The sequence below is a fragment of the Salarias fasciatus genome, chromosome 4 (genome assembly GCF_902148845.1).
Source record: "Salarias fasciatus chromosome 4, fSalaFa1.1, whole genome shotgun sequence".
Taxonomy (NCBI): domain Eukaryota; kingdom Metazoa; phylum Chordata; class Actinopteri; order Blenniiformes; family Blenniidae; genus Salarias; species Salarias fasciatus.
Genome location: NC_043748.1, coordinates 2,665,036 through 2,803,096, shown reverse-complemented (window position 1 = coordinate 2,803,096; position 138,061 = coordinate 2,665,036). Strand labels below are relative to the sequence as shown.

The 138,061-nt window shown below is 45.7% G+C and overlaps 11 protein-coding genes across 17 annotated transcripts in view; 5 read left to right on the top strand and 6 right to left on the bottom strand.

Annotated features, from left to right (window-relative positions):
- The window catches only part of kcnh6a (potassium voltage-gated channel, subfamily H (eag-related), member 6a), a 30,103-nt gene extending 7,357 nt beyond the window's left edge, over positions 1-22,746 (bottom strand). For both annotated transcript variants that reach the window (XM_030089979.1, XM_030089980.1), the window contains exons 1-7: positions 22,623-22,746; positions 18,421-18,651; positions 14,714-14,863; positions 14,529-14,632; positions 11,361-11,661; positions 10,062-10,264; positions 618-1,043 (exon numbers count right to left, since the gene is read on the bottom strand). In XM_030089979.1, the coding sequence (XP_029945839.1) occupies positions 618-1,043; positions 10,062-10,264; positions 11,361-11,661; positions 14,529-14,632; positions 14,714-14,863; positions 18,421-18,651; positions 22,623-22,698 (1,491 nt within the window). In that variant the 5' untranslated portion in view covers positions 22,699-22,746. The remainder of the gene's footprint in view (positions 1-617; positions 1,044-10,061; positions 10,265-11,360; positions 11,662-14,528; positions 14,633-14,713; positions 14,864-18,420; positions 18,652-22,622) is intronic.
- Positions 22,747-29,638: 6,892 nt separating this feature from the next.
- gfap (glial fibrillary acidic protein) lies at positions 29,639-34,543 on the bottom strand. The gene is made up of 9 exons (XM_030090117.1): positions 34,010-34,543; positions 32,276-32,336; positions 32,112-32,207; positions 31,861-32,022; positions 31,619-31,744; positions 31,292-31,512; positions 31,169-31,212; positions 30,461-30,543; positions 29,639-29,695 (listed from the first exon to the last, which is right to left on the bottom strand). Exons 1-9 carry the CDS (start codon positions 34,528-34,530, stop codon positions 29,654-29,656), a joined length of 1,356 nt encoding a protein of 451 aa, XP_029945977.1. The 5' UTR covers positions 34,531-34,543; the 3' UTR covers positions 29,639-29,653.
- A 5,411-nt stretch (positions 34,544-39,954) lies between these two features.
- Positions 39,955-56,675, bottom strand: map3k3 (mitogen-activated protein kinase kinase kinase 3). Of its 2 annotated transcripts, XM_030090278.1 has the most exons (17): positions 55,520-56,675; positions 50,936-51,007; positions 50,307-50,428; positions 48,966-49,006; positions 48,383-48,482; positions 47,340-47,453; positions 47,009-47,153; positions 46,431-46,564; positions 46,168-46,241; positions 45,915-45,982; positions 44,970-45,065; positions 44,731-44,892; positions 44,516-44,664; positions 43,266-43,397; positions 43,067-43,196; positions 42,797-42,974; positions 39,955-41,798 (listed from the first exon to the last, which is right to left on the bottom strand). In XM_030090278.1, exons 2-17 carry the CDS (start codon positions 50,937-50,939, stop codon positions 41,570-41,572), a joined length of 1,878 nt encoding a protein of 625 aa, XP_029946138.1. In that variant the 5' UTR covers positions 50,940-51,007; positions 55,520-56,675; the 3' UTR covers positions 39,955-41,569. The 2 variants fall into 2 exon arrangements, with proteins under 2 accessions (XP_029946138.1, XP_029946137.1); XM_030090277.1 differs by having other exon boundaries at positions 44,516-44,892.
- A 1,052-nt stretch (positions 56,676-57,727) lies between these two features.
- limd2 (LIM domain containing 2) lies at positions 57,728-73,344 on the bottom strand. The gene is made up of 4 exons (XM_030088630.1): positions 73,190-73,344; positions 61,860-61,904; positions 61,588-61,724; positions 57,728-61,503 (listed from the first exon to the last, which is right to left on the bottom strand). Exons 1-4 carry the CDS (start codon positions 73,190-73,192, stop codon positions 61,344-61,346), a joined length of 345 nt encoding a protein of 114 aa, XP_029944490.1. The 5' UTR covers positions 73,193-73,344; the 3' UTR covers positions 57,728-61,343.
- Positions 73,345-75,204: 1,860 nt separating this feature from the next.
- On the bottom strand, positions 75,205-83,673 carry ddx42 (DEAD (Asp-Glu-Ala-Asp) box helicase 42). 2 transcript variants are annotated; one of them, XM_030088624.1, is made up of 18 exons: positions 83,588-83,673; positions 81,170-81,391; positions 80,922-81,072; positions 80,369-80,430; positions 80,029-80,065; positions 79,545-79,697; positions 79,351-79,455; positions 79,071-79,190; positions 78,648-78,824; positions 78,434-78,562; positions 78,246-78,345; positions 78,115-78,162; positions 77,935-78,032; positions 77,570-77,846; positions 77,271-77,497; positions 77,086-77,196; positions 76,879-77,010; positions 75,205-76,435 (listed from the first exon to the last, which is right to left on the bottom strand). In XM_030088624.1, the coding sequence occupies exons 2-18, from the start codon at positions 81,382-81,384 to the stop codon at positions 75,821-75,823; spliced, it is 2,757 nt and encodes a 918-aa protein (XP_029944484.1). In that variant the 5' UTR covers positions 81,385-81,391; positions 83,588-83,673; the 3' UTR covers positions 75,205-75,820. The 2 variants fall into 2 exon arrangements, with proteins under 2 accessions (XP_029944484.1, XP_029944483.1); XM_030088623.1 differs by having other exon boundaries at positions 81,170-81,394; positions 83,588-83,661.
- Positions 83,672-90,998, top strand: strada (STE20 related adaptor alpha). 3 transcript variants are annotated; one of them, XM_030088625.1, is made up of 13 exons: positions 83,672-83,807; positions 85,429-85,493; positions 85,897-85,954; positions 87,257-87,285; positions 88,571-88,673; positions 88,768-88,889; positions 89,013-89,121; positions 89,194-89,317; positions 89,423-89,594; positions 89,677-89,781; positions 89,896-90,149; positions 90,237-90,279; positions 90,357-90,998. In XM_030088625.1, the coding sequence occupies exons 2-13, from the start codon at positions 85,482-85,484 to the stop codon at positions 90,510-90,512; spliced, it is 1,287 nt and encodes a 428-aa protein (XP_029944485.1). In that variant the 5' UTR covers positions 83,672-83,807; positions 85,429-85,481; the 3' UTR covers positions 90,513-90,998. The 3 variants fall into 3 exon arrangements, with proteins under 3 accessions (XP_029944485.1, XP_029944487.1, XP_029944488.1); XM_030088628.1 differs by lacking the exon at positions 87,257-87,285 and having other exon boundaries at positions 83,793-83,807; XM_030088627.1 differs by lacking the exons at positions 85,897-85,954; positions 87,257-87,285 and having other exon boundaries at positions 83,673-83,807.
- Positions 90,999-91,038: 40 nt separating this feature from the next.
- On the bottom strand, positions 91,039-93,500 carry rnf113a (ring finger protein 113A). The gene is made up of 10 exons (XM_030088629.1): positions 93,338-93,500; positions 92,841-92,920; positions 92,652-92,744; positions 92,433-92,540; positions 92,253-92,362; positions 92,071-92,177; positions 91,871-91,960; positions 91,695-91,788; positions 91,513-91,619; positions 91,039-91,425 (listed from the first exon to the last, which is right to left on the bottom strand). Exons 1-10 carry the CDS (start codon positions 93,438-93,440, stop codon positions 91,358-91,360), a joined length of 960 nt encoding a protein of 319 aa, XP_029944489.1. The 5' UTR covers positions 93,441-93,500; the 3' UTR covers positions 91,039-91,357.
- A 3,515-nt stretch (positions 93,501-97,015) lies between these two features.
- On the top strand, positions 97,016-108,648 carry rundc3aa (RUN domain containing 3Aa). 2 transcript variants are annotated; one of them, XM_030089386.1, is made up of 11 exons: positions 97,016-97,287; positions 104,485-104,600; positions 104,831-104,964; positions 105,064-105,149; positions 105,249-105,338; positions 106,034-106,114; positions 106,192-106,357; positions 106,435-106,592; positions 106,701-106,817; positions 106,927-107,033; positions 107,881-108,648. In XM_030089386.1, exons 1-11 carry the CDS (start codon positions 97,181-97,183, stop codon positions 108,021-108,023), a joined length of 1,305 nt encoding a protein of 434 aa, XP_029945246.1. In that variant the 5' UTR covers positions 97,016-97,180; the 3' UTR covers positions 108,024-108,648. The 2 variants fall into 2 exon arrangements, with proteins under 2 accessions (XP_029945246.1, XP_029945245.1); XM_030089385.1 differs by having other exon boundaries at positions 104,485-104,612.
- Positions 108,649-109,927: 1,279 nt separating this feature from the next.
- On the top strand, positions 109,928-118,345 carry fam117aa (family with sequence similarity 117 member Aa). The gene is made up of 8 exons (XM_030089960.1): positions 109,928-110,287; positions 111,736-111,881; positions 114,770-114,865; positions 115,042-115,146; positions 116,439-116,555; positions 117,233-117,458; positions 117,539-117,716; positions 117,996-118,345. Exons 1-8 carry the CDS (start codon positions 110,164-110,166, stop codon positions 118,207-118,209), a joined length of 1,206 nt encoding a protein of 401 aa, XP_029945820.1. The 5' UTR covers positions 109,928-110,163; the 3' UTR covers positions 118,210-118,345.
- A 1,615-nt stretch (positions 118,346-119,960) lies between these two features.
- Positions 119,961-128,128, top strand: slc35b1 (solute carrier family 35 member B1). Its single transcript, XM_030089962.1, has 9 exons — positions 119,961-120,304; positions 121,464-121,555; positions 121,642-121,772; positions 121,856-121,886; positions 122,022-122,182; positions 122,557-122,683; positions 124,820-124,926; positions 124,997-125,150; positions 127,647-128,128. The coding sequence occupies exons 1-9, from the start codon at positions 120,180-120,182 to the stop codon at positions 127,697-127,699; spliced, it is 981 nt and encodes a 326-aa protein (XP_029945822.1). The 5' UTR covers positions 119,961-120,179; the 3' UTR covers positions 127,700-128,128.
- Positions 128,129-129,422: 1,294 nt separating this feature from the next.
- On the top strand, positions 129,423-131,658 carry ndufa4a (NDUFA4 mitochondrial complex associated a). The gene is made up of 4 exons (XM_030089963.1): positions 129,423-129,596; positions 130,114-130,202; positions 131,010-131,070; positions 131,368-131,658. Exons 1-4 carry the CDS (start codon positions 129,555-129,557, stop codon positions 131,422-131,424), a joined length of 249 nt encoding a protein of 82 aa, XP_029945823.1. The 5' UTR covers positions 129,423-129,554; the 3' UTR covers positions 131,425-131,658.
- The last annotated feature ends 6,403 nt before the right edge of the window (positions 131,659-138,061 follow it).

Below are 138,061 nucleotides of genomic sequence, written 5' to 3'. Positions count from 1 at the left end.
ATGTTTTTATTGTTTTGTCACTTCCCCACAGTTCAAGTTTCTGTCGTTTTACACCCCATGTTGATTCGTCAGTGTCATTTATACCATTTACTCAGACTCAGACATACATACATCTGCATTATATTGCAAATTATAGCAAACAATTTCTTGCTCAAACCCTTTGTCCTCATAAGGTCTTTCTTTTATACAATTTTTCCTGCATTTAAATAAAAAGTGATATTTTTCTAAGGTTGTAATTATTATCATTACTTCTATATAACCAGATGATCAAGGTTTGATTTTTTCTTGATCATTTTTGTGTTTCAAATTGGAAAACATTTTCAAATGTTTTAAATTCCAAAAACCTGTTATGACTGTGAAAATGTGTGTTTGTGCTATCAGATAATTTCAGTCTCAACTAAAATGTTCAGAAAGACTAAACGAGGATCTGATTAACACATAACACTGCCTGGTGAAGTCCCAAAGTCATGTCAGGATTACATTTTACACTTTTACTGGTCAGTACACAAACTTTAAACAAAAATCAAATCAAAACAAATCCTCTTTTATCTGGAGATGTAAATTTAAGTTTCTGAGAGCAGGACCAGTAGTGCCAGAGATGCGGGGTTGCTGCTCACCTCTTCTGACCCTGAGCGGAATATGAGCAGGTCAAAGGGGATGGCGGCGACGATGTCGATGAGGAACCAGCCTTTGAAGTAGTGCTGCGCGATGCGTCCCGGGTGGCTGACCACCTCGTCGTTCTGGTTGACGTACGTGGTCCTGAAGTTGATGAGGATGTCCACGATGAACATGATGTCCACCACCAGGTCCACCACGTTGAGCGGGTTGCAGGTGTAGCCGCAGGCCCGCCTCCGCTCCTCCTCCACCTCATTGAGCAGGAAGGCGGCCGAGTACGGCGTGAAGATGGCCGTGTAGATGACCAGCAGCAGGATGACCCAGTCCCACACGGCTTTGAAGGGGCTGTAGTGAAGGATGGTCCATTTGTGGATGCGCGGGGCTTGGAGCTTGTACTCCGGCAGCACGTCGGCCCCGAGGGACAACACCTGCGAGAAGGAGAGGTTATCAATGATGGAAGACACAGACGTGATGGTCGATGTTAGCTAAAGCTCAGAGGAACAGATGGGATTTCAGAGACTTTCAAGATTCTACCATCATCGATACAAGACTCAGAAAATGGGGAGAAACCTCTGTGTGTGCGGGTCAAATATAAAGTTGGTATGGGAAACATTATACAGCACTAACTATATCCCAGTCATCTCAAGGTGTTTTTATCAAACAATTCCACTTGAACAAGACAATGAAAAGGATAAACTCCCTTTTAGCTAAAATAAATCCGCAGAACCAGACTCAGAGGAGGAGGCTTTCTGTAGAACCAGACTGCTTCAGAGAGAGAATCAAACATGACAGATTTGATTCCAGGCTCAGTGGGCTTAAATGCAAAGTCTACATGTTCTCCCTCAGCATGTGCAAGCATTCTCAAGGTACTTTAGTTTGTTTCCATGGTTAAAAAAGGATTACTGGTGACTATAAATAGCCTCTATGTATGAATGCGGTGTGGGAGGAGCTGTTTGTGTCTATGTCCACATTTGTCCTGTCTTCACTTGAACGGAGCGACTCTGAGCTGGATAAAAGAACATTGAAGATCAATGGAAGGATGGAAGACACTGGAAACCACAACAGCAGCAGCAAACACACAACGCCATCCGGAATGGACCGAACTCATCCTAAAATAAACCAAAGAAAAATGGAAAACTGTTCTCAGGTCACATGAAGAGAAACTTGATATGCTTTTAAAAACACAAGCACTGATTATTCTTTTAATCATGTCTGAATCCTGCATCAGACTGAATTATACGAGAACAGTTCAAACAGTCTGTCATTATCTGTTATCATCAGGTCCTGAACTTTAGCTCAGATTCAATGTTTGCCTCCCACAGCAGTTGACACGCCTCTTTCGTGTAAAATGTAAATAGCTGCGTAAAGATTGCTTCATGCTAGTTATGAATACAGGTCTCTGTGTAAAATTGCATATTGTTGCAGACCAATTTTTAAAAACAAGACAGAGTAATTAATCAACTTCATAAACAGTCACACACACTCTGTATTTCCTGAGGAAGGATATCTCAGAGGGGGGATGGTGTTGCTTTTCTTGAGCATGTCCAATTCCATGAAATTTTGGGACAAAAATAAAGATAGAAACAGAAATAAGTGGAAATCAACCCTTCAAGCGTAGTAACTAATTCCGATATTGGTTGTGGCTGATGAAATGTGTAAAATAAGCATCTTCAATAAATACAATGCTGATTTAAATGGGAAATAATATTACAGAAGTATATTTACAGTTCTTAATAAGCACGTTATGTACTGGAAATGAATTAAAATGACAAACATTTTAAAAATATTCTCAAAAATGAAGCCCGAATATTACAGACTAAATGCAATGTGATTGTTTAATGGCAAAGACATTTTTGAAAATGTGGTTTTAATGTGACCCAATGTGACATTTTTGTCCTCGAATGACTTGAGTATAACAAATATTCAGTCTGAAGCTCACAAAAGAAAAACATTTAACTCAACAGACATAAAAACATACGATAAATTCTTAATTTTCCAGCAGTCTGAGGACATTTTTTGCCCCTGATGAGTCAAACCGAGAGCGACACATGACAGTGAAGCAGCAGCTCGAACTGACCGGTACGACAATCAGCCCGTCGGCGTCCAGGCCGTCCTCCCGGTGTGGACCGCAGCAGCGGAGGAGGAGGCTCCTCCAGGCCCTGAGCGGCCCCGCCTGCCTGCCCTGCAGCGGCCAGCTCCTGTCCTGCATCACCTCCGTCCCGTCCGCCTGCCTCTGCCTGCTCTGCTCTCACCTGCCTCCCCTGCAGCCGCGCCACGCTCCAACCTCTCACTTTTTCAGCACCATGTGACGAGCCCCGGTCAATGGCGGGGCCGGAATAAGTGCTGGCATCGACCGGGCGCCGTGCAGAAGAGTGGTTTTTAGTGAATTCTTGTCAACAGCGGGGTCAGGCCTCCGCCTGACCGGACCGTCACCCCGTGCACACCGCGGTGCTTCCTCCTCCTCCTCCTCCTCCTCCTCCTCCTCCCCTCGAGCCCTTTAGCGGTCAGAACCTGCTTTACATGCTGGTTTGCATAATTATAGCCACAGTGATCATGAGAAAAGAAGCTGGACTCGTAGGGCGAGCGTACGGCTGCAGAGGCCCTGAACTTCTTTTTTCCCATCTTCAAAAGAGAACAGTGGCTGTAAATAGTTCCCAGGAAACGTTTTCTCAGAGAAAAAAAAAAAAAAAAAACTGTACAAGATACTAAAAGTGTTCTTTGCCATATTTGGATGTGAAATAAAGTTGGAAATAACCGCAACAGTTTTAGGACTTGTTAAACATGGTTACTGCTTTTAGTCTTTGTGATAGCTGTGAAACATGGAGATTATCTGGAGAACCTTTCGGTCTCCTCACACACCATCCTGTGACTCTGTGTGTGAGCGTGTGTGTGTGTGTGTGTGTGTGTGTGTGCAACGGGGAAACCCACAGGAGCTGAACAGATGCGAAAAGACAACACAGTAATGAGAATGTAAACACATGAGCACAGGGTCACTCATCCAAGAGATTTTAACTTATTGATGCTGTTTCATAACCAGGAGCCGGCGAGCGGCCGACGCCACCAGATTGCACGCGAACAAACAGACGGATCCCTGCTTCCTCTAACGGAGAGCGAAAGACAGATCGGAGCTGAAACAGCAGTCAGAAATACAGATAAAGGAGAGTTACAGAAGAAACTGCAGCTCTCTGCTGGGAACAGAAGGAAAGATACTTAAAGTTCTCCCACAATTCTTATTCCAAGTTTCCACCACAAAGTGACTCTAAAAGTTGAAATTAAAGCTAAAAACACAACCACAAGGCAAGAAAACTCTCCAGATCTCGTATGAAACAAGCATCTCATCTGTGGATCACATGACCAGAAAGATAAGTGGAAAAGGAGGAAGACGAGGAGACAGCGGCAGGGATGAAGAGTGCAGAGAGGTCAAAGTTCAGGCGTGGCGCCGAGGTACTCACAGGCTGGAGCTTCTGCTTGATGCTCATGCCGAGGAAGAGCGGCGAGGTGGCGAGAAGCGGGAGAAGACCGAGAGAAAGAAGCAGAGGAAGACGGCAGCCTCTGTCCATCAGTGTGTGAACGCTCCCTCCCTTCCCGCCGCTCGCTCGCTCCCCGCCGCTTCCTCTGCCGCCGGAGCCCTGCCCTGCCCTGCCCTGCCCTGCCCACCACAACAACAAAAAAAAGAAAAAACAGCCCCTGTGGCTGTGCGGCCACCCGCCTCCTCTGCTGGTGCTCACCAGCCAATCGAACTCTGTGACACCAGCAGTTCAAAGACAGCGTGTTTTCTCACAGAAAGCCTGGCTGCACCGCTTCTAAGGTCATGTGTTGTTCTGAGAACCCGCTCAATCACAATTCACCACAGTTCAGAAGAGAACATAACAATATACATGAATATCTGAATAAATAGAGGGAGATTTTATAATTTTTGAGCATATCTCTATATCCAGAGAGCTATTTGTGATCACAGGCCCAATCAGTAAAGGGCATGTGTTGTCTGAGGATCAGCGTGTTGACAGGCTTTTAATAGAAAATACAGGAAGTCCCATGACTGTGTTTTATTTGGTGCTATAAAAATATAATTGAACTGAACGAGAACGGCTTAATGTGAGTTCAGGGTTAACATGTGAGGAAGAGGACCAATGGAGTCTGTGAAACCTGCAACATGATATTTTAACTCTGATTCAGAGGAAAGATGAACAAGTGTCTTTCTGGAATGTTGATATTTAATGTAGCTTTTCATCAAACAACACAGTGAGCCACGTGAATCTACTGTGGACAAATCATAGCTATAACCACCATCATGGTAAGATTAGGCAGGTATTGTGCCATTTTACATGGTTTGGACCATTTAGTGGGACAGCTTTACATGTTTGACACCAGAGGTCCCAAAAGAAATCCCTCCAGGAAGTCGCGCTGTGTTTACGTCATATTGATACGTCATATTGATCCCTGATATTTGACAGTGTTAACACGTTAATGCTTTTCCTGATGGACTCCTACAACTGGCTCAATCATCAAAAATACACATTTTAAGACACTCACACACACACACACACACACACACACACACACTAGACTGATGCCCACTGTCTTGTTGTGCTCACATTAAAAGCCAGGGGGCGCCATGTAAACACTCTTCAACAGTGGAGACATACAGAAAGATTCATGAGAACATTTCAGAAGTTTTAAGCCATCAGGAGGATCACAGTTTGGTAAAATGAGGAGGTTTTCTCACTTTTTTCCTCTCTTTAAAGAGCTACTTTAGTTCAAAGACTAAAATTTTAGGAGGTAAAATCAGGTTTACATGAGGGGGAGTCGGGACACTTAGATGTAGGTGTTTATTTTGGGCTATTCATGAGTAAACGTGTGAAATCAGTGAAAGAGAATAGCCTCGCCAACAGCTGTGAATGAGCTCTCCGACAGTAATCTGTCTTTAACAAGCTGCAGTGGTCAATCACTGTGGGCTTCATGTTACGCAGACTAATCGATACCAGCAGAGATCAATGGCAAGCTCCATTTCCCTTTTTTGTAAGGCGCCAATCGAAATCCAATTATGAAGGCCTGTTTGCGAATTGTTTTTTATTGTATAATGTGAAATTTCAAAATGAAAACCTGACACACGGAGTGAGAGGAACCAGAGCACATATGAGGGCAGGAAATGGAGGGATTGTTCCCAAAGCAGCAGGAAAGATGAGAGTTGGACGCCTTGGTTCAATGTAAAAAAAAAAACCTACAGGCAGCAGCGGCGTGGAGACAGATGTGGAAGGACTGCGGCGGTCCGACGGCTGCGCCCGGCACACGTCTGCTGCCCTCCACTTCCATTAGCCCCCGGAGGTCAAGGTCAACGGCAGCGTCAAGCATCTGAGTGCCGCTCGATAGCCTCGCGGCGGCCGCCCCTTTCCCCTCCGCTTTCATAACCGCAGCCCACCAGGACCCCGCAGACGGCGAGCGAAGCCGCCCGCAAACGCCCACGCCGTCTCCACATGCGCCCTCACACACAGCGAGGCCTCCTGCCTGCGCAGCATGGCCACAACACACACACACACAACACACTGTCAAAAGCTTGTTTTTGTCTCAGTTTTACCAGATAACAAAAACTGAACAGTCGTCAGAAGCCTCTAAATATCAGTACTTGATTACTTATTGCACAGGAAGTGGCGTGGGTCAGTCTCAGGCCTGAGAGGCCTGATCTAATACTGTAACAGTGGGAAATAGTATAAAACCTGCCAATAATGGATTAATTCTGTCCTTTTTTATGCAATAAAGCCCATAATGTGATAAATTTCCAATAGTGCAGTGAGCTATTACATCCTTTCAAAATGTTTAAACTGCAGCAAATAATGTCATAATATATAAATATGGCTCAATTTATTGAAAATTAAAGAATTTAAAGCTCTGATGTATTTATTTGATTCAAACAGAGGAAAGGCTGGAATGATTTCAAGCAAATGCAAAGACAATCTGGCAAACAAAAGGTGAGTGAGTGTGGAGTTAGACCAATCAGAGATGAGGTGCAGGTGTGACGGTGGGAAAACAGGAAGTGAAGCCTGAGACCATGTGCTCGGTGAGCACAAAATAAAACAGGAAGTGTGATCACAGCAGGAAACTCTCGCACCTTCACTTGATGAAACACTTTGCCGCCTGAACAGTTATGAAAAACTCATTAAAGAAAATAAATAAATCAGCAGCTGAGATAGACAGACGACATGCAGACAGCAGTGGAGAGAGCTTCTGAAAGGAAACTGAAGAGAAAACACACTGTTTTCATTTCAGAACAGTTTTGTGTTTTAAATCATTGTACAACATGATTTCTAACCGACGTGATTCAAATTATAAGTAAAGCATATTAGGAAATATCTATCAGGAGAGTTTTATGATTAAAAAACACACAACTAAATGCATTAAAATGGAGGAAAAAAAGCTTCAATAGATATCACAGAAGAAGATTGGTCTAATAAGAGGGAAACACGCCACTCGATCACCAAGTCAGCCTCAGAAGTTGCTTATTTGTCTACTTTCGTAAAATCCTTGAAGAAAATGTTCCACGGAATAACAACTATCTTTTAACCATCAAAGGGTGAATGGCTTAAAAAATGAGAAAAACTTCTTAATGGAAAAACGAACTCATGAACTCAAGACTCCAAGAAGCACAAGTGGGAAAAAAAAGTGGAGGAAGTGGACTGTATACACGACTGGAAGGACAATATTTTACTGGAGGCTTACGTAATATAAATGCAGAATGAATCTCAAGGTTGAAAAAAAAGAACATGTAATGCCAGCAACCAGCTTTGTTTTCTACTTTTACAGTAACAATCAGCTACTAGTCAAAGATAGACTATTTGAAACTTTATTTCCAACACTGTCAGGCAGGTAGAGTGTGATTCTTGGTAAGTATTTCAGAGAAAAGCCTCACATTTCTTTCTGGACTGCTGAGAAAAAGTCCAGATAGATGAGCTGAAATGACCACCGTGACAGCTCAAATATACAACAGTGATTTTCACCTTCGTCTGGCATCAGGAACCTTCCTGTTTAATGTTCAGCAGCATTTTTCTGTGTGGGGGAAATTTTTCCCAAAGCTGTGTCTTTAAAAATCTGTCTTTTCTGCATGGAACAGACATTGCATACTTTATTTTATCTGAAAATTGCAGTCGGTGTTCAGTTACTTTTATTGATAATCGTTGTGATACTGAAACCTATCAATGAAAATTGAAGAAATTCATAGATTGCAACTAGTTGATGCATTTTTTTTGGCCTTTTTTCAGAGCAGAATTAAAAAGAACTTCAGTGTTCTGCAGAAATGATGCTGGAAATAAGTGTAACTTCCTTCATGTGCTGTGTCCATTTGCCTCATATTGATCAAGCTTGTCAGACATAAAGCCTACAGACCAACAACGACAAACCAGAGACTCCAATCTCCTTCACAGATTAACTTACGAAGAGAAAAATTACAAAGAAAACTAGAAGTAACAGCTATGTGTGTCTTATTTACTGCGGGGAACTGTTTTTAAGGGTGGCAGTCATGTTAAAAAAAAAAAAAAAAAAGCATCACCAAATCCTTAGGGTGAATTTGAACAGTTGAAGAGAGGATTTCACAAGTTTTTGCAGATCTGGACAACTGAAAAAGGACATTTTTCTAGGACAGAAACTCAAAAATGATTCTTCTCCAGTTGAAAAATTATCATGTAAATGGAGCCTTAGTTGCAAACAAATAATGAAGGGTATTGATGAAAATGAAAAATGATTTAAAAAGGACTTACAATGAAATTATACTAATTTCTCTCCTTCAGTGTAAAATGTCAATTCTTGGATAAGAGACAGTGCCTTAAATGTTGATATACTCATATTTCTTTGCACTTTAAGAAATGGGTGATATTCAGTTAATCAAAATTGTATTTCCATAGCTCTTCACAAAAGCCAAGGGTATTCAAAGTGCTTCACACCAAAGCCATTAAAACAAAACAAGAAAATGGTACATAAAACAGAAGACAGGTTTCTGAGGCCGACATAAAGAGGATTACAGTAGTCCAGTCTGGAAAAGACAAAAACATGGATTGTCTTCTCCAGATCCCGCCAGCTGAGAAATGGCTTCACTTTAGCCAGGAGACAGCTGAAAAAAGCTCGTCCTCACTGCTTTACATCATCAATACAGTCCAGCAACGTAATAAGTGCAGTGCTTTCATTGAGCCTCTTGTCCAAATATACCTGCAAATCGTCAGCATAAAAGCGAAAAGCTTTTTTCTTTTTTTTTTTTTTTCAAACTGAACCCAGGGGTAGGATATATAAAGAGAACAGAACAGGGCCGAGGACAGAACCCTGAGGTACCCCACAAGGGAGGGAAGCACATGAAGAGCATGAAGAAAAAGAACAATGTGTTCCTTCCAAGAAGCCCATACAGCCAGAGTTTCGTTCTCTTAGTCCACGGTGATAAAGAAAGAAGAATCCAGGAAGCCCAGTGTGGTCTGTGGGGAGGAACATACCAGGACTATAAGTGGACTCTGTGAGGGAACGCTGTCTCTGTCCAGACTGGTCTGTGATGTCAGGAGAGTGATAAGAGCGATAACAGCTGGAGTGGTCTGCCAGGCCTCCTGTCTGCGCCGGGAGTTTTCTCCTCAGTCACGCCGCTTCCCATCATGCACTCAGTCAGACGCCGCAGCCGACGCCACCATCGCTCACGGTGTGAGAGAAGTGAGATCTCGCCGCCGCACGGCAGCGGCTCTTAGTTACAAATCAATCACACCAGGTCATGACCCCGGCGTGCAAAACGGCATGTAAATATAGAGCCGTCCGCAGTGAGCCGACGTATATCAATACACAATGGAAGACCAGACTCAAACCAGAAAGACAACGTCCATATATCCTTCTCCATGTTAAATAACTAACAAAATACGGAAATTATCTTATAAATTCAAGCCAGTCGGGCTGCAGTAGTAGAGAAATAAGAGCCAGCTGTCCTACATGGAGCGCTCCCAGGTAAACTGGCTTAATGTGATGCACTCACGGAGCCCCACGGCGTCCGAGTGGCGGCTGCACACCGAAACCTGTTCCCGTGCATTTCAATCACAGTCTGAATCTTAATGCGAAGAACGAGCCGGAGTATTTCCTACTTCGCTCGTCTGGCGTTAATCGAGCAGCTACATTTAGAGCTTCCGGCGCGGCGAGGTTACAGCGTGCCGAAACACGCAGACGCACGGCGGTGTGATGACAGGTGGCGGACGGGTTTGTTTCTCCTCCGGGCGCCACAGAAGTCACACCTCAGGTGAGATCGCTCTGTCACACCTTCACCCTGCGACTTCCAGCAGCCTCAGGAACATTTGCATTTATAGATGCCTCAGTCTGAAGTTCTGCCAGACAGGCGGGCGGAAACCCGGAGAGAGAGAGAGAGGGAGAGAGAGAGAGAGAGAGAGAGAGAAAGCAGAGAAAAAAGAGTCAACAGTTTCTGAACTGTCTCTTCTCACCTGCGTGACGTGAGTGACCTTCTCGGTGACGTTCTGCGTTCGATCTTTGATCTTGCTGGGCGCGATGATCTCGATCTCGGTGGGTGACGGCGGTCTGGTCCGCTCCGAGCCGAAGGTGAGGGTCACCTGAGGGATTCGGCCGAGGGTCCGGTGTCTCATGAGGTCTGAGTCCGAGGTGGAGTTCAAAGCGCTGGGCTTCAGATCTGCAACGTCACAAATAAAGAATTCAGTGAACGTGCTGCTTCAACATGTATTCATAAAGTGTAGCATAAAGTGGTAAACATCGAGTCTCTAGCAGTGAAAATACTGCTACAGGGTCTGTAAGGGTTCATCAGATTAAAGTGTGATAGGTAATAAAACCATTTAAACATTTAAATATTAATAAAAACAACCTAAAGCCAATCCTGAACCATACCACTGAGCCAATGCAGAGATTTCAAAGGCAGATAAAACCACAAACACCTGCAGGTCATTTATCATCGTCCACATCTTCCATGCAGTCGTTCAATGTGGCCGGTTACCGTCTGCCTCGCAGACAACGAAAATGATATGAAATGTGACAGAGAGGCCACCGTGATACCTGCATCCTGCTTAAAAAACATAGTCTCATCAGGAAATATATTTCCTCTGAGATTAGAGGGGATCAGATGTGTGGTAATGTCCAATTTTAACATAAATAAACCACCAAATCCCATCTCACACATACATGCATGCATGCATACACACAGACACACACAAACACACACACACTGGTTCTTGTGTCTCTGCTGGAATAACCATCAGGCAGATGCAGATGCTCAGAAAAGAGTCCTCTTAGAGATCTGACATCTCACAGAATCCATCTCCCTTATCTGTGATAGGCAAGGTGGGATTTATAATCAAAGCACGGGGGGGGGGGGGGGGGGGGGGGGGGGGGGGGGGGGGGGGTTGAAAGTCTGAAAAAATCAGGGTAGATCTGATTAGATGGGGAAAAAACCCTCAGTGAGGATAAAACCATATTGATTTGCCTGAATACAGAGCAAAGCTTGACCTCTGACTTTCATTAAAGATCCAGATGAGCAGAGCAGCACCAACCTATAAAGCCACGTTTTACTTGACCTGAAAGTCCAGACATGTTTTAAAAAGTTGTCTGAAACTGTGAAAGCATGAGTCAACCATTAACAAGAATTGACTTTCATTGTGAAAATACAGGAATCGGAGGTGGCAGCTCTTCTTCTTCATTCTGAGGGAGACTGCAGAGGGGATTTCCAGATGTGAATCATGCGATAGCGAAGGTCAGAGGTCATGTTGGAGACTCACTGCTGTTGGTTCGGGGGTCTCCGGGCCGGCTGCTCCACTCCCCCCTCATGCCGTCGATGTCGTCCAGCGAGGAGGCGCGCCGGAGGCTGCGCACGCTGTCTCTGGAGCAGCTCCGCGGTAACGGGAAGGCCGCGCCCGGGTCCAGGCGCTCCGTCAGCAGGGAGCGCCGTTTGGCGGAGGACTGCGCCGCCGGGGAGGGGGGGTCCAGGTCCTGCTCGATCAGGGCCTCCGTCTCCGACTGCACGCAGCTCTCCTTGGACGGGATTCGAAACTCTTTCAGAGGGACGTCCTCGCTGTTTGGCTGGGAGCAAGAAGACATCGCTCTGAGTCTCATGAGAGAGGACGAACACATGCGGATGTCTGACATTTCTCTGAAATGAGATCAAGACGCGATAAAGTCGATAAAGGATGTGTGGTTTTCGCAGTTCTAGGTGCAACAGAATTCAACTGCGAGACAGGAAATGATCTAATCTTGCCTACAAACATGTTTTTTGCAGTTTCAGCATCACACCAAAAGAGTCTCTTTGCCTCAGAGTTTCTTTCCTTACATTTCACACTATTTGAGACCGTTCTTATACAGCTCTTAGAATAAATTGTATGAGGAGACATAAGCTAACTTTTCTTCAGTGACTGGCGCGTGTATTTTTAGTGAAAACGGTACACATTGGTTGTGACAATAACGTCAGAATTTGTCTCAATCCACTGCAACTCTGAAGCATCTGCAGGCCAAACAGTAAAATGTGTACAATTATGTGCATAAAGTTTCAGAGAAATGTAAGAAAGCCATCAAAGGTGTCTGTGTATGTGTACAGAAGAGATTCAAAACTGAATAAAGTAAATTAGCCAACTAGACCAAGGCCGTCCACTCTTTTAATACCACTTCCAGTCACATGATGGTTGAATGTTTTTGTAGATGCTATCCCCTTGACTAATCTGGCTCATCTCAGTAAACACTGAGTGACTCAGGTGTTCAGTTGATGGTATTGATCAGTAGAGCCCAGGGTGTGGCTCACTGATGCTCCGTCGTGTTGAATCAACCTTCACTGTGTTTGTTGGAGTAACAAGAGGCCACATGTGGCTTTAAAATAGTCACTTGTGATTTATTTGAATTATTTGAGCTGGATTGGATCATTTCTTTGGCAGAGAAGAGAGAACGCTGGTGTAAATGGTGTGTTTTAGTTCGAGGCACCGCACATTTTTCAGCAGGCTGCCTGAGGTATTGAACAATAAGGCCGGCGAAAGAACATCTTCCAAACTCTACAGGCTGCGAGGACCGTGAGAAAATGGCTGAAAAGCTCCAGCAGCACAAAGAGAAGATTGAATCATTGCATGAAATACATGAAAGTCTGGACTTTACTGACTCTGCAAGCAGCTCCTGCACATGGAGCAAATGTGAATGGACAGAAACAGATTGCTTTGCGTGGGATAACATCTGATACTGAGCGTCCCACCATGGACCTGGCTGCAACGCTTTCATGGATTTGTCCCAATGTGACTCAAATAGCCAACTCTGGGTAAAGGAATTGAATCATTCTTTTGCCTTTTAGCCCTGAATACGTGGCTTCTCTGATAAAGTTCAGTGACAACTGCAACTTCTTTTGGAACTGCGACGTTTCAAACCCGAAAGAGTTCATCAACAACATCACTGGATCCAGACGGCGCCATGCGTCATGCCCTTGGAATAAATGGTTCAACCGGGAGCGTGACGATAGGCACCAAGGACAGCGGTGGCAACAGGGAGACGGCTGACATTTCTGATCATCAATTTGTTTTCATTTGACGTCTTCGTCTCAGCTGGAGTAAAACGGGGTTGATTAGAGAACACCATATTGATGAAAACACACGTGCGTTCACTCAAACACCAGCTCTGCCTTCAGCTCCTGTCAGCGACCTTGTAGATAACTTCAGCTCTAACGTTATAAACATCAGAGCTAAAGTAGGAGGAAGGCCCCACGGAGGAATGTTGCTCTGGTAAAAGCTCACAGGTAGGGAAAAACTAAGCTCCGTGTTTATTACGACATCTATAAAGAAACACTTCAAATATACAACTGGCTAATCCCTCAGTATGAGTCTCTGATTCGGCTCTCTTCAAAGAGAGTTTTCTATTAGCTCTCAAGACAAAACCCTAAATGACATTTATGTGAGCAGTGACACATCTGGAGTTTCAGTTTTAGTTTGACTGGATCTCCGTGCTGCTTTACACAAAGCTCACCTCAACATACCGCTTGAAAAAGACTTGAAAAATCATTGGGAATTTCTGGTTTGACTTCTTGTCTTTAAAGCTTTGAATGATTTCTCTCTTAAATACATCTAACATTTACTAATAGAATAAGAAACCATCCAGGCTCCTGAGGTTAGGAGAAGGATTTTCCACCTTCACGTTCATGTCTTCTTTTGGCCCTTCTCTCAAATGATCGCTTTGAGAGTCCAAAATGTGGACGTCAGAGGACTGCAGCTGTTCCTTCTTCTTCTTTGAATCAGGCAGAATAGACGCATCTCTGGCGTAATCCTGTCAACCAAATGTTCTTGAGCTGTAAACAGACAGCTGAGTCCAGACCCGAGGAGTTCGCTCTACTTATGGACAAAGACTCTTTAGATAAGAAGCTAAACATCTTCCAGGACAGATAAACGAGTCCACTTTACCTGATTCGGTTACTTTGAGATGCCTCCTTAATGAATAACTGAATATATGCCTGATGAATGCTAATCCATAAATATCCGCTGGCCTCTCCTTCCAGGCCCTGCCTGCTGCCGTCTGCATGTTTTCTCAGTTGTTTTGTTTCTGGTTCTTCTCATTGTCATTACTTCTTGCATCTGGCTTTTGCACGGAGGCAGGAAAAAGAGCTATTAAAGCATCTTCCAAACTAAATGAGTCTATAAAGTGACTCACAAAGTGCTGAAGCTCTGCTAGTGTGCTACAGCAACACTAAAACACTAATAATACTACGTCTATATTATTTTTTCAGTAACAAAACAGTTATTCCTTACTGTCTGGTAGTTTAAGGATGTGATTAGTAACTATATCCAATTGAAAACTCCGAGGAAGTTTTCTGATTTTAAAAGCAGAGCTTTCATTTAACTCTGAGATGATCCTCTGAGAACAGAAGACCTGCACACGCTGCGATTCCTGACACGCCCCCCCATCTGGTGGTGTTGGTCTGCACTCACCTGCAGGTAGTCCACCACCACCCCTTCAAACTGGTCCTTGGAGAGTGAAGGTCGTCTCATGGACCGCAGCACCGGCAGCCTCATCTTCAACCTGCGATTCTGACCTGAGAAGAGACAACTCAGTAAATCATCCACACGTAAAGCAAATGAGTTTTTTTTTTCTTTTAAAATGTTTAAGGCTTTACAGTAAATCCATCCTTGAGCAACTCTCTGCCTGAGGCCAGACTTCTTGAGCGAAGGGTCGATGAGCTCCTTGAAGTCCAGGATGAACATGATCACGCTGCCTTCTTCATTTTTCACAGGGACAATGTCCACGAGGCACGGTCTGCAGGTCCCTGTGAACAGAAAGAAAGACGCATAAACAGAGAGGAGAGGGGCAAAAGGAATTGAACCAGAGACCGCTTGAACTGCAGACAAATACTGCACCTCTCAGCCACACCCTGACACTCAAGGGATTCAAAGTTAACCTAATTGACGACCCAAATAGAACTACAACTACTCAAAACGATGTGTGTGGTTCTATTTGGGTTTCAAATCTCAGGTTTGGATTACGAATTAATGACCTCAAATAAAGATCGTGGCTTTGGTAACCAAGTCAGCGTGGGCGCACAGCCACAGTGAGGACAGAAACTTAATTTAAGTTGTCGTCAAATCAGATCCGCTTATAAAGTGTTTTTACCCATGATGGAAGCACAAAAGCGTCCGAACAACGACAAATAGATGAATTTATTCCCATTATTAAAAGTGTGCAAAACGTGCGACTGGACATGAATCAATAGATTAATTTACGTGTCACATATCATGAATTGCGGTGAGACTAGGTTGTAATGTCACAGCCACGAGACCTCATAACCTTATAAAAGTAGGTTGCTTAAACACCTGTGCTGTGCTGCTTTCCCTGTCCTGCAGTTTATCACTCTGCTTCTGTCCCTGCTATGCATTGCAATTAATATTTATAAGCACTTCTTACAAAAAACAAAAAAAACCCCTGAAAAATCACTTCAACATGAATGCTTGTGCACGTGGGGTAAAAAATAAACTCATTATAGTTACAAATGCATGTTGTAAAAATAGAAATTAAAGGGACAAGATTTACTATTTCAGATACTTTTATTATCAGAAATCGTGGGACAAGCAGCATATGAACAATTTGAATATAAATTAAAATATGTGGAACAAGACAGTAAACTTCTAGGTAATAAAATAATCATGCATATGAATTAAGACATTTGCTTTCACCTGCCCTCTCCGTGTTAGTTTTAATTATTGCCAATAGGCATAAATTTCACACACATTTGAGATAAAACAAACAACAAAAGATAGAGGTATTTTGTTAAGTTGGACAAGCAGCATAAGAACAATATGAACACAACATTCTTTTCACAAGACCTGACAACTAGAGTCTCTCTAAAAACCCAGTTTGGTTGTGTTTTTTGATCGTTTAGCTTGTTAGATATTACAGACTGTTCCACCAGTCACATTCTTGGTGAAATAGACCCACGCCAGACAACTACCACCTTCTTTTGCCATCTGAGGAAAAAAAACATATGAGAAGATCAATAAGAGATCATTTGCATCGTACATTACCAAACTGTCTTGATATGTAGGCCATTTGGCATTTGTCTTCATTTTCACTCACCTTCTCTCGTCCAATGAGGACACTGCTTCCTCAGGAACCCTCAACTGGCAGTAAACACTTCCCAGTCCGTGATCGTCGGTCCACATGTGTCCGCTCACCCGTTCCTACCCTCCGAATAGGTCCGTTACAGGCACCCATACTTCTGAGTTTAAAGTCAAAATTCTGAGATAAAGTCAGAATTTAAGATTTCTTTCCCCTAATCCTCTTCTGTACTTGTGAGTCCTGTGCTTTCCTCTACAGAGCCTCCATGTTCTCCCTGTGCATGCGTGGCTTTCTCCGAGTACTCTCTCCCACATTCCAGAATCAATAACACACAACTGAGTCTCTGTGTTGGACTGAAGACCAGTTCACACTCTTCATCTGGATACAGAGATGTATGGATAAATGTAAACAATGGAAAAAAAGAAGAAGAGGAGCAGCTTCAATTGAAACACAAAAGGCGATGCCTTGTTTCTACACCTTCTTCACCCTTCTTTTCTTTTGATTCCTGTTACATGATCCTAGTTGTTGAATTGACGGGTCAGAGGTCACGTTGGAGAAAACTACAAAATACAGAGAGAGAAGGAGGAGGAGGAGGAGGAGGATGAGGAGGAAGTTAAAAGGAGGGATGCATTTCAAACACTTGAATCTAAAAAAAGGATGAATGAGGAACACTTCCATCAGGTCCAACTTCACTTTGCAATCAGTGTGGTCCAAAGTAGAAATCAGAGAGAGGGTCAATCACACTCACACACACACACACACACACACACACACACACACACACATTCACATACACAGTGCAGAGGACTACACACCCCACACACAGAGCCTGCATTCAACAGTATTTTCAAAAACTTGAAAAAAAAAAAACCTCAATCTGGATTCTAAAAATGGCAGCACGATGCTTTCGCTTGCTCTGGTCTCGTGCTTAAACCCCCCTTTCCTTTTAGCGGGGAGCGCACAGTGGGAAACAGGAGACAAAACAAATGGACGGGAGCTGGCACATTGATCACATTTCCATGACAACAGCAGCGCAGACTGCATGTGTCATGACCAAATGGCTGGAGGAACACGCATGTCCGCCGACGGCCGAGGACTCTCGCCGCGGCTGGATTCATACTGAGAGGCAGCGATGAGCCGGGTGTGTTTAAATCATGTTTTGTCGAGGAAAAATCTGAGCTCCAGGATTCCGTGGTGGCGTGTGTGTGTGTGCGTGTGTCAGCTGCCACATCCTGTTTCACACACCTTAGTCCTTCTTCCCTTCATTCATGTCACCGATGTCAAACTCGTTTATTTAATCACTTTTCACTGGGATCTAAGAGAGAGGACGGCGTGATGAGGAGCTCTGCCTCTGATTTAGAGTGAAAAAAGTGGGAGGAAAATCAGAAAATATTCACAATCAGTGAAACTTGTGCAAAAAATATCGTGAGCGACCTGAGACGAAATCCTCCGAAACACAAAAGTAACTAAACACTTTTGCATTTGCTGCATTCAGATGATCAAAAAAAGTAATCAGTTTCACACATTGCAGTTATTTTAATCAGACTTACAGACTGATTTTATGTGACTAGTTTCTCTGTGAGGACTCGTTAAAAATGATCATTCTAATCAACGCAGAGACTCGGTGCATGCACACTCAGTTCCTGTAACACATTAATGTCCCTGTCAGCACAGCTTTCTCAGCATTAACTTGAAAATGTGTAATAAAAACTGACGTCCAAGTTAAAGAGCATCTTCCTCCCACTAACTGATTCAACAGCAGTCCAGCTGGGCCGTCTGTCAAAACGAAACTTTTCTGAAAATAAAAGTGATTACACAAACATGAATTTCTGGCTGATTGACCCACAGCAATGGGATCGTTTTTTTAAATTCCAGATTGCTTTTCCTTCTTCTCCGGAGGTCTTGTGTCTGTCAATGAAATGTCTTTCTTTTACATCCGCAGGTACACGTCCTCCCTGTACAGGGGGTACCGTTCATTTCTCAGAGTATCAGACGGATCCAGCTCCATTATCCTTCAGGTCACCACAGCCCTCGCTTTGGGCGACACGGAAAAAAAAAATGAACGCGATACAGATGGAATGAGCAGTTTTCTCTCATTCTTTTGCTGTGACGTGATTTAAAACCTTCCTTATAACACTGAGACATGTTGTCCAGGTGACATTATGTTGTAGATTTGATTGAAGATGTTATTACATTTTTTTAATTAAGTGTTAAATGTGAAGAATCGTGATGGTAGTTTGATCCCATTCAGAGAGGCCTGGTGTTTCCTACCTTCCTTGGAGTAGTAGAGGATCTCCACCTTGCGCTCCTCACTGCCCAGCAGGGCCTGACCCAGCTGGGCCAGGGCGCTCTTCATGGTGCCCGGGCCCACCAGGAACTGGCAGGTGCAGGGCTGCTGCATGATCTCCGCCCGGGTGTAGCCGAACATCTGGCAGAAGCCCTCATTGCAGTAGATGATGCCGCAGTTCTTCATGCGGGCGTTGGCGATCAGAAACTTGCGATCTGGAGGGCGGGGAAAAAAAACCCAACCGTGTGGTTTTTCTGTGTTTCGGCATTGATTTACAAATGTTCAGTGTATTTACAACATATTTACAACAACGCGGCTCGTCTACATGTTAAAGACCTCATCATTCTGTACATCTGGAGAGGCCAGACACTTTGATCTATTCCCCTCCTCTTCACTCCACACAATCAGCCGAAGTGGAAGTAATGAAGTCCTTTTCCATGGCGCGGCGGCTATTTGTGTCCCCATTGTGTCCCGGCGGAGCGGGAAGGAGCAGGTGGACACTTTAGAGTAATCTGCAGCCTCACACCTCCACCCAGGTGGACATTTACAGGATGTGAATGTGTGATAAGGCTGTGTACCCAGCCCCGCTTTTAATTAGACCTGTTTACTTTATGATTTCGCGACGGTGACGTTCTGATGAGGGTTGCTATAGAGTCCGAGTCAAGGTTTCCACTTTATGACCAGAATCATTAGGATATTATAAATCACATAGTGGCAATGTTAAGGTGTCTGGTGATCTATTAAAACTTATATGTGACATTTAACTGACTGTCAGTTTAGTTTTTTAATTACATATTTGATTGATGTTCACATTTTTATTAATCTCTAGTAATTAAAATGTATCCCTGTGAAGGACAATCTTCACCGCGACAAGTCCAAATTGTGTCCGAGCGTGAGAATAAAGGTAATTAATTTAATGAAAATTATGAATTGTATCTCTCTATTACGTGTTTTAAAGCTCACAGCAAATTGGAAATTGTCAAAGTAAAACCAAGTCTTGTTTCTTTAATGGAGAACATTCAATAGAGAAACTATATAAACTCTTTTAATACATATTTAATGATTAAAGATGCTCCAGGCTGCAACCAGTGAAGCAAGGATAAAAAAAAATGTTTAGAAACACTGATTTTTTTGGATATTTATAGGGTATTGAGTCATTCCCAATGACTTCAGGATTTTACCTGATTGAATCCATTCAAATGATTTTATCTTGTGTCAAATTTATCGTTGTATCTTTGTAAAAGTTCAACAAAAACAATCCAAATCAGAAAAAAAAAAAGCCTCAGAAAACATAAAACATCACGTATTTAATGCAAAGCTGGAAACTTCTCATCGATTCGAACGCTGAAGGTTCATTGATGAGAGTCGAGCTGTGTCTTTCTGAGTATCAGCTGTGCATCAAAGGGGTCTCATCAGGAATGTGGAGCTCGTACGGCGCCCAGCTGCTGCTATCGATGACGCCGAGGCCGCCGTGTGGAAGTGAATTAGGACGCTTTTGTTCGAAGGTCGCTAATGGAGGAGTTCAATGAGCTGAACCAAGAGTACATAAATAACCTCTGCAGCCTCCCACTGGCCCTTTTATGATGCTGCGCTGGAAGTGGGTTAAACAGCTGGCCACTGCCAAAACACACACACATGCAAACACACATGGGGAGGAGGGGGGGTTCTTCTCATTTACCCCCCCCCCTCCTCTTTTCAAAGTAAATGAGTGAAGCTCCTGAGGTGGAAAAGTACATCCTGTTCAAAGTGCTTATCTGGGGCTCCAAACGGAAACGCAGGGCCCGCTGGTGCACGTGGCAGTGCGTGCACGTTCAGGGGGGCATTGCATGCATACATAACTTCACCAAGGAGCCGGGCAGGTCGGAGCATCGTTTACCTTAAATGCCCTGAAACAACGTTTGTGGACTCGCCACTGTTAACATTTATCGCATACTGTCTGTGTGTGTGGTTTAATTGCAAAAACAACCGACAGCACCCACTAGTGGCCAAATGTGAAAACTACATCCTGACGTTGTGTAAACGCGAAACTTTTCAGAAACGAAAACATAAAACGATATTTTTTCGCGTGAAACGTCATGTAAACAGAGTTGCAGATTAAACGAGTTTTGAAAAATGACTGAGAAGCTGTCAGTGTTTTTTTTTTTTTTTCGGCCAATCAGAGATCAAAGATCATTTTTTAAAGATGAACTGAGCTCTGAGAAGGAGAAGATGGAAACTACTGATGATGAAGGGACATTAAAAGCTTACAGACGGTGAAAAGTTGATGCCACACGTGTGTGTGTGTTGACAGGGTGGCAGCGGGGGGGTGTTAGTGGAGGAGGATCCCAGAGGGTGCAGCTGGTGGAACATGTGAGATAATGGAACATAATGCCGGGCACAAGGTGAGCACACAACCAAACAAACACGGAGCGCCCCCCCTCAATGAGCCTCAAACCGCAGCGCCGGTACAGACGGAGGGGGGAGGAGAGAGGTTAACCTCCACCCATCCAAACTCCGTGTGGTTCCACAACGTGGTCTGACATTAAAACGGCTGTTCTGACACCTGTTGCAAACAGAAACACCCAACCAGACCCCGGCGGGAAGCTAATTTCACCAAAAAAAAAAAAAAAAAAAAAAAGCTTTTATAATGGTAAACTGTTCAATTTTCATTGTTTTTAAGTGTCAGCGATGTGGAATTTCAATTTTTACCAGAAAAAAATTATATTTAAACAATATCTGCACATTAAATGTTTTTCATCGAAACAAAATAATGAACAACTGTTTTTTCAGACAATTGAAAGTAAAACTACAATTATAATACCGTTATATGTTATAAGAAGAAAACCTAGATTTGTAAAGTTATTCTTAATTTTACGAGACATTTTGAGGTTTTGATTCGACTTGTGGCGATGTGCAGAACTGCCCCCACACTGCTATAAAATTGATCCATTTGCAAGTTTCACTGTTATCTGATATAAAGTTTTTAAGGACACAATGATTATGTTGTATGTGATGCATAAATAGTGAGATGATATGCATTTATGATCTAAGGTTTGTAAAAACACTTCCATATAATTAAAACCATCTACTAAAAAGTTGGTTTCTCCATGCTTGATGTCTGAAAGTGAAGGATGAGAGTGTATTAAAGTATCAGCATGTGCCGTTCCCATTCCTGTTATCATATCATGATATTATCATGTGGTTACTAGTCATGTCTAAAATAAAATTAAACACACATTGTTATTAATGTGGTTCCTTTTATAATAATTGAAATTCCAAATTCTGGTGTGAAATACAATGAAATGTCAAAATAAAAGCTTCTCCTAGCTGTTACATCATGCATGTTGACAGCACAGCTTTGAGAAACAGGCTAATAGCTAATCTCTCTGGACAGCATCTCTGCTCCGGTCTCAGTGGTCTGGTGTGTCTGGAAGTCTTCTGACATGTGTTTTAAAAAACTCTTTTTCTTTTTTTTAATTTTACTATTTACTTGGTTTTTTGGTGGGCCGGAATGGAGCCCCTTGCGAGCCGGTTTTGGCCCACAGGCCTTATGTTTGACGCCTCTCATCTACACCAAATGAGCTTTCACCACTATAATTAAAAACAAACGGGGGTTCAGAAGCCTGGAAAGATGATTTAGCCATTACATTAAGTTTGAATTTTTGCCGAACCCGTGATTTTAAATATTATTTTACTTTTCAGGGGTCACGTGAATTTCAGCTTTGAAAACATTAAAAATTTCAGCTCGTAAAATATCAAGTTTAGAATTAAAGTAGAGCTTTCGTGTTAATAAGATAAATTCCCACCATGTGCTCTCTCTATCGGAGAGAAAAACGTTTCAGATTTGTTTATGAATGGTTGCATATTTACTACTTATCCGTCTGATTTGGAGACTTTTCGCGTGCTTGTATGAATTCCAGCCACGTGCAGCGCGCAGCAGGTTTCTGCAAACAGCGGCTCGTGCGTGACGTATTTTATAGAATCTTAACGTTTCCGTTACATTTTAAGTCTTAAATGCTCATAAATTCTAGGTTTCAGCTTTATAGACCCCCCTCTTATATAAAATGAAAATATTTCAGCACAACAAAACAAAGACAAAGTAGAGATGCGTGATGTCAGGGAAAAAAGTGTCAAATCCTGAATGTTCATGAGGATTCTGTTTTTCTTTCGCGTTTCATAAAATGTGAGAAATAACGAGCCAACTTACTTTGCTCGTCGAATTTCCTGATGATGGTGTCCAGGTAGGTGTTCTGGAGCGCGACATGACCGCGTCTCACCGGCATCGTGGAGCAAAGAGCGGCGCGCGCCCGCGACGCACCGACCTCACCGGCTCAGCGCGATCCGGAGGACGGAGGAAGAGGAGGAGGAGGAGGAGGAGGAAGAGGGGGAGGAGACCATCTGCCTCCGCGCGGTGTGATGCTCCCCGGTGATCCGCTGAGGCTGCGGCGGACGCGGCGCGAGGAGAGATGGAGAGAGAGATGGGGGGGTTGCCAGGGTGACGGCGGATGCAGGGTGAGGAGAGAGGATGTAAAGGGGGAGAGAAGGGGGGGAGCAAAACCTCCTGAATACTTGCTTGAAGTTGCTGGACCCCCTGCCAGACCTGCTGGGACCCCCCTCAAAGAATCCATGTGAACAAGTTACAAACAAGAAGGCATTATTTACAGCAGAGGTTCTGAAAGTGTGGGCAGCGGCCTACTGCTGGGTCCTGAAGCTCATGAAGATGGGTCGAGTGTTCAATTAGAAGAAGTTCAGATTGTGTATGTATCCATATGTGTGTCTGAGAATGTAGCTATTTATGTGCCTATAGAAATATCCATGGACATCCAAGATTTCAAGCGCATATTTTTGTATTTAGAGCAGATTCCACATTTAGTTTTATCACACCTTACTTCATCTTTTCTCTTTGAATCTTGTACTTCCTGTCTTCTTTTCTTGATCTGATCTTATTATCCCCTTGTCAGTCCTCTGTAAGACATTTTGAACTGTAATACCAAATCCATCCTGCTTTGCTTTTTAATCCTTATGAAACCTTGATCTGGTATCTAAATGAGCTCTGGTTCCCAGGGTTTCATTTCAGAGCCCTGCGCCTGTGGAAGTGTGTGTGGTGTGGCGGTGTGACCTGACGGCGGCGTGACGCTGACAGAGCGCAGACCCCCCATCAGTCTTCTCCTCCTCACTCCACATCACAAGTTCCCCCGAGCCCGAAATAGCAGCGTCCTCTCTCCCAGTGGCTGCCATCACACTCACGCACGTCTCCATTAATCTGCGGGCCGCGATAAGGCTCACGGGGCTCGGCGTGCACGTATTGGCGAGGATCTGAAGCAACGGGCCGGGTTCTGTGAGGCGAGTGGGGTCTGCCGAAACATAAAGAGGAAGAAAACGAGCTGGTAAACGTGAGAGGAGAAGAGAAGAATTTAAAATGAAGTTTTGGTAACTTGAAGGTTTTTGCAGTTTACAGATCCGCCATCTCCGTCCCGGACACCTGGCTGGCTCGGATCGTGTACACAGAGACAGAACAGACGCTGAAACCAGAGTTTCTCCTCTTTAAAGGTCGCCTGAGGAGGCTGCACGCCGCTCGCTCTGTTCAGCATCGCCTGACACAAAAGACTTTCATTCACCGGCCGCGCTCGCCAATATTTATAGCCCGGTGGTATTTTACAGGTCTTTGGAGGATCTCGCTGTATTTTCTTCATGAACAGCAGTCGCAACACCAAGACAGCTGCTCGGCCTCTTATTGTGGAGTCCTTTAGTATTCACCGACAAAATCATTTTATTTGACTCATTTATGCAGATGACAGTCAAATTTATGTCTCATTAAAGAGGAAAGAGGACTTCTCACTAATACTTCTATTATACGACGCCTTGAGGGCATTAAAGCCTGGATGGCCCTGAACTTTTGAAAGTTTTATGAAAAGAAATAAATGGAGGCGGACTTGGGCTCCTTGGCTCCATATGGGAAACAGACAGTTTTAAACTTGGGTTTTAAAATTTACAGTGATTTTAAACTGGATTCGCAGACAGCCACAGTGGCTCAGTCCAGCAGCAGTTGTTTAAAAGTGCTTTAGAAATGAAGTTGAGTTGAGTGTGAAATTTACAGGAAAAAAAGCTACAAATCAAATTAGCTGAGTCTCATGACTCCTCAACACTAGGTGGCGATAATGTCCTGTAGTGTATCTGTTTCACACAATAGAAGAAGACAGATAAAACCTGAAGTAAAGAATTTTAGAAAACTGAGCAAAATGTTTATTTGGTGCGTGTTGGCATCTTGTAATATTCAGTTTGTTCATTACAGGTTCAAAATAAATCCCAGGTTTATTCATTCATCAGACAAGTAGCCTATTATTTGTTTTGGTTTTTTTTTGTACGGGGAGCATTTTAATTGGATTGTCTTAAGTGGTGCTCATGGTGACAAGATAATTATGTGAGACTCTTCAAAGTGTCGTCAGTCTCTGAGGGGAAAAAAGGAAAGGACGCACGAGAAGACCAAAACTGAATCCCATCCATCTGGAGAGCCGCGACGGCTTCCAGCTGAAATCCCCGCGTCGCCCCGTCAATCACTGAAGAATCTGTTAGCAGGACAGAGTTTTCTCCCAGTGGAGGTGGAGCGCCTCGCGTGGCAGCTGCTCACCGGGGTGGGAATGGGTGAGTGTTACTAACAAGTGAAAAACATCTCCATCATTACTGGTTTTGGGGGTTTGTGTTAAAGCAGACAGTCTGTTTGGACTGGAATGGGTTCAGTCTTTCTCTGGTCACCGAGGACAAGAGGTGGGAAAAAAAAAAAAAAACAAAAATCACAGTCCATCCATGTATCAGTCCATCTTTTCATCATTCATCCGTCTGTCTGCGTTGATACGCCAGTCACCTTCCATCATCTATTCATTCATCCATTTATCTACAGCTTCACAATCACATCCATCCATACAGAAATCAGACACAATTCAAGGCTGATTGCACATTCTGATTAAAGACTGTTCATTCATCCATCCATCCATCCATCCATCCATCCATCCATCCATCCATCCATCCTCCCTTCTGTCTCGGTCAGACGTTTGTCAACACTGACAGGCTGTTGCTCACTGGCATGTGTTTTATTTCTTCCACTGGAGCCAGTAATCTGATTTATTCTGGATCTGTCTCAGATATGAGGAGCGTCGCGTTATCAGTGTTTCCCTGGCGTTTTATCAAATCAACAAAAAAACCAGGAGAGATTTTAGCTTTTACATATCTGCTCTGCGGCAGGGTGAGAGCGCCGTATCACATCCAGCTCTGGTTACTGACGATAACAGGCAGAAATCATAACAAGATAAGATGTCTATCTTCTAAACCCACTTTATGAGCTGATTCTTCACGATGCAAATGGAATTAAACTTCCAGTGGAATTCGACACTGTTACCGGTCAGTATTTCATTTAACTGTTACTACAGAGACTTTAGATGTCAAACATAAGGCTTGTGGGACAAAATCAGGCCACAAGAAGCTCCAATTCAGCCCACCAAACCATAAAAAAAGGTAAAATATTGAAGATGTTGTCATCAGAAGTCATCTATGTCCATATTGAAGCATCTGCGGTGAGAGCGGGGAAATGTTTAAACTCCAGAGGAAACTCTCAGTGAGCGAGCGCTCTGCGTTTCGTCGAGACGGTCCCGGTGAAACGACGGCTAAAATTAACCCAGCAGACACATGCCTGTCTTTGACCCTTTGGTGCGAGAGCCAAGTGAGGCAGGAATGTGCAGCAGGGAGGCGAGCGGCACTCGGCGAGTTCGGGAAACATCATTTACTGAAATCACAGCGGAAAAGCGAAGAGAGATTTGGATTCATTCACGTAAAAGTGGAGGCGTGTCTGAAAACAAAATGCAGCTATCCAGATTAAAATGAACATTGGCTGAAAATGCAAACTCCGCAATTTTATATTAAAACGACACAGTGATTTACGGTAATTGTAGGCAATCTGCAGGTAATCCACTGGTGTAGAATGATCCCTGCAGCTGTATCTGATCCAGAAATACTTCACATGATTATGCAGCTGACACCTGTGATCATCTTCCTCCCACAGACTAACCCAGCTTCATCTGACGAACCAGACCATGGAGCATCTTCCTCCCTCGGATTTAAGAGAATATTAAACAAATACAAGAATTTCCAAACTACCTTTTACTTATTTTTTTAGAAAAAGAAGAACTTTTTTGTGATATTTTCTAATATCTTCTGTTGTCATGTAATGTTGAAACAACTCAACACCTTTTCAAAGATACAACTAACATCTGGAATCCCATCCCAGCTGTTTCGTCAACTGAAAACCAGGAGCTCCCGCCTCTTCCCGGCCTTGTGGAAAGGACGGGAAGGATCTAGATTTCAGGGTCTGCGCCGCCCACCGCTCAGCGCTCAGCGGCCGAGAGATTTATCAGCCTGAAAGTCTTCCAGCTCAGGGTCGTCCTCTCGGCTCTGACCTGAGATTCTCCATTCCGGCGATAGGAGAAGGAAAACAGATCCACGCTGCACCTTAAACACTGTCACTTATCACGGTCAGGCTTCAGTAGGAGAAACACAGAAACACTTTATCAGCACAAACTGCAGCGTATGGAGCCGAAATAATGCGATACATACCGTATATAGATATATAGAGAGACACCAACTCTTCGGTTATTGCTGTGCTGATTTACAACGGTAATAATTTCCTTCACAAATATTGACAAAAGGTAAGAATGAGGCTCATCTGAACCCTCCACAAGCCCAGAAGAGAATTATAAACCCATTTACACAAATGCCTTCTCAACATTAATCCAGGTTAAATGTGGTTTAAGGCCAAGAGCAGAATGCTCCTGTTGCACATGGTGTCAGCCACGGTGTTAGATTTTCTAAATCACTTACAAAACGAACACAAACCGAAAGTGAAATCTATCCGCAGGACTGCAGGAGGTGAACTCATCTGCTGGAGCTGCACTCAAATAGCCCAAAGTTAATTGTCAGAACCTATAATGATCATTTAAAGAGGAGAGCTTATGTAATTCACGCGTCACGTTTCGATCTTGGTTATAAACGCACGAAGCGTCACCGAAAAAAGACAGAAAAAACACAAGAGGAACATTAGTAGCAAACAACACGGTTTATTGTGGTTAACAGGAGACTGTAGTCAAAACTAATGTAACGATCACGTCTGCAAAGGAGGCAAGGTGAACACATCGGGTGGCGCGTTATCAGGAGGAAGTGGAGAGGAGGCAGTGGGTAGAGGGGAAGGTTTGAGGCACAAATCACACGGTGTCCTTGGCGACGAGCTCCGGTGAGGCTCTCATTAGCTGTCAGCACGGCTTCAGTCAGAGAGGGTTCACTGCCCCCCCCCACCCTCCACCCTCCACCCCCACAGCACAGCAGAGGCAGTCGTGACCACGGCGCCCCTCACTCCCGTCTCGCCGATGGCAGGACGTCAGGGCAGCCGGCTGGGGGGCAAAGGTCACGTCAGCTTTCACACTGTCAGAGCGCCGTGTCCTCATCTCGCAGATAATCCTCCAGGAGGTGCAGAAGAAGAGGTTCCCATTTGTTCCTGCTCCTCTTGGCTGATTAGACCCCCCCCCCACAACCACCGCCGCCATCGCCTCCACCCCCCTCCACCTTCTGTCTGCTGCACACAGGATCAGATATCAGAACAAAAACACAAATCTACAACCAGGCTCCGTTTACACAACAACATTTCAAGAGAAAACGAATAATTTTTGCATTTTTGTCTCAGAAAAGAAGAAGAGTTGTGTTTTCCCCCCCTCGTCGTCGTGTCAACGGAGACCCGAAACGCAACCAGAGTTTGGCATTTTCACTTGAAAACGTTGTCATGTAAACGGAGCCGTAGGGTGAAAACACGCTAGACAGCCGACCGTGTTCAACTGGAAATAACTCACAAGATTTTGGGTTATAAAAGTGACTTTACACTAAGTTTAATTCATTAGTGGAATTTAACAACAGTTTGTTACCAACATGATGAGTAAAATCTGATAAATCCGTCTCGGTATGTTAAAAGGAGTCTTCAGTGTTCAACAAGTACAAAAAAATGTCTTTATTAATCTATCTAAAGGTCTTTATTTCTCATATTGTTTAATGGTTTGATGGAAAACTGCAAACAATCAGAAAGAATGTCAAATTTCATCATTTCAATGAGCTAATGAATTTAATCTCTTCTTTGAAAAAGTATATACATTAAGGTTTTGACCACGTTTTCTTCTGCTGCTGCTACTTTTTTCACGTGGTCGGCTGTTTTGAACCGTTTTCCATTGTATAAATGACACAAGAAACTGGGATTTAATTGAGAGAAGACTATAGAAACCATCAAGTCGCAGGTCAGAAGTGTCTCACGTGTTCGAGTTTTACAATCATCAGAGTGAAGAAAAAGAAAAAACAGAGGAGGTGATGTGTCTGGTGTCTTTTTACCCTCATAAAAGACTCAGTGTAATATAAAAATTAGCAATCAGTTTTAGAAGCCTTGATATTATATTGCGTTTGGACAGTGTACATGCATCCATCGTTGTGAAACCAGGATGTGCATGTAATCTGTGTGGTTACATAATCTCCAATGCAAATAGTAAAAATGCATCTCTAGTCTGACTGGTTCAGTGTTTTGGTGAAGCGGATCAAGTCCACATATGAGCTGAGGTAGCCAGAACTTTAAAACTTTTAAACTCTTGGTTTTAAGCGTTTTCAGCTGTATTCTTCCCAAATTCAATCAATCGTGCAGTTTTTGCTGGCTAATTCTCATGTGTTGCACAGGCGTGTGTGCGCGTGTGTGTGTGTGATAAGAGGCTGCTGCTGTAGCAAACAAAACAAATACAGAAAAATAGCACCAGAACAAACAAACTTAAAAAAAAGAAAGAAAAAAACCCAGCTCCCACTACTCTAACGTGCACATTTCTCTCAATCTTGACCTCAGTCCAGCTCCTGTACACAACGTGTCTCCGATCCAGACGAATCACATACGCGACACCACACGTCGACTTCCACCACGCTACGAACGACGCCTCGAGGCCTCGGCTGAGGACGCTAACTGAGCTCCGCTACACAAACAAGGCGCAAAAAGAAAAGGTTTTGCTGGAGCTGATTGTGATTGTTTGGGGCTGAAATGTTGAGAGTGTGTTCGATGGTTAAAGTCAGACGGGATTAGCAGGCAGGTGATGGAGGAAAGAGGAAAACGTGAACGAACGCAGCTTTGGGAAACAGAGAAGGAGGAAGGGATGAAGGTGACTCCTGCTTTTTACAGCTTCAGGGGAGATCTTTGTGCTCGGTGGTGGTGTCTTTAATGATCTGAAAAGAAAAGAAAGCACAGGTTAGAGCTGCAGTGTGTGTGTGGAGGACTCAACACTGCCCTCTACAGGCAGTGAGCAGCTCATCCTGAGTTATCCTTTTATTTAATCCAATTTAATGCTTTTGTGGTTTATTATCAAACTTTTTGAATATTTCAATAATGTCTTTACTTTTACCAATTCGTGACATCTTACTAATATACCTATAAAAAAAATCCAACTATTGGAGGATATTTAAGGACCTAAACTGAGACATATTGTGTCAAATTCAATTCAGTTTAGAGGCACAAAAAGTCCAATTTGATCTCCAGTGTGTTCAATGACAGATAGTACTTAAATAATCTGTAAATAACCACACAAAGCTCAATGATTTGCTGTTGTTGCACTATTTAAAGAAATTTTGAACAGTATCTATAACAAAAAACCTGAAAATGTATAAATTTACAAATTGAAAAGAAGTATAATTTCAACACTGTGTGGTTTTAAATGATGCTTCCTACTGCAAAATACAATGACAATTCATAATGATGTCTCTTGCAGGTTTGTAGCAACTAAAAATTTTCAGTTTATTTTATTTTTTTTTACAATTTCACTTTGTGGAAGACAAAGTACTCCTGCTCAACAATATTCTGAGTTACTTACAAACACGCTGTGGGTCTATTTTACACTGTGTGTGTGTGTGTGTGTGTTTGTGTTTAAAATGTTAACATAATATTCCACATGTTTGCAAGTAAAACTGCAGAGACTATGGGGTCAGTGGGAGTACCTCCCCATCTCTGGTCTCCACAGTCCGGACCAGGATGCTCCTCTTCACATGAGCTTCCGGGGTTTTGGTGTCCAAATTAGTTTCTATTAATGAAAAACAGAGGAAAGAAGTAAATAGAGATTTAAAGTTATTTTCAAAGAAGAAATCCTGACAAAAAAAGAGGTGGAAATATACAACACAATTTGTTTAAGGTGGAATTAACATGAATTGGAATGTGTTTTGAAGATTTACCAAATATTTCAACGAAAAGTCGCTAACCCTCCTTTCCAGGCATTCATTCACTTTCTAAAGTTGACATCCACATTCTTGGAGTCAACTCTTCTATCAAACTCTTTCTGCAGCTGTTAAAAAAATCTGTCAACACTCAAATGACTGATTATGGTGTATTTGTTTTATTTTTTGCCAACTTAAACATTAAAACTTAAAATAGGTACTTTTTCTGAGAATACTACATTCCACCTTCACCTTGTAATTCTGATTTGATGTGATATTGTAAAGTTTGACATTTCCAGAAATGCTGCAGTTTGCATGTCAAGCCACTAGTTGGTGCTGATTGTTTTGCAATGCAGCCATGCATGCAGAGACACATGAAGTAAACTTCAAGCTTCTTTAAACTTTCTCTATCTGTGTGTAAGAAATGTTCTCCCTGTATGCAGACGACAGTGTAGTAAATGTCAATGTTACACTGTCACCATGAGAGCTGCTGACCTCTGAACTGCAGGTTTGAGAAGCTCTGCACTGGGATGGTGATCCTGCAGGAAGAGAGAGGAATCAGTCACATGATCTCAACACATACGCAAGGTTTGAATCTCAGAAATGGACGACCCTCACCTGCTCTCCTCCCCCTCCAGGAGCTTCCTGTAGGTGGCGATCTCGATGTCCAGGGCCAGTTTGACGTTGAGGAGGTCCTGGTACTCCTGCAGGTGCCTGGCCATCTCCTCCTTCAGCGCCTGGATCTCCTCCTCCAGGCGGTTCACCGTGTCCTGGTAGTTGGCGGTCTCCATGGCGCAGCGGTCCTCCATCTCTCGGAGCTGGCGCTCCAGAGACTCGTTCTGGAGGAATCGTACACAAGCATGTGAAAGGTAAACCTTTTGATCGTTTCAAAAGTTGAGCAAAAAGTTCTCTCCTGTGGAGGCTGGTGTGTTTGGGTGGACCCACGGTGCCTCGCAGAGCCTCCAGGTCGCAGGTCACCACTTGGATCTGCCTCCGATACTCGTTGGCCTCCTGCTTGGCCTGCCGCAGTGCTTCTGCGTTCCGATTGGCCGAATCCGTCAGGTCAGCAAACTGTGCAGAACAAACAGTCCCATTTAAATAAGCAATATCTCACTTTCCAGCTTTTAGAGTTGGTTTGCAGTGACCATGTGTGTCACTGTGTGTTAATCTCACGTGTTGGCTCTGACCTTGGATCTGTACCACTCCTCCGTCTCCTGCATGTTTGAAGAGGCCATGGTCTCATACTGGACCCTGATGTCTCTCAGAGCAGCAGTCAGGTCGGGTTTGGAAACATCCAGGTCGACGTGGACCTGCTGGGCCATGATCTGCTCCTGCAGCTCACGCAGCTCCTGAAAGCAAACCGAGCAAAAACAGTCAGGAGCAATCAGCCGTGGATGAACTTTCAGATTTTTTTTTTTTTTTTTTGTCCCCATTTTACCTCCTCGTGAATCTTCTTCAGGAAGTTGATCTCATCCTGCAGGGCCTCGATCTTCCTCTCCAACTGGACACGATTCAGAGCCGCCTCGTCCACATCCTTCGGAGCACAGGTGGATGAGACGAGGCAGGAATCACCGGCTCACCCCAGAAAAGACTGATTATCACCTGTCTGAAGGCGTTCAAGCTGTTCTCTGCATCCTGCCGGAGGCCGATCTCATCCTGCAGTCTGAGCAACGACAGAGAAGAGAAGATGGGAAGAAAACAAAGGAAAATACCCAGAATCCTCTGCTGACCTGACTTCAGTTGCTATGAAAGTTCATGGAAGTTACAGATCGTGTTTAAAGTTGAATCACATTGAGATGTTTAAAAGCTTCACACACAGCTCTTCCGCAGAGTTGATATGAAGTTACAATGTAAAAGCGTGTGATAATTATTCAATGTTGTCATCTATTCACCAGGTGCATCAATGTAGTTTTTACTCTCGAAAGAGGCGCCATTCCAAACTTTACCATTAATGATAATCTCATGAATGCACCAACAGAGTATTACAGTCCCTCCTGCTGCCTCCTCGGTGAATTCACAGTTTAAAAAGACTAACTTTTCTCAAACTGTGAGGACTGACAGGCATATTTTGAAAGAGACTGTCACTTGGAGCTGCGGTGGTACGGGGGCGGGTGGTGGAGGAGGGTGGGGGTATGGGTGGGTGGGGGGGGTGCTCAGCTGAAAGGCAGGCTTACGCATCATTACACACTCACTCCAATCTCACAGCCTTTCCCACGGGATGGAGGCAACACATCGAACTCTGCACGCACACACTCACACACACGACAGTCCCAACCGCGCTCCGAGAGGAACATCTGCACAGCTTCACCCGGGGAACAGAGGCCATCATGAATCCCACAGGTAACCTCTGACCCCTCAGGTCACCGTTCAGTCCTGAAGAGGACCTGCAGCTGCGTAGATCTGAAGTGGACCTCCTCCACACTCTGACACCCTCAAACCTTCCCTCTCAACTCTAAATTACATTTTAGATTCACGCCACGCTTAAACAGAAGCCAAGTTTGCACAGGCGGCGTAACGATGGGTAACTGGAGGGAAAAAGAGTGAGAGAGAGAGAACGAGAGAGAGAGAGAGAACATCTGCCCGGCAGCCTGCTCCCTTTGTGAGAGTGCTGCCATTGTGCCGGCCTCATTCCTCCACACTCGCTCAATGGCAGCGCGGGGTTCAGTCAGGATCAAGTTTGTAAAGAGGGATCCAGGAGTAAAGCTGGGGCCGTCTGCATTCCAGCCAATCACAAACAAAACGTCATCTGCATATAAATGCAGGGGAGAAAGAGGGAAAACTGCAATGCAACGTCTATTTCATTTAGAAACATCCAACACGCAGCAAAAGCAGCCGATCAATAAGTCATGAAAAGCTCCGAAAACAAGAGTTGAAAAAATTTTGGACACTGACTGAAGGAGAAAAATGGAAACTGGTGCTTAAAGCAAACACAATATAGGAAAATGTAAAAACTACAGAAGAATTCAGGCAATTCAACACCAAGTTCACCAGGCCTGAGACATGACTGTTAGAGATCGAAAGATCAGTAGAAGGACATATTGGTGGCATGGAATCAGATTTCCAAGCATTTTAAAACCTCAAGATACAATCACAGACGAAGAGGAAATGTTTTCAAACTCAAGCAAAAAGTAAATGAAGAAGCTTAGAACCAAAAAGTGAATAAAACCAAGAGAGAGGTTCCTCAGAATATGCATGATGTTCTTCTGCAATGTGAGTGGAAGGGTGAGGTCAGGAAAGGGTAACCCTAACCCTGGAAACAACAGATCTCCTTGTTATCGTCCTGAACCCAGAGACAGGTGTGGTTCAGCAGAGTGCTGCTCCTCCTCTTCCTCCTACCTCTGCTTCAGCATGGCCAGGTCCGCCGCCAGGTTGTCCCTCTCGATCTCCAGCCGGGCCTTTCCGCTGGTGAGAGCGTCCACCTGCCGGCGCAGCTCCCTCAGCTCCTCCTGGTAGATGTCCCCCAGGCGGCTGGGCTCCTTCCCCTTCAGCTGGTTGAGCTCGGCCACCAGCACCTTGTTCTGCTGCTCCAGCAGCCGCACCTTCTCGATGTAGCTGGCGAAGCGGTCGTTCAGGCCCATCATCTCCACCTTCTCGTTGGTGCGCGTCTCCTTGAACTGGGCCTTCATCAGGGAGTCCGCCGAGAAGTCCAGCCGGTCCACGGGGCTGCCGAGCAGCAGGGCGGCCGCCGTGGAGCCCAGGGACACCCGCGACACCGGGCTGGAGTGGGTGAAGGCGCGGGAGGTGCCGTGCCAGGAGAAGCGGCCGGAGGAAAGGCTCCCGTACCGGGGCCCCGATCCGCTGGAGCCCTGGGGGCCGAAGCGCTTCCTGTAGGAGGACTGGACTCTCTGGCTCTCCATGGCTGAGGGGAATGAAGCTGGTTCTGGGCACAAACGGGGCTTTTATGGGGGCGGGTGAACGGACACCCCCCTCAACCACACACCCCTAGTCCTCAGCGGAGAGGCCACAGGGTGGGGCAGGAGCGGGAAGGGGGTGGGGGGGTGGGGGGTGGGGGGGTGAATGGGGCAGAAAGGGAGAGTGACGGGGTCTCCGAGCTGCCAGGGATTGTCTGTGCTCGTCCACTCCAAACATCTCTTGGCCTTCTCTCTCTTTCTCCCCCCCTTGCCTCTGACTCACTCCCTCTTCCACCCCCCCCCCCCCCCCCCCCCCCCACCCCCCTCCTTTTTTGTGTCCGTCTCCCTTTCTTTCTCCCCCAGAATGAATGAAAAGGAATTTGTGTGACAGGCTTTGGACAACTAATTCAACCTGGCCGCACAAACACGAGTCTGGTCATACCGGGACGCCGAGAGGGGAACGACCTGATCGGAAAACACATTTCTGCCAGTAAACCTGAAAAAGTGCCGCGTTTAACGTGTAGTACACGGATAAAAGCGTCCTTCCTGTGAGGAAGGCAGGATTTACTGTGTGAGGACACAAACAGCTTGAGGGACAAGAGCTCAAAGCTGCCGTCGCTCCTCTTCCCGTCACAATTTACCGCCCAAATTACATAAGGAAGAATCAATTGCCAAGCCCTGAGAGGAGATACCTTCAGATTCTGTTCAGTTTTAGTGAAAGGATCTGATTGAACAATGGATTTTCAAAGGATTTTGTTCATAAATGCAGCAGAAAGAAACCCAGGAGGGGTCAGAGGGCAGCTTTCCCTCACTGTCAGCAGATCTGTTTTCACGCAATATGTGATCCGATACTCGATTCTGGGAACGGCATCACTGCATCCCGAGTTAAAACTATTAATGAATTCATTAAAACACTGTTTTTTGATTGAACAGAGCATTACACGCCCACTTTGGAAGAAGACTCACCTGACGTTTTACTGTAAATGTGTCAAGCTAACGAGAAGGGCCATGCTTTTTATTTCCTGGGGATCCAAAGTGAAGAAATACAAAAAAAGAACAGTAAAAAAAAAAAGTGCAGTTAGGTGAGCACAATGTGGTTCATGTTCTCTAAAAAAATAAATAAATAATCAACAATTATTTTGAGAGTAAATTCACATACAACACATATCATAGTGGACAACTACAGTGCAATGTTTCTGACGATTTTCTGACTGTATCAAGACTCACCTGACATTTCATTGTGAATCCATTCTGCTGTAACAGTATTAACTTTAAATGCAAAACAAACAAACAAACAAACAAACAAACAAACAAGCAAACAAACAACCAAACAAACATCATGAAATCTGGTGTAGAAGAAACTTTTTCAGGTTTTATTTCTTGGTAAAAACCCTTCTGAGCTGCACTAACACTGGATATTTGCACATATTTCTCATAAAATCTGAAATATCTTGTTTTTTTAAACTAAAGATTCAAGTAGAGTGTGTGGTTCCCTGCACTGTCCTGTGGACAGTGGAGAACTGGGGAGAGGAGGGAGTTAATCTGAGCTGCAGCAGAACCAACAGAGGCTGTAACAAAAGCCATTTTCATCCATTACCCCGACAACAGCAGGCTGGCAGCATCACTGCTCTTCAGCTGATCTTTAACTCACTTCTTCGTCTTAAAAAAGAAAAAAAAAAAAACGTGGTGAGAGTGGGCCAGTGCTGCTACAAAGTACAAATTAAGGTCATTTTGTTAATTGTCGTCTAGTTCCAAAATACATTTATAGAAGTAGAATGAGCTGTGTTCTTTCAGACAAAAAGTAACAACAGTGATTTCTGTCTTCATGGCTTTTCTACAGGGCAGTAAATGTTCTGTTTTTGTGGGAAAGTAGCTTCTCCGCCTCTTTAAGGCTGAGTTTACACAACTTTTTCGTGTGTGTTTTTGGTGTCCGTTAACAACAAAAACGGTGCTCGGAGCCAATAAAAATGCAACTTTTTTAATGTAAATGGTGGGAAATGCCACTGTTGCGCAGGTGCACCATGGCCTTGGGAAATATTTGTTGTGTACATGCACAAGTAGATGGACAATCCATGCGTTTACATGGGACTTTTTATTCCTCTATAAATCCAAATAAAGCATAATTCCACTGTAAAAATAGCCATTAAATCCGAATAGACTGGTTTATTCTCCTTTGGAAACGGAATCTTATGCTAATTAGGCGCGACTTCATTCTGGTCATTCTTGCTCCGTCGGGATGACGCAATATTCCAAGATGGCGGCCTGCGGTCCGCGTTACGACTCGTATGGAGACGATTTATATAACGGTAATTTTAAAAGAATTTGATACAATGGAACGAGCGGATCGACGGGCGCTTAACAAAGCGGACATTTTTAAAGCTGTGGCATGAAAATTGATCAAGAAAGAAAGATGAGAAAAACGCTGTTTACTTCCGGGAGACGTCAGTACGTCATGGCCGTCCCCTGTCCAATCAGAGAGAGGGATTTAATTCTTCGTTTTTCCCCATGTAAACACGATGCTCATAATTATAATTCTGAATTATCTAATTCAGAATAAACCAATTCCAAATTAAAAACACCCATGTAACCACACTTTTATTTTCTAAAAGAGTAGTTGTAGGGTATAATTTACGACATACACATAATTTTAAAGTTAGATGGGCAAATAATAAACGGAAAAGACTTTGTCCTTCAGTTCAAGGGGTAAAATTGTGGAACAAACTGGGAAGACAGCTCAAGGAATGTCCAAATATGAAATTATTTAAAAAGCAACTTAAAGAAATGACTTTTGAAAAATATATTAAGCAGAATGATTTTTGTTTATAAAAAAAAGTAAGTGTGTTATTAACTGTCCTGTGAACATAATTGTGTGACAATGAAGGTTGTAATATCTTTAGTTAAAGAGCTTAAGTGAAGCGCGGTGGGAGATAATAAGTTTTACTTCATCCCACTCCCTTTCGAGCTAATATAAATGTGTTTTGTTATTGTATTGTGTTGTATTGAATTGTAATGATTTTTGTTTACTGTTGAGCACTGAGAATGAAATTCTGCTTGAAACAGAACAAACAAACAAACAAACAAACAAACAACAACATGCTCTTAACCATGTGTACATTAAACGTTCTGGAGAGCGGACAGAGGTCAGCTCAGCAGGAAGTGGGATCCAAGAGGTGTAATTTTGGAGTTTCAACTGCAGGACAGATCAATCGTGAGCTTGGTAAGAAAAATTAATTGGAAAAAGCAGAAATTTATGTTAAAAAACTGCGTTCATTCAGAGTTTAGCAGAAACGGTGTCGCTGTGGTTTCATGCCGTTTGGTTACAGGTAGCAGAAGCACAGCAGCAGCGCTGCATAGAGGATGTCTTTGTTTGTGGGTCGTAAAAATCACAGGGAGTGGAAACCCGTGGTACAGACAGTGAATAAAGCCCCAGTGACTCCACTATCTGGCCTTTGAGTGTTGTGGAAAAACAACAACAAGGCAGTGTCTTGAATTCCAATTGGTGCCTGTTAATGGAGGTTAAAAGGAGATGGCGCACTGTAAGCCTGGCAGGGCCTTGTTGGTCCCGAAGGCTCCGTCTAGGAGGATTTAGAGACGCCTGCATCATTACGGTGACACTGACTGTTTGGGCCCGCTGGATGTTTCAGACAATCGCCCCCGTTGCCTCAGATCTGGTCACTGAGGTAATTCGTCCAGATGATTAAACATTCAGGCAGGGGGAGAAGAAAGTCCCGCTTGCTGCAGAGTCCTGGAGGGGCCTGGTCCAACAGCTGATTCATGTCTACGAGTGTGGGGCCGAATCTTAATTCTCTGCAGTGATCTCAGGCCAGAGCAACATGGCCGCCAGCGAAGTGTGACTGCTCTGGCATTTCACGCCCAGGATCCCCCGGCGCGACCCTCTCGGCCGCCATTCGTCAACCCCGATGGCCGCATACCAACCTGGACCTCCACCAATGAGCTGGGAATACGGCGGTCTTGGCCCCGCCTCCCTCGCAGCTTCAGGGCCAGGACGGGTGTTAATTAAGCAAGGCGGTGGGGAATAAAGCCGAGGAGAAACCCTCGGTGTGAGAACAGGCCCGGTCCTGGATTTATTCCTCTCACCTCGGCTAGTCCTCGCTAATGAGGCCACGGACTCGCTGCACTGTGGACTTTTTTAAATGTACTCGTGTTATTTTCAATCTTATTCCATCCATTCATTCTGACTTGTTGTAGCTATATCGAACATTAATTAAAATGCCTCCTTATTGTTTCTAAAATTATCAACTATAGTTGAAATCGAGGTTTCAGAGGCATCCTGGGAAAAAAGAAAAAAAAGTGGGAATGGAGATTAGAACGGCTCTATGACTCAGCAGCAGCGGGTCCAAAACAGAGAGCTGACAAAGAGCCGTCAGGCCCCCAGCTCCAGTCTGCCTGTCAGCAGGAACGCCGGGGGCCCAGACCTGCATACCAGCCGACACGTCACGTCAACAACACGGCACCGAGACATAAACACCCGCTGGAAACAGCACTGACCGCAGTGTGTGTGTGTGTGTGTGGACAGCAGTCGGGTATGTAAATATATTTAAAAAGAAAGTGATAACGTGAGTTAAGAGAAAAGCTGGTGACACTTTGACTGAATGAGTCCATGAAGGCCAAAACAAACCCTTCCAGGAGAGAGTGTGTTGTCCCGTCTCTGTTGGTCACCATCACAGAGAGAGTTCTTCTTCCTGTGCGCCGCCTGTTTTTCCTCAAAAACGCATTGAGAAGAAGAAAAAAAAGCAAAAAGAGGCAGAAACAAAGTCGAGAGCGGAAGAATGGAAAAACACGAGCGCATGAATCAGGCAGATTCTCACAATGAGCTCAGTCTCCGGACGACGGGTCGACGAGGCCGTGAACACAGAGACGATCCAAGCTCTTATTTTGAAAAACCATTCATTTATTTGTTTCTGGAAAAGAAGGCATGACATGAATATATAACAGACTACTCTCTTCTCGGTGTAAAATAAATCTGATACATGAGACTTTGCACTGCAAGTCTTGTCATGGTACATAATATCATTTACATAGATTTCTAGCAACTATGTGCATTCATTTGCTTATCCCGGGGTTTGTTTTCATTTTTTTTTTTTAATCGCCTCACATACATGTTTTAGCTGCCTTTTAGCGACTAGCAGCCCCACGGAAAGATAAAAAATAAAACTTTACTCTGAGCCCCGTGCCTGGATATTAGCTTAATGCTGGGCTCGGTGTCTGAAACCCGAGGATAAACAAAGTCGTCGTGCGAGTAGGACAGCGAACCCTGGCGTCCAGCGCTAGCTCCGATCCTGCCCGTCTTTGGCCAACGCACTTTCAATAACACTGACATTACACACATACACACACATGCGCAAATCCTCCCAGCAGTTCGTCCTGTGAGTTTAGACTTTTTAAAGTTTCATTCATGAGACATTGAACCTGTCAGGTAATGCTATCCTGCAATAAAAGCATGGCTATAGGTGTGTTTCTGTGTGGAGGAGGAAATAATCTGGACTGGAACGAGAACCAGACAGCCAGAGTTCGTTTCCCCACCGTCTTTTTTTTTTTTTTTCTTTCCCCCATTTCTCAACCCCATATTCTTTAATGTCTGCAAAACCAGCTGCTTCCAACGATTCAGTATCATTCCATCTGACACAGTCTAAATATCAAAAATATATTTATACATAGCTATATTCACTTATAAAATCTAACTGGAATGGACAATGGGGATATAAATAAAAGCAGGGGGAAAAAGTCACATTTGAAGTCTTTCTTTTTAAACAAGAAAAAAAAAGTCTAATTTGAACAAAACCCAACAACATTCATTTTTATCAAAGTGCATCTGATTGGACTTGATGGTGAAGCTAAGGCTTCTCAGTCAGGGGCTGTTTGGGCCAGACACATACACACACACACACACACACACACACACACACACACACAGACAGAAAACACGCACACGCACAAAGCTTTTCATTTTGAAAGCAACACTCGACTCTCAAACTGAGCCGTGTCGGATTGTTTTGCTTTGTTTTGGCACTTGTGATACTGAGAGCTGCCACCGGGGGGCAGCAGACAGGCGCTGAGTCACAATGTAGGAAAGCAGAAGTAACCGAAGAAGAAAATAACTGTTTCTGTCACATGGATGAAGGCTACTGACTGAAACCTGCTGAACTGAGACGAAGGCCGCGTTTACACGACAACGTTTTGAAGTCAACACGGCAAACTTTGGTTGTGTTTTAGTGCTTGGAGCCCCTGAAAACACATCTTTTTGAAAAGTGCTCCAAACATGGAACTTCTTGAAAACAGACAAGAGTTGAGTCTGTCAATATGTGGTCCATATGAACAAGTGTTTTTGGGTTGTGTGTGTTTTCATTATAAAAACAAACAGCATCTGCTCCTGGCCAGGTATGCTAACTACACTGTTTCCATAATTTCTGCCGTTTTCGTGTGAACGGACATCGTTTTCAGAACGCTGCCGTGTAAACTCAAAACTTTTCTCAGTGGAAAACGCAAAAAGATCAATTCTCATTTACAACACCGATTAAACAAGGCCTCACAACTCAGTTTGTGGACGTGTGAATACTGACTTTTGCGATATCTGCAGAGTTGATGCATGCGACGACACTGTCAGGTCGTGTATTTTGGACTGAATACTGAGTCGTTTCACTCTGAGGTGCTGAGATTGAAACAGTGCAAGGCCACAGCTTAAACACTGAGGTGGCGTTTAAGAGCGCAGTTAAAAAAAAAAGGACAGTATAGAAAGAAGAAAGTCCTGTGTGTCCATCTGAGCAGGAAACTGGAGCTTTCAGGTGAATTGTGCGCAGTTATTTTGAGGGATTCCTGCAGCAGTGAATGTAAACACAGGAGTGCTTACCACTGGTGCACAGGCCTGTGGAAACCCACCAGATACTTAACCTGTGGTTTGTCTCCCCCTTGTGGAGACTGCTGGAAGAGCAGGTGCCGGAGCTTGACCTTCCAGAGGAGGACATGCGGTCCATGTTTTCTGGCCTGGGTGGGCTGGAAGGGAGTTCAGACACCCGGAGTTCAGGTCTCAGCACAGGACCTGGGAGAAGGGGTGTCGCAGCAGCTCCTCGGCGCTGGGCCGGTGCTTCGCCTCCACGAAGATGCAGCGGATGAAGTCCCGCGCCTGGTCGGAGGCGTGCTGGGGCAGCAGCGGGTTGGTGGGCTGCGTGGCGATCTTGAATATGGCCGCCATGGCCTCGTACTCGGCCCACGGCGGCTTCTCCGTCAGCATCTCCACCACCGTGCAGCCGAGGCTCCTGCAAGACGGTTGGCGCTCGCTTCAGAACAAGCCGAGACAAACCCCGCATATTTCACCTGGCGAGGAATGTTCCCCCTCCACCCGATGCTTTTACAGATAGAAAAACATCTCAAACGAGAATATTTAGGCTTTTTTTTAAACAATAAAATGACCATATTTTCCTGAGTTTAAGTCAGTTTTTTTTTTTTTTTAATTATCTGGCTGCTCATGTGACTTCCACATAAAGATATTCAGGTGAATACCAACTGACCACTAGGTGTCCCTGTGGGACAGCCGAATGCTGCTACAAACCTCCGACACCACCGGATTTACCTGACAGGCCAAGGAAAATTTCACCAAGAAAAAAAAGCAACAGAATTTGAGCTAAAAATAAAATAAAAACTTTAAAATGTGTTTATGAATGATTAGAAATGTTTCCTTTGTTCTTGAGGTGGTTCTGCTACCGATACTGATGAGAAAGAAGCAGAAAAACTCAGCAAACCTGTGTATAATGGGACACTTCTATAACGGTCCACTTCTATGATGTGAAAAAACTCATTTTAGATGGTGTTTAACAGAATAGTCTAGACAGAAAATAATGAAAAAAAACAACTTCTGTATGTTTCCTTGAGAAAAAGCAAGAAAAAACAATAACTGAAAACCGTTCTCATATTTGGTTTGAAAAAAATCATACATTTGGAGGTTTTAGTTTGCAAAAAACTGTTTTTAAGCCCTTATCCTACCTTGACACTTGAATTTCTTCTTCAGATTTGATTAATTTTTACATTCATTTAAACTAATTTCAGTGTTGGAAGATGTGTTCAGATCATTTCTTTCAGTAACAACACCACCACAGGAAAAAAAAAAAAAACAGCTAGCATCATGTAGTGTTAGCTGATATTAGATGGATCTCTCCTGTTTTTCAGAACTTTTGTCTAGATTTGTCTTTTAACAAAAGTTTTGCCATCCAAAAATCAGTGAAAGATGTGTGTGTGTGTGTTTCTGTCCTGCCCCTACCAGACGTCGGCCTTCCTGCCGTAGCCCTCGCCGCTGATCACCTCCGGACTCATCCAGTAGGGGGTGCCGGTGACGGAGCGGATGCCGGTGCCAGACATGCAGATGGTCTGCAGCCTCTTGCTGGCTCCGAAGTCTCCCAGCTTCACGTTTCCCTCCGAGTCCCGCAGGATGTTGGCACCTGAGAGAAAACGAGCAGAGCGCCGGGTCACCGTGGCGTCTCCAGTTCACGTCTCCAGCTCAGAATGCTTATTTTCCGCTCTGGTTCGGAACCTTTGATGTCTCGGTGAACGATCATGTTGCTGTGCAGGTAGGACATTCCCTCCAGGATCTGCCGGGTGTACTTCCGGGTCACGTTTTCCGTCAGGGCGCCGTACGCCTTCAGCTGATCTTTGACTGAACCCTGAACAGCAAAGCAGCGTTTAGCGCCATGAACTGGTGGATAATCAGTGACTGCAGGGTGCGGACTCACCCCCGGCATGTACTCCATGAAGATAGTGAGGGTCTTCTCGCTGCGGTCCCTCAAGCTGCCGTAGTACTGCACGATGCGCTCGTGGTGCAGGTTCTTCAGCAGCTGGATTTCACACTCCAGAGCGCCCACCTCCTGCACGCGCCCGGAAACAGGACAGGAGCCTTCAGTCATTTTCACTTTTAACATTGAATGTATGGATTTTTTTTTTTTTTTTTTGTTCTCCACAGGCTATCTGTTACAGCTGATCACAAACAAATGGAAACATAAGCCTAAACACACGGAGGACAAACAGGAGAAGAGAACAGCCGTTTCTCAAGAGAAGTTCCTGTGTTTACATCAGAGAGAGCGAGCGAGGGAGGGAGGGAGGGAGAGAGGGAGGGAGGGAGGAGGGGAAAGTTACACAGTAATCCCCCGAGCTCCCTCATACAGGACGGCTTCACAGAAACAACTGGCTCCCCGCTGCAGGGGGGTGCAGAGGGGCGGCACGGAGGGGGTGAGGGCAGGTCGAGGCCGAGCCTTCAGCCGGCCTCTCGCAGGCAGGAAGTGACAGAGCGTCTGAAAGCGTTCTGACTCACAGATGTTTTCGCCCCCTTCACAGACACTCGGAGAAACAGAACATGCTTCACTTCCAAATCCAGCGTTCCAGCTACTGTCTCTGGCAAATTCACGAATGTTAGGAATTATAATCAAGAACCGCTGACATGTTTTAGCCTCACAGCTGGGCTCACTACTGCCACCCGGTGGGAGAAGCGATGCTTCACACGGCGCCTTCAGAGTTTGAGGGTATCGATGTTCGGCAGATGATTGACTCATTGTTCCGCCGCCTGGCCGCCTCACGCGAACAACCTGCATTCCGCAGCAACGGTATGAAGGCATGAAGTCATCGTTGGAGTGTTTAACGGCGGCGCGCTGGCAGAGACCGCCGTTTCCACGTTAATAGACAAGCTTCACTTCTCCGCCGGACAGGTAGAAGGCAAGTTCAGCTAGGTTCCATTAGTTAAACAGTAAAAATATGCGGAACATGACCTTTAATGTTCAACATGCAGCCTTTTTAGTCGTTCTTTTGATCATTGAGACAATATGTGATCAATGTCATTGGCTTCACCTTGAGGGAAACTCGTCCTCATCATGAAAAGAACCTTTTTTATCTTCACATTCAAGCAAACAGAGTAAAGTCCTCTGAATTATTAGAAAATAAACTATATTTTTGAGCGTGAAGCCTAGTGGAAGTGCCCGTGTTAACCTCTCACCTTGCTGGTTTCAGGACTGTCTGGATCGAACTGGACCTGTTTGGCAGCCAGCTCTCGGCCCGTGTCCACGTCATAGCACAGATAAACCCGGCCGAAGGCGCCCTGGCCCAGCAGCTTCCCCCGCCGCCACGTCACAGGAGCACTGGGAGCTGGAAAAGACGGGAGTGACTCTACTGTTTCCTCTCCGCGGCGTCCCGCCTCGACGCGACACTCACACTTGTGTCCGACGGAGCGGTCCTGCGGCCGCAGCCGGCCCTGCGCGTCCACCATCTGCCAGCTGCCCAGGCTCTCCTCGCTGCCGTTCAGCGACCGCCGCGACGGCACCAGCGTGAAGAGGTTCCCCTGAGGGCGGCGGATCCGGGGAAACGTCCGGCGACCTGGAGGGGAGCGGGAAAGAGTCTGACTCTGAGCACTGCGGAGGACGATCCAAAGGGAAAGATTTAGCTCCTCTCACCTTCGCTGTGGTCCTTGTGATGCAGGGAAACGTGGTACCTGCGGGGATACGTGCCTCCCTTCCCCGCCACCCGGTCATACACGTGGTTTTCCCTGTCTGAAAGGAAACACCCAGAGGCATTTTAAACTGGCTGACCTCCACAGCACACCGAGCTGCCTCACACATGTGAAGCTGCAGGATCAGCTGCTGTAATCAGAGAAATAAACACAAATCTTCCACCATCGTTAAAACATCTTTTAACCACAAAGATGTGTTTTCATATCAGCAAAATCGGTACATTTAGAGCCAATAATCAATGCTGCCTGCCATTTAAATGTTAATGGTCAAAATATAATTTATGTTGTCTCCATACTTCATAACTGATGAGAGAAAAAGCAACAAAATAAGTGAGAGAAGTTAAGAAATTTAAAAAAATTTAGTGTTTAATGTCCAAGTGTTTAAATTTGTTAGGACCTGATATGATTTTAAGTAAATTCATTTATTATCTTGAAAGCACAAAGGAAATCCAACCAGAATGAGCATGTGTCACAGAGCAGAGCTCCAGTTCTTATTCCATCATATTAGAACATATTTTGATCCTCGTGAAGCTCAGGCGCACGATCTCATGATATTAATCAGACTGCATGAACTCGAGGACCTTTATGCACAACGAGTAAAATAAATGATGATCCTTCTAATGAAATTAAACTAAATACTTGAAATTGTTTAAAGGATAACAGATCTGGCAACATATATATATATATACATACAGCTGATCACACGAACTCAGATCTGAGCAGGTGATAGGTAAATATGTGTGTGTTTACACCGACATGCATTCACGGGGTTTTGTGTGTGTGTGTGTGTGTGTGTGTGTGTGTGTGTGTGTGTGTGTGTGTGTGTGTGTGTGTGTGTGTGTGGGGGGGGGGGGGGGGGGGGGGGGGGGGGGGGGGGCTGCTCTCTCACCTGAGCACTCCTGTCGATTGTCCGGGTAGCTCTTGGCTCTGTGCATGCGGGACTTCCTCAGCGAGGGGCTGTGTGGGAGCCGGGGGAAGGAAGAAGCGAGAGAGAGAGACGTGTTGACAACGCTCCTACACTCAAAACGGACATTTCCTCAGATTGTACTGGGCCGTTCGAACAGCTGCTTACTAGTAAACACGGAAACAAGACAGAAACTGAATAAAATGCGAGTGGAAGCACTGAGCTGTTTATTAGTCACCTGTCCGAGTTGCTGTCCAGAGACTGACAGCTTCCAGAGACGGAGTTTTCCGCGCTGCTCCAGGGATCCAGCACCTGCATGCAGGCACAACCAAGAGCGAGTGTGTTAGACATTTTCATGGCAGCAGCGTTTACAGCTGCAGTGACCTGCGCCTGAAATCTCTTCCTTAAGCTTTCATTGATGAGCAGAGAGAGACAGCAGCTCGTTAAAGTTTACAGGTGGCTGATTCCTCGCGTTTCTCCCTCTCGGTGGGAATAACTCACGCACTGATCGCTGGTCTCGGGGATGAACTCCCCCTCGCTGTTTATGCTGGTGTAGGAGCCCTGGCGGGCGATCCTCTGCTGGCGCTCGGGAACGTAGCCGGGAGGCGGCGAGCTCCGCCCCGTGTTCTGAGAACCTGGGATCAGACAGGAATAAGGAAAATATTGCACTTCAGAAAAATCCAGACCTCTACAGATGCAGTTCTTCAGCACGTAGTGCCTGCTGCTGCTATAATATCCAGCTGCAAGTCCTCCTATTTCCACTCTGACCCCTTCTGCTTTGGAGTGAAGGGAGAAAAATGGTAACCGCGCACCGCTGGCCCACCACATTAATAGCAATCTGCAATCTGATTGGCTGCTGTCCAAGCATGCTTGGTCTAGTGATGGCGAACAGGAAAAGGAAGGGGAGCTGTTTCTAGAAGGGGAAGCAGAAGAAACAGCAGCCAGAGAAAGCGAGAGACAGAGAGAGAGTGTGTGTGTGTGTGTGTGCATGTGGAGCAGAAACTGGATTTCACAACAGCGAGAAGTGAAGACACCTGTCTTCCCTGAAGAACAACAAACACGCGGCTGGAGATACGTACCGGTGGACAGGTGGCGTCCTCTGGGCTCGGAGGACTGGTACGCAGTGCTGACGTCTCCGGTGGACTGGGAGGGTTTGATCCTCACCTGCTTACACGGCAGGTGGTGGGAGGAGGAGGAGGAGGAGGAGGAGGAGGGGGGGGGGACCTGCGGGTGGAAGGAGAACCGGATTAACCCCAGAAATCAGGAAGTCTCTCATGAAGCTGTCCCCCGGTGAAGAAACAGCAGTGGTGCAACGATGAGCTGCAACTGCAAACACACACACACACACACACACACACACACACACACACACACACACCAGGTGCTTCTGAGTGAGTGTGTGTGTCTTACGTTGCTGTGCTCCTGCGTGAGCAGCAGTATCCTGATGCTCTTCATGTTGGAGCTCCGGTCCAGCAGGTCGATGGCCTTGTCCAGGTCGTCCTGACCTCGCAGAGGGATGGACAACTGCTCCGAGACAGGAGACACACACACACACACACACAGCGAGGTCAACATTAATGAAACACAAACACTCGGCAGTCTGAGCAGACCTGTGATTGTCTAGAGGTGGACTCAGGAGTCGTAATCGATGATTTTAAACTGATCATTCGCTCAGTGTGACTCCATAACACTGTTTCAGACCAGCAGGGCAGGTTAACTGTTCATAAACACGACCTGCTTTAGACACTAACGACACAAGCAGAATTTACACACTTTGAATCTTTATTTTCTACCTGGCTAATCTAGGATCAAAAAACATTTATTTGACAAAAGAAAAATTACATCCAATAAAAAATAAAAGAAATAAAACAAACAGGCAGGAGATTCATTGCAGGTGGGTTAAACCCTAACCCCAAAACAAGCTACCAGACACACGTTACATAATAAAATCTATCATTAATTACAACATATGCTGATAATGAATTGATTTAAAAGGGTAGAAAGCATCTGATTCTTGTCTGCAGTCACTTCATTTTGGCCCTGATGGGCAGATAAACCCCAGGAGTGAATTAAGCTCAGTACAAAGAGCTGCTTTAGATCAGCGGAGCTCTCAGTGTTGTTTCCAAAGCACTGCCTCCAATAAAGACTCTTCCTCTAATCCCTGATTTCAACGTTACATTTGCCGCAACACTTACTTTTACCTATATCAAATAAAGTCAATTCTAACCAGTATCTTAAGGTTCTGAACTGTTGCTCCAGATGAGGAGAGCTTGTTTTTTTTTGCAGTGAATACCTTTCAGATGTGAGCCGGTGCTGAAGCTGCCAGTGCTAACACAGAGCAGAAGGGACTAAATACAATATTTCCTTTGTGTTTTTGCTTCGCTCTGCAGAGCTCGGTGCAAACACAGCATCCGACCCTGCTGAGAGGGGCGAGCGAGTCCGGCACTTTTTACCTCATTGTTCATGTAATGCAGGTCGAGCTGCTGGCCGAAGACACTCTTGACTTTCTGCTGGATCTCCTCGAACTGCACGGGCCGTCCAAACACCAGGATCCTGAAACGCACGGTGAGACGTCCCGCGGCGGGACGCATTTTCAGAGACTTCTCGCAGCTGGTGGAGAAAGTGCTTCTCGGCTACACGTGCGAGCCAGACCAACACACACACACACACACACATTCCCACACATGCTGCTGTTTCCAGCGGGCGCACATTCTTCTGAGTACACCTTGCATATTTGCGGTCGGTGCTGGCAGCCGCAGGCTAACCACAGTCCTTTCCCGTTCCACTCTCCAGCTCAACATACCAGTCTGAATTAAGCCCTCGGTTGTGTGCTCTTTCTCATGAACTGGAACAAGTGACACCAACAGAATGCCTCAGTGGAAGTGTTTATGTCTCCTGTGTGTGTGTGTGTGTGTGTGTGTTTATGCTTTCCCTTCGCACTGGATGGACGCCGTATGGCTGTGTGTAGACGAGCCCACACACACACACACACACACACACAAACATGCATGTAAAGAAAGAGATGTCGAAACTCACCTCCTCTCACCTGAGAACTCAAACTTGATCCTGACGTCGTCCTGAGAGAGAGCGAGAACACAAACAGGAAGGTCAGAGTCCTCAAAGGACGCCTCTCATCTCTATGAAAAAACTTGTAAATACTTCAACATTTGAAGAAATAAACTCATCGGATGAGAAGGTGGGCTCTGGATGCCTCCGTCTAGATCAGCTCGCTTCGCTCAGTCCAAAGGTAACAAACTAAAGTTTACAGCACCTCCAAAGCTCAACAATTAAGATATGTTATTTCCCATTTGTTTAATGGGCATGAAGACCAGAGAGGAGAGGGGAGTGAACTCCAGCGACCTTCAGCTGAGCTACAACCACCAGCACATTCGCTCACTGTCTTCTGCTTTCAACCGCAATTTTAAATAAAAAATGAAGAAAACGAGCCAGCCTGCATTCTCTGCGAAACACTGAAATCCTGCTCTGATCATTTACTCTCTGGATAAACCCGACGGGTATTTTGCGAGCGCTTTTATTCCCTTCAGACAAAAACCACAGCGAGTGTTTCCAGCGTTCATTCAAAGCTTCCCGGCCAAATATATACGGTCCCACTGTGAAAGTCACATCCAATACTGAAGCTTTCCCAAACTTATGCCTCTTCTTTAAACGAGCGCTAAACCGCGCTGATGATTTCGGCTAATCTCTGAGGACTCAGAGGAAGGAAAAAAGAAAGAAGCATGGTGGGTGGGCTGCTTCTCCACACAGGAGAGAGTTAGAACAACTCTATGAGTTTTGAGGACAACCAATCCAAACTTGCATTGTTTACTGAGGCTGTAGGAATAAACAGAAAGTAAAAATCAGCTAGAAATATTGCTGCAAAGCTATTATGATGAAAAGCATTTCATCAGCTGGCTCCCAATGACTTTTATTCATATTTATAATAACATATTTTCTGTATTGCACCTCAAACGTTGACGTTGTGATCAATCGTCTCTTAGAATGTTGAACATCTTCCTCCAATATCACGCAAAACGCCACACATTCGTGCTCGGCTCCAGTCAATCACTGCAGGATAACCACGAGCAAACCAGCATGGGAGCAGTTCACTTCCAGCTGATCTTTCTCATAGAAACAGGTTCTAAATCAGGGTTGTCAAATATAAAGCCTATTGGGCCAAAACTGGCCTGCAAGAAGCTCCAATCTGACCAAACCAACAGGAAAACTGGAAAAATTCCAAAGACATCACTGATTTTGTTAAATTAATTTCTTAAGCACAGCATACAAAACATAATAATCAGCCTGATGCTCTGATCAAACTTTTCCCCCTAGTGAAGCTGGTCTTGATGGTTTCCCTCCTCTCTCTCTCAGCATTTTCACCTGTCTGTTGGTCGGCGCTGCCGTCTTGGCTTTGCCGCTGTCGTATGACAACACGGGCTGGCGCCGCGTCATCTGGAGGGCCACCAGGTCCTTCATTATGGAGTGGAGTGCCTGCCGCTCATCTGGACGGGATAACAGCAACACAAAAACACACAATTAGCCGTGTCGTTTTGGAAACTGGCCAGCCTGAATGCGGGAGTGGAAACAGGACGGACTGCTGTGAGTCCGGGACAAGCGATGATCAGCGGCCTGTCAGCGCAGCCATGCCGAGACTTATCCTGCGGCAGATTATTAGAGGCAGGAAAGACCTGCCGTGTTTTTGATATGCCTATTCCCATGTTTGATCTCGGGGCAAGCTTTGCCTTGGCTGGACTGGCGCACTGAGGGAAAATATTCTCCTTGTGTAGTTTGGACCAACATCACTCAGTCCCCAGGGCAGCTGAGAGGACCAGAACACCCCCCCCCACCCGCCCGCCTCTCTCTCTCCTAAAGGGCTGAAAACCAATCCCTCACCTGACGGCGTCTGGAGCAGCCGCTCACACAAGGCTTCGGCCTCGAGGAAGATGTCTGGAGCGAGTGTGTGTGTGGTAAAAAGGCGTCTGCGAAGCATCAGGCGTGAGGAGACTTACTCATTTTAGCGGTGGTCTTTGATTGTGAGGTCTACAGAAAGGTGGCGCTGCTGAGCCCGTCGCCGTCACAGCCTGTGGAGGTGAACAGAAGACACCAGTGAGCCATTCTGACGCCGTATCTAACAGCTACACAGAGAAACTCGAGGAGCCTCGAACTCTTTGACATGCTAAATTTCTTGCAGGCGTGTAAGTGAAGCCGGCCGAGCGAAGGTTTTCCAGACTGGAGGCGAGAGAGCATGCGAGCGTCTGCCCATGAAGCAGGAACGACAATTGGAAACGGCTGAGACGGAATCTGCCCTGGCAGAGCGGCCGCTCTGGCAGGAATGCTCCTTTCACCGGTAGCTCTCTGCCATTTCAAACACGGAGCGGCTTTGGAAACGAGCTGGGCTCGCACGGCCCCGACCCGGCTGTGCCGTAACTCCATTGTTGATGTTAACAAGGCAATATTATCTGCTCCCTTCAAGGCGTCAACAGAGTTATAAACTGAGGCATTTCCTTCGATGGAGAGGGTTTCCCTCAGATTCGGACCAATAAACCTCGGCGTTCGAACTGATCCAACAAACGCAGAACACAAGAGACGTCCTGTGCTCCAGTGACTTCTAACACAAACTCACATTTCACAAGTCCGCTTGGTGGGAGTCGAATCCTGCTTGACAAGGCCAATAAAACTGACTCACCGCTTGCAACCAAAGCATAAAATAGGCTATAAAACCAGAAGGCAAACACTCCTTCGTCAAATTAGAGACGGGATTAGAATAACTTTGGAGAAGGAATCCACACACTTCACTTTTCTCTCTGCTCGAACATACTTAGTATTTATAATAACTGTATAATTTTTAGACTCTTATTCAAGCCCTTCAGCTTAAATAGTAAATTCTGTGTATGAATGAACTATATTATCAACACATGATCAGCTTGTAAAGGCTTTATAATGCAATAAAAGGTCTGAAATCTAAACTTCTACTGATGGGATCTGTTATGTAAAAGGAGATTTTAATTGTATGTGGATGCTCAAAGGATTAAACAATGAAACAGGTTGAATTAACCTTCACTTTGGCGGTTTATTGTAAGATCATCTTCCAAGTTTCTGTGTGACGGTTTGGTTTCATGCCACAGAGAATCTTCTCTAATTCTAACGAACTCCAGGAACTGTTTATCGGCGACACCACAAGTAATGCATGAACAGGCACAAACAAGAATCTGCGTGCATTTTGAAGGAATATTAAATATCTGCAAAAAAAATATGAAGCTGGATCAGGGCCTGACTCACAACTTGTACAACAATGCACATCAGACACACACGGTGAACATGGTCTCGTGATAACTCATTGTGAGTGCAAATGAAAACATTACATCGCATTTTGTTCACATCAGCAGTCCTTCTTCATACCTACAGGCAGAGGTATGAGCAGAGCTGGATGTACTCGGCTTTAAAACGGTGGAAAACCTTCTGCCGGCTATAAAACCAACAAAGAACCCTCTTTAAGCTGAAATGTTCAGGATCCTCGAAGCTGTCCTGAGGTCACCCTATGGAAACCATTTTTTTAATGCTTCAGCTCCGTAACACCACAGTTCAGAGGCAACTAAATAAGGAGCAATTAAGTTTTAAAAGAAAGCTGTGAGGAAAAAAAAAAAAGGGTCAAAGAGGGACGGAGAACAAGACGGAGAGTGTCTGCAGGTCGTCAGAAACTTCTGTACACTGAATGAGAAGCGTGGGCACACGAGGCCACTCACTGGCTCTGTGGATTTCTGGGTAATAATCACCCGCAGGAATGCCGGGCACGTCCGCCTGCGGTTGGCGGAGCGTTGCCACGCCGCTTTCAAGCTTCCGTCTCGCTCACGCTCCCCCTTCCAGCGGCGGGAGCGCCAAACCCTCACGTCCTTCAACCCTCCAGAACCTCACGCTTACAGCTGCTTTTCCTTCATATCCCACCAAATAAAACCCAGTTTATGAAGTGTGAAAGTGTCGGTGTTTTCATGGGTGTACGGTCACTCCAGGTAACACGGAGCTGTTACCTCGTGTGGACCCAACGGCGTGTTTCCCAAGGACACATCAACGTCACACTGCGAGCTAACCTGTCCATCTAAACAACAACAACAACAACAACAACAACAACTCCCCCCTTTGTTTAGATCCTCAAGCTACCTTCTAGCCTTCCAGCCTCTGCAGCTTCGACTGATTTTAATGACCTCCCAGGTGGAATGTGGGGAATTCAATGGAGAGCGAGCGGCGCTCTACCAGTCCAGTCAGCTGTGTCTGCTTTATTTTCCTTGTATCGCATTTCCAGGGCTAGCAGGATTTACATGGATTTTCCTCCGCCCTCACTCCTCTTGTCTGCTTTAAGGGCTGTTTAGTCTGAGGCCGTTTTTCCCAGCCACGGTCCGCTCGGTCTCAGGCCAGCGATGCATCTGGACTCGGGGAGCTTGGCGGCAAAAATTCCCCGGCCCGGCGTCTCTCCCGCTCCAGGTGCACATGTGCTTCTGGTTTAGCCCGCTTGCATTTGAATAGTGCACTCTCAACAGAGAGCTCCTGCTTTCCTTGGCAACGTGAAGCTCTCAAAATGCCCTTTGTACTGTTTTTTTTAATACACTTCAATATGCATTTGAAATAAGAATGCATGTTCGTGCAATAAGAATTTTGAAAGTCAACTTGTTCTGTGAAGTAATATGATACAAACATGAAAAGCTTCAAGAGGAATCCTGATACATGTCTGGATAGACTCACAAGCGACAACAGCGTCGTCTTCAGATGTGAATGAAAAAGTCAAAACTGTCTATTTTCTATTGAGCCGCTCTCTTTCATACAGTTACTGAGTAACAGCAGAACTGGACTGAGAATCATGCTGGAGGCCGGCATTGCTGTTACTCATGCATGTGCAGAAGAACTGTTACCTCTGTCCGTGGTGGACTTATAGAGTTAGAGCATTTTCAAAAAGTTGCGTTTTCCCTCCATTTCCATGGAGATGGAGACGGAGCGTTGTAAAAAAGATCCACCTTGGGAGCCGTCCTCAAAATGTTGCATTTTCATTGGCTCCTAACACTCAAAGCTGAGGCAGCAGAGGATTCAAACACCACCCTTCAAGTCATCGGCATCACAGCTCCATCTGCTCAACCACCACTGCCTGAACTGAAATATTCGTTGCACTTTCAGTAATATCAAACTTCAAATTACTAATATTTTGAAGGTGTCAGCATTGAAATGTTTCAGTGTCTTCTTCTAATTCCCAAAAGAAGACTTTTAGGATCACTGGTCACCAGATCAAGTTTCAGCGACTGATCCGACGGTTGTCGGGTCTCCGTGTTAAAAGAGGTCATGTGAGGCTACTCTTCACCCTCATGCAGACAGCCGGTACGATGTGTGCAGGGATGAAGAGAGATGGGCTGAAAATGATGAACTGAATTCGACCCGTCACATTTTCAAATCCTTTCACTTCTCAAATCATCATCCAAAAAACTGCAAAGATATTACTGAAGGAACAATCTGAAACACACTCACAGAAATGGACTGGCTTGTCAGTTTGATGAGAAGGTAAAAGATTTTAAAAAATGATGGCGTTTACAACTGGGAAGGGCCGAGCACCTTGTACTGAAGTCATGTTTAGCACAGTGTATTGATGCTGCCTGCTCTGATGTGATGAAAACGCTTTCAAAGAGTGGTCTTTACTAATTAGGTCCAGTATTTTTCATAATCTGCTTCCTTTCAATGCTGCATTCAGCTTACAAGAAAATGATTGTGCAGAAATGAACAAAAATACAGAGCAATGGGTGATGATTTAAACATGATCCCTATTTAGGATTGGTTAGAAATTATATGAACAGAACCCTAAAATTCTAAACAGACCAACAAAATACAGAATGCGTTGACTCGAATAAGCTGAACTTTCATTAAACCAACATAAAAAGCATCTTACGCTTCTTTGTTTTGCTGTATTAGATCTTCTCTTTCAGATTAAACATTCACTCACAGCGCCCCATTTCAGCGACGCTTCAATGCATTTAATTACATTTTTAATATTATTTAAATATTTTTGGAAGAAAGATTTCCACTACGATCGTTTCGGCCTGTGGTTCAATGTTCTGCTCATACGAGCAGAACAACACATGCTAATATCTGAAAGGAAATCACAGTATTAGTTAATGCAGCTGCCCCACAGGAGGACAGTTCTGGTTAGATTTTTGACCAGGGTTTTTAAATTTTCATGTTCTTTCTACAGGTTCACAGATGATTGACTTTATGATTGAACAACCACCAAAAACTTGAGATTATTTTCAGACACTGTATAATTGGCTCTCCCTGATCAAATTTTTAAACCCTGTTTACTCGAAAGCGTCAATTTTGAGTTTTCTTTTTCGAAAAGACTTTTCATTCACAAGGCAACATTATGAAAACAATGTCCATTTACATGAAAACAGCAGAAATTACGAAAACAATGTCGTTTTCACGGAGGACCACTAGTAGGAGCTGTTGTTTGTTTTTGGAATGAAACCTCACACATGTGGACAGAGACACTCAGTTAGGTTTAGACAAATATGCATTAACAGTGGTGGAAAAACATCCAGCGAATCAGCAGCATCTTCCCTCACCTGTCCCCGTGGGTCCCGGACAGGACCGGTCTCCTCCCGCAGGTCCCGGGCTCCGGTCACAGGTGTGCAGAGGCGGAATGCGTCCGGTAGCAGCGGCCGTCGGTCCAGTCACACCGGGGCGCCATAGCGGGGAGGGGATCACCCTCACCGGGTGACACGGGGGGGTGGGAGGACGGGTATCCTCTTTAACGGAAAGTTCAATCACACAGAGAGAGAAAGCGAGCCTCTCCGGGCCGTTAAGAACACAAACAGAGCGGAGGTCCGCACAGGAAAAGTTCCGATGGAAAAGCCTCACATCCAGCTGCTCCAGCTGTGGCGCCGCCGCTGCCCGGCTGCTTTGGAAAACTCAAACTTCCAAAACATTTTGTTCTCCGGGATGTTCTCAGGCTTCAAACACCGAACCGAGGCGCAGCCTGTCCGAAACCCATGTGTGAGCCACAGGGAAACACTCTGCGATTTCCGTGATTTTGACGGCTCGTCTTCCTGCTAACTGTGCAGTTTTCCCTCTCCGGGTTGCCAGGTTGGACTTCAAAATATTCCCAAACTGGAGCTTTCTTCTCTGTTATGGCTACATCTCATAATAATAACATACTATCTGTGCTTAAGTCATGATGATTTTAACAACTCAATTCGAGCTAAGTTGGAAACAAAAGAGAAAACGACGATTTATTAATGCATCGTTTACGTAAACTCGTCAAAGTAAGCTAACTCGGATCGTCCGTCGATGTGCAGACTTTACATAGTGAAAACTTAACGCTCACGGTGAATTATCTAAAGATAAAACAATAAACTTCGATAAAGTTACCAGAAAAATCACGTTTTCTGAATCGAATGGTGGCGAATCGCTCGGAGTTAGCTGTCGTCCGCAACTTTTCCCAACCAAAACAAAGCGAGAAACAAGCTTCCACCGAGTCACGTCAAACTTCCTGACAGAGAAAAGATCTCCTCCGGAACGGAACCCGCTGCTGTCGCCTCCGCCGGGCGGTGAGCGCCGCTCCTCACGGCCGGAACGTCCAGGCTCCCCGAAATGCCTCCGGGGCCGTCGTGTGTGCGCCCGCAACGGGCAGAACTCCGTTAATCCCGGTGCGGTTTCTGATCCCGCAAACTGTCTAAATTAGAGCCCTGCTGCCGCGGGGACGCGCTGTTACTCGGTGGAAGTCCGTCCGCGGGAGCGCGCGCTCATTATTATTAGAGGGGAGGATCCGCGGTGACGTCTGGGGGGGGCGGGCGTGAGAAATCAGGACTGTTTCCATCTGGTTATATTCTTAAATATCACGATAGTAAGATTTTAAAAAGTGTTAATATAATTTCCTCCCTCTGAACACAGTGGGGTTCGAACCAGCGACCTCTCTATTACCAGTCCTAGACTGTGTACACTGATGGAGATCCATGCAGCAGGCAGAAACAGCTCCAAAGGGAGGGATGCTAACCTCACGCTCCCTGTCAGCATTTGACCTCATGACCTTTATGTTGTTGACAGTGCTAACCACTGCACTGCCGTGCCAAACAAACGGTAAAACAGAAAAGGAATAGAAAAGTTACATTTCAATCATTAAAAAAGTTAAAAATCTAAATTTTTTGCAGTTTCTAAAAAAAACTATTGCATCCAATATGAAATACACAATGAAAAAATAAAGAAATTAGTTAAATTGTGTCTTTGTTGTTGCAATGAATTCCATACTCATGGAAAGCCTGGATTTTTTCCCTTGCTGCTCACAGGAGCAGATTGATTCCACTAATCGGAGATGTGCCATTGTTCTGGACCCGTCAGACTGCTCATGTGTCTGCGGGTCTCGGTGTATTTTCCACCCCACACTGCCCGTCAAATTAAAATAATAACAAATTCAGCCACACCAACACTGCAGATCTCATAATAAACACACCAAAACTCAAGACATTAAATCAACACCAGCATTTTATTATTTTTTTTTCTCCAAAAGCATGTAAAAAAACAAAATTTAAAAACAAGAAAAGAATATGCACAAAATGATTGTGTATATCGTAGGCGTAGAAAGGGGGCGCTCACATCTGAGAATGTTCCAAACCACCACGAAGCGATAGAGAGAGGGGAGGGAGAACAGAGGAGAGAGACCGCCAACGCAGTCCTTTTTACTGTAAGGCCACCTCAATCCACAGGTCAAGTCTGCAATATAGACAATACACTTTCAAAGATGCATACATTTAAAATGTCTCCGTGACGACAGCCACTATTCAAAAAGGAAGTCCACATTAAAAGTTGAAATGACGCACAGATTTCACATGGAAACGTTACACTGCAATCATTCACCTGAGCCTCGTGGCACCAGTGTAAAGTGTACCTTGCCTGCTCGATTACACTTCGAGGTCGCGAATTTCACAGATTTTTGCACTTGTACCTTGGCGAACTGCTAAACAGAGAATGACAAAAGACGGCGTTTGTAGATACAATTCTCTTCGATTTTAAAGCATTCTCCAGCATCCAGAGGAACAGATTGAAATGACACAAAGGAAAACGCACACGGTTAACACAGGAAGAAGTATCGTACACACGCGGTTAAAACATGGCGAGATGAGGGAAACGTATCTGCTGGTGGAGTGGAGTGATCCTATGTTAAAGAGTGGGAATCCAGAAATAAACAGGTCTGGGTTTTTTTTTTGAGAAGGCAGATCAGGAGATTTCTTTGTTAAAGATCTGTGCATTCAATGAAAAAAAAAACAAAAAACAAAGCGATAAGGTCTGCTCTTTATATCTAAGGCTTCTCTTTTCTTTTTAAAAAAGTAGGAAATATCCATCTGTTTAGCTTTCTATTAGCATAACACGCTCTAATTCACAGTAAACCACCAGCCACAAAAGTATACTTTGTGTCATTCAAGTGTCATAGGTATTCAGACGCCTTCTAAAATGGGAAATTGAAAAATGGCTTTCGAGTCATTCTTGGTAAAGAATGAAAAAAAAACTAAGCGTGGAGATCTGATCTAACTTTGTGTCGAGTGGCTGAATGAGCTCAAAAGTGGCTGCAGCTGCACTGCAGACCGAGGCAACGAAAACTTAGAAGAAAGGCTATGTGGAGTTCATGATGGGCAAATTCTTTTTTTTTTTTTTTTACGTTACTGGTCACTTTCTCCAGCAGGGGGCGCTGTGCACTGGGTTTTTTTTTTAAATTTTATTTGCATGCAGCATGCAGGCACACAACACGGGGATCAATACAGTGACAGGCTCTCCGTCCACAGAACTGAGAATTTCATACCAAGAAAATAGGTCCAGTTTCCAGCTGCACTCAGCTGATAAGACAGGAGATGAGAACAGGAAGGCAATAATTTCAGAGAGGAAACCTGTCCACGCTTGCTGGAGGGGAACAAATAACCACGGACGGGACTGTCCGCGTCAAACCTATCCAGCTACACGAACACACACTCCGGTACAGCATGGGAATCATCACGAGACGGCAACGACCAACGAGTGGAAAACGACAGGGGGGACAGAGTTATGGGATTTCCTGTGAGGCCTTTAAAGGTACAGCATATCTTATATATTTAATTCAGAACCTTAAAAAAAAAAAAAAAAACAGTCAATACTTACTTACATGAATGTCTATGTGTTGTGCTGTTTAGCAGCCCCGGCCTGTCCAGTCTTGTGAATCCAGAATGCAGTTTGTTCTCAAGTCCAGCAAGAAAAATAACCGAAGAGGAAACACAAAAAGAAAGGAAGAAAAAGAAAATCCACTGGCATAACAGCCGGACTTGAGGACAAACTGCTGTGATTCACTTCGGCCACGCAATTCTCAAAAGTGGTTTTATTGAAAGTTCACGCCTTTAAAATCTGTGGAAAGCAAATGAAGCGCTTGAAAGTGTTTGCTTAAAATCACCAATAAATTTGTTTTGAAAGCTCGTCGTTCTTTATATTTTTTAATGATAGAAGACATCTGCACAGATAGATTAGCATTAGCAGCTATACCCGATTTTGCAGGGATCACTTTCCACAGCATACATTGGAATTATAGCTCCTGAATCTCTCTTTTCAGGAATCAATCTTGACTAAATCACCTGAAAGTGCCAAAACAAATAAGCGATCTGAGCTGTTTAGGATCCAACCTGCCTGCGAGGTTGATAGTGATCGATGTGTTTCTGCTTTGCACAGACTTTAAATGAGTTAAGACAGTGAAACGCGACTGGAGGAATAATTCTTTCAGGCACGTTGAACGGTTGACGGGGCCTTGGTTTTTCACTGATGACACTGGCGAACAAAGATTCTTTCTGATGCTGAAAACTAAAAAATCGGTAATTTATCCAGCACTTCGATTTGTCTTCACACTGAGAAGATCCAAATATCTAGGCGAAGGTAAAAGAATAAAAAAAGATGATTTCATTGATTTATACACTTTTTAAGTGTACTAACAGCCTTATTTGTCGGGAAAAAAAATGGCATATTCTGCCATGTAAAATCAAAGCTTGATCATACATTTAAAAACTTTAAAAGCACTATGAGGTCGTCCTGTTTTCATTTGTGCAAGAAAAATGATTGAAAACAAATCAAAAGATGACAATCTTGTTGCCCAGTGTTACCAACATCTGATGTGGCGTCAGCGAGACGAGAGAGTACAGTGCGTCGGGGAATGACGTTCACTAATCACTAGAACTACAGCTCTATGTACAGGTGGCGTACAAAACACAATCAGAGAAACGTATCAACATTACAGCCGTGAGAGCTCCACGCGTCGTGACATCGATCCAATCAGAACTCGAGTGGCTCCAAAGAAATACTTGGGGAAAAAGACGCACGGCGATGCGTCAGTGAAACAAACGATGGAAGAAAATCCGTACGGTGGCCCGGAAGGGTTTGGGTTTACTCTTATTGTCAAATAGTTTTTGTATTTGTATTCTGACATTGTTTCTATATGTGCTGCCGCTTGTATATTTTGTCTTCCTGTTACTGTATTAATATTAGGAATTTAGCATTTGTGTTGCAATTTATGTTTATGTCTCACAGCCTTTGGATTTGTGTCACAGTTTTCTGCGTTTGCATTTTTTTTTTTCCTTTTTGTTCTGCAGCTTTAGTCTTCCTGTCGGGGCTTTTGCTTTCTGGGCCACCGTAGATAAGGCTGTTCAGACCCAGTCGTACCGACACGCGAGGATGAGACTCGTTTGAAAAGGAAGCGATGACGGAACAAAGCGGAGACAGGAGAGGTGAGGTGAGGTGTTGCTGATGTGCACGGTTATCTTACAGTACTCTGTACCCTGTTTTTCCTCCAGCATCGTCGTAATACTGAGGACTGCGAGTTTGATTTGTGTTTTGTTAAACTAAGCGATGTGTTTATTTCTAATTGACCTGAGTGTATGCTCGACTGCAAAACACTGATGCTGCGTCACCTCTGATATGTTTGCCTGAGCATACCGTTTACATACAGAAAGGGTGCAAATTATTAGGAGAAACGAGAGAGAGAGAGAGAGAAAAAAAAGTGTTTGTCGTTAAACTCCTTCTTCATACCAGAGAAGGCTTTTGGTCACAATCAACATCCAATTCCAAAAGAGGAACTGGCAAATAAAAGTGAGAACGTAACAGTTTTTAAATCTAAAATTAACTTTTTGTGTTGTGGACCATGACTGGCCCGTGATTCTAGCTGTTTTGTGCATGTATCTGTTTGAATGGCATTTCCCAAAAAAAAAAAAAAAAAAAAAAAAAAAAAAGACAAAAAAGAAAACAAGCGAGTGGGCGCGTAGGCGATTTAACAGTGCCGCAGCATATGAGGCACGTGCTGATCGTGATGTGTTGGAGGTGTTAGGATGACGAGAAAAGAAAAGAGGTGCCGGGCCTGTGGCGACCCCGGCGGCCGGCCGGCAGACACGATCACGGCGTCTTTGTTATAGTTTCCGTCTCCTTGGAGGCCCAGAGCTCTTTGTGCTGCTTGCGTCCGAAGCCCTCGTCGTAGTTGCCTTTGCTCTTGAACAGCTGCTGGAAGTGCGGCTTGCAGTAAAACTCGCCTTGGAGAGCTGCAAAGGAGCCCAGGCTGGGAGGAGGAGGGGGGAACAGGGCGTTACATACGCATCCAAAACGGAAGAGAGAAGAAGACTTGAGCCTGACAGACAGTCACCTGAGTTTGGCGTTGCAGTGCTTGCAGCAGAAGCACGTCGAATGAAACACCAGGTTGTTGGCGACCAATCTCTCCATTGGGTAGACTGTCTTCTCACATGATGAGCACACTTCCTTCTGGGTCTTAAAGCTGAAGGACTGAACACACACACATACAGAAATCCTTCACAAACCTAACTTACTACCGTCAATGAGAAAACCCTGGGGGTGCACTGATACCTCGAATATGAGGACTAACTTTTGATACAAGCACAAGAAAATGGTGATATTTACCTTAGATCGCTGGACAGGTTTTTCTTCGGTGGCGTTTCTGGTGTCCTGGAGAGACAAAGAAAAATAAACAAATGAATAAAGAGACATCAAAACCTGTGTAGCTGTTTTCTTGCGTCATTCAAAAATCAAATATGAGTCTTCAGATCTGATTCCTCTCACATTACAAGCGTCAGAGCATCTCATTCCTGACTGGATACTCAGCCTTGTCCTCTCATTACCTTTTTTACCCGAGTGTTGAGGATTGTCAGTGTGATCCCCCCCCCCCGCCTCTCCTTCTGTCTATTGGCTCCATCTGTCTCTCTGCACCCCTGGGAGAGGATCAGGTGCCTTCTGTCTGCTCATGTGAGCCGAGCCGTGGGTCGATCTGCATGGAGCGGCCCTCAGCAAAGCAGATCAACTCGCAACCAACTGTCCGGTGAAGACATTTCACTCATGGAGCTGCTTCAGCGACTTAGATCATTTTATTTAATCAAAATAAATCCAGTTATTCTCACAGGAAGGTTACTATACTACAAATGTCCTCATATCCTAATTCTAATATTGTTGTAACACACAGAAGTTTTGTTTATTTTCCACATACAGCATAAAACTACTTCTTAACAAGCCACACGTCAAGTTATGCCAACAGGCCTCACTGTGCTACTTTTAGATCTGGTTTACAGTCAGAAGGCAGTAAGCTTTAAGATTTAGGTGTTCAAAGCTGTTCTGCAGACACCTGAAGGGGGAAATGTGTGCTACCAGACAGACTTGGTTATTTCATCAACAAAGATTACGAGAGAACAGGAGCTAGAGGATGGGGTGGTACAGATAAGTGCAAAACATGTGGCAATAAATGTAGTTTGTCAAGATCTAAATTGAAATTTTAATATGTGCATTCAGATTTTCACTTAAGAAAAAAAAAGAGAGAAAACCCTGCAAGTGGAAGCAGCAGCAATGCCTGCTGTGGGTTTCCAGTAGCAGCAGGCGTGATCGCATCTTTAAGCAGGACTAACGTGCAGCTCAGGCGGATAAGAAACAGACAGGGAAACATTCAGGACACGATCGCAGTAAACTCCCATGGAAGGACCTTAGAGCGGGGAAGAAGGGCCGTCTCTGTTGAGGTAGGGGAAAGTCCACTGCTGGCTTCGCTAATACCCGCTTACATAATGCACTGTGGTTAGAAGAGGAGGATGAGGAGGGGGAAGAGAAGTGAGGGGGCTCGGAGCCGCGAGCAGAGTTCCAAAGGAAGACTGACATCCAGACTTCGGCATCCGTTGTTCCCTCATTTTCTATACTGATTAACTCCAACCAACAAATCAACAAGCCTGATGGCCGAAGTAATAAGAAATGAGTGTATTTGTCTTCTTTGTGGTGAAAGAGCCACGATTAAACAGTCCTTTGAGGATGTAGCAGCCTGACTTGGGAATATTATCGTGATGAAAACCTTCATGTTGAATTTGCATCAATTACTGTGAAGGCAAGGCTGACTTAAGACCAAACAGATGACCATGAATAACCCCTACGGACTAAGAGAAGCACTTCCTAATGATTCACAATCAACATATGCTTCTCCTTCAGAGCTGGATGCTCTGGGTTATCCCTCTTGTCCCACATGAACTTCTGCACATTTTCATTCATTTGGAGCAGTGGCATCATTTTAAAGTATTCAGGAGGGTCTTTCAACAGTCTTGCCATGCTCCTTGTATAATGTGACTCTAAGCGTGGTGGTGATACAGTGTGTAAAGCAACATGAGACTCCTGAAGAGGTAAGCGCATGCTGTATACCAACCGGCCACAACATTATGAACACTGATGGGACAAAAGGACACCGGTTATCTCCTCAGAGCAGCTGGAGGAAGGAAAAGCACTGACAAGCTACAGGGTCACAGGATCAAAGCTCAATGATGTATGGGTATGCAGGGAAGCTTCACCTTGTTATCTCAATCACTGAAAGCAGGGGTATCAAACAAAAGGCCCAGGGGCCAAACCTGGCCTGCAAGAGGCTCCAACTGGACCCCCAAGTCACCGAACACAGCTACCTCCCTCATTGCTAGCAAACTAGCATCGGAACAAGAGCTCTAGCACTATCATGCTTCAGCCCCGCCTCCTCTCATCTATACATCAGACGTGAGTTCGCTGGTGATGCTCGGCGAAGCCCTCTTTGACTAATCAAATGGAAAAGATGGCTGTAATTTGCATACGCTTTCCGGCTGCCGTGATGCACCACTGAGCAGAAGGAACAACAAGGGTGTTGCCCGCACTTAAAGCAGCCGGATGGCATGCTCTTGAAATAATTGCTTCATCAACAGCGAGGCCAAACAGCTTCCTGGAGATGCAATCACGTCCAGAGAGCCGGCCGTCTCCTCTTCATCCCTGGCTCTCCCTCTTTACCTCAGTGGAAATGTTGCTGCGAGCTTATAGCAGCTCACACTCCTCTGTTTATCTGGAGGGCTGCATGTTGGACCACTTCCTGTTGACACAGCCGACTGCTGAGACAAGGTCTTCTTACACTTCGACACCACTGAAACTCCAACTTTGTGTGAGTTTTGGCCAAATATTTCAGCTCTTCGTATGAAATCAGAAAACTAACGACCAAAAAAGTAGGGGCGGAATAAAACAAAGTTGTAAGATATGTTATCATGTTGGTGTGGGCACGTGCTCAAAAACCAAACACACACACGCACATGCAGATATGCAGGAAGACTTCAGATTAGCTTGTGCCATCTTGTCTCTGTTTGCCTTATATGTACATGAGTCTCAGCTGCCACAAGACAGACTGAACGTGGCAGGAAGTTGTTGTGACACATCTGGTTTACTGCGTCTTGCAGTGGAGTAGCAAATGAGGACGACGCCGATTCAAAACCCGAGCGGCTTTCAGCACCACGGCGGAATGAACGAGGAGAAACGGATGATGTCTGAAGAGAAGATAGCAAACTGAATGTAGGATGTAGGGCATTAGCAGAGTTTCAAACAGAGCTGTGACTGCCCAGCACTGTTTTAACCGTGGAGCGATTAGACATAGCAGCGTGTGAGAAGCTCGAGCCAGCTGGAGTTTGGTCTTCTCCACAAACAAAGACCACTTTCACTCAAGTGTCCAAATCTTCTTGCAACACAGCTTCCACTGCGAGCTCCCAGCATCAGTTTCTCAGCACAGTTTCAGGCGGCGTTCACACTTTCCTGCTCAACTTCATCAGACTGCTGCACTGAAGCAGAGATATTAGAAAAGGAGGCTGAGATCTGGGTCTGACTGGCAGGATTTACTCTTTTACACTGATTTTTTTTAGACGTCTTTTTAACGTGTTTTGCGCATAAAGAGACTTTAGTCACTGTGAGAGGAAGACAGATTTTATCACCCTCATAATAAATAAAAAATATTCAACAGACAACAAGATGAGTCAACCACAGAGGGGTTGTTGAACAGAGGCAGAGAAAGAAAAAATGACTTCCTGAAAAGAAATCTTCAGAGAGAAAGTTACAAATCGATAGACTGAGCAGAGTGATTGTGTCTGTTCATGTTGAAGCCCTCTGATGGCGTAATGACCCACTGAAAACATATCCTGCTACTTGTGAAACATTTTCCCACACCCATAATCCGAATACTGAAGATTTAAAAAAACGATGGAAAAGAATAACAAAATATAACAAAGAGACAACATGCAGCCATCTTGGATAAAAGAACACTTAACTAAATGAATAAACAGATAGATTTATATGAAGTTCCAGACTTTTCTTTAAAATACAAGCTGTGGGAAACAGCAGAAAAGCACAAGTAAATATTTTTTGGTGGAGTTTGGGCTGAAGTTTAATCTTTCTCACAGTCTGCTCAAATTCCCCTAAAATTGGGGGAAGATTTAATAGTAAACAGCTAAGATGGCATAAAAATAAAGAGCATAAATTCCTCTCTTGTGGAAGTCAAACAGGCGCCTGGACTACAAACCGAGCCCTGATTGTCTGGACCTCAGTGTTTAGCGGAGCTGTCCACTCATCTAAATCACATCCATTTAACCCCCTACAACAGCTCCACAGACACTAGCGGGGTTGAAGGTCGGCGTGTAAATATAGCTCGAATGAGAACAACAGTCGTTCTTCTTGTACTGCTAATGAAGACAAGGCCTCACTGCTTCGCACTTGATCACCGTTACCCACAGCGCTACACGAGTCTCTGCAACAGGCCCCTACAAGGGAAGGCAGGCGGGCAGGCAGGCAGGCGCTGCTAGCAAATGTCTTATGTCGCTTACACAAAATAAAGCCTTCCCACTCGATGTCTTCTTCCTTATTTTGAAAAACGCTGTTTAATCGTTTGGCACAACTGACTCAGCTGAAGGTTATTCTCCAAACACATTGGTGAGACGAAGCCCATTTCTCAGCAACAGGTTTCCCTTTAATCATAAAAAAATAAATTCCAATCTCGCACTCGTTCCTTCGGGGAGATAACATCGGACTGTGTATAGCGCTTTTTGGACCTGCAAGTCATGGCGGAGATCCAACCAATAAAACGGCTGCTGCAGGGAGGACAAACAGCCTCATTTTGACAGTAATAATCCATCAGCAACTACGAACATGCAGGGACAAGCTAAGCAGCGAAGAAGCCTCTTGAGGGAAAAACAAGCTTCAGAAAGACGGGAAAAGTTTTCTGTGGTGGAAAAATCGCTCTGCGTGAGGTTTTGACGGCTCACTGGTCAGAGACCAGCTGGAGATTCAGTCTGCGGAGTAATCACATCTGGCCGGGTGATGAGGCGCTGGGTCAGCCGCCACTTCTCTTCCTCTTTTCAACTTCCTGCGTAAGGCCAGCAAGTGACGAGGCACTTTTTCACTTTTTTTTTTCCTTTTCGAGGTTTCTCGGGCTTCCATCGCATGTCTGCACATCTGTGCTGTTTCAGTTCCCGTCTGCTCTCCAGACAGATCGTTCGACGAAACTTTAGGTGCACAGTTCAACATTCATACACTTGTGTGTAATGAGCAGATGATACGGCAGCAGCCCAGCGTAGTGAGGCACGTGGATAAAGTCAAGGTGGCCCAGAGTTCAAAGTTTGCTTCAAAATTAGGAGGGAAGGTGACCTAACTGGATTTTTAAGGTTAGAGGAGAACGGTTAAACTGGTTTGGGAGAAATTATAAGGAGCAAACAACCACAGGTTATGTCAAAGGCATGCAGAATATCTGCATGACTTCGTCTCTGAAACGAGCGTGTGTTACTGACAGGACGAACCAAGTCACTTCTCCATCTCGTCAGACAACAGGGTGAACTACAGCAGCAGAAAAACAGCTAATGAGGCTACAGTTCACTCACTGGACACTGGAAGGCTGGTCTGATGAGTCTGCATTTCTGTTCCACATTCAAACTGTTGGGTCGGAACTTGGTGGGAACATCACCAAGGCACTAATCCGTCTTGTCTGGACCCGGCCTCCACAGCCACCAGATCTCAGTCCAACAGAGCCCCCGTGGGAGGTGGGTGAAACAGGATATTGACATCGCGGGTGTAGAGTGAGCAGGATTAGTCAGGATAACGTTTCCACATGCATCCCCCTGCTAGCCAGTAACACAAGTATAAGTCAGTTACACCAATTAGAGCTTAATTCATCCACAAGGCAGCCCAGCAGTCCGTGGTGGCCATTACTGCTAGTGGAGCTAGCCGCCATCGGGCTAATTTGACAATGTTTATGCAGAAACTATGGAAAGCAAGCCTGGTCTGAAAAAAGACAATGTAAAATATACTTAGACTTCAACTCTGCTGAAGGGAAAGGTTTCAGTAAAGCAGTGCAATACATTGAATAAACACTGCTGAATGTTTTTCTGTTTGCAGCGTATTGTCTGATTTTAGACAAGACAATTTGTCTCAATTGTGTTTTATTTAGTGGACAGAAAAATCAGGAGCACCTCTAAGTGTACTGTTTGACGATGCCTTCTCAATATGGGACAAATCTCAGAGGAAGGTTTCCAGCACCTCGATGGATCTAGATATCAACAACGAAGACAGATCTGAAGGCAAATCAGGACCAAACCTGCTACTCGCAAGGCAAAGCTGATGGACACACCTGAGAGTGTGTAACAACATGTTAAGACCTGAGGAAGTATTTGTAAGAGCCCACTGAAAAGTCATTTTATACTTCTACTTTTCAAACTTGACGCAACATGATTGCACCTTTTTTCAAACTTAATTATGTCAATTAGGACGTATTCTGAGTCACAGGTTTTGAGAACAGTGACACCATTTTTAAACATGCTCACTTTACATCAAGCTTGAAAACACTTATCCAAGTTTGTATGAGTTCATGTGGAAGGCCGAGCACTTGACCACCGTAAAATAACCAGAGCATTTCTGATATTAATGATTTTGGCAGTTATCCTTGCAATTGAGAGACAAATGTAGGTTTCATAAGATTTAACCTACTTCACCAGCTGAAAACCCAAAGTTATTCACTTTTTGCACATATGAAACTGAGAGAATCAGCAATTAATTCCACTTCAAAGCTGCAATCAGAGACCGTTTGGCACATTTGCCTTAAAACTGATTAAATTAGATTAGTTTAGATTAACTATTTGGCTATCAACAAAACAATTAATCCAAACCATTTCAATATTGCTTGCGGCTTTGGTAATTCAGCGCTGAGGTTCCCAACCGTTTTCACTTGGAGCCATCTCGAATTGCCTCGAGGACAAGAGGACAGGCTAGAGCCCTCTGATCTTATGAAACATTACAGTGAAGCTAAACGCTGGTGGATGTACTCAGGATCCTCAACAAGGAAGATTTCCAGGAGGAGTCTAGATTCTTGAACATGTCTTCTTCCGACAATCGCAAATTTCATTTTCATAACCTTAAGGCAGGTAAAGTAGGGTGATCGTTCTTGGCGCACATGTTGAAACTAGCATTAATGGTTGAACTTTGTATTAAAAAAGGGTTCTGTTCAGTTGTTCGTCTTTGTGTATTTGACTGCATTCACATTTAAAAGCACTGAGATGCGCTGACTACCATGCCACATGTCCATCAAAGCAAATAAGTCTAAAAGTCAAATTCAAAGCCTGTTGTTCTACAAAAAAATGTGTGAAGTGTGTAATTTTTGTCCAGTAATGCTGTGTTCAACCCTGCGATGCTCGTAAAAACACGTGTGTGTGTGAGGCTGGTATGCTGCAGCAGCTGGTCTGTTTATGTTTTCCTCTCGAAACCGACAGGAACAAAACGTGACGGCCTGTTAAAGAATGCACTGAAGCTGCGGAGCCTGTGATGGCTTGACGTGGCGAGGAGCCACGGCCTCGTGGGAACTCGCTGAAGAAACAGCTGGGAGCGTGTTCCCTCCTGCTGGAGAGGAGGGAACCTTTTCCCAATCAGATTTCACCTCCAGGAGTGGATTTTTGAACAGCATGCCTTATCTCGTTTGGAAAAAAAATAAAGCTTGCACGCTTACATGCAAATATGTGCTCTGCAATCCCAGAAACATTTCCATGGCAAATGTAGCAATGACCCACAAAGTACCTGTTAATTGTCAGGTTTCTATCCTACTTTTGTCAGCAGGGTCTGTGTATGTAATAAAAAACATTTTCTCGCAAAAATCATGTGATAAACATCTCTGCACATGTCTGTGCCAGATTGCAGGGAGATATGTTTTTATGACTCTTGTTAGATTTACTTGGGCTTGACTGTAATTTGGGGTAACTTTCTTGGCTCTTGTTGCCTTAAACTCATGCCCTATCATGCCTGGCAGATAAATTCCCTGACTCGTGCAGGCTTGCTATCTCGATTCTTGGTGGACTTTCTCTGGAAAATCATTTTTATCTGCTCTTGTTTTGGTGCCTGACTGAAACCTGCAGATAACCATCAATCTTTGGCTACTTGGATCTTTTAGCTTCTGGGAGAGACACAATTTCCAGAATTTCATTTTATATTAGCAAAAAAAAATAAAGCCACCGGTCATGTTTCTTTGTTTATATCAGATAATTACATAAATAGAAAAGGGAAGTAAGCTGGGTTTGTCTGGTAAAACTAGTGTCCAAGTTGGTTTTGAGAGTTAAAGAAAGCACACTACTCATTTACCACAGACAAAACAAGTGGCATGTTTGATGTCTGCTGCTGGCTGGTCATACTATGGAAAACTCAAAAGTAGTTTGAATCAATCTTGTCTGAGGTCTTTGGCGAGCAGACGACTGCTGACAGCCACAGAAACTGAAAGTAATGTCAGTTCTCATGTGTTGCTTAGGTCGGAAAAAACTGTAAGAGCCACTTTAAATGTCGCCGTGAGAGGGACCGGTGTCCAGACTTTGTGAATTACTGGCTTTTGTCATCATGCTGGTTTGCATTGACTCAGCAGCCAAATCTTTTGTTGCCACCCATACATCAGATTCCGGGGAGGCTGCGGCATACCTTGTTAGGAAAATGAGCTAAATGAAACAAATCAAAGCGAAAAGGAATGTGCTAAGACTTTGAGTGCAATGTCAGGGCTGGAGTACTTCCATACAGGGTTACAGAGTCTAAAGTAAGCATTGTAATTCCCTAGAGGAGGCGAAAGAAAGTAAAATAAATAAATCGTGGCTTCTTTTAAAATCTGGGGGCACGGCGATGTGTGCCAAACTGGCAGCCGGACATGTGTCCGACTGACTGGAAAATAATGACCTCCTCCTCCTTCACACAAGCGATTTGGCTTGCAAAAATGTGATTCCTGTGCAGAGCGACACACAACCAAACCACGAAGAGCAATAAATCACATGTAAAAGAACAGCTTTACATTTCCGATTATGAAAATCACAGCGAGGTTTCTACAACTAGATTAGTCATAACACAAAGAACGACTGTAAACATGGGGAAAAAAAAGCGTGCAGAAATGTTTTTCACCAGTTCTGCATGAAGCTTGGATTTTGCAAGCGACCCATTTAATATTGTTCTGCACATGTGACAGCATGAAAACATCCACCCCCCTCCAACATATGGCTCATCAGATCAGGTTTTCTCTGTCGTTAATGGTAATTGTTTGACAGAAGAGCATATGGTTGAACAGAATAAATGTCAGCGGTCCCCGCTGAGGCTTTGTCCGTCCACTGTTGCTTTGTGCGACGCCGCATTATTTGCTTTCTGGACAAACAAGCCTGACAAACTGCAGCGACCGGCTCCCAAATCCTCCAGAGAGGAGTGAAGCGGGTAGCAGTGTCAATCCGTGCCCTCGGCTCGGACTGAAATCACAGCCAGCGCGACTTCTGATGGGAGGCAGGAAATGAAAACGACCATTTAAGCCTCGCCGCCATATGCCAGGGGCTGTAATTACTGAGTCCTGAAGCTACGGCGGCTTGTTGGACGGAGAAAAAGTGGTTTCACCAGACCACATGGTGGTTTGAAAAGTGCTCGACAACACAAACACAAGCAGCACATTTGTACACGCTGCCACTCATCTATTTGGCAGGTGAGATTATCACACTCTCCAGGTTTTTCCTTTTTTCTACCATCATTTCCTCAACAACCAAAAAAACCCAACTATATTTAGCTGCTTTTTTCTTTAATATCATTGCATTCATATGTCAATTTTGCAAGGGAAATGAGAGAAATCACCAGTGGAGACAAAACTAATATTGATGAGTTGGTTTGACTGTTTTTGGTAAAACCTGTTGACCGTAATGTATTACAAGCTGCCTTCAGTGCCTTGTTTAAGTAACCAAGCACAGAATCAAAGAAACAATGCAATATCCAATTTTTATTGCGGAATTTTAGGAATATTGCTTTTAACACAATAAAAAGTAGCTCACTAAATATTCTTTGATCAGTTGATGGGTGAAATATCTAGCTTATTTTGTGAGATCAACCAAATGTTTTGTCCTCTCCTGTCCCCAAAACAAAAAGAAAACTAGAAAACATTTGGAATTTCCACAACAGCGAATCATAATCTATCACATTTCAGTCTGTGTTTTTATTTTTTTTTAAATATATTGAGCAAATGTAGTCTCCATCTAAATACTTTAGCGTTATTACCTTTGAGAAGGAAAGCAAACTGAGAATAGTTACATTTGTAAAACATCTGATTCATATCAGTCATTGATTTGATTGAAATCAAAACTTCAACCCACAAGCAGAAGATCAAAGAGGGGTTAAGAAACCAAATATCTACATTTATAGAACTAGGTTATAGATTCGAGTTTTTGGGGTTTATATGAAAGTAAAGCACTCACAGATAAACACTCTATGATGATGAAAAATGTTTTCTTAAGCAGGTTTATGTGTCTTGTCTTGCCCCCAGCTAGAGTTGTAGCCAAAATATTTCATAACCAAAAGGGTGAAGAAAAGAAGGTGGAGATTCATCCTAACAAGAGTCCATGAACAGAAAATATCTATATTTTGATGACATAACACATATATAACAATGAAATTAAGAGCAGGTGGATGTAGGGCTGCAAAGTATAAATTACTGAATATGCAGTGTTGGAGTTTTGTGACTCCAATATGATTTACAATAAATATATATTTTTTGGGGGGATACATATACTTCCAAATAACAGTGATCCTTGTCTGCTTGTATTTTCATTATATGCAACAATGACGTTATGTTTTCTTTATTACATAAAAGCAGATCAATTTATTGCCTTTAGTCATTTTTCCTTGATTTAATATGCTTCTGACATGACTCTTGGCCATGTCTGATATAATATTTAAATAATTTAGGGGTTGATTATACATGCTGCCCTACACATTACATGAAAATATGATTTAATGCATTAAATTTATGATGCCAAAGTTCAAATCGCATGACGATAAATTCACAATATCTCGGTCATCCCTTGTTCCTAGTGCTACTTAGAATACCATCACTGTATTTTTTGGTGTCTTTGTGTTGTTCATTCATTTCCTACTCTTAAACAACGAGCAGCTATTACACATTATTTACTAACAGCAGCACAAACAAAACACACCTTAAAATACACAAATACATGCCTTATATTAAACAGCCACACATTAATTTACATGTGAAGGAAGTAAATACACTGTAATTAAGAATCAGGGCCTGGTTAGATAAGATAGGGAGAATGGAAAAAGGAGTTTTGACGGATTTAAATCGTACTGTCAGTGGATATTAATTAGCAATCGAGCTAGCTAACGAGCCCCCGTTGTAAGAAGCGGCGCACTGTTAGCATCGCGAGGAACACAGCGGGCATTTTTAAAATCCCCAGCTTGAATAGATTAAAATCAAAAAGACTCCGTTACAGATTAACAAAGCAGGTCCCGGACGGCTGGAGCCGCCGGACACCTTCACCTCACCTCATCCCTCTAACGGGAAAAAGAAGGTGAAAGGAGCGGCGGCGGCGGCGGCGGAGGAGGGGAGGGGGGAGAGGGGGGAGGCTGCGGTCACACACACGGTGCAGACCGGTGAAAGCACTCACCATCTGCGTGATAACACGGTGTCCCGCTCGCTCAGTCGCCGAAGGCAGAGGATGTTGGGCTTTTGATGCAGGCGCCGCCGGCTCCGGTTGCCAGTGAGTTATTCAGTGTGCTCCGCTCCGCCGCTCGGCTCCGTTTAACAGCTTCTTTTCTCTCTCTCTCGCCGACAGGAGCTCTCACGCGATTGGTTCACATCCGCTAACGAGGCGTTCACTTCCTGTTGGACAGATGAATACTAACTCTTACGAGGAACTCCTGTGTAATATCACATTACTCAACAAATTTTAAAACTAGCCAAAAGTTAGGTGAGTACGATCATATTCTTTCAGTGTTTAAAGCTGAATATATTTTTTTAAACCTCTTTTAATTGCTTTAATTTTCAACACTTTTGTTCCGACATTTGTGCTGAGGAGGAAGCACAGACTTCCTACTTTCTTGTCTGCATGTGAACGTCACATATTTGGTGAATGTCTTTTAATTCTAAAAGGAATAAAAGAATCTACAATATTATGAACAGAGCGGCATTTGAATAAAGCAATGATTTATTACGACAAATAGTACACATCATTATTTGCCCTAACAATAGCGTTTCATGTAATGTTCTATTATCTATATATCTATTCTTTAATGTAGTAAAACAACGTAAACATTTAAAGATCCTTTGTTACAAGCAAAACGTCCTAAATTCAAAAATTCCAATACAGTGAGAAAAAATATCGATAAAAAAACCTCTCGAAATTTACCATTGATTTGTCTACTCGGATCATATATAATATCACAATCAAACAGTTTGACATTTCAACATTTTAGGGATGACCACTCAAATCAAAGCGTTAATAGATTTTAACTTTAAAACCTGTGAAAGTTACGTTCGGCACATCTTGTTCATCCAGCTCTCCTGCAGCTTAGTTGACTTTATACTGCAGAAGCACTAGTTTGATGAAAACTTTTGTATGGGGTGCTCTGGGCAGTGTGCACTGCATGTGCACAATCAGTTAATTATAAAGATATTACAGTCACTCATTCATGTGAAATTTATTCATCAATTAACTTGTACTCAGAGAAAAACTCAAACGTGCACAGAAAAATCGCAAACTCCACATAGAGAGGCCTCCAAGCATGAAACTGAACTTGGGTCTTCATGCTTTGAGGTGAGAATGTTAACCACTTTATAGAGCAGAGCTGCTGATGTTGATGAAGCTTCACTCTCTCACAGTGGTGAGCTGCCTGCTACATGTCAGGACTGTGTGTTTTCTAAAGATGTGTCAAGATCTGGGATCCCACATCCTGTCATACTGAAGCTAACTCACAGCTTCTAATTAAACACAGTGTACGTCAAACCGTGAGGCCGTGAAGCGAGCAAGCAATAATAGAGCTGGGCTCGACGCGCCCTCTAGCGGTCACTGTGAAACACTGCAGTCTGTGGATAAATGCTGTTGACTCGATTCAACTGTTATGAAACTTACAGTAGGATATATTACAAATATAAATTAATATCGTGGTTCTGTTAGAACCGAGTCTGTTAGAATGTGGAATTTCTTAGGATGGTTCTGTTTCCAGCTGCAGTTAACATGTATTAGAAGCATTTCTCGCAGGAGTGATCTTCTGTGCATTTGCCCTGTGATGCAGCTGATCCACCGGCACCAGGAACCGTCTTCCTTTTGGATCGGCCCAGTCAGGTCTCAGACCTGAATCCAGTCCAGATGCTGCGGAGTGAAATCGGAAGAACTTTGACTATTTCTGGAAGGAATACTGGTCTGATCAGCAGCACCTGGATGAAGAACATGCTCAATAAATATCTGTAATATAGTTTCACTGTGGTGTTAGGCATCAGGTGTTAACTTGTGACTTGCAAATGCAGATCTGATCAAAATATGACTATTTTAGTAGACAACCTGGAAAAAACTTTTCAATAGCTTTGCCCTCAACAGATATTTCATTATTTCTTCTCAGAAATCAGAAAGGAAAGAGCCACCATCCCCCATAAGAGCAGGAAAAAACCCAGTCTAAGAGAAACTCGATGCCAAAGTAGCTTTTTAATCAAAACTCATCATTTTCACGGTGTGAGTGGACACTCCTTTCAAATTCCTCTCCGACGAAAGCATCATACTAAAAAAAAAAAAAAAAAAAAACATTTGATACTGATGCCCGGGAAAGGCACTTCACTAAAACATACAGAAGACACGAAAAACGCTATTCACACACTTACATACGCGCGCACACACACACACACACACACAAACAAACATAGCTGTGTGGAGGGAGAACAGAGCGAGCAGGAAAGCGTGGTGAGAAGAGACGACGGTACATCCTAACTGTTAAATGAGGGGTTGGGTTTTTTTTTTGAGGGGGTTGGGGGGGAGTTGGGGTGCTGCTCGCCCCTCCAGTGACTGACAGGAACAACAGTCCTCATGATATGTACAGTTTTTGCTGCTCGTGTGGAGCTCGGAGCTCGTCGGGACGTCCTTGCTGACGCTGCGGCGCCTCCTGTGAGCGGGATGCTAACCCCCCCCCCTCGTCCTCCCACCCCCCCTCGCTCTGTGCTTGTGTCAGCATAGAAACACCGGCCCGGCGTGGAGCAGGTGCTTGCACGTGTTATTCTATCCATGTGGGTTTTTCCGTTTTGTTTCTCTTTAGTTGTCCCATCTGCTCTTCCTGCGTTTTGGCGGCTCGGGCACGGCGAAGCTATCGTCTCCTCGGTCCCGCCCCCCGTCGCCCCCCCTGTCTCCCCCATCCCGATCGCTCCTCCGCTCCTCTCTGTCCCTCCGGCTTCCTTCCCCGTTGCGGCTGCCGTCGCCGTGGCGGCCGCCGCGGTCCCGGTCGCGGTCTCGATCCCGGTCCCCGTGGCGGTCCCGATCTCTGTCCCCGTGGCGGTCCCGGTCCCCGTAGCGGTCTTCGCCGCTGTGGCGGTCGCTCCTGTCGCCGTGGCGCTGATGGTGGTGGTGGTGGGCGTCCCCGTGGCGGCCGCGGTCGTCCCCGTGGCGATCCCTGGGCGAGGGGGGAGCCGGGGGAGGGTAGGCCTGCTGGGCGGGGCCGGGACCGGCGGGCACCGAGCTCAGGGTGCCGGCGCTGGCGAAGGCCGGCATGGAGAGCGCGGCGGCGGCGTGGGCCCGCTCCGAGCCGTTGGCGGCCTCCGTTGGCACCGAGCTCAGGCTGCCGGCGCTGGTCCAGCCCGAGGAGCTGCTGGACTTGGCGCTGAGCTTCGGGGGGCCGCTGGACGCCGCCACAAAGTGGCTCTTATACTGCGCCTGCGAGGAGGACAGAGGACGGAAACACTGCCATCACTGCCAGGGAAGGCAAAACTTCTAAATATGGCTTCTATCGCCTCACAACTGAGACCAAAAATATCTGATGAGTCAGTCGAGTTTGAACTCCGGAGCCAAATCTGTTTCCAACACTTGAATATTTAACAAGGCTTTGGTAGCGAGTAAATCCAAGAGTGTTTCTACTCTATTTTCCAAGATTATTATCTTGTCATATTTCAATATCTGCCAGTTCTTTGATGTTTTTGTGTGTTTTTGGTGGCAGTGAGTTATAAACGTGTGTGACTGGATGGGAGTCGGTGTAAGAATCGAGTTTGGGAGTGAAAGACAAAGTGTGTTTCTTCTCAATGCTCCGTCAGTGTTGTGGAAACCTTGAATCATCTGCAGTCATAACAATAAAATCCAGAGCGATTAGAAGTGAGACGTACTTGAAAGGCCTGTTTCATTGCAGACATGCGGTCCCCCATCGCCCCTGTGGTTGGTTTAACGTAGCCTTCATAGCTGCTGGCGGATGATAACATGCTGCTGCCACCGCCTCCTCCTCCTCCTCCTCCGCGGTCCTGCAGAGACGCCACATCACTTCCACCTCCGATCTCATTTATCAGTTCAGTGGTAAAAAGGTGATTTCCACTTACAGAGCTCTCGGCTCCCAGACCCGGCCTTTCTTTATAGCCCAGACCGCCTCCGCCGATGTTCAGCTTCTTCCCTTTTCCGCCTTTGAATCTGGATTTCCTGAACCAGGGATTCTGAGAAAAACAGTCCGGTTTAAACCCCACAAGGCGGCGTGTTTCTGGGTGAACGTTTCCGGCGCTCCTCTCACCTGCATGGCTAAATCCATCAGCTCCTTGGAGACGGACTGATTGGCCCCCTCCAGGTTGCGCACGAGGTCGCCGGCGAACGTGGTGTCCTTGTTGGTGAGGAGGGTGTAGGCCACGCCCTTCTCCCCGGCGCGGCCCGTCCGGCCGATCCGGTGGGTGTGCGTGTCGATGTCCCGCGCCACGTCGTAGTTCACCACGGTGCGGATGGACGGGATGTCCAGACCGCGAGCTGGAGGGACGGGACGCAAATAGAACCGACGTTCTCGCACAGGGGAAGGCGGACACGCCGTCTCCTACGTACCGGCGACGTCGGTGGCCACCAGGACGGGCAGGTTCTTCTTCTTGAAGTCGCTGATGACCTTGTTCCTCTCGCTCTGGTCCATGTCTCCGTGCAGGAGGCCCAGGCTGTAGCCCTCCTGCGTCAGGTTGGTGGCCAGCTCCTCGCAGTTGGCCTTCTTGGTGACGAAGATCAGGACGGAGCCCGTGGAGGTGAACTCCACCAGGCGCCTGGTGAGCCAGCCCCACTTGTCGGTCCCGCTGGGCAGCAGCTCCACCACCTGCGTCACGTCCTCATTCGCCTGGTCAGAGGGAGGGGGGCACAGGTTTTACTGCTTCAGGAGCTCAGTGTGATGATTTCAAAAAACCCTTAAAACACCGGTTATTCACCTCTCCGATGTCTCCCTGCACTACTCGAATCGGATCCACCAGGATGTCTCTGGCCAGACGCTCGATCTTCTTGCGGAAAGTAGCGCTAAAAAGAAGAGCTGTGAAGCAGATCATATGTGAGCATGAGAGCACTGAAACAGAGCCTGAAAGTCTGAAAAAAGGAGGAGGAAGTGGACTCACTCTGCCTGTCTGGACGCACGTGGCTGGCGATGGATCTGACCTGATATTCTACGAAGAGAAACGAAAGCTTGATTTTAGCTTCGATGTAGAAAAGGAGAGTTTCATGTGAGAGCAGCGAGGATCCGGCCTACCGAAGCCCATGTCGAACATGCGGTCGGCCTCGTCGAACACCAGGTAGGTGACCCTCTGCAGGGAAGTGGCCTTCTTTTTCACGTGGTCGATCAGACGGCCCTGCGCCGAAACACACTCGTGGTCAACCTCTTACGTTGACATGCGGTGAAGATGATGAAGAGGAGAGGAAAGAGGAGGGGAGTCTTACCGGTGTGCACACCACGATCTCGGCCCCGTCCTGCAGGGCCTTGGCCTGCTCCCACATGCTGCCTCCTCCGTACACGGCCACGGAGCGCAGCGAGTAGGCCTTCCCGAAGCGCTTGCACTCCGTGTGGATCTGGAGGGAATCGACAGCAGCAGACTGACGTCACCGACGTCCCCGATACAGAAAAGCACGCTCTCTACCCCTGACTGCGCCCCACCTGCTGACAGAGCTCTCTGGTCGGGCACACGATGATGGCGATGGGGCCCTCCCCGGGCTCCAGCTCCTTCTGGTCCATGATGTGAACCAGCATTGGCCAGATGAAAGCCGCAGTTTTGCCGCTGCCGGTTTTGGCGATGCCGATCATGTCGCGTCCGGACAGAGCGATGGGGACGCCCTGGAAGACAGGAGGCACCTTAACTGACCAGAAGCAGTATGATTTACGCCTGGAAGCAGCCGTTTTGGTTACGAGTCTGCACGTGCGGTTCAGCACATGCAAACAGCAAAAGCTTTATTTGAATAATCGATCAAAGTATTCATCCTGATCGCTCACAGAATCTCCATCTGCATCACAGACAGTGAGATTTATGGGGTTCTTTGTAAATAAGACCTTTAAGGAAGTGTGAGGATGCTCAGGTCTCACCTGGCACTGAATGGGTGTCGGCTGAGTGTACTCCGACTTCCGGATCTGGTGCATCAGCTGCTCGTCAAAGTTGAAATGTGCAAAGCTGGTGCACGGTTTTGGAGGCGCGGCACCAGAAACCTGAGAGGAGGAGGAGAAAGATTGACATGAGTCAAATCCCAAGTAGTCAGAGAAATGCTGCTGATGAAAACAATACAAACAGCAAGAGCAGGTGGAATGTCAGAGGCTCAGAGACACACAGCATGTCATCACCGATCCATCAAACAAATGACGAACCCACCCGTAAGTTCAGTTTATGCCTCAGCTCCAACACCTGAGTCCCATTCAGGCTGTGCAGCTCCTCGTGCTCGTTGTAAAAGTTCTTCTCAAAAGGAGCGTAATCAATCTGCAAAGACAGACGTGACAGGCTGAATTAAAAAACACACGTGATCCGGCGACGAACAGCCTCCTGAACCGAGCGCTCTGTCGCCGCACCTCGGAGTGGTCGATCGGAGGCAGAGGCATGATGATCTTCTTGGTGGTGGAGGCGATGGGGTTCCCGTCGCTGTCGTAGTCGACGTTCTCCTCCTCATCCTCCTGGGTCAGCCCGGCGGTGGGATTCTCTGCCATGTAGCGGAAGTAGGCTTCCTGTAGAGAGTGCAACACTGTGTAGTGAAGAGCGGAGCCGGCCTGCTGCCCACCACCGTCTCCAAGCAGCAGTGACTGACACATACCTGAGCAGACATTCACACCTCAACAATCACAATCTGTACAAGGAAAGATAACTGGGAAAGCATCATCCTGCATGATCAAAGAGGGTGAGAGACAGAGAGAGAGAGAGAGAGAGAGAGAGAGAGAGAGAGAGAGAGAGAGAGAGAGAGAGAGAGAGGAGTCGAGTATGGAAGATGAGAGAGAGGGTAGAGGGAGGACTTCTCGTGATCTTGTGTGGTGGATTAAGAACTTTGGAGGGCTCACTCACTTGTTCATCCTCTTCTTCAATGTCATCGCGAATACCCCTGAAATGACAAGCGGAGAAAAAAAAAAAACTTCCCTGCGGCTCGTTCATACACCAAAGATGGCCTAAGATCAGTCTGCTAAACCCGATAATGCTGCGAGCCAGCGTCGGCTTCGCTGGATCCATAACTTTAAATGACCACAAGAAGCATATAAACACCTTAAATATCGCTATAATCCAATATTGATGCCCTTACATGGTTATAAACCGAGAATAAATGGTGGGCAGTCCTGATTTGAAGATAATTCAAAGAGTTTCTTCAACGTTTAAGAGGTAACTAACAAGCTGATGAAAGAATTCTTACTTTGCAGATTTTTTCTCTTTCTCCTTCTCCTCCAGTTTCCTCATGTCTTTAGCAGCTTGGTTCTGAAACACAAAGAAACAAGGTGACCTTCGACTTTAATAATAGTCTTTTTTTCGGAAACTATATGAATTGAATCAGACACAGAAGGATGCAAACTCGTCCCAGCAGTGTCTATTGAGAAGGTCTTTATCTGTTCTAATGGTCAAAAATAAGCAATTGGAGCACTTTCAAATTAAATCTGCACCTTTTCTTATTATGTAAAACCAACGTTTGATGTCTGATGACTCATCCTGTGTGTATTTGGCTGAATTTCTAGGTCAGTGAGACATAAGCAGCTTTGAGTTCTGTCTCTTCTTCACCAACAGAAGCTCAAACAGTGGCGTTAAATGTTTCTACTAGTATCTCATTAATTAGATGTTGTTTTATGTTTTAAATATATTGAATAACTTGTCAAAGGCTAGGTTTCAGTGGATAGACAAATTCAAATATTTGAGGGGTATTTAAAGATACTGTGCTCGAAAGCCGAGGCTTCTATCAGTGACCCTCGTCTCACCTCAACCTCCGCCATGAAGGCGTCCAGAGGATCGTCATCACTGTCCGATCCGCGGCCGCCCTGCATCTGCTGCCGTGTGGGAGAGTTTTCGGCCGGGATATACGGCAGGTCCACGTTGCTGCCGGCCTCCTCTTCATCATCTTCAAAATACCTACATCAGCAAAAACACGGCAGTGTGTTTGAAGAGTTAGGATTATGTGCTGATCTCAGGGAGGGAGGTCAACGGAAGAAAGAGGCGGGACACTCACGCGTTCTCCTCGTCGAAATTGGCTCTCTTGGTTCCAATCTTGTAGAATGACGGCAGCTGCTGCTGGTTCTTGCCGTATCCTCCGGCTGATCCGGACGCTCCGAATGATGTGTGAGACTTCTGAGGGAGGCTGGGATCCTCCTTTTTCCCTGCGAGGGAAAAACCTCCGAAGCCAAATCCTCGCTTCACACCGGGTCCTCCTTTGTTCCAATTCATTGCTGCACTGCTACAACAAAAAAGTTCTTCATTACACAAACATTTTTATTATACTTTCTATCAACTGATCTGGATAAACAACATGTCTGAAGCCTAAAATAAGTCAACAGGAACCACCTATGACAAGTCTATTTCAGTGGATGTAGGAGTTTCATTTGGGCCTAATGAGTGTCAATATTTCATGGCTTTTGTCATGAAAATGATGTGCAAATCAGATTTACAGTGTAGAAATCATGTTAAGGTTAAAGGTTAAACCACATTTAAGCATTAGTCATTTCATATGAACACAAAGTTTAATAACTATTAGTTCAACAGACAATTTTAATCACTGGATGTGAAGTCTTTCTGTGCATTTCAGATAGATATCAATAACAGGAATAAATAAACTTCATGAGTAAAGGGATCGTGACTGAACACAGCATCATAGTTTAGGCTTAGCACTCCATCAGTATTCCTGCAAACTGAATGGATTGATGTTTGAGGGTTTCTAAACAACTGCTTTGGACCATCATGGGCCAACCTAATATTAAAGTTACAAACCAATCAAACATCAGGAGTCAGAGCCTGACATATCTTATGATATTAGGAATCATTATAGAATGGATAGTTCAACTCTGCTCTGTTAACAAACCCAAATGAGGTTTGCCACACAACATCCGGCAAGAAACAGAATTCCATTTGTGGGGAAAGATGAACTATGCCGACAGTCCCAAATGTATTAGTTGCCATCATGAAGGAATATTTCTTTTTTATGTTTTACAAGAGACCATGAAAAAGACCAGAGAGGCTTTCCTTACAACCATTTATAGAGGGGGTGTCGAACTGATAGAGCAAGACCGGCCTGTAAACAGCCAACCTGGCCAAAACAGCCACCAAGAAAATAGTTTTTGAAATAATCTTATTAAAAAAAAAATATATTTCTCAAAACTGAGATCCGAGCTAGGAAATGTCAGTGATGCTGTCATGAAGGATAGCAACCTCAAAGCATTAGCCACAGTCAGGGTGAGTTTGTAAAAAACATGTGTAAAATGCAACAGCAATATCAACTCTCCCCCCCCCCCCCCCCCCCCCCCCCCCCACCCCCACCCACCACCACCACCAATTTCACTGTATTTTGCAATAGAAATAATCCCGCCCCCCTCCCCTCAAAGAAAAAAAAAAACAGCATTAAGTTAGACCGTAGTCATTTTGAAACAGAAAGTGTTAAAACCTAATGGTATTTTTGGCCCAATAGTACAGGTCCAACACACCCAAGGTGAAATTGTCTGCATGGAGCTCCTGAACTAAAACATATTTGACATGACTGAGTTCGGGAAATGTGAAAAAAATAATACGTCACCTGACAGCAATCCAACAAGGTAATCAACAACAACCAAAATAACTTCACATGATCACCGATCTACAGTAAAATCGTGTTTTAACTGTAAGTTTCTTAAATTATCACCATTCATGTGTTTAGCATTACAGAAGGAAACTCGACCCAGTTGAACAAAAAATAATAAATAATATGTTCGTGTTTATCTGTGTGGGGATCCTGAGATATGAGAGAAAATGTGTTTACAACCCCATGATTATATGGCCTATTTGTGGACAAGTTGTAGACAGGAACGGCTCATTTTTTCCGCGGCTTTTGATGGAGGCATTTTGCTCAAACACAAACCAAAATACAGGAGAAAATACGTAACCAGTACTGACGACGGGACTCCATTAGACATAACACCAAGCCCCTTCAGGGAACTGGTGGAACAATTTTATGATCCCAAACACAGGTGTGCACGTTCGCAAAAAACCAAAATGCTCGTCGTAGATATTTTTGAAGGAATTTTGTGAACTAGAACGTGAGAAACGGGGGCGATGGTGTTAGCATAAAGCTAGTTAGCATTTGACGATAGCAAAATGAACAAAGCAGCGTAGGATGAGGATATTCAGAGGATGTCATTGCTTGCCCAGACCGGACATATTGTATTGAATAATGCTACATAACGACTCTGCCTCGACTGCACGTTACCGTCGATATATCTACGAAATGTTAGCATGAGCTTAGCAGTGACGAGGCCCGCGAGGAGGTGTGCGCGGGTCGAGTCCAGTGTAGCCTCCTGTCAACACTCACAACCAAGTCTTCAGTCAATGTGTGTTTTGTCTGCACGTGTAAATGCAACAGAGGATGACAAATACATTTTTAAAAATCCAGATGTTTAATTACCTGTTTTAGACGCCAATATCAGCTCCGTTGTTTTCAGTAACGCCGGAGGGGCGTGCGTCCTTGCGTCATCAGCGTGCGCGGCGACGTCGGACGTCCTCCCCGCGGGTGTGTCGTCACTCGTGCTGTCAGAAACACCCGCCGGAGAGGATGGCTAGTTAAATACATCACTTTCAACAATATTATTTCACAACCAGGCTTTTCTCTTCGCGACGCCAAGCAGGTAAGACACCGTGGCTGTAAAAACGAGGCACTTTCTTCCTGTTGAAGTCAAGATAGCCGCTTTAGCTAACGGTGATTTACTATAGCTAGCCTGCGCCGTCCATCAACAGAGAGCTATTAGCCGTTTAGCATGTGCCTAAAATGCCATTAATAAAGGATTTATCTTCTTTTTCAACAATTGCGCTATTGTATAAATATACTTCCTCTGTTAGATTAGAAATCATATTGTTCCAAAGTGAATTGACCTTGTTCAGACAGATAAACATTTATCATCATTCAAACCAGCACAGGTCCTGTAGACTGTTTTGTAAAGATAATTCTTGTATTAGGTTCACTCTATGTATATTTATTCCACATGTTGTGTGTATGTGCTTAAAAATAATATGTAGACAGAATTGTATGTTTCACTGATACCCTGGTCTGTCTCAATCTTAGGAATCACGGTTAGTCAGAGAATTAATTAAATATACAATCAGTATCTTCCTTTAATGATGATCTTAGTGTTTCGAGGACTGAGAGAGTGGCTGCATTAATTGGCAGGCTTTAAGTGAACTATAGCATGCGTGCAGATAAGCTTGTAGTCTCATGCACTGGTCTTAAACAGCATGTCTAACCCCTTGCCTTTGTTGTGGATTCTGATATTGAATACAGAGTCACGAAAAGTGTTATCCACACATCCCTGACACCTGCTATTATCTCTGGTTCACCCTCTTGTACAGTTTTACTTTTGTACAGTTGGGAGTGAAGATACCGCTCTTCTTTATCTTTATCTTTGTACTGCACAGTAGTGCAGTTTGCCTAGTGTTCTTTGCCTAGTGTTGTTATTTGCAGAGGTCAGTCCTTTGTTATTGCTGGCTCATGACTAATTGTTACATACAGATCAGCCATAACATGACAGGTTAAGACTGACTCTCTTTATCTTGACATTCAATGGGTGAGATCAATTGTTGCATTAGAAACAGGAAAAAAGAGTATTTTAACCATTTGAGCAAGTTTAAGAAGGGATAGCAACTGTGTTATAACACCTCCAAAACTACAGCTCTTGTAGAGTGTTCCTGGTCTACATTGGTCAATAATTACCAGAAGTGGTTCAAGAGAGGGGTTTACCTGGCTAACAGACAGCCATGGCTCATCAATGCATTTGCAGAGCAGATTCTGGTGTGCAGTCGGATCCAGCAAACACGCTACTGCAGGTCGAACTGCTGCAGAAGCTGATGCTGGTACAAAAAGTCAACAAACAGAAAAACAGGTTGATTCATTGATCTGATCCTCGAATTTCCAAGAACTCAATCCAATGGGACATCTGTGGGATGTGCTGGCAAATAATCCATAGATCCTCCACCTCACAACTTCCAGGATTTGAAGAAACTGCTGTAAACGTGTTGGGACAGATTCCACAGAAAGACCTATATGATACCGGACAGATGGTCATAAATTTATGGCTGATTCCTGGAAGTGTATCTCTTTAGGATAAATGTGTCTCATTTTATGCTGGCTGGTGTTTGTTCCCGCAGTCTGGATTAAAACTGTTTGAAAATATTCCATCACACATTCCACGTGATGCCATTTGTCAATTTTTCTCGTCTGTATCTCAGGAATTGATTCTGACTTGTTCTCCACAGATATTCCTCTGACCTTGTTTTCAGCATCACGTGTAACACACTCGAAAGGATCCATGTCTTTTCTTGTAAGTACCTCTGAGTTCAGAAGCAGGCTGACAAGGACAGTTTTCTGGGAACAAAAGCTTAAATCTACAAGTGAGAACACGCTATTTTTAAGCAGTATTTCTATTTAAGAGTTTTAGCAGCCCAAATAAAACATTTGATGAGAGGCAGACAGACTTTGTTTTTATCACAATGAGAAATTGTTTATTTTCTTTTTTGATCCGTACCACTGTTTACAAAACTGCATCCACACTGCTTGACCTTTTATCTCGTGTCTGTTTCTTCCCCACACGATAGTGAAAAAAGCCAAATTTCCACCGTTAGCGTGACATTATGTTTGTGTTTGTGTAAAGCACTTCCTCATCCTTGCCTGCTCTCTCTCTTCTTTTCCTCCACGCCTGTCATTAACCCCCTCCTGTCTGTCAGCGTTGGGTATCTGAGAAATTGAGTGTGGAGAGCCTGCGGGATTTGGAGTTATTTGGAGGTGAGGCTCAAACCGTTTTCCACAGCGAGCGGCTTCAGCATTACGACGACCACAAACCCCTTCACCTGCACCACCAGACAACAACATCCATGTCTCATTAACGCTTTGACTCTGAGCGAGGCTTCGCGGTGCTGCGCTTCCCCGGAGCTGAGTGATCCGTGCCGAGGGATTTCAGATCCTGCTTTTTTGATTTCCCTGTTGCTTCTTAGTTGGACGTCTGAGCTGTGGATTACTAGCTCTGACTGGTGTCGGAGAAGACGGTTTGTTTTGGTCTGTGACCTGTGCAGCTGTAATCATACTTCTCAAAAATAATCAAAAATATCCAGAAAACAATAAAAAAATTTAAATGAAGTAATTCTCGACATCCTGTCATGTTATCTGCAGGCTTTTTGAATAAATTAATTCATGTATTTTTCAAGTGATAAATTAGAACATATTTTCAAAATATGAGAATATGTGAATTTAGTCAGTAAAGATGGATATAAAAGTTTCTAAACAGGAAAATTAACTGTCATGAAAGCCACATTTTGTTTCGATGCACCCGTGCAGCTTGATGGTGAATTCTAATTTTCCCCAATAACAGAAATTTGATTTTGTTGTTGTTGTCGATGGCGACAGGAAGCACAAATACTTTCCTCAGGATGGGGGTCCACACCTCCCTGTTCCATCTTGTGATTTCTGTCCTGATATTAGCAGAAAAGTTGGAGAAAGAACTCATTTGAGGCTCAGTCAGTGGTTTTAAATTCCACGATCCGGTCTGTAATAATCAGTTTATGTTGATTTAATGGCAGTGGAGGATGCTGGTGATGAGAGAAGTAGCATGAGTCTATTTATATCGTGTTTTTAAGGAAGTATCACTCATAGATAGAAGTAAACTTCAACTGATAAATGCTTTGCTTGGTCCGTAATCCTGAGTAGATACTTGAGTAGATTGTTCTTTTCTGTGCAGGCTTTACTTCATCTGTGCAACATCGCTTGCAGATCATTGCTCAGCGCTGCATGTTTCCTCCAGTGTACCCGCTGCTCCGTTCCTGTGCAGGAATTGTCTCCAGGATTTAGCTAGATTGTGTTTTTTTCAATGGCTTTGCTCAGAAAACAGAGTGTCATGGATTTCGCTTTCAAGACCGAGTTTTAAGTGAAAAAGTATCTTGAAGAGTTGGACTCTGCTGCATGCAGCAAACGCTCACCTCCAGAAGCTTGTATGGGCTCTTCCTACTTCAGAAGCTTCTCTAAACACAGATCCTTCTCTTGTTCTGTCTGTCTGCGTGTTTTCATGTCAATGCTGTGGTTTCTCTACCCCAGAGCAAGCTCAGGGATTCTCTCACAGGAAAGTAAGTGTGGTACTCCTGTCACTTCATCATCATCATCCTCCTCCTCCTCCTCCTCCTCCTCCACCCTCCACCCCTGCTCCAGCGTGCCTTACTGTATATGTGCGTGCATGCATGTAAATGTGTGTGCGCGCACAGGCCGACACTCGGTGTGACTCCACGATCCCTCGCCGGGGGCTTCGCACATTACTGTATGCATGAGTGTCCGTTTGGTGACGCACACTGTACATGCTAACAGCTCGGAGGGCCTCTTCACCCTAAGAATCGCTTCTACACGGGTCAAGAATGGGACAGTTTCTAGAATTTCGATCCGACTCGGTTGCTGATGTTGATGAGAGTGGGCGTGAGTAATGTTTTTGGCAGATCAGAGATCAGACAGAGAGTCCGCAGCAGATCCGAACCACTGATTATCATTATATATTCTTTTTTATGAGACTTTCTCTGCGAATGGTTCTGTCTTTATTGTGCCTCTAACATACCAAGCATCAACTGCACCATCTAGGTGCATTGCAGCCTCGAAAAAGCCCTTTACCCCGATGATTGGTGTGTGTGTAGTTTGCAGAACGGATGGCGAACTGTTGCAGTGCGCCACCTTGACGTGTCTCTCTCTGTGCAGATGGACGGACCTCTGTGTGTTCGGCTTTTGCAGTGCATGGCAGCCCCCTCATGAATCTGATCAGCGTGTGATCAGATCACATGGAGACGCCCCTTTAAGCCATGGCTGCCAAAGCATGTCTGTTTGCACCGTGTGTTTACCGTCGAGTTTATAGCAAAAACTCACGTGGAGCAACACTTTGAGCTGTGAGGATTTATATCTTCCCGATCTCGATCTTAAAGTCATTTCGGGCCTGTCGGCCAGCAGTACTCTCGTGACGGAAGCCTCATCTGTTAGTTTTCATTCTGGTCTCGATGGAAAGAGTCCAAATCTTCAAGCATCTCTCCTTCATTCGCCTCCACAGCTTGCTACTGCAATCTGTCCATTTCCATCACTTCACTGGTGACCAGCTGATGGAATTCAGGAGTCCTCACTGCCGACGATTGAGTTTCTAACCTGGATTTTTGCATTGAAAACATCTTAATATTCTGAATTGAATTGATGTTTTGTTTATTTATCTTGAGATTGTTGTATTTGACTAGTTCCTCTTTGTCAGTATGAGCTCCTAACTGTCACTAACGATACGTCCAACGCGACTCAGTCCGGTCTTCCTTCAGGACTTTCCTAACAGAAATCACACGTGAGACCAGTATTGTGTCAGACAGTCACGTGTGAGCGTCTCTGCTCTTCCAGGCCCATGAGGACAGTCAGGAGAGTCTGACCTCCCTCCCCCGGCCGGACACCATGGGCAGCTTTCTCCCCGACAGCGGCTCATACGAGCTCCTCACGGTCATCGGTGGGTAAAAATCTGGACGCTTTTTTTCTCTTCCACACATTTCCCGGGTTCGTAGCATTTCTCATGTTCCAGTCCCGTCCCGTCTCCCCTTCAGGCCGCGGCTTAGACGACCTGATGACTGTGAACCTGGCTCGATACAGACCCACAGGGGAGCACGTCGCCATCCGGCGGATCGACCTGGAGTCCTGCACCAACGACATGGTCACCTACCTGCAGGTCTGCGTCAGAGAGCAGGATCGCCGCTCCGCACTGGCCCGCCCCTTTTTGAGTGGCGCAGTATAAAGCTGCTTTTTTCATGAATGGAGAAACAGGAAAAGAAAACGTCTCTTTGCCTTCCAGGGTGAACTGCACGTGTCAAAGTTGTTTCACCACTCCAGCATCCTCCCATACAAGAGTGTCTTTATAGCTGAGAACGAGCTGTGGGTCATCACGCCCTTCATGGCTTACGGTAAGAGTTTCCCTTCAGTCGATCTTGTCAGGAACAAAACGGACGCTGAAGGAATGCCCGGTGCTCTCACAGGGTCGGCCAGAGATCTCATCTGCACACATTTCTCGGACGGTATGGGCGAGCTGACCATCGCCTACATCTTACTGGGCATGCTCAGAGCTCTGGAGTACATCCACCACATGGGATACGTGCACCGGTAAGACCCACCTTTAGCCTCTTTCTGGGCTCAGATCTTTTAAAATCACAGCAAGCAGACAAACAGTGACCTGAACTCAATGCTCTGGCTGTTTGGGTCCTGCAGGAGCGTGAAGGCCAGCCATGTCCTGATCTCCGCTGACGGCCAGGTCTGCATGTCGGGCCTGCGCAGCATCTTCAGTCTGATCCGCCACGGCCAGAGAGCCAAGGTGGTCCACGACTTCCCCCAGTACAGCGAGAAGGTGCTGCCCTGGCTCAGCCCCGAGGTGCTGCAGCAGGTACGGCCCCCGCCTGGCCGCTGTCCCGCTCGTTCAGGGGAAATTCACGGCCGCTGATCCGCGTTCGAATCGTCTCTCGCAGAATCTCCACGGTTACGACTCCCGATCGGACATCTACAGCCTGGGGATCACCGCCTGCGAGCTGGCCAACGGGCACGTGCCCTTCAAGGACATGCCGGCCACACAGGTGAGCAGGAACCTGTTCACGGCGTCCCGGTGGATAGATGGAAGGATGAAGGAATGGTTGGACGGACACAGCGTCGCTGTGTCTTCGGACACTCTCATGATCTCTGGCCCACAGATGCTGCTGGAAAAGCTGAACGGGACGGTGCCGTGTCTGCTGGACACCACCACCATCCCCCCGGAGGAGCTGTCCATGAAGCCCTCCCGCTCCGGGGCCGATTCGGGCATCTGCGAGGGTCCCGCGGCGGGAGGGGTGCGACACTCCAACGGCGAGCCCTCGTCCTCGTCCGGAGGCCACCCGTACAACCGCACCTTCTCGCAACAGTTCCACGGCTTCGTGGAGCTGTGTTTACAGCGAGACCCAGAAAAGAGGTTGTTCAGACTCCGCCCCCCCTTTCCCTAAACGATTCCTCGATTTCTTTCAGCTGGAGACTAACTGTTGATCTTGTTTCCTGTCAGACCTTCTGCCACCACGCTCATCGGACACCCCTTCTTCAAACAGGTGATTATTACTGTGATTATTCAAGTTGTTTGATCTGATCTGAGTTTTGATGTTTCCGCCATGTTTTCCGGCCTCAGATCAAGCGGCGGCCCTCGGAGGCGCTGCCCGAGCTGCTGCGGCCCGTCTCGCCCATCACCAGCCTGGAGGGCTCGCGGCCGCAGGACTCGCCGTCGGGCCTGGCCAGCCTGGAGTCGGGCCTCAGCCACCTGGAGGTGGACGACTGGGACTTCTGACACGGACTGCAGCGGGAAACTCTCCCAGCGAGCCGCGGCCCTCCTGTAAATAAGACAAATATGGAACTGAAAAGGAAGAAACCAGCAGCCATCTTGCCTCTTCTCGATGTCTCTTCACGCGCTTACGGTTCTCCCGATATGCGGACTGCTGCACTGCACTGATGGCCTCTGTCTCTCTGTCACGCTCAGATGTTTACAGATCGTACTCTCACGTTTAAAAAAAAAAAAAAAAACCCTCTGGAACCAAAACAGCAGGACTGCTGGAGTCAGACCTGTGGATGTAGACGGAGGGGACTCTCTACCTCTTCCACAGCACGGCGATCACACGATCAGCATGAACGCGTTTCACCGAGCTCTCCGCCTGCCGCGGGCGTACGTTTGGTTTCAAGGTCTCCCTGAATGTTTCGTCTGCATGTTCGTTGGAAAGCGAGGGCAAAGCAGCGTGTGGCAAATATCAAACTGAACAATAAACCTGTTTCACTTCAAGTGTTGGATGTGATGAAGGAACCACAGAGAGGCTTGAAAAGCTGCTAAAAAAACTGAGTTTATTCCAAAGTTACACAGACAAACGGAGAGAGAGCACTACGGTGTACTGAGGAAACGATGCGAGGAGGGTTTTCAGAAGCATCTTATGATCCAAGAGAACAAAGTCAAAATGTGAAGGAAAACATTTAGAAAATAAACAACACTGGATAAAGTAAAACAATGAGAATTCAAAATTAACCAGGTGAATGTAAATGTACAAAACATTTTGACTTTATTCTTGTTTGAACCCTTTCTTCTTGGACATCACGTCATGTCTTAAAATGCTGAACAAAGCCCTGCCGTGGCAGCGAGCTCCACCCCTAATCGTCTTCGTCTGACGGCGGCTGGTCTGTCGCTGCGTTGTGTTTCTCTATCTTCGCCATCAGATCTGGAATTAAAGCAGAGAGTTGAGAGGAATCATTCCAGCTGCGTTCATTACAGGAAAAGGCGTCGCCCCTCCGCCGCCGCCGCTCACCTTTCGCCGGGTTGAAGACACCGTTGGTCTGAGTGTTGCACACGTAGCAGCGTTTGGATTTGCGGTAATGCTGAAGAGCGCAGGTCTCGCAGAAATAATGTTTGCACCTGGAAGACATTTGGGTTTACAAGACAATTCTCAATTGTAGCTACGGAAGTCAGCGAGGCGGGGGCGGGGCTCACTTTGTCACGATGGGGTTCTTGTAGGAGTCCCGACAGATGAAGCACTTGAAGGGAATGTCCTCCTCGTCGCTGCTCACCTCGTAGTTCTCTTCATCTAGATGTGAAGACGGACACGCCGGTGAGTTCCAGTGCCCACTGTCATCTGAAGGCAGAAGTTCCTTCGGTCTCTGACTCACCATTGGCGCCGTATCGGCCTTCGTCCAGCTCCCGCTCGATCTGCCAGCCGTGTTTGTAATCCGATCTGTCGTGAAGGAACTTGCAACTGTCTAAAAGCAGAGAAGAACACACTAATCATATCTTCACTGAATCGTTAAGCATTTACACAACGACTTGGAAAAAAACGCCACCGTGCTAACGGGGCCTCAGAAACACTCGCCTCCAAACCCGCAGAAGCCCGTCTCCTTGTAGTCTTTGCAGATGTCGGGCTGGTAGTCCCACCGGACCGTGGCTCGCAGGTTTTCGGGGGCTCGGATTGGTCCTTTCCTGAAAACATCCAGAGATGTCACAACATGGTCAGGTGAAGACGGAGGAGAAGCCTCTTCCTGTTTCCGTACTCACCTGACCATGCCGGAGGAGGCGTTTCCCATGGTGGTGTCTTTCGGCTTGATGAATTTCTGGTAGTTGTTGATGCCGCGGTAGATTTTATCATCTTCTTTACCCGTCAGCTCCTGTTGAGAGAAGAAATAGAGTAAGAATGATGCAGAGACATGCAGCAGGCCTGTGATGAATGAACGTTACCTCTTGGATTTTCTGGCTCCTCTCAAAGATGGCCTGAGCGTCTTTGTCTCTCTCTGTGTCCAGCTCATACGTCGCAGTCGCACCCATGTCCTCCGGTCCCTCAGATTTCTTTGCATGGACACAATCGGGGACAGGTTATAATTCTGGCAATGATATAAATCTTAGAAGGAAAAAAAATAAAAGGACAGATTCAAAAGAAACGCGATGGTGTGAACTCACCGCTGACCGAGTGGATTTGTAGGAGACTGTGATCTTCTTGTCTTTCTCGTCTTCGCTGTCACTGGACACCACATCTCTCTCCACCTTTTTCGTCTGTGCAGAGAAGACACTCAACATGTGATCATTCCTTCGTTAAAGTACATTCCAGCCTTCATGTTCTTTTTTCCCCTCTTTGTCTCCTTAGTGTACCTTCTGAATCATGGGATTCACTCGAGTTTCTTTCTTTTCTCTGCGGACCACGGAGCTCTGGTCTTCTCCACTGCTTCCATCTGTACGCCAAGAAAATACAGCTCATTATTTCTCCATCATGATGAGCCTGCCTGGCAAATCTAAGTGTTTAGAGCTTTGGTGAGAAGTTGAAGAGAATGAAGGATAACTTTTGAAATAAACAGCAGCACGCTTGAGAGACTAACTGAAAGGAAATATACAGTTTCATCTGTTCCTCCGAAAAGAATCCTTTGTGACTCTCTACTACTGGGTAGGTTAAAGGAAATCGGTCCTAAATGCAGTCCTGATACCAACAATTGCCTCCTCCCAGATGTAATATCACTGTTTACAATGAGACACCTGTATTCACCTGCAGTGTGTGTTCATTAGTGAAGACACAAACGCCGCAACAACATCAAAATTCAAGATTCACACGCCTCAAAACCACCAGGAAGGTTAGATAAGAGTTGAAGTTGTACCTTCGCTGTCGCTGGCTTTTCTTTTACGTCCACAGAATTTTTTGGTGGATTTTTTAAAAAGAAAAGTGCAGGCTGCAGTTTTCTTCTCCTCTGACTCCGCCATCTTGGCTCCTGTGTTAGTGACGAGTGCAGCCGCAGCGCCGCCTGCTGTCCCGGAGGAAACACTGCATTCACAGCGCCGCCTGCTGACCGGGAGGAAACACTGCGTTCACAGCGCCGCCTGCTGACCAGGAGGAAACACTGCGTTCACAAAAATACATATTGGCATTAAATGAAGATATGTTAAATGAAGCTGTGTGAGTAGTCTATTAATAATCAGAATTGAATATCAAGACCACAAAGGCACTAAAATTTAAGTCATTTTTCTTAAATAAAGCAAATATGCAATGAAGAATGAGCTGAAAATATTTGCCAAATCACCACAATTGAAAAACCCCAAAGGTTTTTTTTTTTAATGTGCATATATTTTTTCAATACATTCACTGTTAACATTTACGTGTTCTGTGTGACTGCCTCTTTAAGAGGCAAGACAAAGATTTCTGTGCTCAGGCCCCAATATTTTTTTTCTTCATATTCACCAGCTTTTTAAAGGTCTTCAGCAGGTGAATCCAGTCCCTAAAGGAGGTGAGAGGACAATCAATCAATGAGGATCTGAAAGAGGAAATCTCATTAGTGGCAGGTTGCGGGTTGTTGGGCTTGTTTTCTAAACTGTAGATGTTTTTGGGCTTGCCTTGCTGATTGTATGAACATTGTTTGAATGTCTCCCAGTTCTCCACAATAAAGCAAAGTATGTTTATTAGTTTCTCTTTTCAAAGACTTGTGCACTGCCCCGTTTCTTGGTTACTGCCCCCACTCACATTCTCAATCATGCTGAATAATGCTGAAAGACACTGTTTTGAAAGGTTGGATCCCACCTCAGGTGGGAGATAATTAGTGGGTGTTCTGCTGACAGCTGATTTAACTCAAACACACAGGTACACAAAAAGAAACTCTGCATCTCTCTTGTCCATGAAGTTCATGGACATCAGTTTCACCACCTCCAAACAAAATGAGACAAGATAAACAGATGAACTTACACAGTGCCACACATCCATCAGTGCTGTGGATCAAATCTGTGAACAAAATATTTTGGATCTACCTCAATTTAGAAGTCAAAATACATTATTACTGGGCGGTCAACAGCAGAGCAGTGCTATATTGGTTGAGAAGAGATAATGCTATACCAAGCTGGGTGCGTTTGAAGAAAGACTCAATCATAGCTCTCCTGCAGCTCTGCTCTGTTCTGCATTGTCTTTCAAACAGTCAATCTCTTCATATTCTTCTAATCCAGTGGTTGTTCACACAATTAAAATTTGGAATCAATGTAGACGGTCCTTTAAGTCCACCAAGCTATAGGGCACCTGTTTCAGGTAAACACATGTTTATCTGCTCAGTGAGCGACGAGGCTTTTAATATCTGGCACAGAAAGGGAATACACTCTTTGTATGACCTGTACATAACACATTCGGCTGTTTTGAACAGCTGGTGGACAGATTTAATATTCCTGAGTTGCATTTCTTTAGATATCTAAAGAGAAATTTTGTTAGATCTAACTTTGAGTGTTTCCCCTTTTCTCCCTCTCGTTCACTGATGGACGATCTATTAAACTGTCGTACTGACGGAAATAAGATGCTGAGCATGATATATTCCCTGTTTGCTTCATATCATGAAACTAATCTGGCTGAATTTAAACAGAAATGGGAAACAGATTTGAGCAGACCCATATCGGTTTTAGACTGGAAAGAGGTTATAAGGAATATTCACTCTTCCTCGATCTCACTTAGACATGCTGTGGTTCAGTTCAAAGTGGTGCATCGTCTGCATTGGTCCAAAGACAAATTGTCTAAACTCAAACTGGGCTTGGACCCATCATGTGACCACTGTAGACAAATGCTTGCTACGCTTTTTCATGCATTCTGGACGTGTCCGAAACTTTATGAATATTGGCGAACAATATTTGAGGCTTTTTCTGACATCTGTGGAAAAATGGTTGATTCCTCTCCTTTGACTGCCTTATTTGGAGTAGTCTCTCCGAATGTCCCCTTAAACAGGCACCAAATGGACTTGATTGCTTTTTGCTCTTTGCTAGCTCAAAGACTTATTCTATATAAATTGAAAGATCCATGTCCACCAACATTTGGTCATTGGATTAAAGAGGTCATGAATAATTTACATATGGAAAAAATCCTTTACACTACAAAAGGCTCCAATGGAAAATTTTATGAACAGTGGCGACCATTTCTGATTTATTTTGAAGGTGTATCTTCTGACAGGCTAACATAACTTTCATTTTTTGTAATGTATTCAAGCTTTGTATTTCTTTTTCTTTTTATTCATTCTATGATCTGGTATATCCGGTGGGGTGCTGTTTGTTCGTTCTGTTGTTTTTTCTTTTTCTCTTTGTAATTGTTGCTGAACACCAATAAAAAGGCACCGTTCAAAAAAAGAAGTCAAAATACACCAAACCAAATGCACTGAATTAATTAATCATGCAGCTGCCCCATGCATGTTCAAAGACTCCATGAGTCATTTTAGAGATGCCCACCATTCTCTGGAAATATACGTGAAAGCGCAAATATGACATCTGTCACATAGCTGTGTGTGGTAAATAATCTGCTACTTCACTTAAACCTCCACCCTGACCAGTTTTATACTGCGCAGTGGGCTGAAAATCAAAAGTGCTTCAAATTAGGTACAGATGGCTGCAGTGTTGTGGTGGGGAAGAGAGCCACCTGTTCCAGAAAAATCCAAATCTTCAGCTGCTTAAGTGTGTGTGTGCAATTAATTACAGCTGTGTGTAAGCAAGGTAGTCCAAAAACTCTCTCACAACCTTAAATTCTTGGTTTTGTCATTCTCGTGACTAGTTTTCACACGGTGCCCTTTGCAGGTGAGCCACAAGCTTATCAATCTTGTCAGTTGGCCTCCTGTTTACTTGATGTGGCAGTTCAGCTGTTTTTTGGAATGGTTTCCATAGAGCTGGCTTCTTATTTAAATCTTTATTTATTACACTAATGTGCTTTTGACATGTTCTTTATTGCAGGTATCAATTTTACAGTTTTAACACGAGTTTCTACATAGAAATTGAGGTTTGAGCAGGCTACTTTGCTGTGTGGATTTTATGCTGTCTGGGCTGGAAACAGTCAGTCAGATCTGGCAACCCTGGGTGACTACAAGGTGAATCAATGCCGCTTCTTAAATTTGTAATGATATTTCTCTGTATTTGTTCATTTGAGAGTGTAGAACAAGTGGCTTGAAGTGTGGTTATGAATCATACATTTCTTTTGACCTCTCAGATAAGCTGGATGAAATGGATAAGACAAGCTAAAACCTAAAACATCAGACATGAATTACTGTTCTTACAGCTTGTCTGGTGGCTCATGGACAAAAATAAAACTAATATTTTGCTGCTAACATATGCTGGATAATCCAATCAGGTGTTAGGATCCACCATTATCCATTATCTATCTATCTATCTATCTATCTATCTATCTATCTATCTATCTATCTATCTATCTATCTATCTATCAAACCGGAAGTATTTGACCACATGAAATAAATAAACACGCAGCGGCTTTTATTCTGAAGGCGTAAGCCGGAAGTCGTTTGTGTGAATATGTCTGACTTGTAGGACACTGGTCCTGTCTTCCTCCTCCTCCTCCTCCTCCTCCTCCTCTCCGGCCGCCGCCGCCGCCGCCTCCACCTCCTCCTCCCCGGCAGCATCCGTGGCTCCCCGCAGAGGACAGCGGGAGTTCGGTGGTCCTGGCCTGGGCACGGTTCCGGACGAGGCCCCGGGGCCGCCGCTGGATGGAGCCGGGCTGCATTCACTCCGCCATGGCTCTGGGTCTGACTTCGAAGAAGGCGTCCGCCCGGAGCGTCGGCGTGGAGCGGAAAAACCTCATCACGGTCTGCAGGTACACATCACGACACCGAGGCGGCGGCGGCGGCGGTGGGTGGAGGAGGTGGTGGAGGTGGGGATGGGGGGGCTGTAATCCAGCCTGCGGTTGACACAGGCCGGGGTGGGGGGAGAACACACCAGATTACAGGAGACATTCAGATGACAGTGAGCAAGAGGAGTCAGGTGTTCACCTTCACACTCCCCTGCCATCATCATCATCATCATCTTCATCATCATCATCATCTGTGTGTCCACAGCCGTCATTTCCCACAAAGCAGTGCATGATGAGATCCTTCATACGTGCACGGTGGCGGTGCGCGTTTACCTTCCTCCCGGATGGTCTCATTTTAGACCGAGGAGGATGAATCCGCTGCGGCCGCGCAGAGCCGTGAGCCCCTCCATCCTCCTCCATCCTCCTCCATCACGCCTGGATGGGACAAGGGCATTGGGAGCAGTGCAAGGACTCCTCCCCAAACACACACACACTCACACACACACACACACACACACACACACACACACACACACACACTGGCTCTCCATCCTCCTCCTCCATCCAGCTGAGTGATAAACTCTGATGTGCAGCCTTTGCACGGCTCCAATAAATCAGTGTGTGCAACGGAGAGATCGGAGAGGCCCCTCACTCCACCTTATTCCTGTAACGCTCAAACTACAGCCATCAAATCGGTTCCGAGTATTGAGATGTGTGAATTATGATCAATATTTGTACAGTTTGAATGAAAATGATCATATTTATCAAAATATTGTAACAAATACAACATTGTGGCTTGACCCAGTGATTCCCATGTTCAAAATAGTCACTGTGTATAAAATCAGTAGCTTCATAGTTTTTTTTATTCCAATCATGTATTGCCCATGCATCACAATGTAAAGAGAAAACCCAAAACAAATGTATAGCCATGCACGAATCTCTGTTTCCCATGATTGCACACGTGAAATATGTAGGATTTTATTCCCTTTTCATCAAATTCAAAGGGAAGACCGTTCAGCTGTTATCTCATGCTTTAAAAGCTATTATTTTTATGATGAATATTGAGATAATAATACAGTTTATGATAAATACAATCTCTTAAGCAGATTATTGATGCTTATTGCTTTGAGATTTGTTTTCTACATAGGTTTACCAATTGTGCTAGCTGTGGTTGGATATGGTTTTATTTTTTAAAGAGAGCCCGATAACTGATAAGAGGTGGCCGGATATCATTTGAGTCCAGTAAATGAACTCTTCACTCTGAGGTCATCTGAATGATAAATGCAGCTCGTGTTATTTATAGCACAACGTTCTGAGCGCAAATTGCTAATTTCACAAGAAGTGAGAAGAGTTCCACTTCTTCACTTGAAAAGCAAAAGAACAAAATCTTTTGGACAGTCGGTCTCCCTTCTGCATCGCCAGACTTTATTTTGGACTCTGTTCTCCAGATTTTCCCTTTAATCGCAGTACAATAGGTGCAAAGTGAAGAGAACCCATGAAAGATGAGAGAATGACGACGTCCACACATAGCCAAGCGCTTTTTATTCCAGTACCTTTCTGTCCCAGGTCCCGTCTGCTTTTTGTTTTTGTTTTAGTTTCCCCAACAGTGAGGGCGAACAGCACAGCAACACACAGAGCATGCAAGAAAAGTAAAGTTCTCACAGGACTTACACGGAGACAGATTAGCAGGGCCACAAAAACAACCTTTGTTCGCCGGTCCCGACTGCGAAGACAGACTTAATGGTTTAATCGCATTTTAATGACAAACAAACCGGACAAGACAGAAATAAACCTTGATAAACAGCTTCAGTAACGCTCAAGACACAGTTTGTCTCCGTTTCTTAATGGCCGTGATTAGGTTCAGGTTCAGGAGGGGGCGTCCCGGCGTCCTCGCTCGCGGCGGTGTCGGACCCTCCCGCGCCGTCGCTTGATTCAAGTACTGGATGCGTGACGGCACAGTCTCTGTCGGCGTGTTCGAGGCCGGAACCAGAATCCAGAGACGCTGCCTGGCTACGGTGGCCAAATGACGTTAGTGCTCCGTTAGTACACCGGGCCGAGCTGTGATCTACCCTAACACATCGGGAAGTGTGTGTGTGTGTGTTTATATATATATCTATATTTATAGAAAGTCTGACCTCTTTCTTTCCCGTCACACGTTTTAAAGTCACAATCAGCACACACAGAGATTAACCTTTACCTTGGTATCGTCAGGTGGGACCTCAACAAGAAAGAAAAGGGGGCTGTTTCTGTTCGGGGCGGGGGTCGCAGAGTTCAGGGTCCCTGATTATTTTACTCATCAACAGTTGGGATTTAAATCGGAGTCGCTGACCGTGGAGGCAGCAAACGATATGCATGTGTTCTAAACCTGATCGGGCATCAGCATCGCCTCGGGGAAGAGTTTGTGCACAGGGCCTGCAAGAAAACGTGCAAGTTGGGCATGTTTTTTTTTTTGGGGGGTTTGTTTGTGTCGTGGCGTTGTGGCGAGTTTTGACCGTAACGCCAATGGAACGATAAGACTGATATTCAAACTGTCGCCGTGCCTTTGCGCCGTTCACTCTCGCTGGCTTTGACAACCTGTTGATGGCGGGAATGGGCTTACGGGCCGCATTTACTACCCCGGCGGGTGTTTTTGTTGGCGGTGGTTCGCCCGGAGGAGCAGCGGCAGTGCTGTGGGCACGGAGAACCTGGAGGGGGGGAAGAATAAGATAAGGAGAGTGAGACGCCGCTTCCTGTAAACAGAGCGAGTGGAGCGGGGAGGGGTAATGAGGGGAAGGAGCAGCGCTCCGCCGTGGCGTGGCCGGAGAGGAGGTGTGGGATAGAAATGCCGTTGTGAACACAAATAACATTCACATCTCTCGGACGTGCCTCAGCGAGTGGGTGGCTCGTTTTTTTTTTCTTCTTCTTCTTCTTTTTTCATGCAGCGCAGTTGTAAAAAGGTTGTTTTCGTTTGATTCCAGATCTTTGAATCTTAGTGTAGCGACTCCCGTCAAGCCTGCTCTCTCACCGTTATCACATTCCTCGTTTGACCTCCCTCCCCTCCGCGAACGCTCAGATAACCGACTCACGCTCGGCGCTTCTCAGCCCAACGCCCTCACTGTCCGCCTCTCGCCCCGATCGCTCTGCACCTCCTCTGACCACGAGAACACTTCACCCGGACGCTCGATCACAGAGGGGGACGGCGGAGAGCGACACACCCAGATCCATTTATTCTACATTTGCTTTTCAGTCGTGGCCTCTCTGTTCTTTAAAAATAAGTCATTATTCCCCCCCCCCCTCCGACAGTCCAGGATGGTAAACACAGCACTGGCTGGTGTTACACAATGCTGCAGCCGGTGAGGAGTCCGCCTGTGTCATCTGATCCTGCTGGGTATGCCAAGACTGAAGAGGGAGATAGTGGAAGAAGAAGAAGAGAGAGAGAGAGAGAGAAAGAGGAGTCAGGGAAATGTTGATGTGCTGGTTTAGAGTGTAAAAGTAGGCGATAAATAAGGCTGTGCAGATCAAACACTGTTGTGCAGAAAGTACAGTAGAGGGGCAAAGAGAGGCAGAACAAGAGGGCATTTGAAGAAAGCTGAAAGTGGGCTTGGCAGAGATCCAGGCGAGAGCGAAAAGGGGCACAAAAGGAGCCTGTCAGAATCGGCCCGTTGTTTTTCAGTGTCAAATCGTACCAAGAGCGTGCCGCTATTCCACTCCGTCCATTTGCATTTGAGGCACGTCAGCAATTCCCTCCTTCACATCAAAGCACTCGGGTTACATCAACATCTGCCTGGAACGTTTCTTCCGAGATAAAGTTTGCCTTCTCGGGTCGGGCAGGCCTTCTGCGACTCGCCCCCGTTATGGCGTTCAAGCTTAGCCATTGCTCAGTGGAACCGAGGAAGGCTGGCGGTGACAGCAATTCAACATTCCACCCAAAATAACTGTTTAACCACTCAGTTCCAGTCTTTGTTTTTTTTCACAGAATCTCACATTTTCCATCAAAGCTTCTGGTCTGATTGGCCTCAAATTGATCCGTTTATTGATTTTACTTACAGAAATTGTGCCAAACAACCTCTTGTTGTGGTATAAATTGAGATGTTGATTAAATCTATTGCAGACATGGACAGCATGCGGGCCCTTTAAATATCTTTTAAGAAAATGGAATACATCATTATTTCACAAATTATGCTGCAAGGAAAGCCGTTTCAGCTGTATTTGAATTGAAACGATTGCAATAATACGTTATTTGCAGGATTACATGCTGTTTCACAAGCAGTCACATTTTGGTGCTTTTTCAGTTTTGCAACCTGGTTGGGCGATATTTTTGTGAGACGATGGCGCTCGACTTGGTTAAAGATCAATCTGGATCGATCCACCCAGCAGGAAACACAACAAGACAGACTTTAGAGGCCACTAACCTGTTTCCTTGGTAAATCCGGCATGACCAGACAAAGTCAAAGCTCCAAGAGTGAATTTAATCCAGTTTTCGCCGGTAAAAGACCCCGTGCACGCGCCGCCGTGGCCTCCGCGTGTTCCCTGTGACAATGCTGCTTCCCCGTGACATGCTGTGCCAGTCCCCCCGCCCCGCGACGCTGTCCCCCCTCATTTAGAGCGTCTTGCGTTTGGGGAAGAAGGCTTTCCGGAACGAGGTGGTGGTGGAGCCCCTGCTGAAGGAGGCGCTCCCCAGGGAGATCTTGGTCTTCCCGCTCGTGATGGTGGAGGAGCCCAGAGACGTCGTGCTGCGGCCCCGGGTGATGGAGGAGTTCCCCATGGCCAGCTTGGTCTTCCCCCTCTTTATGGTGGTGTTGCCCAGGGTTAAGGCCGTCTTCCCCTCCGTGAAGCTGGTGTTGCCCATTGGGGAGCAGCTCGTCTTCCTGACCCAGACTCGGCGGCGGGGTTCGGGACTCACTCGACGGCGCAAAGCATCGCACGCTCATGCACGCCCTGCTCCGCGAGCATTCGAATGTAGTAGTAACATGAGCTCCGGTCCGGAGCGGACCAGAATGCTAAGCGTGGATAGCGCGACCCCCGTGTGGCATAATGCCTCCGTTGAGCCGGTCTACGTGGGCTTTAGAAGGCCACATACCACCCATGTGTCTCTGTGAATGGACAGAGGCAGCCGTAGGTGGCCGCAGCCTATCTGGGCGCGCCGGGACAGTGGAGCGATTGTCCCAGCGCCACGACGACACCGGCCGGTTGAAGGAGACATTGTTGCAGAGAGGACAGTCCGAGGTGACATCACTTTCTTCTCAGCCATTGTTCCCTACGGCCTCTGAGTGTAAGACATTCCCTGTGTGCACAGCTGGACATACCATGCGTGAAATCGCCATTTTTCTTCTTTTTTTTTTTTAACCAAAGCACAGCTGATTGTGTTTCCTCTGCTGGTGTGTTAGAAGGTTTTCGTTGCCCCTCTCTGGGCGTGGCTCCTCGTCTGTGTTTGGTGTCTCTTCAAAAAAACCTAGCCCCACGCACAAAACAATCATGCAAAAAGCCGTGTTTAGACATGTTACTTTTATAAGCACCGTTTATCAGTCAGCCTTTACAGTCTGAGAGCTGGCAAACTGGGTTTGCTGTTCAGTGTGGAGTTATGGAAACGCAGGCAGACGTCACAACATCAATCTGCCATAATGGGAAAACACACACACAATCAAATCAAAGAAAACACATCGACTGCACAGAATAGCAGAATGTACAGGAGAACAGTGCTGATGGAAGGCACAGGCATGCTCTTGTGTCTCTCCATATATCACACACTCATCTGTCCCCCCCTTCCCTGCCAAGTCAACGCCATAAACCGTCATGTCCTCGCTGTCACATTTGCATAACGCACCCAGCAGGGCTCTGGGTTATCTCGCCGTTGATCGCAGCTCACTCGGCGCCTCCCCTCACGGGAAGCTTTGTACAAACAGGTGACAAATGAGCAGCAAAAGCCTCTTTTGGACAGATTCTCCACACCACCCACAAGACATAGCAGCTTTGTTTTATTGACTTTTTAACGCTACTGACCTTCTAACACTGACCAGACAGACATATCCATGGGTTTGTGAGTGTGTGCAGGACTCAAGTGTGAAAATTCCAGTAGATGTTGCTGTGCGTTTCTTTGCCCCTGGCGAGGACCGTTTTGACCACGGACACGGACTTGGCCCCATGGGTGAAGGTCAGCGTGGTCAGGGAGCTGGTGATCTCCCCCCGGGTGACGGAGGTCTGGCCCACCGATATGCCGATTTTGCCCAAAGTGACGGTTGTTCTGCTCCAGGAGATCGCGTACTTGCCCCAGGAGATGGCGTACTTAGTCCTCAGGAATTGAAGCCTGCCTTTGTTGAAGGAGGTCTTGCTCGAAGAAAATGTAGTTTTCCACTCATTGTTAGAGTCTTTTTTGGACGGCTTGCTCGCTCTGGGTGCCCTCGCCCTCGTCTCAGGGGTCCCTTCCATCTAGGTGTTCCTGCGCTTGGACATCAAGGCTTTGCGGAAGGAGGTGGTGGTGGTCCCCCGGCTGAAGCTGGCCCGCCCCAGAGCCACAGTCGTCTTCTGCCTTTGGATGGTGGAGTCTCCCATGGAGGTGGTGGTCACTCCCCTGAAGATGGAGGAGTTGCCCAAGGCGACTGTCGTCTTTCCCCTGGCGATGGAGGTGCTTCCCACCGCCAGGGCAGTCTTGCCCTCCGTGATGCTAGTGTTGCCCATCGGTCAGCTGGAGCCCGTGCCTGGACGCCGGCTCCTAACATGCACGCCGCATAGCAAGCCCCTCTGTCTGCGCCGCGGCAGGGCGAGCATGTGAGGTCAAAAGGCGAGCCGGAGCCGCCGCCGCGGCCCTAAATAGATCTAACCACAATGTATAGACAGGGGGGAGGGAATTATTTGATCATTCTTTGATGCCGGCCGGTCCCTCAGAGAGACGAGACCCAAGGGGACCTGGAAGCACAGCGGCGTGCACAAAGGCTGAAAAGACAGGGGGTTAATTGTATTGTTTTCATGGCAGCGCTGCCAAAGCACTGAACGGGTACATTGTGTAATACACAAGACAATTGGGGTGACCTCAGGATGATAAGATGGCGTGGTTCCCAAAAAAGAAGAAGCCTTTGCCGCTCTGCTTTGCCGTTGTTCAAATACAGTAGCACATTTGTGTGTTCGGCTACAGTGTACAGTACATTCTGCATGCAAGCAGCAGAGAGCGAGCCCAAACCTTTATTTTACTGAAATATTCTTTTGTGTTTTTTCACACTCGTCTCCATACCTGTGCATCTGTTCCAGGTTCTCTGTGAAGACTCTCCTAGAAAAATACACAGCAGAGCCCATAGATGACTCATCCGAGGAGTTTCTGAACTTCGCTGCCATACTGGAGCACATCCTCAGCCACCGCTTCAAAGGTAGCGCCGCAGGTGGCGCACGGCACAGGAAGTCATGGACGAAATGGTTGATGCAAAACAATTTTTTTTTACATAAAGCCGACAGAAAAGCAACTCTCTTATGTTAAGTTTAAACATATGCAATATAGTGTAGTTTTCAAATATACCATCAGCTTCTGCAGTGACTTGCATATTAGAGTTTTAGCAGCTGTAGGAACGGAAATGATTCTTTTTCTCTTTCCCTGGACCAGGCTCAGGAAGCTGGTTCAGCTCAGACGTGCAGCGCAGTTTCTGGGAGTACATCCGGCTGGCGAGCAACAAGGTGCCCAACAACTGCATCTCCAGCATCGAAAACATAGAGAACATCAGCACGTCGCGAGCCAAGGCAAGGAGGTTTCTCTGCCACAAGCGTGTTGTTTGTGCTCCGGAGCGGAGCGAGACAAGGCCCTGTGTTCCCACTCACCCCTCTGATGTATTCCTCCAGGGCCGGGCGTGGATTCGAGTGGCCCTGATGGAGAAACGTCTGTCCGAGTACGTGTCCACCGCCCTGAGGGACACCAAAACCACCAGGTCCGTTAGAATTATTCACCTCTTGATGCTCCTCGCGGTTTTTTTTTCCCCCTCACTATTCCTTCACACAGGCTGAGCTGTTAATATTTCTCCTGACAGACGGTTCTACGATGACGGAGCCATTATGCTCAGAGAGGAGGCTACGGTGCTGACCGGCATGCTGATCGGACTGAGCGCCATTGACTTCAGGTGACGTGTGTCTGGAGATCAGTTCATTGTTTTGTTCACATATTGGGAATAGAAAGCTCCAGTTCTCCGTGACTTGTCAAAGTTTTAAACTATGAAGAAAATAAGAAGCTTCTGTGGGGAGTTTCAAACACACAGACGTCAGCTTGTCTCAGCGTTTGTAGATATGATCAACTCCAATCCCAGCGTGCTCAACAGCTGGCAAATCGATGAGGACGGGGTCAAATTACAAGATCAGACAGTAGGTCATAGGCAGACCATCAAATTTAACCTTTCAGTATTAAGTAAACTGTTTTTTCATCAGTTTTGTGGTTGTGTGCTTTGAATCAAGTAGTGTGAAGTCAAGTAGTGAATCAGCTGAATTTCATAATTAAAAAAAAAAGAAAATTATTCTAAGTACAGACAGAAATTATGAGCACAAAATGTGCAATTTTGATCGGCACACTGCTGTAAACAGATCATCAGAAGATACTGTTTTCTTAAAAGACCTAGAAGTGTCTTGGTTAGAAAACCTGTCTTGTATAATCTGTTGAAGGAAAATGATGTTAAAACCACATGCAAGTTCAACACAGAGCAGCAAATTCCAAAACCCGCAGAGCTCGGTGTCTGCAGGCTCAGTGCTAATCAGAAGCGAGAGCAGCGCCGCCTTAACCTCTTTATGTGAGCATTAAATCATCAAGGTCTCCTTCTCCACGCAGTTTCTGCCTAAAGGGAGAGACTCTGGACGGTAAATCCACAGCTGTGATCGACTACACGCCCTACCTGAAGTTCACCCAGAGGTGAGGCAGGTGCAGCTCGGTCTCATCCAGCTCCAGGCGCTCGCCCCGCGCTCACGCCTCTCCGCCTGTTCGCGCAGCTACGACTACCTGAGCGACGAGGACGACCGGCGCAGCGTGGACAGCAGCAACAGCGAGGAGAGCGTCCCCGAGCACCCCTACATCCCCCTGGTGACCGACGAGGAGAGCTGGGGCAACAAGTGCCGCAAGATGGAGCAGAGGTTCAAGATCGTCTACGCCCAGAAGGTGACCGGCGGCAATAACGGCGCCCTGCTAGCACCCCCCGCCCCCGCCGCTCACCTGCTCAACGTGTGCCGTTGCAGGGCTACCTGGAGGAGCTGGTGCGCCTGCGCGAGTCGCAGCTGAAGAACGTGGAGACGGAGAACAAGCGGCTGAGAGCCAAAGTGGAGGAGCTGGCGGCGCAGAACCAGCAGGAGAAGAAGGAGCTGGAGGCCATCGTCCTGGAGCTCCAGGCACAGCTGTGAGCGGGCGCCGCGTCGCCGACCATCACAAGATCAAACTGTTAAAAAAAAACACTCACATCTTGTCTCAGTTCTTAGATTTCATTCTTATTTTGCGGCGTTCGCAGGTCGGGGCTCATGCCCTGTGACCCCTCCCACCTCTCGAAAGACCTGTCCATCCCATTGGTCAACCAGTGGCCCGCCATCACAGACGACGACAGCGACGAGGTCAAGCTGTTCCGCAGGTAAACCCCGTGACCGCCGCGGCGCTCTGCTTGTGCCTCTCGCCGTTCTTAATCGTGCATTAAAAGGAACCGGATTGCACGCGCTTCATCGATCGCCCCTTGTCTGCAGGGAGAGTTTCCACAGCACGGAGCAGCTTTCCGCCGAGGTCAGTCTGAACTCCGACTCCCAGAAGGCCGACGGGAGGCAGAACGGAGACGCCGCCTGGACCTCGGCAGGTACGGAGCCGCCATCAAACATTCATGAAGGAGTGAAGTACTGAAACGGTGCAGGTTATTTATAGAGCGCTTGTCAGAAAAGAGAGAAAGTCCTTGTCAGGGAGAAAATCAGCAATCAATAGAGGGCGAGGCAGGAAGTGCTGCTCAACAAAAACTGGCTTTTGAGGCTCATGCTTTGTTTGCTTGCAGTGATCTTGTTGTGTTGTGGAAGAAATCGGTCAAAAAAAAAAAACAAAAAAATCACTGTCTTGTTTGAGATGGTTTGTCGGGCCGGACTGGAGCCTCTTGCGAGCTGGCTTATGTCCACGGGCCTCATGTTTCACACCCCTGGTCTTAACCGATAGCAGCTCAATGCAGAAAACGGTCTTCGGTGTCAGTTTTTTTTCTTTATTCAGAGGTTTTCATGTGGAGGAAACCAGAGAACCAAAGAGAAAAAACATGCAAACTCCACGCAGTGAGGCTCCAAACGTGCTCATTTCAGCTATTTAGCGTCCCGAAAGCGCCAAACCGGGGAAGATTCCATGTGTGTGCTGGTTGCTATATTGTTCACGGTCACTCTTATTCTGGAGTGTGTTCAGATCAGCTGCTGTTTGTCCTCCAGTGGAGCAAACATGCAGCCAGATCGTTCCTGCTGCTGTGTGAATACATTTGTACTCCAGCACTACTGAGGAGCCTTTCAGAGGCAGCCACCCATGCACACGTACATGCATATTCATCCTCATGCCCCCCCACCACCCAACCCCAACCCCAACCCCCCCCCCCCCCCCCCCCCGACCTCCCCCCCCCCCCCCCCCCTCCCGTGGGCAGCCGGAACTATGCTGCTTCTTACGGTGCTTTTCTCCTGCAGGGAAAGACAACACTCCGTCCCTGCTGGGCCTGTGCGGCTCTCTGGCCTCCCTGCCCAGCTCCAAGTCCCTGGCCAGCCTCAAGTCCAGCGAGTGCTTGGTGAACATCAGCACCGAGCCCAGCCCCGCCCTCTCTCCCAGCTAGGAGCCGCCAGCCCAGATCGAACCCCCCCCCCCCCCCCCCCCCCCCCCCCTCCAGCCCGTCTGCCTGGTGATGCTGCATCAAACGCCCCCTGCGCCCCCTCCGTACCCCTCCCCCTCCTTTCCCCTCCCCTCCCTCTCCCCCCGCCGCCTCCGCCTCCTACCATCAATCCAGATCCACAACCGGAAACCCCTCACATCACATCCGGATCTCTGTAGAGAAGTCATCACGAAGCCTCATTAGTCTCCCAGATCTTTCCGTCCGTCCCCCCCTCATATACGACTCCGACGTCTCTGGAAATACATCTATCCAACCCGATTTTTCTCTGGCTTCTTTATTTGAGCACCAGTACTCTCGTCCGTGTTTTCTTCCTTTTTACCGTGTAACGGAGACACAGACCCGGTGGCGACACGAGGGGATCCAGATCTGTTCTCGCTCTTGCAGACTCGCCTCATGCTCTCGCCGCATCGGGACGTTTGTTTCATGAGTGTGATGGGATGTTCAAGTGCAAATCAAACTGTTCCGTCTGTGCAGCTATTTATTGATTCTGTTGAATATCAGAGCTAGAAGGAATTTGTTTCCTTTGATGGTTTGTGTTTCAATAAACTGCCTTTTTGTTTTTCCATTACGCTTGTGTGTTTGTGCGGTGTCCACAGTGAGAATGGAGGGCGCTGAGAGAGCGGGGCTGCTGGTTTTCTGGCTCCATCTAGTGGTTATGACAGAATACAGCAGATCCTGACTTCAGTGCACAAATCTGTGCATGATTTCTGTTTTATTTCAATAATACATCAGCGTAGAAACACTTTTTCCATCCCATTCTTAAAAACAAAGAGCGCTCTTCACATGGCTTGAACCACATTACGCCTCCCCAAACCCTGACTGCACAGGCTGTGCTTCACAAAGTCTCCACTGGGGGGCAGCAGTGAGCTTCAAGAGACTAATATGTAGTGGTCAGGGGGTTGCCTTTTCCCAACAGAATTAATTTTTTTAAAAGAAATTACTGAAAGAAATGAGCAAAGGGTAAAACAATAATGTGTTTTTGTTGTTTGTTGTGAAACCACACACACGCGAGCAGAGAGCTGTAAACATTAAAAATGGTGGTGTTGTTGTCATTGTCCTTCACGAAAGAGTGTTTTCAAAAACTTCCACCTAATTCGTAGGCATGGTGGCTGGCGCTTTCGCCTCACAGCAAGAAGGTCCTGGTTCAAAAACCCCAGACATAGCCTCTCTGTGTGGAGTTTGCATGTTCTCCCTGTGTGGGTTTCCTCCTGGTTCTCTGGCTTTCTCCTGCAGTCCAAAAAACGTGCGCTGTGGCTCCCCAGCAGGATATTGACTTTTTTTTTTTTTGGTCTTTTCTATCATGACATTGTTTGAAATGATGCAAACAGCACTGCAAAATCCAAATTTTCACAGTATAATATCACTGTAGCAGGCATCTTTTACGTTTTCCATAAATTCCACCCGTACCGCCGCATATCCCCATGGCGGACAGTGGAAATTGGCCCGGGACCCCCACTAATCCTTTGCGGTGACCTTTCAACGGTCCTCGAGCCACGGTTTGAAGGACCACACAGAAGGAGCCACACGTACGCCCCGTGTGAATAGACGCAGGGCCTGGACGTGGTTTCACAGGGAGGAGGAGGAGGAGGAGGAGGAGGAGGAGGAGGAGGAGGATGGAGGAAGGACAAAAAAAAAAAAAAAGAAAAAAAAGAACCGAAGTGGGTGGGAACTTTAAAGTTTTGAAAGGGGCGTGGTCTTCTTTAGATTGATGGACGTGTGGACCAATGAGCGCTCGGAGCTCTTCCGCTTCCACCAATCAGATCGCAGATCTGGAGAGAGAAAGAAAAAAAAAACACACACACACGCTCCGAGCAGATAGTTGCACAGGTTGTGTGTTGTCAGTTTGCAGAGCAGAGAAAGAGAGAAACAAGTCGAAGGGGAAGAGGAAAAAAAGAAGTGGGGATGAGGCACGAGCTGTTGTGTTGCTTTGAAGCTGCCGGCTCAGAAGTGATGGTGCGCGTGAGGAAAGGAAGCGGAGCCCGATGAGCGTGATCAGGAGAGGAGAGGAAGAAAAGAGAAGAAGAAGGAGAAGGAGAAGGAGCGTGTTTGCAGCCGGCCGTGGGAGTGTTGGGGGGTGGGGAGGATGTCGGGCAGGAGTGCAGGAGCGCCTCGGGGCTGCAGCAACCCCAGCCTGCAGCCCCTCCGAGCCACCGTCCCGTACCAGCTCCAGAGGGGCTCAGCGCTGCTCTGCAGGGAGGTCAAGACGGGTAAATACACACTGAGGAGGAGGAGGAGGAGGAGGGGGGCACGATGCATTCACCTCCATGTGGTCCAGAGATGTGCAAAACAAAAAAAAAAAGTTTAAATCATCTCTGTCTGTCTCATGAGCCACATCATGGCTGTAATCTGTGGTGATGATGAAACTTTGCAGATTTTATCTATTTGTTGTTGACATATTTTGATGCTTTGCTGACTTTTCTTTGTCATCCATCGTTGCATATTGAGACTTTGAGAAGTTTTGCTCGTGTGAAACTGCAATCTTTGTTGTTTTAGGAAGTTTGGAAGAGAAAACAACTGGTGCAGTGATCTGGGAAACAACCAGGAGAAAAATCAGGAGTGTTGAAGTGTTAAGAGTAAATAAAATGTAGTAATGATGCTTAAAAAAAAGGTCAAGGGAGCAGATGCTGTGCTAGTTGAACTGCCATTTTATTTGATGATTGGACATCACAAGGCATGGCTTCTCTCAGAAAAAAAGCCTCTCACTAGTTTGTTGCTTGACAGAAGCTGATTTTGACATTATCTGCCTTTTCTTTGTCTCCCTTTTCATTTTAAATTGAGATTTTTGGCAAGTTTTAGTTGTGTGAAACTGCAATCAACAGCGAAAATATGTGATAAAGCTGCTCTAGCAAACAATCATGAGATGTAGAAGTTGTTAGTTAAAGTTCCAGAGTAAATAAAATAACACCATAGAGACATTTCTGTCACACTGGTTGAATTTATTATGTATCTGCTGCTTTCATTCGACTGTCTGTGGGATCGCTGTTCTTTTCCTCATGTTGACATTGAGAAACTTCAGTAACTCAACCTGGTGCTTACTCTGTTGCACCTCTAACCATAGACCTGCTCAGCTTGTAAGGTCTTGTTCCAGACATGTTTACTACCGAAAGCACCGAACGTGGAGAGGAAGGTGTTTTCATGCTTTTTGATTCACTGTCTGCTACATTTTTTTAACTTTGCTTTGAGTTCTAAGAACTCCGGCTCACTATGAGGGGAAAGTAAAGTCAACAAGCAGGGCTGCTAACCCTGAAACATAACACTCTTCTCATAATGTTATTTGGACACTCGGCCGGCCCTTTTGCACTCTGACCTGCAGGATTTCTGCTGCGTGCTTCGAGCTAAACGCTGCAGTGGCTTTTTAAAGGCCTCTTTGTTTTATGCTGTGAGAGCAGCGTCTCAGACTGTACCCCGAAAACTCACATCTGCCTGGTGTTAGTGCCTCCTCGCTGCGCTGCGGCCCGGCCTGACCATGAGGTTCTGCCGGTGTCCTTTTGGGTTTCGTGGTAAATCAACGATTGCGGTGTTGATGTGTGTTGTAGCTCCGATGACTCAGCTCCAGGTCGAAGCATGGTCTACAGATCGGATGTACACCAGGAGAACGCCTGCCCAGCCCTGGCGTGTTCGGCTGAAGTGTGTTTTATCTGTGTTTCCCCTGAAGCGGACCGAACCGCGGCCCGCCCTCCGAAGCCCACCATCCGCAGAACTCTCTCCCTGGACGCCATCGTGGGACCCTACCTGCAGGGACACTGGCCCAAAGACACGGAGGGCACGGCCGTTACCTGCGTCAACGACAAGGCCACACAGGTGAGGCTCATGTTAGGATATAGGGTCAGCGTGTTCAGTCGTGGTGGTCGTCACCAGAGGGGTTGTTTTTCAACTTTTCGTCAATCCTGAGGAGTTCTGAGGAAAATAGGTCGGGTACCATGTTGAAACCACATCAGTCAAACAAAGCCGGATCCCGACGGAAGCCGGTGGCGATGGTGCAATCACATATTTTCCATGAAACCTGTTGCTTCACGTTGCAGAAAAGTCTTGATTTCTCGTCCACGTTCAACAGACGACGCGATCCGCGATGATCGCTCCGCAGGTGTCTGCTTGGTGCCACTGCAGAGGAAGGCAGCCAAGTGGAAGTAGTTGTTTTTGTTCTTCTTTAAACTCCTCTGTTCGTCGCCCCCTTCCTCTCCCCAACGCCCGACTGTATGAGCTCCCTAACTGGTGCACAAAGCCCCCCGGGGGTAACATCGCCAAGCTCCGCGGCTTCGTCTCCGCTCCTGACACAGTTTTAAACCCGAACGAACCCCCTTCGCCTCCATTGTGAGGAGCAGACCCCTCCTGACCTCATTATACAGACACCCCATCCCCCCTTGGCTCTCCTTAGCCACGCTCACACATGCTCCCCACCACCCACAAACTCCTTCTGCCTTAGTTCCTCTGCATTATGTCTGATGGTCCAGCTGCCGCTTGGTCCCGTCTCCTACCTGTTTAAAGCACTTCAGAAAAACCGAGTAGTGAGTCATCGGAAAGTCTTTGGCTTCGCGAATACTTCAGAAAGTTTTGTACAAAAAAAAAATCAAGAACAAAGGAGTAGAGGCAGTTTTTCGTTATAGACAGATAACAGTCAGGATTTCTTAAAACCTGATCTGGATCTGCATGAGACTTGGTATCAGGTACTGTGTAGCTGGAGGAAAAGTATCACTTCTGCCTCAGAGATTTCTTCCCTTAAGTAGATTATGAAAATCATGTCAAGGATGGGTTAACTTGTCTGAACTTGATAGTTAATTTGACAGGAGTTAGTCTGCATGCTTCTCATGACCATAACTCTGAAACCATGAAACAGCTACCAAAATGGATGAAATTACTAATTTTTTTTAATGTTTCTACAGCTATCAAATCAAAATTAAATCACACGAGTATTAAAACTGTATAAAAAAAAACTGATATCTTAAGATGAAATTAAGGGAAATTTTTGTAAACCTCATCCTTACACAATGGAAATCTGCTCCACCAGCTCTTACATGTGATCGAGTGACTTTGCATTTCTACAGGCCTAAAAGTGATGGACCGATTATGCTTGACAAGTGAGTGTACAGGCCTTAAAAAGAAATTCGTCAAAAGATATTTGTTTAGTTAATAGTGGAAATCAGGTACAGGCTTTAAGAAAATGTCTCAGTTGGCATAATTTCAATGTCTACAAAGTGTGGTTCCTTATTCAGAGCAAAGTTGGACAAAAAAAAGTCTCTTTTGGTCACGAAGTGACTTCACTTCTTCATATTGTACCTGAAAGCAGGACACACCAAACATGGTGGGAAGAGTCATGAGAAAACAGGACTTCCTTTCAAAACTTGTCATTCACTCAACAGTTGCTTGGATATTTCAGTCTGGAACAAGTGCTGGACTCACTGGCTCGCTGACATCGCCATCTGTGCGTCCGCACTGCTCATATGGCAGAAGAGGGAGAAAAAAAAAAACAACAACCCCGATCTCTGCTTCCTCTCTCTTAAATCTGATGGTGTCAAATTGAATGTTTTTACCATTTCCACTGTATCTTGAACCGAACAAGCATTTTGATGGCTTGACCCTGTGTTTTAATGATTTTATAGTCTGTTTGCATCATTTAGAGGAGTAAAAGATAAATAAGGATCAGTAGTAGACTCGTCATTTTTCTCATTTCGAATTAGAGGCACATTAAGGTCCGAGCTGGAAACATTAGCCATGCAGGCCAAATGCTCAGCTACCTCGGGGTCTTTTTATAGGGCAACGTCCCATGATCGTGTTTTCGGGAGGGTAGGGTTGGTAACTCGACACCGGTGCCACCGTACGATGACTCGAGCTTCATTCGGACTTATTTAGCCGGGGCGAGAGGCAACAGATGAGCGGAATGAAACGAAGATGACATTGGCGTCTTCCCGAAGGCGGTCATGTCACCTGTGAGGATCCTCTGAGCGGCAGAGTGTCCCTCAGGAGACAGGCGGCGGCCATTTCATCCTGCCTCGAAGAGCAAAGGAGGCGCGTGATGGCGTGTTTCGCCCAGCTGAGTCTGGAATGTACGGTGCCACGACGGTGAGCCAGGAGGCGCCGCAACTTCACCCCATCCTGAACTGGAGCGGGCCTTGGCGCGGCAACGATGAATGGCCAGTCGCCTGCTCACGGCCAGCAGTCAGCGGCGTTCAACCAGGCCTCCGCTGGTAGAAAATCAAGAGTCAACGTGAAGAAATCGGTACGGGAACCGGCGCGAGACGCATGGCAAAAAAGGAGAAGTCCCTGTGGGCTGCTGCTGTTCTTCCTTTCCAGTTGTGTGACTTTGCTAATAACAAGGTGGCCGTGTTTGTGCTAAGTGCACCGGGCTGTTGAGAGCCGATACCGGCGCTTGTATTTATAGTCTGCGCAGCAATGTGGTCTGGATGCTTTCTGCTGTGCGTGTGGAAGCGGGGCTGTTGTGCAGCTCTGAGTGGTTTCTTGTCGCCTGCCTCTGCACAGCTGTTTTGGGGCAGGTGTGTGAAGACAGCTGCAGGGCTCGGCACTCTCAGCTCCATTCGGAGTGCACTGGGTTTCTTGGAAAATAGTGAAAATGCCTCTGAAAGGTCGACTCTGGCGGGCAGGACTGCTGCCAGAGAGCTCATTTTCCAGCGTAAACCTCACAGAGAAAACACTGGGGTCATTATTCACCGCTGTGTCTGATGTTTTCTCTGAAGACTCCAAGTTCTTGGGCAGAAGAGACGCGGGGAAGAAGAAGTGTCGGTGGACACAAGCGGTCAGCGTCGTGGGGCAGTGCCGAGCACCTGAGAGAGGCAAGTAGAATCCACTCTATAGGCGCTCATTAATCAGTTCCTCTGTTCCTCTTTCTCTCACTTCCCCCAACCCCGACTGTTAGCTTGAAGCATTAACAGCCCCGAGGGGCAAAGTCAGTAACCCCCCTTCCTCACAGCCACCCTGAAAGCATTCTTCTCTCTGCCTCTGCCCTCAGGTGGCCAAGCTGAGGCACCAGTTGCAGAAGCGTTCCCGCCACGCCCCCCCCTCGGCGGGATGCGAGCACCCCCTGCCAACGGGTCATGCGGCCGGCATCACTCAGGTACCCCGCTGCCCCCCATCGCTCTCTGTCCCACGGGCAGACTGGGACCAGGCGTAGTAACAGGGGCATTAAAATAAAAAAAAGGATCTTTTCTTAGGACCAGCTGTCATCAAGACTCCTGTATTACTGCCACCACGTCTAATACAGAAAATCTGAAACCAGCATGTCGTACTGTACCAGTCACTCAACGCACAACCAGGCATCACAATTCTGGACATGTCAAGTACAGACACGAGCTAAATCTGGAGCATACGCAGACCATTTTCACTCGAGTGGCTAAAATAAGACCCGGGCATTGTGGCTTAGAAAACCTCAACAAGAAATTGGACCGCGCAGTATTAGACCCTGTAGCGTTACGCTGTGGTAGTCAGGACGACAGCGTTGGAAGTCTGAAAATAGCACTTTTTTGAAACTGCTTCCAGAGTTCAGTGTTTCCTGAAATAGTGCTGCACATGCACGTCTCGGTCGTAGTAAATAGCTTTTTGATTTTCTCTATTTAGATGGTGTTTTGTGCTGATCAGTGTTTTATTTAACGTTGTACATTTACCACACCGTCGTCTGCATACATGGAGACCTTTTGTCACATACAGCAGATACTGGGGGGACCGACGCCACGATAAAAGGCAGTTTGAAGGGGCTGGGATTCTGCGTGCATGTTTGGAGGGGCACACTACAAAAACAGAGCACCTACTAGTGGCCTAACATGCAAACTGCAGTGTTTTCACTGTTTTTATCACTTCCGCTTGTACAGTGATCGCTTTCAAAAGTTTGCAACCGTATCATGAAACGTTTCTTAAACAAAAATGCAGGTTTCAGTCGACCGTTGTGGTCATGATTTTATGTCTTTGGGATTTTTGCTTTCTAAAGACTGTATTTTCTTCTTGGGCCCACTTTTAAACAGATGCAACTGATTGCATCTTTATTCCCCACATGTATTCACATTTCACACACAATGCATGGAAACATGTAATTTATTGTACATTTCTGTTGGTGATAGGTGGAGTTGTTCAAGTTGGGCTGAGTATTTTTTAAAAGTCCTTTGTAAAGGAGAAAAATCGGAACGTTTTCATCAGATTCATGACTTACTGTGTGTCAGATATAGGCTCATATGTGCTACAATAAAAGTCCAAACATCATCAGAACAGAGAAGGCGAACACATTTCTCTGTTGTATGTAATTCAGCAGGTGATCAGCTCTTGTGTGGTTCTTGAGACATGAGATGACTGTGCTAACCACTGCCTCCATCCGGTATTGTGTTATTAACTACCCGTCTTTCCCTCTCATGCCCTCAGACGTTGCCCCTGATGCCCCTGAACAGACTCGCTCCGCGGCTGCGGCGAAGCGTAGAAGGCCTCAACCTGGAGCTGGAGGAAGTGTTTGTGTCTGAGAAACCGGACGATGATCACGAGGTGAGGGGTTGTGAAGTAAGATAACCCAGATGGAGAATGAATAAACTCATTTTAAAATTAATAGTTAATGCTTGTCAAAGAAATAGTTAACATTTTTTGCATTTTTAACTTCACATCGAGGAGAAACTTTCATTTAATTATCTTGGCCATTTTAAGCACATCTGAACCAGGTGCCAATTAAAATGACTCCATTTTAGTGTATTTCTGGGTCTCTTTCAAGAGAAAATCTATTAAATGCATGCATGTTAATTAACATTAAGTCCCATAAATATTTGGATTAAATGTGCTTGTTCACAATTTGGCCCCCAGATAGTGTGGATGAAATATTTGTGGCCCTCACAGTGGTTAAAGTGACTTTTTCCTGGACTTATAGGAAGGCAGCTGCTCACTTTCTCGTCCTTTCTCATGTAGTTGAGCTGCAGAATAACCCTGGAAAAATAATTTTGCACACAGCACTGGAGGTGACCTGTAAAAAGTAACAGTTTTTTGCTCGGAGTATCTTTAGAAATGGGTCAAGCTCAAGCGATTCAGTGTAACATTACTGTTGTTTCACTATTAACTAATAAGCAAAGGAAGAAAGTCACATTTCCAGCAGAGCCTCGGATGGAGATCATGTCGTGAAATGAGAATATCCCTTGATGCAGTGTAACGGTGACCGTGTCTCTTGTGTGTTTCAGATCCTGGATATCCCAGATGGCCACAGGGCTCCGGTCCCGGCCCAGAGGTGCAGCAGCGGCTCCCAGAGCGAGCCGTCGCCGGGGCCCCTGGACCCGTCCCTCCTCTCCCCGTCTCAGTCTCCTTGTCCCCTCGACCCCTCGCTCCTGTCGCCCTCGGCGTCCCCCTGTCCCCTCAACCCGCTGCTCATGACTCCGTCCCAGTCTCCGTGTCCGATGGGGGAGCCGGGTGAGACGCCTCTCCTCGGAGTCCGCTAGCAAGACGTTAAATCCGCGGCGTGCTGAGTCGACGTGTTTCTGTTTCCCCAGCAGAGGCAGCGGACTGCGGAGCCGCGTGTTTGTCCCCGCCGACGTCGCTGCCGTCGTTCGCCCTGGACCCCCCGCTGCTGCAGCCCTGCTCCTCATCCCCCCGTCCCAACAAGACCTACGCTTTCCAGCGTCAGCCGCCCGAAGGCTGCGAGCGGGTCCGAGTGTGCGAGGAGGCCATGTGAGTTCAGACACCAAACATAAAGCATCCATCTTTTATCTCTTCAGTAACTCTTTTTTTTTTTTTTTTGACATTTTGGACTGTCGATCATTGATTTTGAATACTAACAATTATTAGATACTGCAGCTTTAATTGTTATTTTGTGTTATATCTAAAATTATTGCTCGTGATCAGGTACAAGTTGACCATATCTGCCCTTATTCGTAGTTTAATTTTTGAGCATAGAGCTTGAGTTTTTAAACTCTCTCATCTCTCCTCTCACATCTCGGTGTTCTTCAGGGCTGCCTCTCAGGACGAGCCCCTCCTCCAGCCTTCCTGCCCGGACCCCAACAAAGTCAACTTCACCCCCCACGGCGGCTCGGCCTTCTGCCCCGTCAGCCTCCTGAAGCCCCTCCTGCCCTCCATGGACCTCCTCTTCCGCGGCCTGTCGGTGTCTCCCGTCACCGGCTGCTCCGGTCAGGCCTCTCCCACCAGGCAGCTGGGCATGCAGTAGGCGTGTGTGGCGGTGGCGGTGCGGGGGCTCCGATGGGCCGACCCGCCCGGACCTGGAGGGTGTGGAGGCGTCGTTGGACGTGCGGCGTGGCCACCGAGCCGCGAGCGCTGCGATCAGACTCTGTGACTGCGAGCGACGGAGCTCTTATCCTGATTATTCCCACTGACTTTCATCCAGCCGGTGTTTACCGCTCCTGGACCCTCGCTGTCTGTCCCAGAGTGAAGCACAAAACGGACAAATTAATGAAAATGCTAGAAAACACTTCTGGATGTGCTTTTTTTTTTTTTCCTTTCCATCTTTACTTTTTTATATAAAAGTGAAGAATGTTCGAGTCGTGCTATTCACACAATGACTGCAATCTGCCACGCATGTGTTTGGAGAACGATGCATGATATCCGACGAAGCCTCTCCTATAGTGGAATTAATCAATTACTATACTTCCTGTAACGATGAGTTGTACACAGGGACATCTTTAAAACTTTTTATACTTGAAGCTTAAACCAATCGGCAGAAATACTGATGATAAGCCCACACGGAACTGATTTTCCCGATGACTGTTGATGCTCCATCCCATTGTTATTGTCAACATAAGTGACAAACCCAAGCACTTAGAAGGCATCTTGAAACAAGCATTACTTTATTACTACCCTTGACTCTTGCTTGATCTCCTAGTAGAGTGTTGTTGCTGTTAGATAAAAGATTCATGTTAATCTGAAAAATGTACTTGATGCAAAGTCTGAAGAGAATATTTGGGGGGGTGTAGTTATTTGTTTTTTATTTTTGTTGTTGTTGCTGTTTTTTTTTTTTTAATGTGATGGCCTACTTTTCTACAGATGCCTTTCTAGGAAGATTTCTATTTTTGTATCTTTGTAAGGAGTTTACGAAGCTAGTGAGGTGCTGATGAGACACAGAGAGTTGGAGTTTATGCTCGGTTGGTCAGCAGCAGCGATGGACTTTTTATTAGCTTTACTTGCCCACAGCAGGCATTGTTGTAACCAAACTGTTCAGTCAGCTTTGTTTTGTATTTTTTTGAGGATTTTTTTTTTTCGTTCTTGTTGAAACTGAGCCATTTTGGTGGCTGAGTGTTTCCAAATTTGACTTTGTTATGAGAGAGGGTAGGTTCTCCTCTGTTAATTAGTATTTGTGTGGATAAATGCAGTGTTCTTCATGATCTTATGCAACACTGATTAAAACGTGACAACAACAAGCTTTTATTTGCCACCTTTTCTTTCAGGGACGCACCTTCCATAATTTTAGGGTTAACTGTTAAACTTGTCTAACCACCCTGAACTGGATGAAGTCAAATGTATTTCGCTTTCAAACACAAGGCAATTTAAAGTGCTTTACAAGGAAATAAAGGAAAATGCATTGTTTAATGGAATGCATGAAAGGCTTTCTCTGAATCTTGTTTGATCAGAAGTCATTTACTTGTTGCAGTATTTTCCAGATGGTGGTAAGCTGATTTTCTCTTTGCCTTATGGTGTCAAGATGATCGATCACCTTAAATCTTTCCTCTTTATGGACGAAAACAATCGCCTCTATTTTTTCAGGGTTGTGCATTTATTTTCAATAGTACCGTGGGAATAAGCTTGCTTTATCTCTTGTTGTTGAAGCAGCCTGGGACACGTGGATCTGCGGCTTTTTAAACCAAGTCCCGCCCCTTCACCCTAATCTGCCTTCTAATTGGTCCGTACAGCCTGACATGGACCAATCGGTGTAATCCACATGCTACGACGACAAAGCTACGCGACATCCTTGATACAGCTAAATAACATCACATCGGATTCAACGGAAAAATACAGTTTTTACATATGTTGGTTTGGTTCATGTCCATGTGTAGAAACGCTGGGCAGCCGCAGTGAGTGGAGCTGAAACACCGGGGGGAGGGGCTGGAGCCGGCGGCTATAGTGGAGCGGGGAGCGGGGACCGGAGCGGTGTCGGTTAGCATACCCGGGCAGCTGGTGAACGACATGGCCGCAGGGAAAGGAGCCGGGAAGCCGGCCTCGCTGTGGGACAACATGCGGATACGCTTCGTAGTGTGCTTCCTTGGCGTCTTCGTGTGTTACTTTTATTACGGAATACTCCAGGAGACGATGTGAGTGCGGAAAGTCGATGCTAACGGAGCAGCCCCGGTACTGCACCAGACTCCATTCAGAAATCTGACGATTTAACAGCTGCTAGCAAACTGACAGCTCCTCAGGCAACTCCAGCTAGACTTTCATTAGACACGGCTACAGGCTATTCCTGAACAAATATCACAATGTTTTGTTTGTAATTACTCCTCTTTTCCTGTAATAATACGTTTTAAAGGTTGCCGCATCGGTGCGACATTAACCAAGTAAAATCGTCACATTTTTGATTGGAGTTTGGTGGAAGAGTTGATGTTGTTTGTATCTCCTTTATTACAGCTGTTGGTAAAAAAATCGGTCACATTTAATGGATTAAATACCATAACATGGTTACTGCCACTTCCCACGAGAACTGCAGTGATTTTTTTTTTTCAAAGACTCTATGATTTGTTAGGCCTCAATGGAGGGTTTTGGTCGAGAAGTTGCAATGAACTTGTGTAGTTCTAGATCTCACAGTGGTTATATTCATTCATGTTATTTTTTTTTCAAATGAATTAAGTTAGAGTTTGCATCTCACTAATAGCAGATACTTTTATCTAAAGAATGGCTTTTACTGGCTTCTTTGCAAATGTTATAATATGCAAGTTTATCCTCAGACCCTCTAATTTACACTAACGCCTAACATCTAATCACTGGAGATTGATATAATCAACAGAGTAGTAGAGAATGTATTTTCCAGTAGTCAGTTTACTTCCTACATGCATTAAAAAATACATTTTTGACTTTATTCCTTAGCATGCACATAGTGTCAATTAGTCGATCTTCTGGAAGGAAAGTGATCTCTGCCTCTGAACTGTCACACAGGAGGCATGACACAGGCGGTATGTCATCCAGGGAACAGGCATCAGATCTGGTTACAAAGGGATGTCGACACAGCTTGTGTCTGTGGTGCAGCGGCCTTCTTATGAACATGATTGGACGCTCGCCTCATATTATCACTAAAACAATGATTGAAAACTGTTATGTGAAATCTCTTTGTAGGCACCTTCCCTGTCGCCACCCTGTTGGTTGTTATTTGATGCCTCGGGGCCTTTTTGCAGCCTCTCAGCTGCTCTTCCCTTCACTTCACATGTCTGCTGGTTTGGTTTCACTATTGATTTCCTCGTCTCTCTCTGGTTCTTGCAGCACTCGAGGAAACTACGGCCAGGAGAAGTTCCGGTTCGCCCGGACGCTGGTCCTCATCCAGTGCATCGTCAGTGTTCTGTTCGCTAAGATCTGTGAGTGTGTGATGTGCTAAAAGAAACATTGTCTTCTCCCGCTGTTGGTGCCAGTTTAAAAGCAAACTTTCCCTGTGTATGGTCAGTGATCCATTTCTTCGAGGGCTCCAAGCCAGATCTCACCAAGAGCTGGCTCTATGGCCTGTGTTCTCTCTCCTACCTCGGAGCCATGGTGTCCAGCAACTCCGCCCTGCAGTATGTCAACTACCCAACACAGGTGAGTGGCTGCATCATTGTTCTCTTGATGTTTCGTATTTATTTGTAAGATGTGTGCAAGTTATATTGTTTTTGTTGTCACAGGTGTTGGGAAAATCCTGCAAACCCATACCAGGTATGAATTAGAACCCATAAATCTAACCTGTGGCCGGTGTAGGACGTTATCGAATGAGATAATCAGAAGCGTGTCTGAAAGTGGACCAACAAGTGAGACATCGCTCGGTATCGTGACGTTGTCGTTTCTCTGCAGTGATGATCCTTGGCGTGACGATATTGAGGAAGAAGTACCCGCTGGCGAAGTACCTGTGCGTGCTGCTGATCGTCGGCGGCGTCGCTCTTTTCCTCTACAAACCCAACAAGAGCTCGACCGTGGCCGACGACCACATCTTTGGCTTTGGAGAGATTCTGCTGGTGAGTGCGTGCACGCCACACATAAATGTGTTGGCATTTTGCAGCTTCACTCTAAAATATTTAAAAAGTCTGAGAAAATGCAAGAAAACGAGCACATTAGCATCAAAATTGACACCTGTTGTTTGTATCGAATGTTTCAAATTTAAAGTAAAATGTGAAATTTGGGTCTAAATTTGCATGAAGGTTACGCAACAGCTGCAAAGAAGATACTGATCGTATCACAAAAGTTGTGTAACTGTTAGTTACACAAAAATTAATGCATTTGTCATGTTACTCACCTGCGTCTCCCTCCTGGTTCTCTCTCTCTCTCTCTCTCTCTCTCTCTCTCTCTCTCTCTCTCTCTCTCTCTCTCTCTCTCTCTCTCTGTCTCTCAGCTGGCCTCGCTGACCCTGGACGGTTTGACCGGCGTGGCCCAGGACCACATGAGAGCCCGCTTCCAGACCTCGGCCAACCACATGATGCTCAACATCAACATGTGGTCCACTCTGGTGCTGGGACTGGGTGAGTCCGTCACGCTGCTCCACGTCTCGCCAAACTCACTTCTCCTGGCGCCGAGCAGCAGAGCCGCATCAGGAGGAGACACTAATGAGCAGACTCACCTTGATGTGGTTCAGCTCTGCCAGGAAAAGGCAGAATTAATTAGAGGCGCTGGTGTAATGAATGTGCTGCTGCACAACTCTCTCCATGAATAATCGTGTGAGAGCACAGCAAAGGAAGATGAGAATCCGTGTTTTTTGGGGAGAAAGTGAACTGCAAATATCCTTTTTAATTCCAGATAAAATGCTGCCTTTCTTGAGCTGTTTGTCCAATCAATACTTTAAGAAGCTGAAGGCCCAGAAGGTGGAATCTGATTGAGTTTTAAGTGATGAATAAAAATGAACCTAAACTACTGAACAAGACCAAAATAAATGAAAATAAAAACAGTATGACGGTTGAAACATGTAACATTTAATGAATGAATTCATGAAAAATTATCTTATCTCCATTTTAGCTGTAAATAAAGATAAATGTCCTTCAGCCTGACAACACAAAACAGTTCTGATATTTCATGTCTTTATTGCTGGAAAGAACAGGAGTAAACCTGATATTTGACCAATATTTGAACCTCTTTTGGCAACAATAACCTCAACTAAATCCCTACAATAGCTGCTGATCAGAGCTTTGCAGTGCTGTGTAGGTGTTTTTCCCTCACAGAGCTGCTTCAGCTCAGCTGGTTTTATTTTGTATCTGCTGTGAAATGCTTTCTGAGGTCATTCAACAACTTTTCTTTAGAATGTAAGTCTCTGACTAGGCCCTCTAAAGGTTGGAGGTTCTTAGTTTGAATTCCTGCAGTTGGTTAAGACTCATTGTTTTGGTGGAAAAACCTGGAAATTCCTAGACGTGAGACGAAGCAGCCTGAGATCATGATGCTCCCTCCACTGTGGACCAGGCTCTCATGATTGTCTTTTTAACAGTGTAAATAAATGCTGCTCCATCTTCTTCACCAAACACTTCAGCCTTTGTTTATTATGATCTTTAGGACCATTTTATGCTTATTGATGGCAGGGTATTTAGCTTTAGATGTGTTTTTCTTGCATTATTTGAATACTTGGCGGTGAATCTGTGTTCCCGCTACACATGCAGCTGTAGAGGAGTTTCACAGAGATTTCAGATAAAACGCCAGGTGTGATAATTCTGAACTCCAACCAGGATATACTTCCTATTTCCATTAAAGACATGAGATGCTAATGGAAATCAGACCTGTTTCAAGAGATTATGTGTTGAGCAACAATGTCTTTATGATTGTGTAGCTCTGATATAATGTTTATTATTCTCGCCTCACATCTCTCATATTCGTCTCGTGTGTGTTTGTGGGTTTCTTTGAGTTCTCTGATAACCTTCGCTGTCTAGAGACGTGTGTGTGTTCCAGCAGTGCAGGGCTGCCATGCAGTAATATATTGAATGACGGTGTGTTTGAGCAGCTGAATTCCTGCACTGCTGCAGGTGTGACGGCTCCTAATCTATTAAGCGTCATTGTGAGCTGTACGGATTGGTTTTGTTACAATAAATTCTCACAAGGACAAAACCCACCATGATGCAGGAGCTAATGGCAATTGTGATAAGTAAAAAGCCCCAAACAAATCCAATAAGAGGTGCAGAAACGGCGAGCTCCGTGTTCTCTCCGGAGCCAGAAACTCATTAATTCAGCCGAGGCAAAGTGTTGAGTGTTATCTTTACAGATAAGGAGTCCTGCACCTCAAAGCCGGCGGTCCTCACAGGAGATCGCTGTAATTCGCTGAAGAGCGAGGCACATGAAACAAACACAATATAATGAGGGGCTCTCTGAGGGCAGGCACTAATGGGCTGTTAGATAAAGATCAAAAGGTCACCGCCAATATGAGGACTGAGAGACTGTTATCATTCTCGCAGTGTTTCCGTCCTGCTCCTCGCTGCCGCCGTTTTAATGGCATTTTTGAGCATGGAATCACCTTTTAGTGAGAGGTTTGCTTTAGCATTAGCTCTCTGACTCCCCTCCTACGCCCGCTGTGACTCGGTCTGACCACTTGGTGGAGCCGCACACTCACACTTCGAAGCCCGGCCTGGACCTGAAGGAGACGTTCTGAGCAGTGACAGTGTGTGACTTGTTGTCCTCCTCAGCCGTGCTGTGGACGGGAGAGGTGTGGGAGTTCGTGGGCTTCGCCGAACGCCACCCCAGCATCTTCTACAACATCGTCCTGTTTGGACTGACCAGCGCCCTGGGACAGGTGGGAGCGGCTACACACACACACAACGGCGTCGTTCTCACCACAGTCTAACTCCCGAGTCCTCCCGCAGACCTTCATCTTCATGACGGTGGTGTACTTCGGGCCGCTGTCCTGCTCCATCGTCACCACCACCAGGAAGTTCTTCACCATCCTGGGCTCAGTCATCCTGTTTGGAAACGTCATGAGCAACATGCAGTGGGTGGGCACCATCCTGGTGTTCCTCGGTGAGAGCTCGTCCCCGCTGCAGCCCCCCTGTGGTCCTCACAGTCATGTCTGACTCACAGCTCCGTTCTGCTGGATCAAAGCAAATGAAATGAGACACACACACACACACACACACACACACACACACACACACACACACACACACACACACACTTGAAGAGAAGATCAGTCGGTCTAAATGATTGTGTAGATTGATAAAATGCGTGTTTCTCAAGAGAAACGATATCCACCACGCTTTTATACTCACATATGGAGTGCATGACTTTTATTTTACAATCAGGAATTATTTTATTAGGACAGGGGTGTCAAACATAAGGCACGTGGGCCAAAACCGGCCCGCAAAAGGCTCAAGTCCGGCCCAGGAAATGATCAAGTAAATGGTAAAAACTGCAAAGAAGTAATGAAATTTATCATGTGATGTTCTCGTGAGTAGCAAACACAACACTGAGACCTGTGCTGAGATATCAGGGATGCTGTCATGAAGGTTAGCAAACTAGCATTAGCCTCAAAGCCACGCTGTAGCTGCAAACCAAAACGCACTCGTTATAGGAGAGGTTTTTGAACATTATATCGTTTTTTTTTTTCCATTGAAGGTTTCCCTAAAAATGGTCTTTATTTTGAAATTATAGCAGTTTTTAGTATTAGTTATTTGACTTTGTGAAAATATTAACATTTTTCATACGTAGAGTCTGTGCCACATCAAAGTAAAAACTTGAACTTTTAATTTTCAAGGTCATTAAGTCACTATTTCACCGGTCAGGCTCACCCAAGATGAAATTGGGCTGAATGTGGCCCCCGTAGCCTCGTAAACCAGACCCGCCCACTCCTCATCCACATTTGGGTTTGGAGTTAAGCTTAGTCTGGATAGGAGCCCATTGAAACTTCTTGTAGGGGGTGTTGGTTACTCCTTTGACTGACAGCGCACTTCGGCCAATCAGCGCTTCAAAACAAATACGTCAACAAAATGCGTTCACTTCTCTAAGGGTTAGCTTTTAGCTCTAGCTTCTCTACATGCAAAGACACGCGAAAACGTCTTTTCCTGTTAGAAACTCACCAGGCGCAGACTCTTGCTCTTGATTGTTTTATTTCTTGGTATTTTGGCTATAACTTTATTTATTGCATCTTTCAGATGATGGTTAAAGTTAAATTCCGTCATCTTCGCTACGCGCAGCGATAGCGTCACTTCCGGTTTAGCCACCGGAATTCGCCCAAAAAATTTGAAAACAAAAAGGCTCGGCCGTTTCAGGACTGCGTGAAATCCCCTTCTATGGGCTCCTACCCAGACTGAGCTCAACTCCAAAATCCAAACGCGGATGAGGAGTGGGCGGGGCTGGTTTACGAGGCACGAAATGTGTGTCACGTCCCTGTAATTTGACGTTATGACTGCACAGCACAATATCAACATTATATATAAAAAAATCAAAACCTGAACTGTGATGAGTGTCTCCTGTCAGAGTCCAGGGTTGATATTAGAAATGATCAACTTTTTCATGAAGAGCAGATATTGTCCTCTTCTTTTTTCCTCAGTCTCGACATAATTACAACCTTCTGCCTTCACCTTCACAGTTTTCACTGGTTTCCTTCTTCATCATGTAGTCTCAATGTGGCGCCCTCTGGTGGACTCCATACCAATGTTCGTTCAAGCACATAGTAAAAATGCAGTGACTATGTCTGTTTTAATGTGTACGACGAGCTCAAAAGAGCCTTAATGGTTTAATTCAATTCAGTCGCTTTATTTGTCCTGGAGGGGAAATCTGAGCCACATTCAGCAAGATAAAAACACCAATATACACAAAAATGATCCGATTATCACGGAAATGTTTAAATAAATGTATATATGGAATTCCTTCTCGTACTGATTAGCGTTCAGGGCCGTGACGGGACTGCTGGGTCCTGACTTTGATCAAACACTGCTGGTTTCCCACTGTTTACCTTTGAGACGGATTCATATCTGTTGGCGTCACATGACCTCTGCAGAGCAGGCTGTCACCAGGCGTGCGCAGAAAAATGATCTCCGACGCCAAACCGAGATATAGGATGGCAGCATAAATCAGTGGAATTCAAATCAATCTGGAGTTCCCACTCGAGCACCAACAGCTCTGAAGGTGACTTGTGCCTCTGGTTCAGTTCGCCTTCCTTCCATTGTGCGTCGTCTTCCGTTGTGGAGATTCAGAGGAAAGCAGCTCCTGTCGAACACCAGAGCCCCAGACTCTCAATCTACACATTAGTGGGACATACACCAGGGTCGAATAAACCGGAATTATCTTTGAAATAGAGAGACAGTTGCAGTATGTGCTTGTTAAAAGATAACAAACGGATCTGACGGGGGGATACTTAGGCTTCCCACATGCAGCGAGGGCAGAACAGGCCTGAAGTCAGGGACCCTAATCGTTTTTATAGATTCAGCTATAATTCTTTAAGGAGGAGTGTGGAGTATTGTGCGTTCAGCTGGTTGGTTTCTGCTCATCGTCATTCTTTTGCTTCTCTCACCTCAGGTCTGGGACTGGACGCTAAATTCGGCAAAAGCCCCAAGAAGACGACGCACTAGAACATCTGGATCACACACAGACAGATGGACGGAGATGTTCTCTTCATAAGACGTCCTGTACAGCGACAAATTGAACCGCTTTGTTCAGATGAGGCCCCAGTAGTTAAATATTTAAAGGAGGGCCCTCGTAGTGTTTCAGCCGTGACGCGGGATCAGACCCTCTCCAGGCGGCTGAAATAAATCACCGCATCCAGAAAAATCCAGCCCACCTTCTTCAGACGGACGTCCAACCAAACTCGACCTCAGCACTTCGCCTCATCAACTCAACTGTTTACACACCGACGCTTGAATATGTGTAATCATCAGCGAGCGAACAGATTTTGTCATTAGTGGGATTTCAAACGGTTATGTGTAACCCGAATCGTTTTTAATTTTATTTTCTACAAGTTGATAATGACTTGCCATATAAAGGGAAATTGTTATATTTTATGGTGCTGTTTTTTTTTAATCTTTCTTTATTCTTCTTTTACATCTTTGATTGCTTCTCAGCACAGCGCCCCCTGCTGCCACCACAAGAAAGTCAAACAGCTGGCTGTTGGCCTATCTTTCACTGATAGTGGTGATTCGCGGTCGTTTCAAGTCAATGAGGTTAAGTGTGTCTGATAAGCAGGTGTGAAACAGACTTTTATCATTAGTTTAATGTTTTATGGGCATCCAGCTAAAAAAATCCCTCTCCTCTCACCCCGATGGGAGAAGCTTTAGGCTCGTGCTAAACCTCTGGGGAGGAAGCTACTATAGAAGAAAATGCAAACAAGTGTGCAGGGGTAAATTCAATTAACTTTATTTTTCCTCAGGCTGAGAAACGACTTGGGGAAAAAAAAGGAAGAAAAACATACAACTCCAAACCAAGCATGGCAATTCTGAACTTTTGCAACTTTTATCACCAAAAAAGCCATTTTTCCCCGATTATGTGTGTGAAGCTGCAAATTATCACCCAGGCTTCAAAGGTTATGCTAATTACACAAAAACTGTAGTTAAAGTTGCAGTTGTGAAATGAAATAACTACTTTAAGTGATATTGGCAGATGAAACATAGTGGCATGTAAAGAATGGATTCACCAGAGAGTTCTAAAAGACTATTGCAGACGGAAACACAAAAGAATTGTAATAAAATAAGATGACAACCAGATAATTTGTAATATCAGGTTTTGAAAATACACCTACAATTGATTTAGCTGTACAAATACTTGATTGAAAGACTATTTTTAACATCCACCTTTCGTGGACTAGGTTCTGTTTACCCCTCTTTGCAAGTATTTCTACCTGCACTGACCAAAAAATAGTTATTACATAAGTACCAGGAGAGTTAATCGGTTATTTCTGTCAGCCAGCAATCCAGGAAAAAGATTTTTGTGAAAACAACTCATGTAGAACCTTTGAGACCAATCATGTATTTATTTTGTAAACCTTATTGAACTTTAACACATTAATTTCCATGGACTCGAAACGGCACTGATTAACCTTGGTAACAGTTTGTAGTATAACGTGGACCCAGTATTTACACATCAGTGGGTGTATTGAGAGATTTGGGTTGAAATCGGAGAAATGACCCACCTTAATATTGCCAGACTAAAATGCGTCATGAAGATAAAAACCAGAAACATTTTATAAAACGTAATAAAATTACGCAATTTAAGTAGTATTTTGAACACAGAGATATGAATCAATGTGACTATATGAGGTCCATAAAGTTTAATAACTATATTTTATGGGGCCGAGTCCGTCAGGCAATATCAGGAGCATCCTATGAGCGCTTCCTTGACGCGGATTAAATTGCGCACAGTTTTTGGCCCGACTCGCTGTAATCCGGTCATTTCTACACAAACCGCCACTAATCTGCCTTTACAAGCGGCAAAATGCTCGCCACCATCCGCAGACAACTCAGACACCACCCCGCTGTAAGTATATTGTATCTGAGTATATTAAAAAGTAATTTTTTATCGCTCGTATTGATCGTTTTAGTGTAGCTAACCTAGCTTAGCTCACCTAGTTGGCAGTCGGATTCGACCGCTCTGACTTTGACAAACTGGCCCCTCCTTACTTATCACGTTCCTGTACTTTTTTTTAAATGATTTATTGGCTTTATAGGCATTTTCCTGAACCAACACTTTATAGTTGATGCGTTGGAGTCATATAAGGTCACAGCTTTACATACCGATGCTCTATGAGCTGAGCTGGAAATAGCAACTAGTTAGCTGGCTAGCTGGTTTTAGCCACCAGTTCCTCTCGCCAGTACAGAGCTGGAAACATTCGAAAGTGCTTATTTCTCTTGTTTGTGAGGACTGTGTGACCCAGCCTGCCTCTGCTGGACTGTTTACAGCTCAAACAAGCCGTCAGCTGCCCCAGTGTGTTCCCAGATGCTGTTTTTCTTCTTTTCTTGAGCTGAAGTTGACAGATTCTTCTGTCGTTCCGCAGCTGATCCCCCTGTTCTTCTTCATCGGGGGAGGAACATGCATGTCCCTGGCGTACCTGGCTCGTCTCGGCCTGAGAAACCCTGATGTGTGGTGAGGAGCAGCCCATAACACTCTTTTTGTCACTTTTATTGTCTCTCGCCTCACTCTTGACCTTTCCCAAAATGGCAAGTGTGTCAGGAATATGTTTTGTGCGTCCAATTAGGGGGGAATTGAAAAAAGAATATGGTTCAATTTAGAGTTGCAACTATTTATCGCCCAATTACTACTTTTATAATTACTTTTTAAATTGTTTTTATCAACCTTTTGGAGATGTGGAGAAAGACTTTGGCGATATTTCCCCTGAGAGCTGGACGAGCAGTAATACTGTTATCGTCTTTAAAGAAAGAGCTGCATGATGATCTGCAGAATGAAGGTACTAACAGGTCGTGGACGGCTCCACGGGGAATCACACAAGTTCCAAATGCATGTTTATGCCTCAGGTATTTAAAGTTGAAGCTGACATTTCTTTGATTCAGGCTTGTATAACATGTAATGCTGGTCATCTGTAGCTGATTTAATTGTGACATATAAGAAGCTGCATGCTTGGAAAGGCAGTTTAGATTGAAAAACTGCTGATAAACTTGAATATATCCTCATTTCTTGAGCACTGTTGCTGTGAACTGTTAGTTCAGACAAAATGAGACACTTTCTGCTGCTTTCCTCACTATTTTCTGACATTTTAAACTCCCAATATCCTATCGATTAAGTGAGAGAGCACCAAACGGATGAATCATTAGCTTGAGCTCTTGCTCAGGTTACTGTGTTACAGATGAAGCCGTCTCTGCTCCTTAATGTCAAGTCGCACAGTGTGCCTTTGCTCGGCTTTAACGGCGTGTACCTCTCTGCTCTCGTCTGCAGCTGGGATCGCAAGAACAATCCGGAGCCCTGGAACAAGCTCGGCCCGACCGATCAGTACAAGGTGTGCCTCACTCGCCCCTCCACAAACACTCATTATCGCCCCGGATTTCTTTTGCCCGAGTCGTGGCAGACAGAGTGTAGGTGGTTTGATCCACCGATCATACAATGGAAGTTTGCCAGAAGTGCAGCTGAGCCGAGGATAATTCCCTCAGTTGGATTATTCAAATGACTTAATCGGGTTAAAGCTGACCTGTGGTAACGAGTCTGATGAAGTTAACTGCGAAAGTAGTTTAGCGTAAGACAAATGGTGAGATAGTTCGAAGTGTTGATTTGATGTGTGTGTGTGTGTGTCTGTTAGTTTTTCACAGTGAACATGGACTACAGCAAACTGAAGAAGGACCGTCCTGATTTCTAAAGAGCTCACCCGCTGGACCAAAAGCACAAAGACGAGCTGATCCGCACAGACAGCCGAGCCCCCCCCCCCCCGTCATATCCACTTTGGGAATCTGAGGGATGCAGAAGCCGAAACCCGCACAAAGATTCGTATTTAAGTTCCTCATCGCATCCCATCTGGCTTCTTAAAACTTTTTTTTTCTCTCACTTTTAATGGTTGTCAATAAAGTCAGGAGTCTCTTCTCCTCCATACAGAGATTTATGATTTCCGTTTTCTTGTGTCATGCTTTCATTTGCGCCGTCACCCCTCCCCCTTACAGCATTTTCCACATAGCTCCCACTGTGTTTACATGCCATGTCATGCTCTGTTCTCTATATATCTGCTCCGCTCTCTCCTCGCGTCACCTTTGTCCTGCTTCAACCCGGCTGCCGTTGGACTCTGGCAGCGTTCCAGAGGGCCGAGCAGCTGCCCGCCTCGCAGCGCCGCGCGGCTCCAGCAGGTGTCTGAAACAGGGCCGGGTTCCGCGGCGGGACGTTCTGCGGCGGTTTCCCCTTATAGAATGCCATCGCTCTCAACCAGATGAGTCTGTAAATGTCAACAGGTCGAGCTGTTCCATCTGCGGCTTGGAGAAATGCGACAAGGATGAGCAGCCAGCGCAGCGCACAAAATGTCAAGGAGACCTTCATATTTGAATAGAAGCCCACGTCTCAGTCTTCACACTCACACATACACACACACACACACACACACACACACACAGGGACTCTTCATATTTCACCTCAGGAAAATGGAAATTAACTCCTGGCACAGCGTGTAACCGCCGGCTCATTGTGAAACATCCCAACTGTTTGTGCGTGTTCACGCTGTTGACTCGAGCTCTCGACGTCTGCCTCCCAATTATCGCAATCAGTTCAAATAAGTTCTCCAAAATTGAAATCACACAAGTACATTTATATGAAAACCTGTCATTTTCACCCAACGCGGAGCCAAAACAAAAGCCAGCGGCATGCTGGGTACGTTGCGCGGAAAACCCCGAGGACTGTGCGGTGAAGGAGGGAAAACAAATTAAGAAACGTTCGTCACAAAATCACTTTTCTGCCTTCTTTATTTGTGTCACTTTTGAGGAGATACCGGCTTTCTGTCCGCAAGCGAACCTTAATCCCCGGAATGTTGAACAGCCAAATGTGCTTCAGGTTTAAACAGGTTTTCTTACAATTTTATATCAATTTTGTAGCTCCGTTTTGGTACCTTTTGAGAAATAAATGCTTTGATTTGAAACCTTTCAGTGGTCATTGTTGAGAATGGAGTCTGCACACGCATACACCGACAGTACACCTTGAAATTCAACCTATTGGAACCAATGGGTTGGTTTAGGGCCCAGAAGCAGCCCGATCTTATCTGGAGTGGGCTGAACTGGAAAAATAGTCAAAACATTTCCTTTAAATTTGAACTTTAAAGTTTTTCTTTTTTTGTAGTGCAGAGTATACTTGATGAAAGTGTTGATATTTTCACAAAAACTTAAAAACTACCAATAATGACTACAGCCTCAGCTTAAAGTCAATTTTAATGAAACTTAGTGCAAAATACCCTTCCAGCTGTTGTGTTCTGCCTGTTTTTTCATGACTTTGAGGCTCACTTTGAATTTATTGGATATTGTTTGATAGTTTGGCGGCCATGTTGGAGCCTCTTGTGGTCTGGTTTTGGCCCATGGGCTTTATGTTTGACGCCTCAAAATACAATAAAGCACTGAGTTCATATTACACACAGGTTAGATCACTGTTTGATTTCTCTAGCTCTACCCTTTATTATAAATGAAGGTTGGTATATTTTAGGTCTAACTGTCTCATATTGTCAGTGATTTCTACACGTGTTAATGCGGCTCGTCCTTCAAGTCAAAACAGCAAGTACATGTTATAAACTGACAAAATTAATAAATAACACATTTTTTTTCAGTTGAGAAATCATAAAACTTATGAAGCCTTCTAATTGAAGATGAACTATTTTCATTTCATTTCATTATTTACATTTATTAATATTAAGTAAAGGAGTCGCGTGCTTCCATCTAAGTCTTACACTTATTTTCCTATGATAGAATAAATAAATGTATTTGTATGATCAAAAGTAAATACAGTCTGGAAAGCAGTGGGATTGAGAAGTGAAGGTATTGTGTTATTTTCACCGTGTTGACTGGGTGAAGCCTGTTAGTTGTTTAGTTGCTCCATCATTAGCGGCTGAATCTCAGCCTCTGACGGACAGCTGAGGGGTCAGGAGGCCAAACGGCTCCGTGGCGCCGGAATCTCCGAGGGAAAACATCTCGACACGACGAGCCGAGCCCGGTCCGACCCGCATCTTTACCCTCCCGCCCCTGACCCCCGACCCCTGACCCCCGGGGGGTCGAACGCGGCCCTTTTCCCCTCGTCGCAGCGCGGAGGTAACTCGGTAACTCTGAGCGAGGTAATGAGGGAAAATAATGTGAGGCGAAGCACGAGGGGGTGGGGGGGCAATCGCCACGGCTGCAAATTGTCTCCGAAAGGTCACGCCAAAGGTCAAGCCGGCCGGAAAAACAGCGGAGAAGCCGGCAACAAAATCCTTACCCAAGCATCTCCGCCCGGCTCGAGGAGGAGTCATTAATAAAGCCGGTGCTCCAGCCGGGGAACAGGATGTGCACATATCCCGCCCGAGCAGGGCTGACTGACCGTGCAAACAGCAGCGAGCGCCGCGCCGCCCCGTTCCCCCGCCGAGTATTTTTAATTCTGTCTCCGTGATCAGGAAAGTTCAGCCGTGTGAGATTATGCAGAAGTACAGATGACATTTAGCTTTAATAATGAAGCACTTGTTTCTATTTTTCGCCTTCGCTTCTTTCTCCTCGTTCTTCTTCGGCTCACGTCGAGTTTTTGCATGTAGGAGTCTGTTTAATCAGTCACTTTATCTTTAATTTTCCTTTTTATTTCCTTCATGCTGCAGGAATTGGTTTGATTTGACCAAAACCGAGTTTTAGCACAAGTGCCAGAAAATTTTATCAGTTATTTCTTATTAGAAAACTGCAAATTTGTTGGAAATTTTACTCTAGCTTGTAAATTGTGGCCCTGAATTCAGCTTTTAAATATAATAATTCCATATCTATATTGTAGCAGTGTTGGCACTAGCATTAGCATCACATTAGCTCTCATCCCTCTGAGCAAAACTGATAACAACAGAAGTAAAAACCCTTCAAAGCGGTGAGTCTGTTGGAAATGTCAAACTTTTGTGCGGTTAAATGAACTCTTCTGTGTCCAGTCTGATAAAACTCTGCTAGATTTGGATGAGCTGTGGATTTACAGAGGGTTAGCTTCAATGTTACGGCAATAATCGGGGTCACGTTCAGGGTCAGTCCGACAGCTAATCGCTCACAAAGTCCGTCCCTCCGAGAATCTCCAAGAAATCCAGGGCTACTGTGAAGTCAGGGGGAAACTCTGCAGTCCTGTGAGTTTCCATTAATCCTCATTTCTTCCAAAGATTTGATTGGTCGGAATAATCTGGTTCAACCAAAATGCTTCAACATGAATGAAAATGACAAATATAAGACAGACTGTGAATTATGATCTGATCTGCCAAAATGTCAAGATGAGGCGAAATAAAACCAACTATCTCTGATCCTCTGTTCTATCCAAGTTATAGTCGAGGGCGCTGGTGCCAGCTTCAGGTCAACGCTGAGGTGTCGTAATATCTTCACCCTCCTCCTCCTCCTCCTCCTCCTCCTCCTTCATCAACTGTTTGCCCCACCAGGCAGCAAGCTGGGCCCAAAGCTTTGGTGTATAATCAAATTTCCACTCGGTGTTTCAGAGCCAAGCGGGGAGCCGTTGCACATCAGATCCAACCAGTGTGCAACGGCATCATTAGTGCGGCGATTAGTAATGGATCAAAGTGGGAGCATTTATTAATAGAACCTACCGAGCCACACTGTGTCGTCAGAGGAGGCAGCGATTCGGCGTGCGAGCCGTGGCGTCGGACCAGCATCCCGAAAGGCCAACATGTTGAACGGTGCGGACGTCACTGGAAGGTTCAGAGCCGCAGGTCCGCGATAACGTCAGGACCGGTGCTTCGGCAGACTGACCCAGAGAGAGCGGACCTCGGTCAACAGGTTTCCTCCTTTTCCCTCAGTTTCTGGAAGACTCAGTTAAAATCAAAGTACAAGGTGTTCATATCTGGAGGGCACGGAGCTTGTCCTGCGATTTCAACCATGTCGGGCTCTTAATGGCAAATTTGTCAAAGTTCACTGCTTCACAGAGTCCAATCCATTTTAAAACAATTGATCGTTTAAGGTTGAAGAAGTTAAATTTCTCTCCGCAGGACCGATCAGTTAGCAGCTAACGGAGCAGCTGAGTGAGTTAGCTACTGAGAGGCGGATTAGTTCCTTTGCCGCTCGGCGTTCGATTCCCAGCGTCTCACCCCGTCTTCTGCTTCCCTACATCCACCTTGCCTCCTCTCTCTCACACACACACACACACCCGGAGTTTGTTGCAGAAGTTTTATTCCAACAGAAATCTCATTGATCCTTGGGCGCGCTCAGCGAGGATGACAAAGTGCCATTTGCAGCAAGATGCGCAAAAAGGTCAGGGTTGTCGATGTATTTTTGCATGAGGGATTGAGTCAGGACGCCGCAATTTAACAGCCATTTCAACAGGAATACCACAGGAATTAATCATCTCCGATATCTCAGGGACAGAGGGAGAGGCTCGGCGAGCGTGCTTTATGTGGTGTTCCGGCGCATGCATCACTCACTTCGCAGCCAATTCAGCGCGCCAGAGCGGCGGCCCGGACGGTTAGAGACTGCCTCATAAATACAAGGTCTCAGGTTTGAGCCAATGAGTCTTGTCCTTGAGTGAGACGGCGAAGCCCTCAGGATGGACTGTCAAGCGGGTGTCTGTAACGAAAAAGGATTTGCAAGGTAAAGCGTGATTAATGTGCGATTCTTCCGTCAGGATTGAAAGACGTGGAACGAAAAAAAAAAAAAAAACCTGGCTGACACGTCACATCCAACTTCCCATCATTCTTGGCATCTGTGTTTTGATGAGATTTTTTTTTTTTTTTTCCTGTTAGCATCCATGTAGGAAAGCAGGTCAAAATTTAAATAGCTGAAAATAGAACATCTGGCTGGGCCTTGTCAGTCAGCAGTGTGTAATGAAATATGGAAATTGGGGCACTCTTCAAAGAGATGCGGGGCTCTCCAAGCCGTCCTGGGTCTCCAGCAGGCCCCTCGGCGGCCCCGCTGGAGCTCCGCCCCTCTGAAACGCGTGCTCCATTTCCAGGTGCCGCCGCCGCGGCCCAGTCCGCCGCCGGTGCCAGCTCGTTAGCGCTCGCAGCCTGGCGGAGTTGGCAGCTGGCATCATTAAACTTCAAACCGGCACTCGACCCGGGGTGCCGCCGCGGGGAGAGACCGCCCGCTCGTCCGCCTGCCAGCGGCTGATTAGCGCCACACGGACGCCGGCAGCCGCGTTCCGGCCGCCGTCCACACATCCGCCCAGCGCCAACGGCACCACCGGCCGTCCCGGCGGACCGTCAGCCGCACCACGAACCACCCGAGCAGCGGGACCCGCAACCGGGCGCCGATATTCGCAACACCAGGGCGTCCACACCCCACCTGCTGCACCGTGGGGGGTCCAACAAGAACAACCATGACTGGTACCGACCAATCGGCGCATTCTTCCACCGTCTGGATCCACGCAAACTACCAGAATATTCCACCAGCGTCACGACGAACCAAACATTCCATCCATGAACCGTAAGATCTGTCCAAACCGAGCATCTGTACGCCGTCATTTGAGAAAAATGAAATACTTAAATCTTCATGCTCCGATATTCGAATGAAGCAAAAGCTTCAAAGACCAAAATGCCTAAAATGATCCATTTGCCATATTTTCTCCAAGAAACGGAAGGCTATCGAGACACATAAAAACAAAATGAAAAATCCTGAGCTTCATTAATCCGGAGACATTTAAATTAAAAATGGCAAAAGTCAGGCTCCAATATGATATCGATTTAATGTGAGTGTCTTAATAGCGGGAGCACTTTGACAGGTTAATGAAGTGAACTTCTGTCCTTTTCCCGTTAAGAAATGCAATGAAAGAAACATCCTGTTTCGGCACGAATGACAAACTGTTCAATACAGCGGCGACACACACACACACACACACACACACACACACACACACACACCGAGTGGCCTTTCAGAGAGTCTGCAGGCTGGAAAGCTGTGATTTACTGCGTCTCCTCATGCGTGACGGTGTGTTTCTCGGTCAGTTCTTACGTCGAGTTTGGAGAGAAAGACCAGTAAAGACCGGTCTCTCCTTTCAGAGCTCAGTTTTCTCACAGCTCTGTTTCAGTCAAAGATCAGCGAAGTGAATGAAAAGCTGTGAGGAACCGTCAGTTGAGACAAGAGTAGAGCGGTTACTTTAATAGCATCTTCACATTTAACACTTGAATCGATCTTCCAGTGGCCTGGTTCTGGCCCGTGGGCCACACGTTTAACACCCATCTTGTCCTCATGATTCCCACCAACTTTACTTTTTGAAATTTTTGATAGTTGCTTTCAAATATTTTTAAAAAATATAATATGCTTACGGATTTATTTTTTGAAGGTTCTGCATTAAAACAGTGTAATTTACTTTGATTTGAGCAA

Coding starts and splice junctions, on each gene's coding strand:
- rundc3aa (XM_030089385.1), top strand. CDS start 97,181: ATGGAGCCGGGCTGCATTCACTCCGCCATGGCTCTGGGTCTGACTTCG. Junction 104,965..105,063: donor TCAGCACGTCGCGAGCCAAG/GCAAGGAGGTTT, acceptor GTATTCCTCCAG/GGCCGGGCGTGGATTCGAGT. Junction 106,115..106,191: donor TACCTGAAGTTCACCCAGAG/GTGAGGCAGGTG, acceptor CTGTTCGCGCAG/CTACGACTACCTGAGCGACG.
- ddx42 (XM_030088624.1), bottom strand. CDS start 81,384: ATGAATTGGAACAAAGGAGGACCCGGTGTGAAGCGAGGATTTGGCTTC. Junction 79,191..79,350: donor GGCATAAACTGAACTTACGG/GTGGGTTCGTCA, acceptor TCCTCCTCTCAG/GTTTCTGGTGCCGCGCCTCC. Junction 78,563..78,647: donor CCAGAGAGCTCTGTCAGCAG/GTGGGGCGCAGT, acceptor GATTCCCTCCAG/ATCCACACGGAGTGCAAGCG.
- slc35b1 (XM_030089962.1), top strand. CDS start 120,180: ATGGCCGCAGGGAAAGGAGCCGGGAAGCCGGCCTCGCTGTGGGACAAC. Junction 121,773..121,855: donor ATGTCAACTACCCAACACAG/GTGAGTGGCTGC, acceptor TTGTTGTCACAG/GTGTTGGGAAAATCCTGCAA. Junction 121,887..122,021: donor ATCCTGCAAACCCATACCAG/GTATGAATTAGA, acceptor GTTTCTCTGCAG/TGATGATCCTTGGCGTGACG.
- gfap (XM_030090117.1), bottom strand. CDS start 34,530: ATGGAGAGCCAGAGAGTCCAGTCCTCCTACAGGAAGCGCTTCGGCCCC. Junction 32,208..32,275: donor GCTTGAACGCCTTCAGACAG/GTGATAATCAGT, acceptor TGTGCTCCGAAG/GATGTGGACGAGGCGGCTCT. Junction 31,513..31,618: donor TGGAGGCTCTGCGAGGCACC/GTGGGTCCACCC, acceptor CGATTCCTCCAG/AACGAGTCTCTGGAGCGCCA.
- map3k3 (XM_030090277.1), bottom strand. Junction 45,983..46,167: donor CTGGACAGCAACTCGGACAG/GTGACTAATAAA, acceptor GCTCCCACACAG/CCCCTCGCTGAGGAAGTCCC. Junction 44,893..44,969: donor TCACAAGGACCACAGCGAAG/GTGAGAGGAGCT, acceptor GCTCCCCTCCAG/GTCGCCGGACGTTTCCCCGG.
- fam117aa (XM_030089960.1), top strand. CDS start 110,164: ATGTCGGGCAGGAGTGCAGGAGCGCCTCGGGGCTGCAGCAACCCCAGC. Junction 111,882..114,769: donor TCAACGACAAGGCCACACAG/GTGAGGCTCATG, acceptor TTTTCTCTGAAG/ACTCCAAGTTCTTGGGCAGA. Junction 117,717..117,995: donor CGAGTGTGCGAGGAGGCCAT/GTGAGTTCAGAC, acceptor GGTGTTCTTCAG/GGCTGCCTCTCAGGACGAGC.
- strada (XM_030088625.1), top strand. Junction 88,674..88,767: donor CGAGCTCCTCACGGTCATCG/GTGGGTAAAAAT, acceptor TCTCCCCTTCAG/GCCGCGGCTTAGACGACCTG. Junction 90,280..90,356: donor GACACCCCTTCTTCAAACAG/GTGATTATTACT, acceptor TTCCGGCCTCAG/ATCAAGCGGCGGCCCTCGGA.
- rnf113a (XM_030088629.1), bottom strand. CDS start 93,440: ATGGCGGAGTCAGAGGAGAAGAAAACTGCAGCCTGCACTTTTCTTTTT. Junction 91,961..92,070: donor GGGCTTCTGCGGGTTTGGAG/GCGAGTGTTTCT, acceptor CTCTGCTTTTAG/ACAGTTGCAAGTTCCTTCAC. Junction 91,426..91,512: donor TGTCTTCAACCCGGCGAAAG/GTGAGCGGCGGC, acceptor CTTTAATTCCAG/ATCTGATGGCGAAGATAGAG.
- ndufa4a (XM_030089963.1), top strand. CDS start 129,555: ATGCTCGCCACCATCCGCAGACAACTCAGACACCACCCCGCT. Junction 129,597..130,113: donor AACTCAGACACCACCCCGCT/GTAAGTATATTG, acceptor GTCGTTCCGCAG/CTGATCCCCCTGTTCTTCTT. Junction 130,203..131,009: donor CTGAGAAACCCTGATGTGTG/GTGAGGAGCAGC, acceptor TCTCGTCTGCAG/CTGGGATCGCAAGAACAATC.
- limd2 (XM_030088630.1), bottom strand. Junction 61,725..61,859: donor AACCTGTCCAGCGATCTAAG/GTAAATATCACC, acceptor GTGTGTGTTCAG/TCCTTCAGCTTTAAGACCCA. Junction 61,504..61,587: donor CACTGCAACGCCAAACTCAG/GTGACTGTCTGT, acceptor TCCTCCTCCCAG/CCTGGGCTCCTTTGCAGCTC.